Source organism: Carya illinoinensis, chromosome 1, assembly GCF_018687715.1.
Source record: "Carya illinoinensis cultivar Pawnee chromosome 1, C.illinoinensisPawnee_v1, whole genome shotgun sequence".
NCBI lineage: Eukaryota > Viridiplantae > Streptophyta > Magnoliopsida > Fagales > Juglandaceae > Carya > Carya illinoinensis.
Genome location: NC_056752.1, coordinates 50,897,106 through 51,011,525, shown reverse-complemented (window position 1 = coordinate 51,011,525; position 114,420 = coordinate 50,897,106). Strand labels below are relative to the sequence as shown.

General features: G+C 36.0%; 14 protein-coding genes, 1 long non-coding RNA gene and 1 other non-coding gene across 20 annotated transcripts; 7 read left to right on the top strand and 9 right to left on the bottom strand.

Annotated features, from left to right (window-relative positions):
* Window positions 1-327: 327 nt before the first annotated feature.
* LOC122282200 (protein JINGUBANG-like) lies at window positions 328-2,218 on the bottom strand. The gene has a single exon (XM_043094152.1). It carries the CDS (start codon window positions 1,952-1,954, stop codon window positions 602-604), a length of 1,353 nt encoding a protein of 450 aa, XP_042950086.1. The 5' UTR covers window positions 1,955-2,218; the 3' UTR covers window positions 328-601.
* A 1,730-nt stretch (window positions 2,219-3,948) lies between these two features.
* LOC122282177 (aquaporin TIP2-1-like) lies at window positions 3,949-6,050 on the top strand. The gene is made up of 3 exons (XM_043094135.1): window positions 3,949-4,232; window positions 4,836-5,086; window positions 5,364-6,050. The coding sequence occupies exons 1-3, from the start codon at window positions 4,004-4,006 to the stop codon at window positions 5,730-5,732; spliced, it is 849 nt and encodes a 282-aa protein (XP_042950069.1). The 5' UTR covers window positions 3,949-4,003; the 3' UTR covers window positions 5,733-6,050.
* Window positions 6,051-7,899: 1,849 nt separating this feature from the next.
* Window positions 7,900-14,293, top strand: LOC122282144 (tRNase Z TRZ3, mitochondrial). Its single transcript, XM_043094103.1, has 12 exons — window positions 7,900-8,384; window positions 9,244-9,333; window positions 9,788-9,832; window positions 9,969-10,023; window positions 10,191-10,234; window positions 10,336-10,830; window positions 10,958-11,226; window positions 11,311-11,458; window positions 11,597-11,647; window positions 12,392-12,792; window positions 12,887-13,562; window positions 13,929-14,293. Exons 1-12 carry the CDS (start codon window positions 8,031-8,033, stop codon window positions 14,244-14,246), a joined length of 2,946 nt encoding a protein of 981 aa, XP_042950037.1. The 5' UTR covers window positions 7,900-8,030; the 3' UTR covers window positions 14,247-14,293.
* A 580-nt stretch (window positions 14,294-14,873) lies between these two features.
* Window positions 14,874-22,104, top strand: LOC122282154 (protein MODIFIED TRANSPORT TO THE VACUOLE 1-like). 2 transcript variants are annotated; one of them, XM_043094111.1, is made up of 5 exons: window positions 14,874-15,610; window positions 16,659-17,402; window positions 17,605-17,760; window positions 19,792-20,718; window positions 21,596-22,104. In XM_043094111.1, the coding sequence occupies exons 1-5, from the start codon at window positions 15,404-15,406 to the stop codon at window positions 21,635-21,637; spliced, it is 2,076 nt and encodes a 691-aa protein (XP_042950045.1). In that variant the 5' UTR covers window positions 14,874-15,403; the 3' UTR covers window positions 21,638-22,104. The 2 variants fall into 2 exon arrangements, with proteins under 2 accessions (XP_042950045.1, XP_042950047.1); XM_043094113.1 differs by lacking the exon at window positions 14,874-15,610 and adding an exon at window positions 15,651-15,831.
* Window positions 22,105-22,901: 797 nt separating this feature from the next.
* On the bottom strand, window positions 22,902-25,666 carry LOC122282172 (cytochrome c oxidase assembly protein COX19-like). Its single transcript, XM_043094127.1, has 4 exons — window positions 25,492-25,666; window positions 24,311-24,399; window positions 24,024-24,121; window positions 22,902-23,339 (listed from the first exon to the last, which is right to left on the bottom strand). Exons 1-4 carry the CDS (start codon window positions 25,499-25,501, stop codon window positions 23,234-23,236), a joined length of 303 nt encoding a protein of 100 aa, XP_042950061.1. The 5' UTR covers window positions 25,502-25,666; the 3' UTR covers window positions 22,902-23,233.
* Window positions 25,667-31,198: 5,532 nt separating this feature from the next.
* On the top strand, window positions 31,199-32,432 carry LOC122282164 (ethylene-responsive transcription factor TINY-like). Its single transcript, XM_043094121.1, has one exon. It carries the CDS (start codon window positions 31,503-31,505, stop codon window positions 32,220-32,222), a length of 720 nt encoding a protein of 239 aa, XP_042950055.1. The 5' UTR covers window positions 31,199-31,502; the 3' UTR covers window positions 32,223-32,432.
* Window positions 32,433-38,870: 6,438 nt separating this feature from the next.
* Window positions 38,871-38,943, top strand: TRNAR-UCU. The gene has a single exon. It is a non-coding gene; the product is annotated as a tRNA-Arg (tRNA).
* Window positions 38,944-43,954: 5,011 nt separating this feature from the next.
* LOC122282140 lies at window positions 43,955-48,803 on the bottom strand. Its single transcript, XR_006230400.1, has 3 exons — window positions 48,121-48,803; window positions 45,640-46,615; window positions 43,955-44,882 (listed from the first exon to the last, which is right to left on the bottom strand). It is a non-coding gene; the product is annotated as an uncharacterized LOC122282140 (long non-coding RNA).
* A 9,031-nt stretch (window positions 48,804-57,834) lies between these two features.
* LOC122282111 (ankyrin repeat-containing protein At2g01680-like) lies at window positions 57,835-61,456 on the top strand. 2 transcript variants are annotated; one of them, XM_043094077.1, is made up of 4 exons: window positions 57,835-58,379; window positions 58,495-59,010; window positions 59,154-59,569; window positions 60,314-61,456. In XM_043094077.1, exons 2-4 carry the CDS (start codon window positions 58,557-58,559, stop codon window positions 61,337-61,339), a joined length of 1,896 nt encoding a protein of 631 aa, XP_042950011.1. In that variant the 5' UTR covers window positions 57,835-58,379; window positions 58,495-58,556; the 3' UTR covers window positions 61,340-61,456. The 2 variants fall into 2 exon arrangements, with proteins under 2 accessions (XP_042950011.1, XP_042950003.1); XM_043094069.1 differs by having other exon boundaries at window positions 57,836-59,010.
* An 831-nt stretch (window positions 61,457-62,287) lies between these two features.
* On the top strand, window positions 62,288-64,899 carry LOC122282125 (ankyrin repeat-containing protein At5g02620-like). Its single transcript, XM_043094087.1, has 3 exons — window positions 62,288-62,858; window positions 63,047-63,462; window positions 63,775-64,899. Exons 1-3 carry the CDS (start codon window positions 62,405-62,407, stop codon window positions 64,660-64,662), a joined length of 1,758 nt encoding a protein of 585 aa, XP_042950021.1. The 5' UTR covers window positions 62,288-62,404; the 3' UTR covers window positions 64,663-64,899.
* A 123-nt stretch (window positions 64,900-65,022) lies between these two features.
* LOC122282134 (early nodulin-like protein 1) lies at window positions 65,023-66,457 on the bottom strand. The gene is made up of 2 exons (XM_043094094.1): window positions 65,890-66,457; window positions 65,023-65,522 (listed from the first exon to the last, which is right to left on the bottom strand). The coding sequence occupies exons 1-2, from the start codon at window positions 66,092-66,094 to the stop codon at window positions 65,155-65,157; spliced, it is 573 nt and encodes a 190-aa protein (XP_042950028.1). The 5' UTR covers window positions 66,095-66,457; the 3' UTR covers window positions 65,023-65,154.
* A 115-nt stretch (window positions 66,458-66,572) lies between these two features.
* Window positions 66,573-74,438, bottom strand: LOC122282099 (probable inactive ATP-dependent zinc metalloprotease FTSHI 2, chloroplastic). 3 transcript variants are annotated; one of them, XR_006230388.1, is made up of 12 exons: window positions 72,901-74,438; window positions 71,753-71,925; window positions 71,351-71,452; window positions 71,113-71,277; window positions 70,823-70,963; window positions 69,503-69,661; window positions 68,403-68,488; window positions 68,025-68,103; window positions 67,764-67,886; window positions 67,397-67,453; window positions 67,018-67,301; window positions 66,573-66,982 (listed from the first exon to the last, which is right to left on the bottom strand). XR_006230388.1 is itself a non-coding variant. In XM_043094052.1 (11 exons), exons 1-11 carry the CDS (start codon window positions 74,258-74,260, stop codon window positions 67,086-67,088), a joined length of 2,661 nt encoding a protein of 886 aa, XP_042949986.1. In that variant the 5' UTR covers window positions 74,261-74,438; the 3' UTR covers window positions 66,573-67,085. The 3 variants fall into 3 exon arrangements, 1 of the variants encoding a protein (XP_042949986.1); XR_006230389.1 differs by having other exon boundaries at window positions 66,573-66,922; window positions 67,027-67,301; XM_043094052.1 differs by having other exon boundaries at window positions 66,573-67,301.
* A 6,587-nt stretch (window positions 74,439-81,025) lies between these two features.
* On the bottom strand, window positions 81,026-81,692 carry LOC122282093. The gene is made up of 2 exons (XM_043094041.1): window positions 81,355-81,692; window positions 81,026-81,198 (listed from the first exon to the last, which is right to left on the bottom strand). The coding sequence occupies exons 1-2, from the start codon at window positions 81,668-81,670 to the stop codon at window positions 81,137-81,139; spliced, it is 378 nt and encodes a 125-aa protein (XP_042949975.1). The 5' UTR covers window positions 81,671-81,692; the 3' UTR covers window positions 81,026-81,136.
* Window positions 81,693-90,099: 8,407 nt separating this feature from the next.
* LOC122282089 lies at window positions 90,100-90,981 on the bottom strand. The gene is made up of 2 exons (XM_043094029.1): window positions 90,508-90,981; window positions 90,100-90,380 (listed from the first exon to the last, which is right to left on the bottom strand). Exons 1-2 carry the CDS (start codon window positions 90,917-90,919, stop codon window positions 90,304-90,306), a joined length of 489 nt encoding a protein of 162 aa, XP_042949963.1. The 5' UTR covers window positions 90,920-90,981; the 3' UTR covers window positions 90,100-90,303.
* Window positions 90,982-107,718: 16,737 nt separating this feature from the next.
* Window positions 107,719-108,622, bottom strand: LOC122303311 (small cysteine and glycine repeat-containing protein 8-like). The gene is made up of 2 exons (XM_043115045.1): window positions 108,188-108,622; window positions 107,719-108,013 (listed from the first exon to the last, which is right to left on the bottom strand). The coding sequence occupies exons 1-2, from the start codon at window positions 108,558-108,560 to the stop codon at window positions 107,958-107,960; spliced, it is 429 nt and encodes a 142-aa protein (XP_042970979.1). The 5' UTR covers window positions 108,561-108,622; the 3' UTR covers window positions 107,719-107,957.
* A 1,760-nt stretch (window positions 108,623-110,382) lies between these two features.
* LOC122282083 (CASP-like protein 3A1) lies at window positions 110,383-113,776 on the bottom strand. Its single transcript, XM_043094018.1, has 3 exons — window positions 113,321-113,776; window positions 111,991-112,126; window positions 110,383-110,872 (listed from the first exon to the last, which is right to left on the bottom strand). The coding sequence occupies exons 1-3, from the start codon at window positions 113,614-113,616 to the stop codon at window positions 110,657-110,659; spliced, it is 648 nt and encodes a 215-aa protein (XP_042949952.1). The 5' UTR covers window positions 113,617-113,776; the 3' UTR covers window positions 110,383-110,656.
* Window positions 113,777-114,420: the final 644 nt, after the last annotated feature.

Sequence of the window (114,420 nt, the reverse complement as noted above, 5' to 3'; positions counted from 1 at the left end):
CAGAAAACCGGTGACAAACTGACAAACAAACAGGCTAAGATTACAGAGAGAGAGAGGGAGATTTGGTTGCCATTGGCAGGGTCAGCTAATTAGTAAGTAGCAAGGTTTGAGTTAAACGTGAAAAAGTGTGAAGGCAAAGTCTTTAATAGCGATGGGTGGCGGTCTTGAAAGAACCTGCAGTGAAATGAAATACTCCGAAATTGTTGGTAAGCCATCACTCAGACAGATCAACATCACGTGAGAATTTGTTAAGAGTTGTTGATTATGTGAATATAGGATCTAATTTCTCTGTATCGTGCACAAGGCTTGGTTCCAAAATTTAAGGGGTAGGCCAGTGCAGAGGGACCAGTTCCAGTTGAACTTTGTCGAAAGCCCCATAATCAAGCCCAGTCAAGTTTTAGAACTAGACGTTGGAGTGAATCAGCTATAATCCTCATATGGCTTAAAAAAATACATCGAGATTCAAACAGAAAAGGGTTATAGAATTAGAGAAACCCCTTGATTGATCAATTTATTAAACACAAAAATCAAACTAAATTATAGCTTACATGGTCCGAATCCTTTGCTGCTATGATCTACTTCCCCTTCTACTAGAAATATATTAATGATCTCCTTGACGCTTCTTCTCTACCCATGATGGCGATAACACAGGATTCATCTCAAACTCCACAACTTCTCTTTGCCGATCTTTCACTGGCTCCTCCAAGTATGCCTTCTCGACGGGATAAATCTTAACCCGCCATACCTTAAAAGTTTGATCCAAGCTCGCACTATAAATCAGCAAACACTTAACTAAATTATCCGACTCTAAAGACGCAGCTAAGCATCTCACTGGCCCGTGATGCCCTTCGATGACTGAAAGACATGAATGTAAGCAATTTCCTTCCTCTCTCCTCCATACCCTAATGGTTGCATCCTCAGAACCACTAAACACTATGTCCCCTATGGCTACCAAGCAAAGGACAGCAAAATGATGGCCCTGTAAAAACCCTCCATGGTTGTATCTCCCAGACAGCTTCTCCTTCTCCCAAACGTTTATAAGCCCATCCGACGAACCAGAGTAGAGCAAGAAAGTGCTGGGTGACAAGCTCAACGCCAAGGCATTCACCGGTGAAAGTTGAAATTTCAGGGTCATGGTGAGGATATGAGAGTTTTCTCCAAACACTCTTCTCCATATTTTCACTGAGCCATCGGAAGAGCAAGTGAAAACACACCCATCATGTTCATTGACGACAATTGCATTAACATGGCCATCGTGAGCCACGAACGAATCCACACAACGATTTTCAGAGATATTCCAGGCCTTAACCGTTCTATCCCACGAGCCCGTGTATAAAAGCTTTTCTTCATGGTTGTACGCTAGGCAAGAAATAATGTTTCTGTGTTGGTGGGTGCTCTTTCTCGTAAACAAGAAGAATGGCTTTCTTTGAGGCAACGTGGCGATCTTCTTTGGTCGGAAATTCTCTGCTGTGATGGACACATTCCACAGTCGGATTTTACAGTCGCTATGCGTGGTGAATAGAAGTCTTCCATGGGCCAAGATGGCACGAACTTGACCAGAATTGGCCCTTATGTAACCCATTTGAGTGCAGTCTGGTTGCTTCCAGACGTGGATTCGTTTACTCTCAGATCCAGTGAATATGAAATCTTTGGTGAGTGCGATACAGAAAATGTTACCTTCATGGCGGTGTAGAGACGCAATGCAATGATAAAGAAGGGGTTGAGAGGGAGACATGCGCACGGGGGAGAGTGTCCATGGTGTCTCGGGGCTCATAGGCACGGGCAATGGGATTGATGTTGCCGAAGCAGAAGATGGCCTTGGAGAAGCAAACTGGACGTTAGATTCAGATGAGTTCTGATCACGACCACCAAAAGAGAGTGTCCTTGATAAATTAATTTTCTTCCTTTCTTCATCCAAGAAGCCTCCTAGGTCCATTTCGCCATGGGCTTCCATGGTGGATAGTGCTGCAGTACTTTGCTGTAGGGTGTTCTAAACTGCATAGATCTGTCTAAATTTCAGTTCAGCTGGGGTTGCCTACGTACAGTAATCACCAATTAAGGCTCTTTATGGCATTCAAATTTGCTGGCCTTAACAATTTGAGGATAAATCATTTATATATACAGCTGAAGAAAGAAAAGTAAATATACACCCTATGATGCCGATGAATGATGATTGATGATAGTGATCACTAGGTCTGGGTATACGTAGTGTGCATTTTTGCAGCTAGCTCGATCGCTCCGTACTGCCAGCCAATTCTTACGCGAAATAATATTATAATAGAGAAAACCAGACCTATATATATATATATATAACCATCATTAAGGACCAGAAATCTAACATTTTTCAAACACCAAATAATTAATTAAGGAAAGCCTTTTATATCCTAATTCATGTGAGAATAAAATATCTTCCAGAGGAAACGACGATGAGTAGTACTGTACCGATAGAATTGAAGAGTTATTAAGAATTACAACTACACCCCACTAAATGCTGATGATGATAAGGTCCCAGCATTCCATCTAGAACACTCTTGACTTGACGCCAACAACATATATAGTAACTCTATCTTGACATCACAATAGCGTTTAAGACATTTTTTATTTTTATTTTTATAGGAATAGCGTTAAGACATAAATACAAATAATAAGATTTATTTATTTTCATTAATTAATTTTTTAGACAAGTGAGGATTTTACATATGTATTTAAAATTTTTAAAGTTTAAGTTCGAATAACATTAATAGAATACATAACCAAAGGAAAAAATAAATAGGAAAGCATTAGACTCAACATTTGAAGTCTTGAACATAGGTTTAATTTCGAGGTTTAAACTAAAAAATAGTTATCATGTGGTATTTCTATTTGATTAATTGGATCATTATAAGAAGCAAATGAGGCGAATTAATCACGTGATGATCATGCTTCAAGGGGGGCATGTGATATGTGACTCGGACTTGCTGAAATATTTGATCTGCTTAAAGACAATTAGGCTCAAAAAGCCTTTTTTCATCAGTGGGTTCTTCAATAGTATTAATCTACATATATGTGTACCTTGATTAAAGGGAAGTTTGCTTGCTTCTTCTATATTAAAATGACAACAAATTTTATAGACCTGTTACGGATATAAAGAAATTATATAAAGTAAATTTACAAACTGATATAATTTTATGAAATCTGTTAGATCTACTTTATAATAAAAATAACTTTACAATATAATGTACCATATCAAGTCACATCAGTTTATGAATTTGCTTTTGTATAGTTCCTTTGTGACTAAAGTATTTTTCAAAATTTTATATACATACAAATTAAATGCAATTCGATTTTTAATTAATCCTCCAATTATTACTTTTACATTAAAAAAGAGAAGAAAACATCTAAAGTGATCATATAATCAAATTAAAAGACTAAATTAAAAATAATTAATAATTAAAAAGATTAATAAAATCACAATCAAATTCCGTCGGAAAGTTTTCCCCGCGAATTAAATCAACCAACAGGCCAAAAGGTTCTTTAGATTCCTCTTTAATATTATTATCCATGGGACCATGACCTCCAATCAGCCGGCCATTTCTCTATAACTTGAACCTAAACAACCAAAACATGACCGCGCACGGCTTCTCTAATACAATAATTATAAAACACATTAATCTTATCAACTCAATTTTCAAATGCCACAACTTCTTGCCAGTTGCCAGTCTTAATTTGGAACATGGACGGTTGTCTTTGGCCTAGAGAAGTCATGCCCTCCATATCTATGAGCTCCCATGCAGCTTTCTTTGTCATTATTTCCTTTCACGAACAAGAACCCCACTAAGTGCCACGGCTTTCTCTCACTCAACTCGTCACAGGGTGGGATCATTGATGAGAAGACAGTCTATTAAGGCCAGCTAAGGTTACAGAAAATAACCTGATTGGATATGAATGGAAATATTGTACATTCTCCATATTCCTTCCCAGCTTCCAAACAAACATAAAATTATCGTAATAATACAATATATATATGCGACCTCGAAAAGCCATTTGTGCTATATCCGAACCTTTCTACATCCTTATCCGCCCACTCCCCATCTCCAAGAGTTCCCCAAGCAGTACTTCTTCCAAGATGGCAAGGATTGCCTTCGGACGTTTCAATGATTCCTTCAGTTTAGGCTCTTTCAAGGCCTATCTGGCCGAGTTCATCTCAACCTTACTGTTTGTTTTTGCTGGTGTTGGTTCGGCTATCGCTTACAGTTAGTTCTCTGGCCTCCCATCCACTCGATCTCTGATCTCTTTTCCTTCACATGGCTTTTTGATCCTCTAATTACTTTAGTTCAAGTTTACAGTTTCAAATTTCTTTATATATGGGTTCTTTTAATGGCGTCGAAGTGTAACAACTGTAAAGAATATCCCTATTCCACTTCAAAAAGAGTTTGAAGATATATTTAATCCCTTTAGATCACGTGAAAGCTGATCATTTGATTGCAGCTAGTCTTGAACAGGACAAGTATTACTCACAGGGTAGAGAAGCAGGAGAGAAGAAAAACACAGTAGTTTCAAAATGAAACATATATATATATATATATATATATATATGAATTTTGCTACGTACAAATAAAATCGTGTATTAATATGCGTACTAATACTAATATCTTTATATTCAAAATTTAAATTAATATTATTTTTAATAAAATTTACTTTTTAACCAATCACATTAGATTAATGTATATATTAATGTGTGTGTATGCTTGTAACTAGATTTTTTCTATATATGCATAGTAGGACGATGTACGAGTAGTTTTGTTTTCCCCCCACCCCACCTTTACAGTTATTCTTACTCGTGTTTTTGGAGGCAGATAAGTTGACATCAAATGCTGCACTTGATCCAGCCGGGCTAGTAGCCATCGCTATCTGCCATGGGTTTGCTCTCTTTGTTGCAGTCTCCGTTGGTGCAAACATCTCCAGTGGCCATGTGAACCCTGCTGTCACCTTTGGATTGGCACTAGGTGGCCAAATCACCGTCCTTACTGGCATCTTTTACTGGATTGCCCAGCTTCTTGGCTCCATTGTGGCATGCTTCCTCCTCAAGGCAGCAACTGGAGGCTTGGTAACTTCAAAATAGACCATTCTCTAATAATCTCCTTTTTCATTAAATTTCGAAGTCATTTCTTTGCATCCTAGCTAGCTACTACTTTCTATGAAGTGCGATACCACGTTCTTGAACATGAAATGAGAGAATTGTCCTCCTTAATTGGGAACCACATACTCAAAGCAGAGGCAGTTATGACTTTTTATTGTCCTTAATGTAACAAGGCCAAGAAAGTAGGGAATTATGATCAAATTCATTTTTCTTTGATGGAAAATTAACATCAATTCCTTTTTAGACAATTCCCATTCACAGCCTTGCCAGTGGAGTAGGTGCCATTGAAGGAGTGGTCATGGAGATCATCATCACCTTTGCTCTGGTCTACACAGTCTTTGCAACAGCAGCTGACCCCAAGAAGGGTCCCCTGGGCACAATTGCCCCTATTGCCATTGGTTTCATCGTCGGTGCCAACATCTTGGCTGCCGGCCCTTTCTCCGGTGGTTCAATGAACCCAGCCCGCTCCTTTGGGCCTGCCGTGGTTAGTGGTGACTTCTATGACAACTGGGTCTACTGGGTTGGGCCCCTTATTGGCGGTGGCTTAGCTGGGCTTGTATATGGGAATGTGTTCATACACCATGAACATGCACCTCTGCCCAATGACTTGTGAGTAGTTTCAAAGTTCTTGCACTGTCTTTTTTTGTTCTTCTCATGTCTATGTAATACGGAGGAAGAGCAAATTTGCTCTTCTTTCCTTTTTCCCTTTTGTTTTCTTTGCATAATTATAGTTACATCTTGTTTTGTGATTGTAAAACCTTGTTGGGTTCGCTTGTTGCTTTATGAAAATGGATGAAGTTGATGAAATGCAGCCATTCTCGTCTTGTATCTATTATGGAGGGGATCATGATGACCGATCTTGCAATAATACAATTTCTTTAGACATATGCAAATGATGGTTATCACTTCTTTACTTTTCTTTTTCCTTTCAGAAGATATTTCTTTTACTGGTGACGATTCATTTTTCTGTCTGCGTCACAGATAAGAAAAGCAAGTTGTCAGAGCTTACATAGGCTCCATACAATTCAATATTAGAATCTAGCATTAGAAACAAATTTCTAGACGCCACATACTCTTCGGAAATGTACATCAGGTGTTCCATCCATTAGAAATACAAACAAAAATATCAAGCAGAAATGTACCATAAAATTTCCAGTACCAGTTATACCATTACCACACGCATTTATATCATTGCAGCAGGTCCTTCTAATCAAGCTTTGATGTAGATTTGTAGTTATATTCTTTCAGCTTACACTAACAAAAGCAAAAGCCACATAAGGTGGTTCCTCTGGATTTATGGATTGGGATTCACCTTCAGAAATGGTGCCAACGGCTCTGATGATTTTTGTTCTGGCGAAACTTTATAGATTTGAAGAGTTTTGTGAGAGTTGGTGAGGTGATTGAAGTTAATAGAGGTTGAGATAGAAGATATATAGAGCATTAGCACTGATATGGAGAACTCTCATCCTTGATATTTCAAAGAAAGAAAAAGAAAAGAAAGATCTAGTTGCAAGCACAACTGCGTACTAATATGTGCATCAATATAATATGATTGGTCAAAAAGTAGATTTTATTGAAAACAATACTAATTTAAATTTTGAATATAAAAGAATCAATATTGGTACGCAAATTAGTACGCGACTTTACTTGTACGTAACAAAACTTAAAAAGAAAATGACAATGTTAGGACAGGTGTTCGACGCAGTTCACCAATAAGTGTATTTTGTTGATTTTTTAAAAATATTTTTTAAATTATTTTAATTATTTAAAAATTACAAATTTATTAAAAAATAATTTCTTAATATTAAATAAATAAATAAATAATTCAAAATCGAAATAATTCATCGGTACCCCGTTATTATCTTATCTGTTCATCATGGGCCAGATCAGTGTAAACTTGACTAAGATTCAGTGGGCCAATTTAGCAGAAATGGCCCAAATTCTAATTAAAAATTTAGAAACACAGGAATCCAAGGTAGCCATTAAAAAGTAAACACAGTGAAAAAGGAATAGCTCTGTAGTCTATACGTGGGCTTGAACCTTTTCACCGTTAATAATCACGTGCTCTAGCAAAAACAATAAATAAAAAATTATACTTATTAGTTTAAAGAATAATTTTTTCACATCGTTAGTATAATAATATTTCATATGATAAGATTAAACATTATTCTTATTACTAAATATTATTTTTAGTACGAAAATTGTAGCCTATATGTCAATTTCTAATTGGAAAAAATCCAACAACTCCTTGCCAAGCCAATTGGCAGAACTTGTTTACCCTAACTTGCATATTTTATTAAGAAAAATATGTTATTATCTCACATTTATTTTATTTTAATAATGTATTATTGTAAAAAAAAAATTCTAAATTAATTTTTTTTAAAAATAAGAGAGAATATAAAGATAACATAAAATGTTTAGAAGAGAAGTGGGATAATGGTTTATAGCATTACTATTTTATTTTATCTAAAGGGTGATGCTAGCTAGGTGTACCGCTAGGTTAAATTTTTTTTTTATTTATCTTTTATTTTCTTTTACGAATTTTTTTAAATATTATTAACTATTAAAAATATAAATAATTTTATTAATAACTATTTTCTTAATTATAAAAAAAAAAATTAAAATACTTGAATCACAACTTTAAACGATATTATTATTGAAGGAGCTGAATAGTATTTTCATACCTCAACTAATTCATTGTTCCAACCTCCAACCGGTCTATTGGCAACCAAAGTACACTCCTTGCATAACTCCTAAACTCAATGCCCCTGGCCCCCAAGTCAAGGTTCAAGGGACAGCGGGGCAGGGCAAAGCAGGGAGCTTTGAGTGGGTTGTCCGATTGAAGTACCTCTCTAGTCTCAATTCTAAAACCCTCGCGAGGATAAGAAATATTCTAATGAATTGAAACACAATGCCCCAAGTCACAAACCTCCGCCTCCTCTTCCACTCTTCCTTTCCTCTCCTTTCCCCCCTTAAACCCTCTCTGTCCCTCTCCAAGTCTAAACGCCATCATTCTCTCTTCACCGTCCTCTCCTTCAAACGGCACCGCAAAGTTCCTCCTCAATCTCCCAATCTTGTTCGCAGAAACAATAGCACTCTTAGAGAGAGCAAAGGTATGGACAAAGGGGTTCCGATGGAGGAAACTACGACTGTTGGATTCAATAAGAGAAGGGCTGAGGGCAGAGACAATAGTGATAGGCCCCTGAAGACCCTGCAGTTGAAAGTGCGCACGCTCAACCCTGCCAATACCATATCTTATGTCCAGGTATAATGGGTTTTTGGCTTTCTGGGTTTTCTTTGTTTGTAACTTTGTGAATTGGGCTTCTTTGAATGTCCGTGATGGAGTGTAATGTGATTGAATATCTATTGTTGTCTTTCTCGGTTTGTCTGATGCTGGTTTCACTGTTAATTTTGTTTCCTACTTTTAATTAGTGATTTTTGTTTAAGGTAACGTGAACTCGGGCTGTTACCTTACCTTCAAGTAAGAAATGGTTTTGTTTGATTTTGGGGTTAGAACTGGGTTGCATTTTTACCTAAAAAAAATAAAATTTTGGATTGTATTTGAAACAAAATAATAATAAGTCACATGGTTGTTGGAGGGATAATGGTAACCTTGGCGAGTGTTTTTTGTTGTTTGGTTTGAGTTCGTAATTGTGTACTCTGTGATTTGAAGAAGTATATATAGTTTGAAAATTGCAATCTTATATTTGTGTGCATGTGGCTTGAGTAGCTACGTTGAGCTACCTAAATATGGATCCTTAATTGAGTTTCCAAGTCCAAGACCATAATTCATGGCCTTGTAGCCAACCATGAACAAATATATTGATTTGGATTGTGGGATTTTATGAACTGTGCTAATATGAACCAAGTTTGTGCATTTTGAGTGCGGGAAAATGGGTTTCAGTAATTTCCTTGTTATGCTTTTCGTTAATGGTCTATCTGCAAACTTGATTTGTTGGCTTTTTTGCATTTGGGCAAAAAGCACTTAAAAAGTCGTCATATTCGTATTGGTGTTGTTAATTCAGTGGCATTTTTATTAAGTGACTGTTGGATTGATGGGATATATTTGTGAGAGAGTGCTATCTCACTGGCTTGGGGTTTGGTTGTCGTTATATTTCTTACAGATATTGGGGACAGGAATGGATACGCAGGATACATCGCCTTCAGTCTTGCTTTTTTTTGACAAGCAAAGATTTATTTTTAATGCTGGAGAGGTGAGTCCGGGTGATCTTTTCCTCATGAACTAAATATATATATTTTTTTTATTGCACTGGGTGTCTGGAATAGAGCCCTGACTAATCCCGGGGGTGCACAGGCCCTTTAGCAAGTTTCTTGCAAGTGCACCTCGGATAATTCAAGGGGAAATCCCCCAGTCCGATGGGCCCTTGGACCTTGGAGGGAGCATACTACCAAGACCAAGGTTTTTTCCATTTGAGCTAACCCGTAGGAACCAGTTTGCCACTCTAATGTGAACTTATATACAGATATTGACTAATTGAAAGTGAGTACGTAGGATTCTAAAACAGTGATTTCTATTGAATGCACCACAAAATTGAAATTACGGTATTGCTTGTACCTTTCTTTTTAAGGTATAATTGTTCATATAGACTATTGAAGGGATTTTAATGAATAAATTTGAGTTCTCTTAATGTATAATTATCATTGCAGGGATTGCAACGATTCTGTACAGAGCATAAGATTAAGTTATCAAAGGTATGAGATGTTTGGAAACTTTACACTTCTTCTTCTTAATCTATATATGAGTCTTCATCAACTTCAGGAGATGAAAATGATATATCACAGCTTTCATTATGTTGAAAGAAATTAATGTCTTCAAAAATTTCTTCAGATTGATCACATTTTTCTCTCTCGTGTCTGCTCAGAGACTGCTGGTGGACTTCCAGGTTTGTATCATGATAGATTAGCAATGATAGTTTCTTTAGCCAATTAAGAATGATAAATTGATAACAGAAAAAAAAAAAAAAGTGTTTTACTTTGTAGTGTGCTTTGATATCTGCACAGTAATGCAAATGGCCCCTGAATTGCTCAATTTTTACTTTTGACTATATAGGTTTGCTGTTGACTTTGGCTGGCATTGGAGAAGAAGGAATGTCTGTGCGTATCAGAGATATATTTTCCCATCTTTCAGGTTAATTTATTAAAGCTATCCAATGCCATGTTATATTTTTTACATATTAGTTGCTGTTCTTCCATAGGTCAATGTTTGGGGTCCATCGGATATGAAGTATCTAGTTGATGCCATGAGGTCTTTCATCCCAAATGCTGCCATGGTTCACACTCGGAGCTTTGGGCCCACACTTTCTAATGTAGCTGCTATACCCGGGTCGAGTAAGTTTCCAGATCCCATTGTTCTCATTGATGATGAGGTTGTCAAAATATCAGCCATTATCCTACAGCCAAGTTGCTTCGAAGGGTCCCAACACGTGAATGAAGAACCCGTCATGCAGAATGCTTCAGAAAAGGGTCTGGAAGGGAGGATAGATCATGTCTCCAAACCCCTTAGTCCAAACAGAAAAACAGGATCTGCAATAAAGCCTGGTGATATGTCTGTAATTTATGTCTGTGAATTGCCTGAGATTAAAGGAAAATTTGATCCAGCCAAGGCCATGGCACTTGGTCTTAAACCTGGCCCAAAGTATCGCGAACTGCAACTTGGCAATTCAGTGAAGTCAGATCGTCAAAACATCATGGTGGGCTCCAGAAGCAATTTAATATAGATAGATTATAAGGCTCTTGCCTGTGCTTTAGTGTCTCCTAAAATGTGTTATTTTGCTCTAAATTTAGTATATAATTTTCCGTTTTTGCCTTTTTGTTTAGGTCCATCCAAGTGATGTAATGGGTCCTTCTGTTCCTGGTCCCATTGTATTCCTTGTCGATTGCCCAACGGAATCTCATTTGGAGGAGTTGTTGTCCATACAATCTCTCAGTAGTTATTATGCAGACCACTCAGGCAACCCAACAGATGGTGCTAAGACAGTTACTTGTATTATTCATTTAAGTCCTGCATCTGTTATAGGTAGTTCCAATTATCAGAGATGGATGGAAAGATTTGGTTCAGCCCAACATATCCTGGCTGGGCATGAAATGTGCGTCTCTTTCTTATCAAAACATTTTTGCAGATTGTTTGTTAGTTTGATTGTCAATTCTCTTTGACACACACTCGTTTGCAGGAGGAATGTGGAGATTCCAATTCTAAAATCAAGTGCAAGAATTGCAGCACGACTTAATTACTTGTGTCCTCAGTTTTTTCCAGCTCCAGGTTTTTGGTCTCTTCAGCAGCTTAATTACTCAGCATCAGACTCCATTGCTCCAAGTGAGGTTTGTTGCAATACACGAGAGGACAGTGATTATTGTAATCTTTGATTTTTAGGTACCAATTAGTAAATAAATAAATAAATCTTTGATTTTTAGGTTCTTGGGGCCTGCTGAGTTCTTGATTTTGTTTCCCTTTATCAGGGTCCAGTTTCAAAGCTTTGTGAAAGAGTCTCTGCTGAAAATCTTCTCAAGGTATCAAATGTTGATTTTACTTGGCCTCAGTCAGAAATAAATAAAATAAGATAAAATTTTACCAGGTTAATTTTAAGTAACTAATTCATTTATATTGCAAATCCCTCATCTTTCTTCTCTGCTTGATGATCTACACTTTTTTTTTCCTTCTTTTGAAATGGTAATTATCTTCTTTTCTTCTCAAGCAGTTTTTTATATCATGTTGCAAAGTTAAATATTGTCTCTGTTTCTTTTTTAAGTTCTCTTTGAAGCTTTATGATAACCACTGAGTGGTTTTGCGACACATTTTGAGTACTTACACTTATTCCTTTTACAAACTAGACCATGGTGCGTTCATAAGCATATCTTCTTAAGTTCTGTCACATTGAGGTTTGAGAGAAGCATGAATGGAGACAGTCAAGAGAGAGCATTTTTGAGAGTTGGATTGTGATTATGTTGAAATTTAGGAGAGAGATCATTTACAAAAATTCTCCTACATATTCATATATCAAATTTTCCTCAATTGTAGATACTATTTTCTTTATATAGGCTATGGATATAGAATTTCCTGCTCTTTCTTTGGATTATTTGCTCTTTTTCCTTTTTATTGTCCGACTTAGGCCATGCTCGACTTGTTCTGCAGTATGGCCCGATCTGCGAATGCTTTTAGGGGTAACTCCATGTTACTGATCCTGTATTGAGTACTTCATATAGTGATGGCATCTCTTTTTCTTTTTCTTTTTTTATGCTCTGTATGTTGAACAGTTCACTCTGCGTCCTTATGCTCATCTTGGGTTGGATAGAGCTTGTATTCCATGTACAATGGCTCCCTCCAAAATCATTGAGGAGTTACTGTCAGAGATTCCAGAGATTGAAGATGCTGCCCAACATGTCAGTCAGTTCTGGCACAGGTCCAGTGAGACAGTGGAGACAACTCTCATGCAAGATAATGATGTTGTCGTTGAAGAGCCATGGTTGAATGAGAATAATCTTCCTAGTTGTTTGGATAATATAAGGAGAGATGACTTAGAGATTGTTCTTCTTGGGACTGGTTCATCCCAGCCATCTAAATACCGGAATGTTAGTTCTGTCTACATTAATCTTTTCTCAAAAGGAAGTTTGCTATTAGATTGTGGTGAAGGAACACTGGGACAGCTGAAAAGAAGGTAATGCCATACAAATCTTGATAGCATGTTATTATTACTAAAGAGCTTATTAAATTCCCTTCTAAACATCTTGGTTGATGTACCTTGGGAGCAGATATGGTGTAGAGGGTGCCGACAATGCTGTGAGAGGTCTAAGGTGCATTTGGATTTCTCATATACATGCCGACCACCACACTGGTTTGGCAAGAATACTTGCTTTGCGACGTAATTTGTTAGAGGGAGTGCCTCATGAACCAATACTTGTTGTGGGGCCAAGGCAGCTTAAGAAATACCTTGATGCATACCAACGACTTGAAGATTTAAATATGCAGTTCCTCGATTGCAAGCATACCACCGAATCTTCATGGGATTCTTTTGAGGGTATTGCTGAATCGAAGGATTGCTCCTCTCCAGGAAGTCCAATCAATGCTGAGTATATGAACAAAACGAACTCAGATGGGCCAGTGGGACAGAGTACTGATTGTACTCTCTTTGCTAGAGGATCTCGTATGCAGAGCTATTGGAAGAGACCGGGTGGTCAAGTTGACAATACCGTGGCTTTGCTCCTAAAGAGCTTGAAGAAAGTTCTCGGTGAAGCTGGTTTGGAGGTCTTGCTTAGTTTTAATGTTGTGCACTGTCCACAGGCATTTGGTGTTATGCTAAAAGCAGCAGAGAGAATCAATGGTGTTGGGAAAGTGATACCGGGGTGGAAGATTGTGTACTCAGGTGACACTAGGCCCTGCCCAGAACTGATAGAAGCATCGTGTGGTGCTACTGTTCTCATACATGAGGCAAGTCATAAAACAAATGTGTTCTCTCTCTCTCTCTCTCTCTCTCTCTCTTCCCTTGGTTTATTATTGCAGTTTACGGAATTTATTTTCTCCCCAGATTCCATGATGTGATGTGGAAGATTGCGATATAGATATGTGCACGTTCTCTTTAAATGAAGGTTATAAAAGACATGTTGAGACTTAAAATCAAAATAGAAAAAGGATTGAAGAAACGTTACAATAACTGGGATTATGTTGGGTTAAAAAAATATCTGGGAAGATGTTGTCTCGTTTCAAATTGTATAGGTACTGATTTAGCTTGTTCAAGGGTTTTAAAATTAGGCTAAGATGACTGTGATTGACCAGTTGTTCTTGTGAACAATGCAGGCAACTTTTGAAGATAGCATGCATCAAGAGGCTGTTGCAAGAAACCATAGCACAACGAAGGAAGCTGTAGAAGTTGGGAACTCTGCCGGCGTATATCGCATTATCCTTACCCACTTCAGCCAGAGATATCCCAAAATTCCGATCTTTGATGAGACACACATGCATAAGACATGCATTGCATTTGACATGATGAGTGTTAATATAGCAGATTTACCTGTACTTCCAAAGGTTCTTCCATACTTGAAACTGCTTTTTCAAAACGAGATGATAGTTGACGAGTCGGATGATGTTTTAGATGCTGCAACTGCAGCTTCATAACTATATATTTTTCATTATTAGGAAGTTGGCTGACGCTTGTTCTTTCATTATTTTTCCTTTTTCTCTTATTATTATTATTGTTATTGTTATTTTTTAATTTATCTTCGTTTCCAAATTCGTACTCAAAACCATCGAGGGAGGGTGACTGGTTAAAGCCAGGAAACTGCTTAATTTTTATTCAATTGGAAATGTTTGTCACAAGAAAGTTTTATAAAAATAAATTCACAAATTGACATAACTCGATGTGATATATTAGATTATAAAATAGATTTAACGTATTATATGAAGTAATATCAATTTGTGAATTTAAATTTGTAAAATTTCTTTATTGTAGCACTCTCTCTTGTACATCAAAACATGCATTAGGCATTTGAGTGGACATTTCTCCACTGAAATGAGTCAAATGACCTATTCTCTCGTTTTCTGGGTCAATATGAACCCATTTCAGTTACAAAGTCATTCTAATCTCTCGTGAAAAAAAACAAAAAAACAAAAAAAAAAAAAAAAAAAAAGAGAGAGAGAGAACATGGTCCGAGCCCAGGCTTGCAATCGAGTGATTCATATAAGTACCCAGCCCACTATAGTGTGCGACTTGACCCCACAGCAAACTTTCAACGTTAAAGTCGTAAATAACAAGGGTCCGTGGGGCGTGGATCACGCCACTCACCTCTCACCTGGCTTCCCCTCTTTCCTTTCTTCTTTCCGTGGTCCGTACTCTCTTGTTCCTCTTCCACGTTTCAAAGCCTCCTTCCAAACTCTCCCTCTCTCTCTCTCTCTCTGGAAGCCCCACTTTTTAGCAACTCGGAATTCTTCGATTGCATGCACCAATTCACATCAAGCTGAAAATTGGAGGCCTTTAGCTATCAAATATGTGTGTATTCTGTGGATGAAGTACCCGATTTTGAGCGGTTCCGATTCTATCAGTCTTGCATGGTGTGGTCCGCCAATCGATAAACTTAGGGTTTTCTATTCTTCCGTTCAGATCGGTTTCGGACCCTCCGGTTCCCGAATTGGGCCATTCGGATTCTGTGGTTCTGAACTTTATTGAATTGGATCGTCTTGGACCTCTGTAATTTTTTTTTTTTTTCAAAAGTAAGGTCTTAAAACTATTCTACGGCTTTTTAGTCGAATTAGGATTTGAGCTCAAATTGGGGGGAATGGATTCGAGCCGGAGAGCGGTGGAGTCGTACTGGAGGTCCCGGATGATCGACGCTGCCACGTCGGACGAGGACAAGGTCACACCGGTTTACAAGTTAGAGGAGGTCTGCAATCTCCTGCGATCTTCGCATGTCAGTATTGTGAAGGAGGTCTCGGAGTTTATACTGAAGCGGCTTGAGCACAAAAGCCCGATTGTTAAACAGAAGGTATAAATTGTATGTTTTTTCTCCTGGTGCTGTTGTATTTAGGGTAGATCTGCGTCTTGGAGGTTTTGGAGATTATTGGTTGGTTGCTGAGGAAGTGCGGGTAAAGGAAAAGAAGTTGAGGACGTGCGGGGAGAGAAGATGAATTGGGTTTTGTTAATTTTTTGGCTACTGGAAAATTTATTGGTCATATCAACTAGGTAAATAAGATTTAGTGGGCGCAGGTGGGTGGAAGATTTTTTTTTTTTTTTCTTTTTCTGCTACTAAATATTGCAATATTTATGGTTGCATTAGATACGAAGAATTATGAAAAGTATGATACACACACACACACTTATAATCATGTGAACTGTGTTGTTTTATTTTGTTCTGCTTTTAACTATTGCATGCAAGCACATTGTGTTGCAAGTGAGGCAAAATCCTTGGATGGTCGACGTGGTAATGGTTAATAAATTCTTAGTTTATTAGGCTTTCTTGATGACGATAAGATTCTGGAACATATGTTAAAGCCTTTACTTAATTACTTGCGGTTACAAGGGTTCCATTTTAATCAGCAAAAATTCTAAGTGCAGTCATTTTTGTGCACTCTTTTGTGCACTCCAGTGATATGATTGGTTGGATATTAAAAAAAAAAATTAATCCAGCCAATTATATCAGTGGAGTGCGCAGAGAGTACGCAAAAGTGACTGTATGTAGCATTACTCTTTTATCAGTGACCCCAAATCCCAATCTGGAGAGGGTCTGTTTAGTAGTTTCAAATAGCGTAAATTGCAATACGCCGCACTCAACTTTACATGGGACTCTTCGGTTTTTTTTTTTTTTTTTCCCAATTAATAAGAGTTTTATTACCATAAATAGGCATAGCCCAAGTACACATGGGACTCTTCGTTTCTCTCTCTGTGCGCTTAAATTCTGAAGTATAGTAGGGGTTGAAAATTTATTAAAAAAAAATATTAGGTGTTTGTTAGATGGATGAGTCTGATTAGATGTTGCATTTTTTCATTTAAAATTTCTGAAAAATGTTGATACCCATTACTCGAATTATGTGCAGGCTCTAAGGTTGATAAAATACGCTGTGGGGAAATCTGGTGTGGAGTTCAGGAGAGAAATGCAGAGACATTCAGCTGCTGTTCGCCAGTTATTTCACTATAAGGGACAGTTGGATCCTTTGAAAGGGGATGCACTCAATAAGGCTGTACGGGACACTGCTCATGAGGCTATCTCTGCTATTTTCTCTTCAGAGAATGATAAGCCAGCTTCTGCTGAGGATCTTAACAAAAGAATACAGGGGTTTGGAAATACAAACTTTGAAATGCCATTGGAAGAAAGAAAATCATTTCTTAGTGAGGTAGTCGGTCTTGGAAGTGCATCTATCAAGCAGGGAATTAGTTCTTTGACCCAAGGCCATCTAGTGAAAAAGAATGACAATGGAAGTTACAAGAGTCCAAATCTTCGAAGGTCATTGACTCTAGAATCTGAGCATGTAGATAGATATGAACCTGCTGGTTATCACAGTGAAGCTGAGTTTGGGATTTCAAAGAATGCGGCTAGTGGACGTTGGACCCATGATGCAAGAGCAACTAAGATGGAAACAACCAATGGGGATTCCAGTTCAAGTTATAAAGAAAGTAATACTCGCGAAGAGAGGTTATTGGAGACCATTGTAACATCAGGTGGTGTACGTTTACAGCCCACTCGAGATGCTATTCAGATATTCCTTGTAGAAGCTGCAAAGTTGGATGCTTTGGCTTTAACTCATGCCCTCGAGTCAAAGCTTCAATCTCCCCAGTGGCAGGCATGCCCATTTTCTTTGTATAGAAATTATGATTGTTTTTCATGCTTCTATTGTCGTTCTCTTTTAATATAGCTGATTTCTTTGGACATGACACGGGTGCTATAAATTATCACATTTTTATGTTTCTAATAGAAAAATTAGGATGCTCATCCTAAAATTATTGATGTAGTATCTTATAGTTTTTATGGATTATTGTCCTCAGGTTCGCATGAAAGCTGTCTGTGTCCTTGAGTCAGTACTGAGGAAAAGAGACGATGACCATTTTTCCACCATGGAATCTTATTTTAGCGAAAATAGGGATATAGTGGTGAGATGTTCTGAGTCTCCTCAATCTTCTCTGAGGGAAAAAGCTAACAAGGTAAACTTTTATTTTTTAACTTTTTTTTAATATATTAACTCTGGACTAAATGTATCCTATCTTCAAAGTATTGAGATAACTTTGCTTGCAAGTCACTTTTATCATACTTATTATAATTTGAGTATAAGCAGCTCACGTAAAGGAGCCAGAACATGCTATTGCATTTTGGTCTCTGCTACGAAATGCTGCTCCCTAAGAATTATTAGAATTTGTTTCCTTTGGGCAACTACTATAGGTGTTCTTTTTGTATATTTCCTGTGTACTTGGGCTATATACCTTTTTGCATTTTCTAGTAATGTCATTTTCTATTGCTTATTAAAAAAGGGAATTGTTGGAATTTATTTTGTGTTACTCATCAAAAAATATTTTTATTTTTACTTATAAAAAAAATATACATTTTTATTTTTTGTGTTAAAGGAAAACAGAATAACCTATTCTTTCTTGAGCATTGCTACTCTGCCACCCAGTGGTTACTGCTGGGCATGCCCCATAGGTTAAATGTCACTTTTTAATTTTTTACTAATATTCACCTTCTTAACCATTAAGTAAAAAAATAGTAGTAATAAAAAATTAAAATACATGAGCTGTCAAAATGAGGGGGCAAAATCATGGGGCACACTAGCATTCTTTCTTTCTAATATTTAGGACTAGGGTTTGGAAAAATTGATTATGGGTGATAAATTTTGATTCATTTTTATTAAAAGTCGAATTTGCATCTGCTCAGATGTAAGGTAGATTGCTTACTAACTGCACTTGATATGTGCCAATTTATGTGTTTTGTCTCCACCATATATGTATTAGTTTCTGCTCAGATGTAAGTGAGACTGCTTTCTTTAATTTCTTTTTGGTAAGTAACAAACTTTATTAATAAGCGCAAAAAGTGCATCTCACATACACGGATGCTTTCTTTACATGGCATCACATTCTTTTCCAACTTTTCAACTAGGTTGCCAAAGAAAAAAAAAAAAAAATCTTCCAAGTCTTCCATAATAGAAAATTTTACAAACATTTCCTTCCACCTAAGATAGGTTAAGTACATCAATTCTGCTTATGATATCTCTCCTTTTTGATCACTTGTCCATGGTTGAAATTAAGGGTGTAAATTTTAACCGGAAAACCGGACCGGCCCGGACCGGTTGTGCCGGTTTTGAACCGGTCCGGTCCGGTCCGGAACCGGTTTCATAAAATGAAAAACTGGCCGGAACCGGTCCGGTTTCGGTTCCGGCCATTTTTAGACCGGGCCGGCCCGGACCGGACCGGTACTATTTAATATTTGTATATTTTTTTATTTATTTAATGTTATATGTTATATATTTTATATTATATATAATTTTTTATATATAATATATAATAATATAAATTATAATTATATATAAGATAGTGTTATTTTAATTTATAAAATAAAAGTTTAATCTCAAACATGAAAATTTAATTGATCATATGCTTTAAATATATAATATTATAAATATATATTATTTATTAATAACATTTTATCATAGATTCATAAGAAGTAAGAACCTAAAAAGAAAGAAAATCACTCAAATATTATTACTAAATTTTAATGGCCTAATACACTTAAAACTCTTTATATTTTTTTTGATAAGTACATAAGACATTAGTAGATAAATATAAATTATATATATTAGCATATAATTTATATAAAGCCATATCAAATCTATACTAATAGCATAAATTTTTTACATAGCACTTTTTTTTTTACATAGCAGTCTTTTTATATAGTAGTTTTTTTTTTTAAGTAGAATTTTTTGACATAGCTGTTTTTTTTTTTTTTTTTTTTTTTTTTTTATAAACAGATTTTTTTTATAATAAATATATATTTTATTAAAACCGGAAACCCGACCGAACCGGACCGGAAACCGGTAAAACCGGAATACCGGTTTAGGAGGGTAATCGGTTTTGAAAAATGTAAAACCGGTGCCTACCGGTTTGGTTCTAGATTTTGTCTAAAACCGGACCGAACCGGACCGGTTACACCCCTAGTTGAAATAACAGTTGGGATTTTATGGGCAGGTTTTAAGCCTTTTAGGTGGAGTACGGGCAGACAGCACAGCGACTTATTCAGAAAAGTCTGTGCAGGATGATGCTACTAATATTGTTCAAATGCCTGACTTAATAGACACCGGTGATCCAGATTATTATGATGACAATTCAAAGAATCAAAGTGATCAAAATCTTGCAAATCTGTCAATGCCAGCCCCTCTAATTGATGATTTATTGGGAGATGGTCTGGGCAATGATGATGACCCTTTTGCAGATGTTTCATTTCTTGCCAGTGATAGTGGGGAACATGCAGATGACCTATTTTCTGGGATGACCATTGATGATAAACAGGTTGCTAATGGAAATCATATGGCAGGGAAGAAAAATGGAACTGAACTATTAGATTTATTTGTGTCTGACCATGAACATCAGGGGCAAGAAAGTCATAAAAAAGATATTAATGACTTGATGGCTGGTGTTTCCATTAGCGAAAATGCCTCAAACTTGAAGCAGAAAGGAACCACTTCTGGAGATTTTTCTGAAACTATGTTTTCAGATTCAGATAGCAATCCCAGCCATCAGGTTCCTATTGAATCTTTGGGTGGCATGTTTAGCTCTCAAATGGCTATGAAGAATGCAAATTCTAAGTTTCTACCTGGTGCTATGTCATATAATATACCTCCTGGCTTCATGTTCAACCCAGCTTATTCTTCTCAGCCAATAAATTATGCTGCCCTGGGAAGTCTTTTTGCTCAGCAGCAATTGTTAGCAAGCCTCCAACACTTTGGGAACCTGAATGCCCAAAATGCTGGCATCAGTCATGTTGACGGTATAAATGGAGCGAACTATTCTTCACCCCTTCCTGATGTATTCCAATCGAACTTTGCAACTCAAACTCCCAGTTCAATGATGAATGGTTCAAAGAAAGAGGAAACCCGAGCTTTTGACTTTATCTCGGTAAGCTTGAATTCAGACACTTGAGACTTGACTTTGTTTTGGTGCATCATGATGTTTTGTTGTGATACATTTTGGGAGTTGTGTTCAGGTTCCTAGTTCTTTGTTTGGGTTCTTGCAGACATCCCGCTTGAGTGTGGCTTTTGCCAGCTGTTTAAAATCCTGAAAATTGGTTTTTGACAGATTGATTATAGTTTTACCAGCTTTGGCTGTAGGAGACTCTCAATAAATTGAGAACTCTGAGCAATGTTCTTACGCCCCTCAATAATACTGTTTTTTAACTTTGGTCAAACCATATGACCTAATCCAGATTCACTCCGGTTGCCATAATCATTGGATAAATAGGGTCATCTTCCTCCGTCTCTTAAAAATTGGTGGCTCACATTGATTGGGAAGGATGAGAATAGTGTGGCACTGGTATGGATGATAGAGGAACTTGTGTTCCATGGGCTGTTGCAGTTGGCTCCTGTTGGATGTAGGATTGTGTGATTGAACATCATTGGGCCTGAATGGTTTCTCTATAAAAGATGCTTAATTGGACCATGTTAAAACTCATCTTATGCTTACTAATTCATATACGAGGTCCTACGCTTTTATAATTAGTGATTCTGCAAATTAGATTACCTCTCTTCATTTGCATAATAAATCATTTTATTCTACATATTTTAATGGCAAATGAAGTCTTATTAGACAGGGTTTTGAAATGGCTATCTTGTCATCCTTGTAACGGGTTTTCACATTCTTTATTGCATTTGATTTATGAATTGCTGCCAAAAGGTACGAGTTGAAATGGGTTGACAGCCTTTTGTTCCATCCTGGTGTGAGCTATCATTTCCAGATTGCCTGCTTGATTATGTTCTTTACTGCATCTGTCTTGCAGGACCATCTTGCTGCCACTCGTGATCAGAAGAGAATGGTTTGATTCTATGAGCTTATGCTACATTATCAAGGATTGGTTCGGGACTTTTGAGTATGGCTTTACACCAAGTAGATTGAAGCAGCATGTGTACACTTACAAGAAGGTATTCTTTTGCAATAAGGGAACATTTGGAAACATTAATGAGTCATGTTTCCATGATAATTATATTGCAAGTGATACCAAGGAAATTCCCGGGACGAAGAAAGAGCAGTAATGCTTATGGGGATTTTTTGTATTCGAGATGGAAAAATGAGACGTTGTGCAGTTAGCTCGATGAGTATTTTGAATCTGTATTGTCGGCATTTATTGGATATGTTTCTCCTTTGTATTGAGCTGGTAGAGTGTGAAGAGTGTTCTGTTATTTTCAGCCCTTAAGAAAAAGATAAAATAAAACGTTTTCTCCTCCAGCCGATTACTTGTGCGTGTTTTTTAACACACAAAATCAATAAACACAGTAAACTGTTCCTTTAGCATTGTGTAATGAATGCATTTACAGTGGGTGTGTGCTTTTCCCAATTAATTGAGTCTTGCAAATAAGATTTCCCATGACTTAGTCACTAGATTTTTTATTTCTGCATTCACCAATGCGATTGTAACTTCATTCAGCACTTTGAAGCTCAAGCCTAAACAACCCTAGAGCACTCCCGGTTTTGGTTTCTCTTATTTTTCCCCGCTTTCCTCAGTCCTCTAGTGGACTGATAACAAGCTGGAACAGTCCACAACAAAACAGGAGAACAAGCACAGCATACTGCAAACACATCCAAACTCAATCAACATATATTACCCAAGAATAGCACAGCCATTTGGGGGCAGTAACATGCTATGGAGTAAGCTGTGACCTTATCCTAAAGAAAGCAAAGAATAAAACACACGCAATATGTGTGTAAATATAACTGATTCAATGAAGTTCGAGACAGCCCTTTCAAAGCTCGTCCTAATAGGGCTTCTTCCAAGTGTCTAAGAATAAAATCCTGACTAATTTTAGGAGTGCACTACGAATGATTCAAGGAAAAACTTCCATAATCCAATGTCCATAGAAATTGTTTACACCCTTGAATTCGAACCTTAGATCTAGATGGAGCATATTACCAAAACCCTAGCCCTTATTAAGCCAACCCCTAGGGATTTTAGTTATTATTCTTACAAATATTGTTTTCACATCTATATATTAGTTCCTTCCAAGCATCAGAGCAGACAGCGGCTCAGATGGAGATGGTTCAAATCAAGCAAAACCAAGGGCATTCATTGGCACCTGAGATGCTAAATATGCAAAGAAAGAAATATGTGGCCTAATCAGCAATATAGAAATAGTCTGGTAGTCTCAAGCTCAGGTAATAAAGACTCGTGCCGGTAAGGCATGACCATAATTTAATTGGGTTACCATTACCTGGTATCAATACTCTCTCGACTTTAGTAACACGTGCAAAATTCCAGTGTTTCATGTTTCATTGGGATGGCTTCTACATGTAACTTCCCAAATTTTCTATGCAAATTTATATTCCACTAACACCAAAAAAGCATTACCGAAGAACCAATCCCAATTCCCAGTAGAACAGCTTTTCCAACTTTTCATAACAATGTCTTATTCCCAAGTGATTGTCAGCCTTGGTTTTCAATTCTCTCGCTAGCATTTTCTCCAGAAGTTTTTGTGTCACTTTCCTTTCCAAATCCTAGTTCTGACATGTCTTGCTTTGCCATCAAGTTCCTGCCATACACAAATGAAAGAGCATGTAGCACCTCTTTTGCATTAAAACAAACCCGAGAATGTCCATGAAATAGATGAGAAAAAAGATATATAAGATTTGTCTAATATTTGGCACTTCTCCATTACACGTTAAAATTTTGGTAAACCTTTGTTTTACTGTAGCCTCTTATCGTAGAGTCAGTAGTCACCGAAAAGATAACCAGTGATCTAAAACAAATGATTGGAAGAGCTCAATTCAAGGGTTTATCAAATAGCACTGATTTCTTTGGCCGACTTGACTTCTGAGTTTTACAATTGATCTGAATAGCTTAGCATCAGAGCATGAATGTGAGATCCTTCCATTAATTAAGAAATCTCGAAAAATTTTATTCTTACTTCTAAAAAAAATCTGGAAATATAAAAAACCTCATAACAATAAAAACTCTGAATCCTTCACTTGCAGACCCCATCTTGTTTCTGTATTGCCCTTTGTAAAGAAATTAAAGCATGCATCTAACAGAATGTGGCATCTAATAACATAGTCTCACATCAGGGAGTATGGGAAAAATGCCTTTCTGAGCATCAGAAGCAACACAAACTCTAAACAAAACTAGGCTCACTCTGCTGTTTGCACCAAAAAAAAAAAAAAAACAAACAAACAAACAAACAAAGTAAATGTATAATAAGAGAAACCAAAACACTCACTTTTCCATACGGCATTCCAGATACTTCTTTGAAAAGTTTCTACATTTTTCAGATAGGTGGCTGGAAGATTTTAGACAGTTCAGGTAGTCTTTCTTTTCCTGGAAAAATGAAGTTCATGTAAAAACTGAGCAATTATAAACTTATCAAAGGGGGAAAAAAAAAAATAACCTGAGCAATTATAAGAAATTGATTGAGTGAAACTTATAAGAAATTTAAGTACTTAACATTGAAACAAAATAGTTTTCGTAAAATTCATTTTGGTAATGGAAACTCTAAAGCAATACTACCAGGTCGCATAAATGCATGTGATCCAAAGGGAAGACTCCTTTTTCCGGAGGTACCGGTCTCAGTCCTCTATTCCCACCAAATGCACCACCTGCAAAAATTACTAACTTTTGAAGGGAAATTAAAGAACAAAAGTACAAAAGCTATTAGGTAAGACTTATAATTCCTGATGAGGCCTAAACAAGGTTCAATACTGGCGAGAAGGAAAAGGGGTGTGCATGTGAGTGGCTGCTAGATGCAGAATATAAAAGCAATTACCACTTTCACAATCGCAACTAATCCAGGTCCTGATGGAAATCAATAACAGCTTTCATCTTCTAATCTATGAAAAGAAATTCGCCATTACAATAAGTGAAAGATAAGAGTCCCTTTGCCAGATCTAAGGATGCACTTGAATAAATATTCCAACCCTAAAACCAAAAGTTTTTTAGGAAGGAGAGGCAGCGGCCAAAATTGTATATAGCAACTCTTGAAACCACCCGATCATGCAGTTTGTGTATAACCAACATTCAACAATTAAATGGAAAACCTTGAGAATGTATTCACTAAACCCCATAAAACAAGCTACAACCTTACCTTCTGAGGATTTGGCCAAACTATTGAGTTCCCGAAGTTTAAAAAGATGCCCTCCATGATTTCTACATATCCCACTCCCGTGGTTCTATATTTTTGGAAGAGCCGGCAAGCTCCAAAAACCTATTTTGGCCAAAAATCCATAGATGGACATGAAAGTAACACAATTTCCGACCCCAATGAGAGTAAACACTCCTGAGTACCGGGCCAACGTATGGTCCGAAGGCACATATCTTATCACAATTGAAAATGGAACTCATGCAATTAAAACTTCAATCTTTTTTTCTCATCAAAAGCCCAAAACTTTGCCAATGTTACCAATATTTTCAGAGCAACATTTTTTTTCTCTGACCTTCAATCCAACAGAATCAAAGTGAAATATAGCATCCAAATGATAAATTTTTAAAGGGCCGAAAGAAACAAAATGGGTCAGTCACACAATAGCTTACTTGCGTGAGCTCTTCACGTATTTTATATGAGGAAAAAAAAAAAGAAACATAGTCCTCATATTCATTTCATTGCCTGTTAGGCTGTTATCCTTGAATTACTAAGCAACCAAACTGAGAGAGAGAGAGAGAGAGAGAGAGAGAGAGAGAGAGAGAGAGAGAACCTGCACTCATTCGTAAAAGATGCTGCGCGTTTGATTGAACAGATTCAGGGCATAGAGCAATTCAATTTTTCTCCTTCCATTCAGTGATTCACCGCGGAGCAGGAAAAAGAAATCGGGGCACGAGGCAGCATTGAAAACGCTAAAACGTGCGGGTCGGGTAACGCCTTATATTGGGCGTCCCATCGGGCTGGGTTGACTGCAGATTTGCAATGGGGCACTACGGACAAGTGAAGTCGTAGCTTAGCCTTAAACAAACCAAACTACATAAATGGATCGGATCCATCTCATTTCATTGAGAATTTTTTTTCTATTTTCTACAAAGTTATAAAATATTTTTTTTAATTTTTAAAAAGTTATGATTATCCGCTCGGATATCTATTTCATATTTGGAATTCGTCCGAAATTTTTTTTATAACTTTTTAAAGGGAAAAAAAAAAAATAGATCAACAATCCAATAAAACTGTTTTAAAAGTCGTGGTTATTAACACATGGTTTGCGACGGTAGGAGATCAACCTCCAAATTGTAGCCCAAATCACACAATTGCGGCCCGGCCCGTATTTCAATCTTCTGTACACGAAGCTGCTTGCTCCCGTAGGGATGTGTATAAACGGTAAACTAACTGACAATACCAAATATACAGAAGAGAAGTGTCACGGTCACAAAAAAAAAATTATAAAAATAAACTTATAAATTAATATAATTTTATACAATATATTACATCTATTTTATAATAAAAATAATTTTACAATTTAATATACTAGATCAAACTAAATCAGTTTGTGAATTTATTTTTATAGAATCTCTATAAGGATAAAACATTTCTCTATAAAGAATACCAGTTTAAAACTTGAATACTACCATTTTAAGACCTTTATATATATATAAAAAATTATATTCATCATCCTCACACTACAAACAACTCTTTTTTGTTTCTCTTACCAAATATATAGATGAAAAGTAAAAGAAATCAATTAGTTTGGAAATAATAAAATTAAAAAAATTAAAAATAAAATAAAAATAAGTGTGATGTGTGAGAATGATGAATAGCAAAACTCTTATATTAATATTGGTTACTATTTATGTGACATAATTTAATTTCGAATCTAAGTTTTAGAATTTAAATTTTACAAATTAAATCTAATTATTTGAGTGATGTAAATGATATGCTCTATATACCTATTTAAAAATAAAATAATTATTAAAACTTAGATATTTTTGACATTCATGTTGGTATATTTATATTACTACTTCAAATTATAAACTGCTTGGTAGGACTTCGAGCCCATTTTTTTAAATGACTTGTAAAGAAAGAAATGCATGTGCCATAAGCGTGCAAAGAGATGCAACTTTCGGGAAAGATTCAACTCAACTCAAAAGTCTTCACAAATTTATGAGTATTTTTTGTCATTTTTTATAGGCGATTAATGTTATATGGTTTTTTAATTGAAATTGATCACGTATTCTCAAATGTGATTGCTTGTGGGCGAGCTCACAGCTACCACCGGCCATCTCATGTGAAATTGCAAGTTGCAACAACCAATTCATTGGTAAATTACCCATAAAAATAAAGATGATTAGTATTTATAAATTAAAGGCAGACTTCCAACGATCATGACACAGATTGCCCAGCTGACACCACCCCCAATGTTTCAGAAAAAGACATAAAAGCCTATAACACTGTAATATAGTAGTATACACACTTTAATAAATACAAGTCAGAAAGAGCCAACCGTATCTTTTGTACCCAAAGAAAAGACAAAAGCAAAAAGCATCGCTGCTCTTGATTTAGAGGGATATTTTAGTCATAAAATAATTATATATAAAAATAATATATTAAATTATAAAATTATTTTTATTATAAAATATAAAATTATGTTAATTTATAAAATTCATTTTATATAATCCATTTATAGTTATATCACTCCTCATGTATAAAAGTCACGGTTCAAGTTCTAAGCATGCAGAATTAATATACGAACAGACATACAAACAATCCACGTGAAGGAGAATTGTACGTAAAGCATATTTCATTGTTTTTTCTTTTTCTTGGATATAGATAAATTGCTGAACCCTCGAATTTATACACAAGTATCGTAGACAAAAACATATGAAAATGATTGAACAATATGTGTAATATGAGCTGAGTCAGAATGGCAGTATGGTTAAGAAATGAACCCATCTTAATTATTTGCTAAAAATAACAGGAAAAAAAATGAAGAAGAAGAATATATAAAAATCGAAAACAAAAACACATATCATATAATGAGAAATTATATTCAGTAGCTGTCTAATTTTTCTATTCTGCACACCAAGTCGTGTCAAGGTTAGCAGCCCCAGCCTTCCTTTGCTCATGCAGCTCGATCCTCTCTTCATGAAAAATAAACCCCTCTTCCGACCTGAAACTTGATGAGAGAGAGAGTTTACGGAGAGAGAGAGAGAGAGAGAGAGAGAGAGAGGTGGATGGCAAAATGGGGATTATAGGGAAATGGGGAAATCGCGAAAGAAAAAAAATGGCAAGGGTGCGGTATGGAGATTGTTGTACAGTAGTACTTAGCATGAGATAGAATTTTAAAGCAATTTTTTCTTCTTCCACATTTTTTTAGTACAGTTCAAAGGGACCATTCACGTTTTGGATCTATACGCGGACTTTGCAGTCAAAATCTTTAAAATACTGAGCTTCTAGCTATTAGAAATAAGTAATTATTAGATGCTTTTATTTATATTCTTTGACACAAATAATAATTTAACATATGAACACAAACAGCAGTGATTTAACATCCCATTCCAATATTTGCAATATCTACCGTTGAACGGTTTGGCATTTTGCAGAACAGTTTTGCATGTGTGCATGCGGCTTTAGTACTGCTTTTACCCATTAATCATGGCAAGACTCTAAATAAGTCGTGTGATTCGTGTGAAAAATCTCCATCTGCACCTCCATCTGCACACATGGGCTCATCATTTGATGAACAAATCAAGGAAGTCCTCATGATCACGTGCTAGACCAGTGAAGCATGTGCATAACGAACATATATAAGCTTATTTATTTATTTATTTTCTTTAACTGATGGGGAATGTGGGTGATCTAGGGCTGTGTACGTAACCAACAAAGACCAACATTAACACATGGAACATGAAAAACCTTTTAATGCTTTCGAGACGTTCTATATATGTTTGTTTTACTACTGGGAGTGGGAAAGCTAGCTAGCTAGCTAGCTTGTTGAAATTACCATATAACCTTAGAATTGAAGGGTTGTCTTGGCTATAAACAAGGGATGGGATAGAGTTTCAAAGTTGCCAACAACCAAATTCATTAAGTGGCGGCTCTAAATTAGGGGACAAGATATCTTTGTCTTTTCTTTATCAGAGTATTAATTAAAGTGGTTGATGAATCGGAATGAAAAAGAAACGAAATCGAGATTGGGAATTGGGATGTTTTGCAACCAAAACCCTACTTAATGAGAAGTGTGAATGGTGTGAAAAATAAATTATAATCATCCTCAGATCAGAGGGCAGGGCCCCAGCAAAATGAAAAATAGATGGTTGTTTTGTTGATAACTGTGGACTGAAAGATGAAATCAATGGAATCCTCCACGTGGTATGAGCCAACAAAGCATGTGCTAGCTAGTGGAATCATATAATAATATAATATTATACGATTCCACCTCATTTTTCTTCGCTCTTCGGGACCTCTGCGTCTTCTTACGAAAATCATGTCAAACAGGAAAAACAAATCCCCACATGATGAGGATGTCCTCAAAGGTTCCATATTTGGCTAGCTGTATATTCTTTTTTCCAAAACCGAAAATCAGTAATAAAATCAAGGCTAAACCATATTTTATAATAAATCAGTGAAAAACATAACTCGAAAAGTGAAACAAATAATACAAAAAGATTTGGTCAAGAATTCAGTAAACGTGGCTGAATAGGATCAACCGGATATATATATATATATATATATATATAAATCAGTGAGAGTTTCTTGCCTTTTTTCCTTTTGTTGGGACATGATCATGAGCATCATGACTCAAAGAGGAAACCTTGTTTGTACCGAAAAAATGTGCCTCACAATGATGAAATGCTGTTGGTTTTATAATTATAATGAACTCCTCAACCAATGATTTGTTGATACAATAAAAAAAATTTCTGTTACTTATACATTCCATGCATTTGGTCTTTTTTTTTTTATAATTAATGTCTACATATATATGTTGGATTATTTCAAATAAATATTATCTTTTAAAATTTTCCTCCCGTATATTTTTTGTTAGTCCCCATGTTAGAACGACAAACAAATTTTTAAGAATTTATAAATAAATGAGTTTCATGTTACATAAAATTGAATATAATGGTAGACACACAATAATAATGTTAGTGAGTACATGCATGCGTGGCGTGCAACGCATAAATACATAAACTTTTAATCAAATGAAGTGATGCATTTCTTTATTTTTTTACAGTTATTAATTTTGAAATTTAAACAAAACATTCAGAAAAGCAACTGTTTATTAACAACTTTTCTGACAATTACTATTTTGAATGTTTTGTTTAAGTTTCAAATAAAACATTACATCTGCTGCTAATTATATCTGTTTATTATAAGATTAATGTTCAGAATTTACAATCTGTACACTATATAAAACATTTTTGCATTCTGATAACATAATTGCTAGATTTTCTTTTGCATAACTCAATTCGTGAATAAGATGCAATATTTATCTAAGAAACAGATTAGCAATCGCCCAACTATTTTACAATTTTTATCTATGTTTGCTATTCTTTTTTCTAACAACATATGTAAGTTGTAACTAGCATTTTTAATCCTTTTACAAAGACTTTCTTAGTTTTCATAATTTCATGTTAAAATTACAAATAAGAAAAAATTTAAAAATAAATAAACATTGAATTGAATCAACATTTTCATTTCACAGAGCATTTTTATCCATATTTATATGAAAGTAGAATAGAAGTTAAAGAATAATTAAGTACAAAAATTGATCGAACGTTTAATCTATATATATATGCTTATAAATCCAATTATTATGGTTATAATAACAAAGAATAAGGAAGTGTGAAAAATGAGTATATTTTCCTTTCATGAAACCGAGTATTATTTAATATACTAGGGAATCTTTTCCTAATATTATTTTAATTTCTTTTAAATTTTAAATATTGCTCCACCTATAATTAAAGCTGAAGGGGGGAGAATAAAAATATAAACTTGATCTTTAGTCATGATCACGCGAATGAAAACGGGGATGTGTTTGAAGGTTGAACCAAGTGCAAAGTTAACGGGCAAAAAGGATACGAGAACGGAAACACGGCCTAACGGGGGCGGCCCATGTTAAACAAATAAATAAAATAACATCCCTGGTATTTAATTATCTTTTCACTTAAATGTAACCTTGAATTTTTTTTAGATTTTTTTTTTTACAAGTTGATATTATATTATATATATATAAATATAAAATTAATCACTGATTCATCGGTCATTATTATTATAAATAAAAAAAAAATATATTTTGTTATGTCTAAAAGTAGTTTGCAAATTGATTTTTCTCGCTTCAACATGTATTTATTGAACGTTTGCCAATACAATACATTAATACAACAGTGAATAGAACGCACCGTAACCCAGATTACTCCGTTCTTACATAGACCCCACGTGGCAGCCTCTCTCTCTCTCTCTCTCTCTCTCTCTCTCTCTCTCTCCTGGTAAGAAATTCCCTCGCACAGTCAAACTCTGTTAATTGTTAGCATGTTTTTGTCACACAGAAAAAATAATGGTAGGCTGAAAGGTCGCTTCGTATGAGCGTTCTCACTGTGTATCCCTCTATTTCTCTACAAAACCCCCTCTCTCATTGCTCTCGCTGTCTTCATTCCTCTCTCTCTGACTCTCTCTCAGCAATCACACATCATTATATATATTCATAGCCCATCTGTACATTATATATACATACACAGAGCACATCTGTGTACATCTGTGTAGTGTTATCATACTTGCCGAACAATGACAGAACCAAACAATTCAGAAGCTGCAAGCACCAGCGGCTCATCCACATCTTTACCGTCCGAGCCCTCTTCCTCCAACTCCGTCTCCGCCTTATCCAAAAGACCAAAACCCCAATCCCCAGAGCAGAGCACGCCAAAAAGACCCAGAGACTGTAGCAAACATCCGGTCTTCCGTGGCGTTCGGATGCGCAGTTGGGGAAAATGGGTGTCCGAAATCCGCGAGCCCCGCAAGAAATCCCGTATTTGGCTCGGTACATTTTCCACCCCTGAAATGGCTGCACGGGCGCACGATGTAGCCGCGCTGAGCATTAAAGGTGACTCCGCGGTGCTGAATTTTCCTCGGCTCGTTCATGTGCTACCTCGACCCCTATCATCAACACCAGGTGACATTCAGGCCGCCGCAGTGAAAGCCGCAGCCATGGTCCAATTTGATTCAGAGTCATCTTCTTCCTCCTCCACGTCTTCATCATTGTCGTCTTCGCCAGGAGGTTCGGAATCCGAGGAGCTGGGCGAAATTGTTGAGTTGCCGAATATAGAAGGAAGTTTTGAATTGACCGAATCGCGTACGGACTTCATACTGCTTGACCCGGTTGATGGGTGGGTCTATGATCCGCCATTCGGGCTGCAGGGAGCTGAACTCTCTGGGGATTTTTGTGATCAGATATTGACGATGGAGAATTCGATTCCGACCAACTTCGAAGGTCTAGTGTGGGATTAGTGGCCAAATAATTTGGTGTGCTTTTAGTTAGTTTTTTTTTTTTTTTTGGCTCTACCAAGTTATTTCGCTACGTTCGTTTGCTCTTTGAACAAATCTTGTAATGTAATACAATAAATTCACACGATTTAAGAGTTCCTTTTTTATTTACAGCAGGAATATTGTTCGTGTGAAATTTGATCACATCTGATTTATGATTAAATACTCTTACAATATTGATGTCTACTTCAAATTCCAAATGGTCCCATCTTGCCATCGATGCTTTTCTTGATTTTAGTGCAAAACACTTTGGTCGTCTGTGGTGACTCGCGATAAAGAACTAACGTGGTTTTCGTCAGTATCAAATATGTCGACCCAGATTTTGAACGACAACTAATATATAGGAAACAATTAATTACTAAGCACTCTCAGAGTATGAATAATGCACTACTCTCATCCTATCACGCCGTTCTAATTCCAATTATTCACTTAAGCTCTAGTTTTTAATAACATTAGATCTTGTGATATAATAAGATAAATGATACTTACAGTCATGAGAGAAGTGCCGAATATTTGTTTTTCAAAAGTAATACTTAATTAATAATTAGTTATAGACAAGATATAAGATGCATGATGCCCTACTTGATGAAATTAGTGTGATCATCCAAGTTCTAATTGTTTTGCTTGTTACGGACCTATATATGGCCCCATGTTCCCATCCCCCCACTATGTTATCTCTCTGTCTTAATTCTTTGATAAGGAGAGTATAGGCATAGACCATATACTATTGCCAATTATTGTTATCATCCTTTCACTATATCGCTTTCAATTGCTAGTTGTACCCACTAGTGCAATAATCATGCACCATGCCCATTATCAGAACCGTCATCGTCGCATCATCATCATCATCGTTGTAAAATCTTTCTCTGTTCTTGGTTTTATATATCCTACTTTACATTTCATCTCCACTTTCTTTAATCGTTTTAACATACGTAACATCACATTTGAGCTGAAGTCTAGAGCTTGATTTTCACAACTTGGCTAGTTTCTAATTTTAACATGTCTTAATTAATTGCTTGCTTGAGGCTCCATGCTTCTCCAGTCTTTCATTATGATTAATTAGGTCCAATATCTATACTTAACTCGTGCGACCAAATCAAGGTTGTAGTCTATAATAAGTTATGTACAAGAAAATTATGTCCAGCACTAGCTCCTCCTTGCCGCCCTTGGATTCAAAAGTCACCATTGGTCCAGTACTGCTACTTCACGTGTTTGGACAACATGCATGAAACTAATTATCCGGGCGATGAAATTATTATAAATTAGTTCCCTGTTTTTCCTAACCAATAAAGAAATTATAGGATATTGGTCCAATTAATTAGTTCGAAGTACTTAAGAAAGAGAAAGTCAAGGAAGAACGAAACTTTGGTTCTTGTAATTTTTTAATGAAGCAAACAGTAACACTGCCTCATGGTGTCTAGAAGTTTGGTAGCTAGGGCAGTCCATGGTTTGGTACAATTAACACATAGTAACGCTAATTAAACTTTTTTCTTTTTTTTCCTAGTACTTATTTTCCACCGGCATTCTAAACCAATAAGGAAAAACAACCCGACCAACCTAGTACCTACTCCTACCTGCTTGTTGCTATTTTTCCATTAAGAAAGTAGAAGTAAAATCCTGCAAACTATAATCGCAGGCATGCATGCATATTTGGCACCGTATCGAACTAGATAATATTCTTTAGTTACGTACATATATTAATAAGCCCAATTTGGCTACTTGCGAGTAGATATTTTTTAATCATATTAAGGTCTTTATATATATAAATACATATATAATGCGATTTTTTGTGTATATATATAGTATTTTTACATATGTTATTTATGTGAAATTTTACGACCATAATGTATATAGATTCTACTTAAGTATTTAATGCTGTAATTATAAGATTTGTAGACAGTATAAAATATAAATATCATATGATCAAGAGTATTAATTATCTAATTCGTCTGACAATAAAAATTCAATTAGACTATAATCATCATCACTGATCCCCCAGTCTTAGTCGTCATAGACTTTGTGCAGTTTACAGCTAATTTACACAGTGGCCGGGGGCATTATTGTAATTTGTGGAAACGAGTCATGAATGACACTTCCAATTTGAGTACTGGATGAAATAATATAGAATTAAAACATGAGTACTAGCTAGCATTAGTTCTTAGAAAAATCTCCTTAGATGAAATGAATTTATTATAATATTTTGTAGGCTTATGAGAATATTCCAGATCCTCGAGTCAATTAATTCGGATTTTAAAATATACTCAACTTGATGATAATTTATTTCTACCTAACAATAAGATCAAATATTGGATTATATATATATATATATATATATATATATGTTGATCACGCTGTTCATGACGTCATTCAGATGAGTTGCATGCATCATCCATGAAAGAAATAAACTCTGGTCTCTTTACTGAAAAATTATAATCATTAATCATGATTTTAATAATGTTGCGGAAAGAGCAACTCAAAGTGATCAGACCCAAAAATAAAAAAAATAAAAAAGAAAATAATAAGAAAAAGGCAAATTAGTGCCACTAATTAATTGATACAATCCCTTACTACAATATTCGCTATTTTCTTTATTATAAATTTATATATATATATATATATATATATATATCCCCGTCTTCATGCTATAATTATAAATTTATATGATCTACAGCTAGCATTATATTGTTTTAGGAAGGGACTCCAAATTAGAATAGATGTAAAATTATTGTAAATTAAATAGAATTGTGGCACGTGATATATCATGATTCCTTTTGTAATTTGATTAGATTATAGGGCCTTAATTGAGAGCTAGAGAGATAAAAAGTGTGGCCGATTTAGGACTTCTGTGATAAGTCTGTCTGACAATAACTAATAAATCCAAGCTATTCTTAAATAGATAATTCTTTGTAAAAATAGTAAACCACACCTTAAAAATGTGTAAAAAAATTATTTTTTATTAATATAGCCTACTTTTTTTTTATAAAAGAATTGTACCAAACTTATTGATTTAATTTGAAACTTGTATAATATGAATTGCGCGCTCTTTATATTTATCTCTCTCAAAATATAAAATTCGGACCGAAGTTTTAATTAAAATCTCTCAATCTGACATGATCATTCTCAAGCCATATATAAAATCACTAAATTTAGTTTCTCTTTTTGATTTTTAATTATCAAGATGCAATATTTTCTTAATTTTCAATACGCCATGTGTCTGAACTTCCAATCTGCATGCTAAATTGAAAGGAATTAAAAAATAAATAAAAACTGAGACAGATCATATGCATATATAGTGTGTAATATTATTTCAATTTAATTACGTACAGAGTATAATTTTCACCGAGAAAAGTCTTGGCTATGATGTTGAATATGATCGTGTAGATGTAGATTCATTAACAGTACGTACTTAAGATCTGACATTAAAAAAATAATTAAGATCTGAAAAAAATAATAAGAGTACTCCTCATGATCATCAGATCAGATTGATATATATATATATATATACACACATGTTATTTAGTCATAATTGGTCACGCCGGATCGATCCATTAATGATCAACAGATCATCATCAGGAAATCAGTAATTAACTTGTAGGTAAATTATATATATGGATAATGATCCGGCCTCTACTTATCTAAATTTTCGGAATTTCTAAAATCAGAATAATTATATTTTAATTTAGTTTATTTAAACTTCCAATCTCAATATTAATTTATCGCATATAATATATTTATAACAAGATCACTTAATTTAACTTTATATGATTTTATTTTTGAAAATAGGAATTCCAAGATATATCCATATAATTAACATTACTCATGTCAGGACCTCACTGGTAATTAAACCCAAATATAATTCACTCCTAAAAATAATAATAAAAAAATTACATTACGCAAAGTCAAGCAAACAAGTAATAAACCAATTACTAGTTGTGCTGAAAAACTGGAAGCTAGCTGCACGTTCTTCCTCATTCGCACGCATGCATATATAATATATAAAGAATTAAATCTTAATTAGTTGAAATTTCAGTACTACTCTTGACTTCGGATCGTTATTTGGACAACGCAATTCCCAGCTAGCTTGAATATATCAACTATCAAGTAGTCCTCACTAGTACTACTGCTACCACATATAATTGTCTAATGTCATATGATGTTTTTTATTTTTTTCCAACCCTATAAAAAAGTACGTTAATTTCTATATTTGTCGTTTACACGTAAAACGAGAAGTACGCGTACCGATCGAGAAGGAGATTATAATACATATGATGTTTTGGCTGTTTTGTACAAATATAAGAAGGTGATTGGAATGATACGATCGACGCGACCAGCCATGTACTACTTTTGTTGGATAAATGACAGGGACTGAGACAAAAATACAGAGAAAAAAAAAAAAACAAACAAACAAACAAACAAATAGAAGGGAACGCGGTTTTGCATGCATATATGCCCTCCAATTTTTGTCTAATTTGGTATAAAATCCTATGATCATATTGATCGGCCATGCATTACGATGCATGCAATTGCAATTATGCTGAAGTAATACGCCCACACCCCCAATAATTTTAGAAATTTTAATTAGGTACGTAATTAAGATTCAGAATCTGATAATGTGATCAAATATTGATATATATTATAAAAACACACACACACACACACACACACACACATATATATATAGATACATATAATAATAATCGATCAATAACCGATTTGCTGTTTTAATATCATTGGAGACAATCCCATTGATTTGTTGGTTGAACATAGGCTCTGGTCAGTTTCCATAATTATATAAATAAATTTAAAAGAATTGGACGATATATTTGGTAGCTAAGAAGGTTTAATCAACATGATTTTAAAGTTGAACCTTCTTAATTAATTATGTGGTTGGAACCGGCTCCTTAGTGCATGTAGGCCTGCAAAATGCATTCGTTATTTGGCTTGCAGCATCAATAAATCAGTCCCTCATGTAATGATTGACATTATGCAATAATGGCTTCATTACAGAATTAATAGATGATCAAGTTTGTGTCTTAATTCAAATGACAAAAAAACAAATTAAAGAATGGACGGACCCTATATATATATATATATATATATATGGATGTTAATTTCTGATGAGGTTGTCCTACATCGTTTGTAGAATGGACTGGTGGTCAGTTTCTAAGTGTGAGGAAAAGTCTCACATCTTAAACTAACTTTTAAGGTTAAGAGAGGTTCAAGACCACCCAACACTGATATCAGAGCTTAAGTCTACCAATAAACTCAAACTCAACAGTTGATAGGATAAAATAGTTGTCGCTGTCTCGAACTTAGAATCCGATGCATGAGGGGAAGATTGTTAAGATTGTCTCATATCGGTTTTGAAAAGAGCTAGCGGCCAGTTTATAAGTGTGAGGAAAAGTCTCACATCTTAAACTACATTTTGAGATTGAGAGAGGCCTAAAATTATTCAATAATTTCTTCCATATGCCATCTTTTATATATATAATATCGATAGTACTTAATTCATAAGTAAAGGCCGGGCTGCTAGCTAGCTAGCTAATATATTAATAAAATTGCAGTTCAATTGTGTAATTACGGCCGATCGGCATTAACCATGCAGTAGTAGTGATCATACCGATAACGGATTGATGAAGGATATAGTGGGAATTAATTAACTTGCATGCCACCTTTTGGAAACTAGCTACCATGTCGTCATGTGTTCTTCATACTAGCTAAGTTATCAATTCTCTATATATAATCAATTACGCATATTATTTGTACACTCTATTGATATGGCATAACTCAACAGTTATTTTATATTAAAAAAAATAACGCATGCAACCAATTACATTGATTTGTGTGTAAAGGAGTATGCAAAAATAACTGTACATAAAATTTTAATATTATTTAAACGTCTATAGTTCAAATTGGGATTAATATGAATCTCTTACTCCAACATATAATATAATGTTCTCATAAGAGAGATTAATGAAACAGTCATTTTCCTTGATTACATGGGTTTTCTTTCTTCTTTTTTCTCACCAAACTATTATTCATGTTATTCTCGGTTTCCAAACATCAAACTTGAAAAGTTCTCGATCGTAACAATTGTAGACAAAATTCATCAAACACTCACAAGAAAGGAAAATCTAGATATTGATGGTTTTGAAGACTTTAGTATTTTGAACGCAATCGCATCCATATATGAATGGTGGATAGAGGTCCCTATCTATAATAAACCAAAGCGTGAGGAGCATGCATTGTGGGATTGACTCTAAACAAGAAATAATGGAAAAAGCAAGAGGTGCGACATCCCACTCATCATCATGTGGTTAACTAACCCATGCATCTACTTTCAATCACTTTAATGCAGCATGCATGATCTTCCACTTAACTACAAGTCTACAACACTAACACGTTAGGAAATCTGGATTAATTAATGTTATCCATGCAGTTAGCTACGCATTTATAATGGCTTGACAATCACGGAGAAGGAAATTAAAGATAACTTACACATCATCACATATATATTAATTAATCCACTTGTACATAAAATTATTAATGCCAATGGGGGAGTCTTAAGATAAACAGAAAACATCAATTAGTAACTAAAGGTTATTGATGTCAGCGCCTATGGCCTAATGGATAAGGCGCCTGACTTCTAATCAGGCGATTGTGGGTTCGAGTCCCACTGGGCGTGAGTCTCTTTTTCTCTGTTTTTCATACTCTCTTTTTTTTTAAGTGTTTTTTTCAAGTTGCCTGATCCCATCTACCTTTTCGCTTATTGAGACAAGAAGCAATTTATAAAAGCTAATCAACCACCTTTTGGAAATTGGAATATATATTAAAGTGCTGGGCGGCCCGTTAGTATAAATGTGGGGATTGATTTTTTTTTTTTTCATTTCTTTGTAAATATTTTTGTTAACATCTTTAATCATTAAAAAAAATAAAAATATATATGATTTTACTAATAATCATTTTCTTAACTATTAATAAAATAAAAATTTAAAAAAATTTAAAAACATAAACTGTAACATTGAATGGTAATATTGAGGAGTCCACTAACATTTTTCTTAATTATATCATGTCATATAATATACACTACAAGAAAAACAGGTTTTTGCGACTAATTAATAGCAACGAAAAGAGTATTTGCAACGAAAAGAGTATTTGCAAATACTCTTTTCGTTGCTATTAATTGGTCGCAAAAGCCTGTTTTTCTTATAGTGATATATACTTGCCTATTAACCTAGCTAGCTGCATGGGTTGAGCTTGACACATTACACAAAGGAACTCAACATCACATTAATTAAGCTATTTTTGTTCACCATCCATTAGAAAATAGACCATTTCCATGCATGATCTACATATATAGATGATATATGTTCAATGCATGCATGCTATATATGAACGTACGTGCTATGGTTGTAGGTTGTTGTTTCGTTCTCGACATGACTGGAGATTTGATCGAATGGCTTTGAAGTTCACGCGCATATATATAACATAATAGAAAATGCCCTTCAAATTCGATATGATCTGATCATTTCCTAACCAGCTAGAGGCTCAACTTTTCAATATATATTACAGTCTGCATTGAGAAAAAAATAAACGCATTTTGTTTGAAAGCGAAAAAATCAAATATTTGGTTCATCAATCTTTTCCGAAATGCCCTTCTGAACACTTCAATACATTGACATATATAATATCATATAATATCTTATGTTGTGTTTTTTGCTTTTCGGGTCCTTTTTATTTTTATTTTTAAACTTCATAAATAATTCAACTTTTCTCTCTCTACAGCACTTGTGATGAGAACACTTTTTTTTTAAAATATATTTTTACGTGCGATGATATATAACATTTGTGCACAAAAATGATCACTCAACTCTTTCTTCAATGACCTATATATAAATATTATATAATATATATGTATGTATTGCCTCAATCAAGTCAATGCATGCAAAACGAAAAGCTATCTCGTAATATATAATCCTATTTGTCTAGTTAATCAGAATCCTCCTAGCTATCATTCGATACTATAAGTTAACCAAATCAACAAGTTGTGAACAGTCATACCTGATTTGTAATATATATATAGTTATATGTGTGTGTGTGTGTGTGTGTGTGTGTGTGTGACATATTGTACGTGCGACAAGTTATCATGATAACACTCTTAATTAGATACACGTTTGAAATGAAACCACGGCCGGTGATTAAAAGAATGATATTGATTGATATCACGGAAACCTATAATTAATGGTCTCATCATGATTATTGTGATCAAATTCTAAAAATTAAAACAAGTAAAGGCCAGAGGAAGGAAAGGCAGCCAACGAGCTTCAATTATTGTACACGATACTAGCAGCTAGCTTTCTAATGGCGACAACAAGGAAAAAGAAAAAGTATATATGGTGGAATAAAGGATAAGCTTTTGGTGAAATAAATAATGGGAAACAAGTTTTGCAAACGTACTTAAAAAGTCGACCTTGAATGACCCTTTGATAATCTTTTATATATATATATATATATATGATTCCCTTAACATTATTATAATGTCACTAAACTCACGAGCTACCATGACACCACAGTCACTTCATCCTCTCTACGGGAATATATAGGTTGTACCAAAACCGATAAGAAAATTACCACCGATTTTTTATTTTTTATTTTAATGATTAAATAAGTGTTTTTAAATGATATTGTCATTTTTAAAAAAATATTTAAATATGTAAAAAAATATATGAAAAAAAAGGAATAGAATAGCCTATTCAGTAGCCACTATTATGATTTTTATTGGTAGTTAAGCAGGATCCTAAATTAAATTTTATATATTACTTATAGCATTTTATATTATAAATTATAATATATATTTTTTATTTTTATTTATAAATATATTAGACTTGTGAATTATATAACTATTAACTAGAGGCAATAAGATCAGTCTTTGGCTCATCAAACCTTGAGACTTGAGAGAGAGAGAGAGAGAGAGGAAAAAAAAAATCATGTTTATCAAAGCCCGGACTCGCTACTCTTAAGCCTTTAATATGGGCTAGAACAGCTCCCTCAGGCCCACTATCTGAACGCCACTCCCGCGTATTGCAGTGTGATTAGCCTTGGTTGGGGTCAACTCCCAAGGTGATCATCGAAATTGAGTGAAGATTTGCACTGAAACTACGAGGATCTGACACCAAAGTTGAGGTGCAAAGATCGGGACAACTCAGTGGAGTAGCAAGTTTTCATTGTGCCATTCCAGCCCCTACAAGATTGGCTAATTGATATCAAGAATATTGAAATTACGCTTGGCAATATGTGCATTTCCTGATCATGCAATTGGAAAATGAATGTAATGGCTGAACACTAATTTACATGGAAAGAGAGTACAAGAGAAAGAAATCGAGGCGTGGCCACCACATTTAATTAGAGCACGTACACAACTTAATTTCCTTAATGTCTCACATCTTCCACGGCCAAGTAGTGCATGCGTTCTCACTGTCTCACATCTTTCTTGAATGCAATACAAATTTCCAGTCACCAAGGCTTTCCATATATACTAATGGACGTGGTGTTTTTGACGCGGCAGTATATCGGACAAAAGCAACTTATAGTACGTTCTAGTGATCATGTGATTAAAAATAATATTTTTCAAGGCATATACACTACTGTGATGGTATATAACGTTTTTTAACATTAAAGATGTGATGGTGCAATTTAAACTATATTATATCTTAGAATCCAACTTTTTTTTTTTTTTTTTAACGACGTATTTTAACGTCATTGGTGGTAAATCCTGGATACACAGCTTGTAGCATGCAAATCAAAAGGATTTTTAATACAAAATCGAACTCTAATGTCAAAATATACAGCTGATCATGATCTTCTAGAGCCTGTCCTTTTAAGCATGGATTAATCAAAGCGAGTTTATTGGGATTATTTGAAAGGATAGATTAAGGTCTGATTTAGATAGAAAAATCTCTTATCTCATTTTATCTTATTTCTATATCCAAACATGATAAATATAAACACTTATCAATTTCAGATCTTAATCTTTTTCATATAATGAATTACTTAATTATTACAATTTTTTCAAACTTCTAAACAGAACAAAAAAATTAATTAATTTTTTTTCAAATCTTAAAATAGAAATTATATTAAATAAATTATATTCTAACAAAATTTTAATTTTATAATATTTTTATTTAATTTTTTATCTTTTCTTTTATCAAAATTCTATAAAGTATCTCGATTCAAATTTTTCCACACCAGCAAATGAGCATGTCCAAGTACGGTCTGCCACTTTACACAAGTTATAAAGGACGCGTTTTGAGGGCGAGCAACTATCGGGAGCTAATTTATGAACTTCTTTAAAGAAAAATCTATTTAATAATGCGAATTTCGCTTAGACGTTAAATGAGATGAAAATATGTGAATATTAAAACTTAAAAGTTAAATAAGAAAAAATTAAATAAAAATATTATAAAATTAAAATATTACTAGAATATAATTTTTTAATATTATTTTTATTTTAAAATTTAAAAAAAATGATTTTTTTTATATTGATAGAAAAATTATAATGATTAAATCAGAAATTTAAAACTTTAAAAATTAAAAAAAAAAATTAATTTGAGCGATATTTCAAAAATCAAATAAAATGGGATGTATTGAAAACGGTATATAATAAGCCAGAATCACGTAAATAGGCCCCGTTTAGTTACACAGATGAAATTAGATGAGATGTGATGTTTTGAATAGTAATGAATAAAATATTATTATAATATAATTTTTTAATATTAATTTTATATTTAAATTTAAAAAAATTAAATTATTTATTATATTTTGTACGTGTATTTAAAAAGGTTATAACGATAAATTGAGATAAAATGAGATAAAATTTTTAATTTTGGTTAATCAAGTGGGCCTAAGTGTCCCAACAAAGAAGTTGAAAGAATAATTGAGAAATAGATATATAAAATAGATTTTATAATATTTATTATTATTCAAATAACTAATTTTAAAAGTCCTAAATTAATAATAAATATTATAAAACTTATTTGATACTTCTATTTCTCAATTATTTGAAACTCTTATCTGACCAGAGTAATATTTTTCAGCCCAAACCATCTATGAAGTTGCACGTGTACCAAACTTAAAAATATATAAAAATTGCTTGTCATCGCCTTGACTCAAAAGGCTTGAGGGCCCAACCATGGACTTCGGCCTTAATCGGGCCGGCTCCCAGCAGCTAGCAGCTGGCTTCCATTTTTCCCAACATTTTCGCGGCAAGAAGACACAGTGCGACAACGACAATTCTTTCTTCGCAAAAATTCATGGTTTCCCACATGGAAGTCTTAGCAACGGGGTTCGACGAAGAATCCAAAAAGGTGAGATAATGAATATGCAATCCCACCCAATATGCAATTTCAGAATTTCTACCCAAAACAAAATCCATGAAGATAATTCTTCACACGACCGACTATTTATTAAAAAGATTCTTTCTTGAAGGTCGTTGGAAATTTAATTGGCAATTCCTTTAAGTTGACATTAGGGAGCGAGTAAATTCTAGAAGTGAAATGGTATATACTGATCCGCGTCATTGCCAATGACTTCTATATATAGTATGGAACATAACATCTCTCAATTCATATTTTTTCTGATCTCCATTAGAAAGTCGATTAATCCTAGTGGAGAAAAGTTATTATAGCTTAATCGGAAGCTTGAGGAAATGGATATTAAGCTTATAGAGGCAATTAAAACAAATGACACGCCCACATTAGTCAGTTTATTTCAAGCAAATGAAGGAGTTCTTGAGCAGAGAACAGCCGACTCGTTGGACACAGCATTACACCTTGCTGCAAAGTACGGACACGTTGACTTGGCGTCGGAAATTGTTACATTGTGCCCGGACTTGGTTGCTGCTCAGAACAAGATGCTGGAGACTCCGATACATGAAGCTTGCCGCCATGGGTCTGCCGAGGTTTTGAAGCTGCTATTAACGACCAATCCGAGGGCTGCATGTATGCTGAACTCTGAAAACAAGCTTGCCTCTTTCATGGCTTGCAGTAATGGCCATCACGACGTTGTGAATCTCTTCTTAAACCACCCTGGCATGCTGGGTTTAGAGGAAAATGTATTCGATCTGACTTGTGTTCATGTGGCAGCAAAGAACGGACATATGGGTAGGTAATTAAGGGTTCATATCTTCTTCTTCTTCTTTTTTCTTTTTTTTCACCTTTTCTTTTTAAAATTTTTTTTTAATGAATTCACAAAGTTGTAATCACTTAATTAACATGAAGTCAGAGTTCCTGGTGCAGATGCTGTTATCGAGTTACTAAATGCGTATCCTGACTTGGCTCGAACGACCGACGAGAAAGGCAACTCGCTGCTGCACTATGCCTGTATCCAAGGACACAGGGAGGCAACCCAGATGCTCATAAACTGCGATGCAAGTCTCACTCTGCACCGCAACATTAATGGTTACATACCAGTGCACATGGCATCAATGAATGGCAAAGTTGCAGTCCTTGAAGAGCTTGTGCTCATGGCTTCTCTATCTTTTCGCTATAATACGAACGAGGGAGAGTCGGTGTTTCATCTGGCCGTGAGACATGGACAATACGATGCGCTTGTGTACTTGGTGCAAACCTGCAATGGTACAAATCTCATTCATTGTCAAGATCAGTATGGAAACACCATTTTGCATGTTGCTGTTTCTCGTGGGCGCCATCAGGTAAGAAAAGAATGTTGAATGTTGATTGTAATTCACTAGGGTACGTACATTAAAATGAGCCAGTATGTGGAAGATGGCATGACTCGTGAGGTTAATTGTTTGGTATAATCATCATTTTGCATGTACATCTAGTGTTTCATATAGCTTGGTAAATTCTTCACCAATAGGCTGACCAAATATTAATTAATTTTTGAAAATTAGAAACAGTGTTATTATTAAAAATAAAAGCTGACGATTTCTATGCTACATCAACATTAATCTCATTAGAAATCATTTTAAATTTTAATTTTAAAAAAATTAAAAATGAGAAGGGCTACAGCCACAAAAGAATTTCACAAAAATAAATTCACAAATTGACCTAGTTTAATGCAGTATATCAAATCTACTTTACTTATAAATTTTCAAAAATTCTATGTGTAGTCACTTTTGCGTACTTTTTTACGCACTCTACTGATGTGATTGGTTGTGTATTAAAAAATAATTGATCCGGCCAATCATATCAGTAGAGTGCACAATGAGCACAATGAATACGCAAAAGTCACTGTATTTAACATTACTCATAAATTTTCTAAACATAAAAATAACTTTTTATAAAATTTTGTTCCAGATGGCAGAGTATTTGATCAAAAAGACAAAAGTGCATATTAATGCTCGGAACCTCAGAGGACTCACAGCACTTGACATCCTTGACCAGGCTAAGGACAGTGCAGAAAACCGCCGTCTTGAAGCCAAGTTTGTTAAAGCCGGTGGCAGAAGAAGTATCGAATTGTTATCTCGTTCACCAGCGGAAGAAAGAACGTCCAACAGTCAACGTCTGCCTATCATGCAGCGTTGCATTGCTACTGAATTGGAAATGCCCGTGATGAATGAAATGGTTTCTCCTGAAAGCAAGAGCTCGCCTAGATTCAGCCCGGGAACCAGCTCTAGAATATCATCACCACAGTTTCAAGCTGGAGAGACATTCGACTGTGAAACATACCGAAGGAATTCCTTATTCCCACCTAATATGCGTCAACACAAGCATATTAACAAAGGGCTCCAGGAAAATATAGGTGAGAGTTACACAAATTACCGACATAAGCAGCATGCAATATACATGGAAGCATTGCAAAATGCTAGGAACACTATCATACTAGTTGCCATTTTGATATCAACAGTTACTTTTGCTGCTGGAATCAGCCCTCCTGGTGGTTTCTATCAGCAAGGAAAATCAAAAGGGAAGTTAATTTTAGGCGGAACGTTAGCTTTCAAGGTCTTTGAGATAAGCAACAACATTGCATTGTTCACCTCTCTGTCCATAGTGATTGTTCTTGTCAGCATCATCCCCTTCCAGAGAAAGCCACTGATGATATTGTTGACGGTGGCTCACAAGGCCATGTGGGTAGCTGTGGCATTCATGGCAACAAGTTATGTTGCAGCCACTTGGGCGGTGATGCCTCAAATTACGGGGACAAAATGGATGTTCGTGATGCTATTAGCAGTAAGCGGTGCCACACTGGTAGTGGTTTTTATTGTTCTGAGTGTGATGCTGGTTAAGCACTGGTTGCGGAAAACAAAGTGGAGGAAACTAAGAAAGGATAGCAGGGAGGGAGTTGCAGATCGGGATCCTGACATGGAAAGTCAAAATTCAGATGTTGAGAGCTCATACCTGCAAGGATATCACTCATACTGAATGTTTACACCTCCCAAATGATCGAGAAGAAATTCCAGAGTGTGCACTTACGGTGGAAGAATATCTTAGTGAGAAATGATATTGGTAGTCTTAAGTTACTGTGCAAGCTCCTCGCACTCATTTTGAAGAAGTTGGTATATTTGGAGCCACGTGAAAAAATCATTTTTCAATAATAAATTCCACTTTTTTTCAAAATGAGCATGTGGAATTTGCACAGTATCTAGGATTACTCTACCGTGATTACAATCAAACACCTTTACAGATGTAAAAAAAAGTCCTCCAACCATGGTGCGGAAACGAATTAAATACTTTAACCTCTTAAGGTCGAAAGTTTAACAATCATAAACCATAGGATTTGTATGTAAAGCTGTGTTGTATGGTAATCATTTACAGTGTAAGACTCGTAAATTTGGCGTATCTATTCTAAGTATATATATAATTTTCTCAATCTGTCTATAAACCTAAAGCTTTCAGAGTGGCCTGGCATATTGTTTCTCCAACGGAGCGTATATAGTTGTTCTTACTACCCTATTTTTTCTCCAACTGTTTTTTATTACAACCCAGAGAATTAAAGTTGCCTACGAAATCATTTTCTAACCTTTTGAAGAACCCATCCACTGAAGTCATATTTTTTAAGACCGTCGATCAAACCCGGTACTACGGCTTCAAAATCCCATCAGAGTAACGAGTTCATGAAGCTCATCCTCAAGATAATTTGTAACCTCAATAATAATATCCTAGTCTCCAAAACAAATAATCATGATACAAAGATCAATATCTCTAAACTACGTAATGGTCTGTAGCTAAAAGCATCGACCAAAGCTTTGGTAGTGTTAAGCCTCAAGAAATTAAGATCATCGATCACGGAAAACGTGATAGAGAACCCTCAAGAAAATAGCAAAAGTAATGTGGTAATTTAGGGGAATATAAATTTCTGGATTAGTATACCTTTAATTAGAAAACAGACTATGGTATAGGAGTTTCTAATATTCCAAACTCATTTATTCTGTGTAAACACATAACATAATCAGGCGCAAAAAATGCAACGTATCACAAACAATTTTATATATTAGTTTGAGCCGAAAACCAAACCATGTATAGAGTAGAAAGTTAGACCAAAGGGCAAAGGACACGTGATAAGACCTCAAACGAGTTAGTAGGCCGTATCGCCCATTGATGCGGGGATCTTGGCCATTCAAGATACGGCTAATTCGGAAATTTCTAAAGAAGGGCATTGACTTGGGTCCAGGAAATAATAGATTCGGATCCTACGAACTGAGATTGAAGAATGGACAACTCTACTCCGAAGGGGGTTTTTGTAACCAAGATTTTGTCGAAAGGAATGGTAATGTGCAGGAGAAAGGCTGGAACTTTGATGGAGGACCTAAAGGCAGAGGGCGTGGGTCTGTTCAATGGCGCCTCCTATATATAGGCACAAGCACATATTATTAAAACAGGTTATTTGGGTTAGAGCTACTTACCTCGTGGTAGAAGTGTAGAACCACATTTCTCAAGGTGCTTGATTTGCCGTAATGGGCGTGTGCATCGCATCAACCCCTCTTTCCATTCCCAACTTAAGGAAATACCATGGTAGAATAAAGATGGGCGTAATTGTGAATGGATGCAAGAACTGGGAAAAGCCTATGGTAACTGCTATTTAATTTGTTGGCCAACGCCTTCCCTGCCGACTGGTTAATTCTCTCGCTTGTAGACTGTGGGATGGTTAGGATTAATGGATTGTGTGCCATGGCATATTGCGGAACAAGCCCCCTCTTTCTCAACTGGTAGCGCCCAAAATAGACTGACACTATCTCCTCAAAGAGGTAAAGTACAGAACTCCCGTAGTGGAGGGATATTTTTAGTAGAAGATTGATTTTTGATGTGCTGTGTGATAATGGTGAATGGACCACCATTCATTGGGTGTACGATTGGTGGACTGCTTACTGCTTACTGTCAAGTGTTGGGACATTACTGCGGACCAACTCGCATTGACACAGTGAATGAGGAAGATTAATGGGCGGAAGTTCCAAAATGCAGCAAAGGGGATTGATCCAGTTGGCTCTTCCACTAAGGCCATTGGGATAGCTCCAAACCCTTTTTGTGGTACCCAATTCAGAGTCTACTATTTCTGACAGGAGCAACGCTAAGGGAACAAGCATCCCTTGTCTCTCTTCTTGGAGCATTACATTGCTTCGTAAAGTTATCTTTCAAATTTGACGAGAAGTATATATTTTTTATAAATTTAAAATATTTCTATTAGTTAGATTAATTAATAGATTCATCAAAATAATAATATATTATTATTTTTTTAATAATAATATTTTTAATTTTCTTTCATATGTTGTAATTACACTAACCATATATACATTAATAATTTAATTTGATATTTAAATTATTGATTTCCAACTAAATTTTTTCTTCAACCTCAATAAACATATTTTGTCAACCCTTCTTCTACCAAACAATCATATATATATATATATATAATAATTTAAGGAACCAACAAACACATCTACAATTTATTCATCCAATAATTATATTATGTCAATATTTCTTCTAACTAATATTGACATCTACAATTTGTGGCCATACAGGCAATGCTTATTTCGTTAAATGCACACATTCCTCCTTGATGACATGAAATACCTTCTTTATCACATTTACGGATAATCCCACATTTTTCAGTAGTGAATTCTATAATTAAAAACAAAAATTCATTAAACTTTTAAAAAAATTTAGTCTTTCTTGTTCCCTAAAATTTTACACCAACCAAACAGAGCCCATGTTCACTAAATAGAGACTTCCCATAGTTCAATGAATCAAACGAAAAAAACCCAACTTGACCAATAAAAAACTATCTGTTGCGCTTTCGGCCTGTCTAAAAATCATACAAAATGATATTTAAGTGGTTCAGTAAATTACCTATGTCCACTGGAGCCTTTTTTATAAAATTTGTACAAGATTTACAAAAATCTACAAATTCTCATCTCTCCCTCATGTCCCTCTTTCTCTCTGTTTTTTTTCTTTTTCCCCCACCGCTGCTGCCGCGCCCCACTTTCTGCACCTGAGCTCTCTCCTATTTATAGGAGAGAGCAGCCTACAACTTACAATTTTGGTGAAGGGATTTACGAAAGAAATGGAGGTGCAGACACTGTGGGTGTCTGTGGGAGGCGCCTAATATGCCAAGGGAGAGAACGGTGCTTCTCTCTGTTTTCACACTGCAGGTGGCTTTTCAATAATCACCCCCTCCATCCAAGTATGCCATATTAGGCTGCTTGCAAACTGATTCATTTTTCAAATGAATGCACTTATTTCTTTGACATGAGAGATTTCCGATATCAAATGCATCTGCAGGTACGTCTTCAAATGGATATTCGGATGCCTCTCCAAATGCATCTTCAAATGCATTCGCATCGTCTACATCCACGGAGCTTGCAAGGGATTTTCTTCAGAGGAGATTTACAAGTGCTCAACTGCACAATCTCAACTCTCTAGGATTCTTCTTTTGCTCGAGTCCATGAGTCCGCACTCATGTACACCTTGAGCAAACTGAGTTTTGCTCGAGCCATAGTCGAGCAAACAATCTACTTGGTGTCTTTGCAGCTTTCAAACCAGGCTCCATAATCCTACAATCACACCAATCTCCAACTTGGAGACTGGTTATCAACATGCTAGCGTCTATCTCTAACATGATCCCTTGCCATCTTTGCAATTTTACAGCTCATGTCTTCAAATTAGAAGACTAACTAAAGTGATGCATAACTTTAGTTTATCACGTACAGTGCCCTTAATCAACACATTTACATAGGGCAACACATCTCCCACTGCACTGGGAATCAATGGTCTCGCAATGACCTTGACACATATCAGAGAACCTATTACTGAGGTCTCCATCTCTGACTTGGGCGACTAACTCCTCATCCTGTTGCTAACATATTCTGTCTTCAGTAGATGTGCCCATCTTGTGTGCAGTCTCTGCTAACTTCGACTTGCATAATCTCCATTCTTGCAAGATTTTCTTCATACCATAGTTCACTACCTTCATTCAGCAGGATATAGTTTAAGGTAGTAACCATAATGGAGGTCTAATTGTCTTGGCAGTCATGCAATCATCAACTTTAGGTGTAGATATCCTTGGAACATCTGACGTTTTGTTCCCATCTCTCACACATTTGTTTCATGTCGTGGTCTAAGGAGATTTCTTCAGGTTTAGATGAGGAAAAGTAAAACTGAGTTCCTTTTACTTCCTCATCTAATTCACACGACCATTATCACGAGCCAAAATCAATGAATCATTCGTGACCTTCCATGTCTTTTTGAGAAAACACTACTGAATGATTACTGTGTTCAAGCTGTCTTTAACAGCATTGTGCATTGCAAGAAATGCAACACTATGTATTTCTTCAATCACCATATTCACAGCATCATTCACAATTTTCTCCTGATTTTAGCAGTCTCTTGTGGCCTGTCTTGCCACAATTTTTAGCGAGTCATATGTTGTCCAGATCTTGACTTGCCTCTATCCTTACTATCAACATTCATGACCAACAACTCGAGATCTTGTCAAAATTTCTTCTGCGCACCTCTTTATATAGGATAAGATCTCTTACATTAAGAAACTTCAACTTTGACTTCTTTGCAGAATTACTCATAGCCATTCTCATGAACTCCCAACCTTTTGACCACAACGTCAAATGCTATTGGGCAACAATAGTATCTTCTGCCTTTTCTGAAGTTAAACTGTTTCTTCATCTGCACTTTGTTATTTGTAATTTTCTTTTCAAAGAAAGCCACAATGAGATCCGTTGCGGTTCTTCTCTTAATAACATTATGCTCCATGAGTTGTATGACTGCAAAAAACCTGCTGATATAATAAGTTAATCAGCATCGTCCAATGATCTGAAGTTTGCTCCTCAAACTTCACAATTCCAACTGGCTTAAATCAAGCCCAAACGAACTGAGTCTGGCAACATTGGACTCCAACTGGCTGACATCAAGCCCCAAAACCAATGAGTCTGGCACGACCCCAACTGGCTGAGATCAAGCCCAAAAAAAATGAGTCTGGTACGATTCCAACTGGCTGCGATCAAGCCCAAAACAAATGAGTCCATCACGACTCCAACTGGCTGCAATCATGCCAAAAAATGAGTCTATCATGACTTCAACTGGTTGCGATCAAGTCAACAACTGATCTGAAGTATGAACGGTCTAGATCATTAGTACCGATGACAAATCTCAACATTCTCACCGTACGGATGAGTCCAGAATGATCCAAATAGTTTGTCAGCACTATTTGATCATTGCGATTGAACTTCAACTGGCATTGATCTAGCCCAAAATGATCTGCAACTCGTGGATGGTTCAGATTGAATGTACCGATGGCGAATCACAACATTCCCACCGTACAGATGAGTCCAAAATGATCTAAATAGTTTGTCAGCATTATTTGATCATCGCAATGGAACTCCAACTGGCGTAGATCTAGCCCAAAATGATCTGCAACACGTGGACAGTTCAGATCGAAAGTACCAGTGGTGAATCTCAACATTCCCACCATACAGATGAGTCCGGAATGATCCAAATAGTTGGAAAGCACTATTTGATCGTTGAAATCGGACTCCGAATGTCTTAGATCTAGCCCAACAAAGATTTGAAAAACGGACAGTTCTAATCTGTCTGGCGCGTGGGATGCACACGCCGGGTAGGGCGTCTGGGGGCGCGTTGTTGGGGTCCTCGGTCTAGACCCAAAACACCAAGTCCTCCACGCCAATGGTGGCCTTGTGATGACCGAACCTTGGTTCCTCTCTTGCTTGGCTCACGTGCAAAGGTGGTCAATATGACCACTTGGGGATGGTGGGGTTAAGTGTTTAGGCTAAGGTGAGTGTATGGAGTGATGGAAGATGAAGAGTGATGGTGTGGTTCAAGGGTGATGGGCGCACGACACTAGTGAGTGCTATGGTGTAGGCGCCACTTGGAAGATAGGCTTAGGGTTTGGATGATGTGTTTAGGGTTTGGAAAATGTAAGATGGGTGGCTAGGATTGAAGATGAGTGATGTGGAGGGAATGGCTAGGGCTGACCAAAATTTGATGGAGGAGAGATTTTAGGAAGTTTCCTAAAATCTTGGAAGTCAAACTTCCTTGAATCTTGGAGATGACCTTCCTAAAATCTTGGGATATGATGGAGATATGAATGGCTGATTATGGGAGTGATTTTAGGGATTAATTAGGATTCCTAAATGATAGGAATCTTAATTGGAAAGTGGGGTGGTCGGCTAGGGTAAAATGGATGAAGCAATCAACTATGGAAAGTTGACAAACACTATGGTGGGCGATTTTGAGGGGTTGGACGGATTGAATGAGCCTACTTCAATAAGAACACCTCAAGAACAATGATGAACATGCATGAACAAAATGAAGAACATGCATGAACAATGAAGAACACTCGAGTGCAAAATGAAGAACACTCAAGAACAACGAAGAACGATCAAGAACAATAGCAAAATACTAATGAACTTGAATGAACAAACACATAAAAAGGATAATCAATACTTGATTCACGAATTGCACAAGTAATGAATAAACCTCATATATTGATAAACACAACTTGGATTCATGAATTGCACCAAGTTGCAAGAATAAGATAGATTGAATCACACTTATTCACGAATTGCAAAGTGTGATTCTCTCTTTGGGATTCACGAATTGCACCCAAAAAGCCTAAGTGCAAAGGCATCAGTTTGTGATATCTCAAACAAGAGTCTTCCCTCTAAGAGTTTTGTCAAAAGATCCTAAAGCAAATGAAGGAGGTCCTATTTATAAGAAAAACAAATTGGAAACCCCCAATAGGTCCCTAGAAAATAAATAAATAAAGTAAATTAAATAAATAAAATAAATAACAAGATAATGGCCATGGACCAAGGTTAGCCGTGGCATGCATGGCCCATGGTGGCTAGGTGGTGCACGGTGGTCAGGTCAGTCCATGGTCAGGTGGTGCTGTCATGGCTTGCTGGGTGGTGAGCCATGGTGGTGCGCGGCATGGCTGGCTGATGGTGAGCCAGGGTGGTGCGGCATGGCTAGCTGATGGTGAGCCATGGTGGTGCACGACATGGTGGGCATGGCTTGCTGAAGGTGAGCCATGGTGGTGCACGGCATGATGGGCATGACTTGCTGAAGGTAAGCCATGATGGTGCACGGCATGGCCTAGGCTGGTGGCCTGGGCGCTGAGTCTGCAAGGCATGGGCTAGAGCCATGCGCTGGTTGGCATGCCTGGTGGGCATGCCACTGACCTGCTCCGCAAGGCATGGGCTGGAGCCATGCGCTGGATGGCACGCCGCGAGGCATGCCACTAACCTGCTCTGCAAGGCACGGGCTGGAGCCGTGCGCTGGATGGCGTGCCTGTGGGGGCACACCACTGGCCTTGCTAGGTGGTGTGGGGGCACGCATGCATGCGCGCAGATGCACGCTCAAGGGCACGCGCAAGCCTGCACGCATGGTCTGCACGTGGTCAGTAGCCTCCATGCTCGCCCGCTGCGTGTCATGGTTTGAGCCAAAGCATGCAAGCAGACTAGCCATATGACTGTCCTGACCTTCCATGAGTCGTGCCGAGGTGTGGTCCCGGGCAAATCTCCTGGAGATTGTGACACGCGTGTACAACACGCGCTGCAGTAGCTGTGAGCGCTTGGGGAGTGCGTGAGGCACGTGTCAATCATGCGCTTAAGCAGCGTAGGGCGCGTGGCGGCGCATGGGAGAGTTTCCGTCACGCATCTTCTTCCTCTGGAGCGCGTGGGGGCACGTGGCGCATGTGAATCAATCGTCTTCAACCTCAGGTTCGCGTGGGGGCGCGTGAGTTGCAGTAGATGGACGCGCCGATCTTCTAGGGGCGCATGTGGGCTCCTTCGACCTCCGTTTTCAATTCCGTTTGCGGCAACGAATTCGTCTCATCGCGAGGAACACCCTGGAGTTGTCAAAAATTGATTTTGACCAACTTGAATTTTCAGACAGCTTGAACCAGAGCTCTGATACCAATTGTTGCACCTCCGGCCTATCTGAAAATCACACAAGACGATATTTAAGTGGTTCAGCAAATTGCCTACGTCCAGTGGAGCCTCTTTTATAGAATTTGTACAAGATTTACAAAAATCTACAAATTCTCATCTCTCCCTCACGTCCCTCTTTCTCTCTGTTTTTCTTTCTCCCTAAAGCTCTGTTGCCACGCCCCTTGATTTCTCACCGCAGTGAGAATGATTTTATCTTCACAACTCATCTCCTTTTATAGGAGAACCATGGGGAACAAGACATAGCAATTTTCAAGTCATCTTTCGGTGCAGATGAATGTTGGTCAATCTTTGCTGCCAGAGAATTTCGGTGGAGTGGGTGGGTGGCTGGGTAGGTGGCTGTAAATCCACAACCATTTCACACTTGGGCAATTCACACTTGGGGAGTTTTCCAACACTATCTACAATTCATTCAGACAAGAACGAACCTCCTCTACTTTTTTTGGGTCCTGAACAACCATATCATCAGAGGACCAAAAAAGAAAGAAAGAAAGATAATTCAAGTCCTTTCCTTTCCCTTCCGTACCGAACAAACGAAACTTTCACAGACAAAGTGTTCCGCAGACATAGGTTTCTCCTTTTCTAGAAAATACAAACAAAGATATGAGGCTTTGGCGAGAATAATATATTGTGTAAATAAGGAAATAAGTGCTTGTTGGCAAATCTGTAGGCCTTTGGCCCACCATGGCTATCGTAGATGCCGACGTAAGTGGTGGAGGGCGAGCTAAAGACCTGGTTCTAGTCTTCGAGGCTGGAATTGGCCTGGATCACTATGATGGAGTAATCCCTAGTGTTCTGCCTTGATTCTGATTTCAGCGTGAATAATCGAAGAGAGGAAGGTTTTGGTGCACTATGAAGAAAGAAAACGAGAGAAAGGGAGAGAGTAAACACATGAGGAGGAAAAGGAGAGAGGGAAACAATTTTTTTATTTTTTATTTTTAAAGTCCGTTGGGTATTAAACTGGAATAAAATATACGATTGATGAGTGAACAACAACCATTTAAATTTGAAAAAAGACCAATATTTACTATAGTTTAAAACTTTTCATATTTGTCTTTGGCTAATTCAATACAGCTATATTTTAGATAAATTCATTATATTTTATATTTGGTTAGGTTTTTGATGAAATTAATGTCAATGCTCTTACCCTAGTCAAGAATGGTGTCTCTCACTCAAATGGGCTATGTTTGGAGATTTTGAGGATCTTTGATGAGTTTGGTAAATTAGAATGAAGATTTGAATAATTTTTTCTTTAAAAGTAGCTAGATAAGTGGAGTCCAAAAACTGAATATAACATTTTCTTTTATTTTTTCAAGAATTATTTTGAGTTATATGCCCCTATTCCATTCTTTGTAAAGAGGGGGCTGCCAGGAGGCAGGCTGTTAGGGCTTCGAAGAACTGATCTGAGATGGAACTGAAGTGGGGAGATCGAACTGCAGAAGTGTTGAAGTTAAAGAGGCAACAACGACGTCGTGCAAGCAAGAAATGTTCCGTATTAAATAACTGGGTGCTGCGCACCGTTCCTTATATTTTAAATAGGTGCTGCGCACCGTTTTACAATAGAATCCTTTTATTAGTCTGAAAACGCAGGTTTGGTATTTAATCCCAAATGGTACGTACATCTGTCATTTGGGTTTTACACTGTCAGGGTCAATTTAGTTAGTCTCAATTCTGTTAGGAAATGAGAATGTCTTAAGGCACGGAAAGGGGAGGGGATGGCATCTGAACAATTTCCTGGAAGGATTCTCTGTAGTTGCTATTTTGTTTTGGAGGATAGGGAGCCCTCGAAGTTACTCCCGTAGCATTTCCATTGTCATTGTCCTTTCTTAGCATTTCTTCATACAATTGCCGTGCATCCTGCATTCTCATTACAGCAACCATATTTCACCATTTCAATCATCTTTTCAGCATTCACAGCACACAAGCATTCCTAATATCCACCACTATCAATCCTAATATCCACAACTACCAAGCTCTTAACACAGGCCGTATTGGAGGGCTCGAAGAGGCTCTTCTTAATCGGACTTGTCGTTGTTAGGACGGTTCAATTTGTACTCAATGAGGAATAAGTCCTTGTTGAGGAAGCCTTCGGACCTGTATCCGGGTAATATCTTTTTACGAAATTGCCTCCTGGTTGGCTTCAAATGAGGCATTTCGCGTGGTAGCATTGCGACCTGATCATAGCTATCTAATAGCTACTTTTACAAATAAGACGGGATCGGCAACCTAGGGCAGGCTACGCAGTTAACTGATTTCTTTGTCTTCTTTCTTTCTGTTATGCTACATTCTAAACAAATGAACGTGATTTTTTTTAGTATGAAGAAAATGACCATTTAGCTAACTTGCAAAACCAACGAACTTAAAATTTCACTTAGAATTTATAATTCCTTTTTTCTCAGTTATTTATAAATTACAATATAGAAATATTTGGTGGTGGATAAGAGTCATGAGACTTTGGTGGGTTAAACTTGATTGAACGCTAATAGTATTGGAGCTTGGGATTAGAAATAGGTGATTAACGCAGAAGGTAGAATTCTGGATGCAGCTGGCTGGTCAAACTAATGCTATTCCGTGGAATCTGTAATAACGAGTTTCAGTTTAGTGATCAGTCCTAGGTTAATGGTTTCCATGTTTTGAACACTCTTGAAGTTGAAGATATGATACATATTCAACGATTTCAACTAGTGTTGGTAGACTTTATTATACATACACAAATATATATATATATATATATATATTTATATTTGTTAGGGCCGGTATTAAACTCCTCAAGGATATATTTTTTTGAAAAAAAAAAATCTCGATAAACTATACATTGTGTGGGCCATAAAGAGCTGTGATTCAATGTAAGACGTTGGCAGGGGTTAAAATCATGACTTGGGTGGTGGACGGATCCAAAAGCAAATCGAAGAATTAGGTTCCGTTTATACGGTAAGGTGGTTTGTAAATAGTAATAAAAATATTAAATAAATAAATAAATATTAAATAATAATAAAATTATGTCGGTAAGAAAAGGACAAACCGACTGATGCATTATTCAGACGCTTCAATCCAATTCATTCCATTCAACACAAACCAATATCCAATAAATCTTTGAATGGGGAAATCAATCTAAGTCCGGTCAATCCTTGATAATCATTCCATGTTTTGAAAAAATAGAACGTAATTTGTGTGGTCGGTCGTCGTCGTCTTTATGTGTATTGTACAATACTCATGATTTCCAGCTGAGAGTAGCTTGTGAAAAGCAGCTCCTCCTCCGGCCTGTCTTGTCTAATTACTAGAACAATGTCTACTAGCATTTAGCCATTAAGTTCAAGTTGGACTTGCATTTTTTGGATTTGGCTTGCTTCCTAATTCATTGATTTTTTTTTTAATTTATCGGGTATGATTGATTGTGATCAAATAATTGAGTTGATATGAAAAACCACTAGATGTTAATCAAATTTATATTATTCATATCCAAACCAAAAACCACGTAAACTCCAGGTCAAACTCCCATTTTACGCATGAAAAAGAATGCCTTCCGCGAAGATTCTAGGAAGTTTGTCGACGGATTCCTTGAAGATGCTAACTAGTTTAATGAGAGCCATGTTGATAATCACACACACACAAAAGCTTATGCAAGATTCCAACGACAAAACAATTGTCTCTCTCTCCCTCTCTACAAACGGAAGCAGATTTGTAAAGTAAGTCAAAACCAAATAGTACCAGGACAGTTTATACATGATTTCCAATTTAATTTATACATAGGTGTCTGGAGAATATATAACATCTCTAGTCTCATTTATTCCCCCTTGATAGAAATTTGTAGAAGCCTTGTGGGAAAAGAACTATATAGCTTTGGAGCTTGTAAAGGAAAGGGAATGGATGCTATGCTTCTAGAGGCAATTAGGACAAATCAAACGCCCAAATTAATCAGTTTGTTTCAAGCAAATGAAGGAATTCTTGAGCAGAGAACAACTGACTCCAAGGACACAGCCTTACACCTCGCTTCTAAGTTTGGACATGCTGACATGGTGTCCGAAATCATTAAATTGTGCCCTGACTTGGTTGCTGCTGAGAACAAGATGCTGGAGACTCCTATACATGAAGCTTGTCGCCAAGGGTCTGCCAAGGTCTTGAAGCTGCTATTAGAAGTCAACCCGAGAGCTGCCTGTAAGCTTAACTGTGAAAACAAGACTGCATTTTTCATTGCTTGCAGCCATGGCCATTTTGACGTGGTGAATATCCTCTTAAACCAACCTCGAATTATGGGTTCAGAGGAAAATCTGCTTGACCGAACTTGCATCCATGTGGCTGCATCGAGAGGACATATGGGTAGGTAGCTGATCAAAATTTTTCTTTACTAAAAAGCACTCATTTTCCTGAAGTTGTGAAATTTTGATATGAAATTTTACATGGTCATGATTTTTTGTAAGTCTGCTTTGTGATATCTATTAAAATCAAAATTTCTGGTGCAGATATCGTCAGAGAGATACTAAATGCGTATCCGAACTTTGCTCAACAGATTGACGAGAATGGAAACTTGCCATTGCACTATTCTTGTATCCACGGACACAGGGAGATAACCTGGATGCTCTTGATGCGTGACAAAAATCTTGCTCTGCAATATAACATCAATGGTTACACGCCACCGCATATGGCATCAATGAACGGTAAAGTTTCAGTCCTTGAAGAACTTGTGCTGATGGCTCCAGAATCTTTGCACTGTGCTACGATTGAGGGAGAGACAGTCTTTCACCTGGCTGTGAGATATGGCCAGTACCATGCTCTTGCGTTCATGGCTCATGCTTGCAATGCTACAAATCTCATACATCATCAGGATCAATATGGGAGCACCATTTTACATCATGCAGTTTCTGGTGGGAGACATCAGGTAAGAAAGGAGTGTTGATTTCAGTCTTTTATATATTGTTGCGAAACCAAGAACACTAATGTAAAATAATACAATACACGATGATTAGTAGAATATAAATTAGATAATTAAATATTTTTGTTTTCGTTAATTTAAGTTAATGGAACAAGTGATGATTTAACATGATATCACAATTGTAAAGGTCTTGACTTCGAACTCTAAATCCACACTTTACTCATATTTAAAGTCTACTTAGTAAGAATGAGTCTAACTTACACATGAAGTAAAATATTATGATATAATCTAACTAATAAAATTTATTTATTCCTGTGAACTTGGATGATTTGAGACAATTGATGATTTAACACGCCAAAAGTGGCACCTATAGTATGGATTTGTTACCTCATTTTGCACGTATGATTGCAAATAGAAATTATGTTGGTGTCCCGGCTTGTTATTGTATGAATCTTTTCTTTTTTCACAAATAGCTTAATAAAGTCCAGTTTCTGCACTTAAATTAAATCCCTGTATTGTCACTCTGCTCCCGTGTCATGTTTTCGGATTGATTTTGTCTTTGGTATTATGCTAACGGTATGAAATTAGCGTAAAAATGCAAACTTTTGAGTCTCTCATCTACTGCGGTACTTGTGCTCACAAACAGTTTAATTTATTCATTAAAGCCACTCATCGTAATTTGTATCCATTACTTCTTAATTGACATGAAAACATCTCTCAATTGTACTATTGATTTCAACTTTGTTACAGATAGCAGAGTACTTGATCAACGAAACAGAAGTGCAGATTAATGCTAGGAATGGTAAAGGATTCACCGCACTAGATATCCTCGACCAGGCCAAGGACAGTACCGAGAATCGGCATCTTGAAGCCATGTTTGTTAAAGCCGGTGGTAGAAGAAGTATCGAACTGTTGTGTCCTTCACCGGAAGCAGAAAAAACCAACGTTCGCATTGGTAATGAATTGGAAATGTCCATTATGAATGAAATGGTTTCTTATGAAAGCAAGAGCTCGCCCCCATTTAGCCAGGGAACCAGCTCTAGAACTTCATCACCACAGGATCAAGCAGGGGCGACATTTGACCATGAAACATACAAACGAGGGTCCTTATTCCCAACTAACATGCGACAACACAAGCAAAATAGGCACCAGGAAAATGTAGGGGAGCGTCACACAAGTTACAGACATAAGCAGCATGCAATATACATGGAAGCATTGCAAAATGCAAGGAACACTATCATACTAGTTGCTATTTTGATCGCAACAGTTACTTTTGCTGCTGGAATTAACCCTCCTGGCGGTTCATATCAGCAAGGAGAAATGAAAGGGAAGTCGATGTTAGGGGGAACATTAGCGTTCAAGGTGTTTGAGATAAGCAATAACATTGCATTGTTCGCCTCCCTCTCCATAGTGATTGTTCTCGTCAGCATCATCCCCTTCCGGAGAAAGCCACTGATGATACTACTGATGGTGGCTCATAAGGTCATGTGGGTAGCTGTAGCATTCATGGCGACAAGTTACGTTGCAGCCACATGGGTGGTAATGCCAAAAAACCAGGGGACAAAATGGGTGTTCGTCACGCTTCTAGCAGTTAGCGGTGGCACCCTGGGAGTGGTGTTTATTGTTCTGGGTGTGACTCTGGTTGAGCACTGGCTGCGGAAAATGAAGTGGAAGAAACAAAAAAAGGATAGAGGGCAGGGAGTTGCAGATCGTGACTTGGAAAGTCAGAACTCAGATGTTGAGAGTTCATACCTACAAGGACATCACTCCTACTGAATCGTTTAGTTTGGATTGATGAGGTAGATATCTGGTTTGGAAATGTATTTTACTTGCAATGTAGGATTTCCTTTGTACTGATAATTTTTTATTTCCAAGAAAACCATTTCCTCTGTACATGCATACTCTAGTAGTTTAATTGCACGCCATTTGCTGTCATTATCTTGAACGGTAGCACCAACTTCTGATTAAAAACTTACCAAAAATAAATAAAAAACTTCTGAAGAAACTTATTTGCGGTTCATAAGTAATTTCTACACAGTTCCCAAATGCCTAAAATTTATTTTAGTTCAGTTTGATGTCCTTTATAATAAAATAACTGTATAACCTAAGATATTATATTAGGCCATATTAGCTATAGGTAATAATTCTATAATCCCTTTTTAGCAAATCCGGCATTTCTTATTTGACGTGAATTCCAAAACATGTTTTTTTTTTAAAAAAAAAAAAAAAAACCCGAATAACTACCAAAGTTCATACAGAACCATATGCCATCACAGGCCTGAGTATAATTTATGGAATGGCAAATGCATCCAGAAAAGTGCATGATCAGTTGGATAAGTCTAATTAATTCATATCATTGACCCTCAACAGTCAACGCAAATGGTTCTACCTCTTTCGTCTCTGCTTCGAGATTCCTTTCACACGCTCACGTCTAATGGACTTGGAAAATGGCTGGAATTTTCTTCTTCCATGTCCATCGTGCGGATAAAAAGATACGTTTATCATCATCTCAATCATCACACTCACGTCTCCCCTTATATGCTATTTGATTTTTCACGTTCACGTTGCTATAATTTGCATGGCTCAAATTCTCCCAAATGTTGCAACACTACTGGTCTTCCTTGAAGATGCTTAGAAATCGGTGGCTGCATCAAGTGGGAAAGGGTACGATTATAGGAAGTTGTAACTCAATGGATTACACAATTCGAAGAAGTTTCCTTAACCGCGTTTTTCAACTTTATATATATCGTAGCGTAGTTGCAGAAAATGGAACGGTGGCAACACAATCTGTCCAGCAGATTACATCTTCCTTAATTTGTAGTCTTGAGCTTAGTTTACTAAATGGATCAAAAGCTTTTAGATGCGATTGCAAAAGCTGATAAGCGCGCTTTTATGAGTTTAGTTAGAGAGAATGAAGAAATTATTGAACAAAGAACAGCGAATACCTTGCACACGGTATTGCACCTGGCTTCAAGATTCGGCCATCTTGATTTGGTCACGGAAATTGTTAAGTTGCGCCCTGACATGGTCACAGCTGAGAATAGCAAGCTGGAGACTCCATTTCATGAAGCTTGTCGTCAAGGGAATGTCAAGGTGTTGGTGTTGCTATTGGACACTAATCCGTGGGCAGTTAGTAAGCTAAACTCTGACCAAAAGAGCCCTTTTTTCATGGCTTGTATTTATGGGCATCTCAATGTGGTCAATCTTCTTTTGAGGAGGCCTTGGGTGCAGGGATTGGAAGAAGATGCTTCTGATCAGAACTGCCTTCATGTTGCTGTATCAAAAGGCCACACAGGTAACTTTTCCCTGTTGAACAAGTTACCAATTAATTTGAAATTGAGAATTCCGCTACTCGTCAATTTATACGTCCACTTGCTGGTAATATGTGCATGACTCAAATGCGTAGATGAGTTTTGTTGTAAATTTCAATTTGCTCAGCTAGATTCTGCATAATGTAGTGAAAAATTAGAGCTGCTGGTGCAGATATTGTTAGGAAGATTGTGGAAGCGTGCCCAAACTTAGCTCAAAAGGTTGACACCAACGGGTATTCGCCATTGCACTGCTCTTGTCATAGAGGGTACTGGGAGATAACAAGAATGCTCTTAAAGCTTGATGCAGATCTTGCTCTGCAATTCAATAATGATGGTTACACGCCTTTGCACTTGGCTGCGATGAATGGCAACACGGCAATTCTGAAAGAATTCATGTTAATGGCTCCAACATCTTTTCAGTATCACACAAAAAAGGGCGAAACAGTTTTTCATCTAATTGTGAGATACAACCACCACAATGCCTTCTTATTCTTGATGCAAGTCTTCAATGATACCGATATCTTTCACTGTCCAGATCAATATGGTAACACCATCTTGCATATTGCGGTCTCTGGAGGGCACGATCAGGTGAGAAATTTAAAAAAATAATGATTCCTGCTACAACTGATGGTTGTTAAATTAGAATGGCCTTTCTCAGAATAATGTCTGTGTTGCGCATGTTTTTGACTCGTGAAGTACCAAACTTCTGCTGATGAACATTCAATAGTTTTACCTGACAAGTCATGTCCACAGCTACGCTTGTTTAATACAGATATGATGATTTATACTTGTGTCATAAAGGTTGACCACAACTGTAGATAGACACTGATGATAATGTTCTTTTGCGCCTGCACCTGTTTTCTAATTAATTAGACTTATGGAAATTCGAATTTGTTACAGATAGTGGCCTACTTGATCAACAAAACAACAGTTGATATCAGTTTCCAGAATCGTAAAGGACTCACAGCCCTTGACATCCTCGACCAGGCAGGAGGAGGTTCCCGAATTAAACTGATACAGCATCAAGTAGAGAAGATGTGTGAAACCCCGGATAATATCACATCTGTGGCTGAATCCTCCTCAAGGCAGACTAGCGGTACCATATCCAGTTCCCTTGCCAGTACGCTGACAAGTGTAGGACAACAGAAACATCTCAGCAAAAGAAGGCAGGAAGAACTAACACAACTTTATAGATTCAACCAAAACAAGCAAGATGTGGTATACAATGAGGCGGTTCAGAATGCAAGGAACACAATAATACTTGTGGCTGTTTTGATTGCCACAGTTACATTTGCAGCTGGGATAAGCCCTCCCGGTTGGATCTATCAGGATGGAGTACTCAGAGGAAAGTCTATCTTATACAGAACAACGGCCTTCAAGGTATTTGTAGTAAGCAATCAAATCGCATTGTTCACATCGCTGTGCATCGTCATTGTTCTAGTCAGCATCATTCCTTTCCAAAGAAAACCTCAGATGATGATGCTGAAGGTTGCTCATAAAGTCATGTGGGTAGCTGTGTCATTCATGGCAACAGCTTATGTTGCAGCGACATGGGTCTACACCCCGCATGGCAAGGGAACAGAATGGATTTTTGTGGTGTTGGTGTCGATTAGTGGAGGAACTCTGGGCACAATCTTTTTTGGTTTATCTGTGAAGCTTGTTGAGCATTGGTATCTAAAAAAGAAATGGAAAAAAGATAGAAAGAAAGCGGGGGACCGGCTTGCAAAGTCACATTCTTATAATTCTGATCTTGAGAGTTCCAGTCGTCAAGGATATCACTCATTCTGAAAATTCTCACCATGCCACTGACTGTAATAGGATATAAGCTGTAGATCATAGCCCTGACATGGTGGATTTTTTGCAATATATATATTTTTTTTAAAGTGCAACTGTAATTCTCTGAGCCGTTGGAGCGGCCTCGCCCAAGCTCCTAAATCTTGAAAGCTTGTTTCCGGGGTAATTAAGAGTTTACGGGGCAACTTTCAGTTTACATTAGCTAATTTAGCAAGTGAAAATAGTATGCAAGGCTCACAAGAAAATCAAATACCATGTTATGCTAAATGGGCTAAGCTACTGACTGAATTGTGAAGTTCAAAGTAAACTAAAGGCTGTTTCAAATACAATTTTCCAACCTTAAAAGTCCCAAAATAATTAAACTAACAATGTTCAATATATAATGCACAGGTCAGAGGCAAATCTAAGGCACGATTGATTCCAACAGCCGGAATCCGACGCACTAAGAAAACCATCTAAAACATACGAAAATAACATAACAATAAGCTATGCTGCAGAGCATAGGAAAGTCACAAATGTGGAAGTAACAGCCATAAAGACTGAACCAAGTGTGACTGAAACTGGAACTCCCGAACTTGGTGACGGTGAAGGAGAGGACCCCTCGTCTAGAGCAGGCGGAAAGGCAATGGATGGAGGAGATGGAGAGATTGGGTGCAGAGACATCACATCAATAAACAACCTCTGGCCATTCTTGCAGTGATCAGGAACCCCACTAATGAAGTAGAATGGCCCCGGCCTATCAAGCCTGACGACACTCTTCCCGTTGTTGAAGGCAGCGATTGGCTTGCTTGTGTTGCAGTGGTAGTATTCATACTTGTTCACCACAAGAACTGAATCATTCTTGTACTCAAAAGCTGTGCCAAAGAATGAACAAAGAAGGGGAAGAAAACACCATATTTTAATACAAGATATGGGATGAAATTAAAATAAATATCAGACTGTTTGACTCGGGGAAATCAAGCACAACTTTTTCTTGTTTTTTGGATTATTATAACCGCTGTCTGAGTTCAAGCAAAATGATTGCATACTCTTATATTATTTCAGGGGCCCTGACCCCGAATAATTATTTGTTTCATCTATGATGATAAAAATTTATTTATAAACTACGCTGAACTCTGATAACCCAGAAAACCACAAAAACAACCGGAGCTTTCCACCATTTTCTGGAAAGAGATACGCCACCGTTAAAAGAAAAGGAACTCGTAAAACAAACTCACTCACAGAGAGAATCTCCAACATGAAATCTGTTCCTTGCAGCCCACTGACTGTAAAGCGAAGTGTGGTTGGCATCGGGTTGAATCCAACCCAAATCGTCACCCACTTTGAATTCCTCCACAGCTTGAACCGGCACGTCTGTGGCGACCAAGATTGCCATCACAGAAGTGCAGAAGAGAGCAAAAAGAGATGCCGCGTTTGTGTTCTTCATTCTTCTTGTAGACGATAAGTTTGGTATTGCAATGCAATGCAATGCAATGAGGCTTATGAAAAAAGAGTGTTATAAGATGTATGGTAATAACAGTACTGGGTGGTTTTCTAGAAAGAAACGTGGTTGGCGGTTATTGTCTAGTTATTGGGTACATGCCAAAGTAGTTACCGTTAAATTCAAAAAGTGCCGCGAAACTACTTGGATTCACCTTGAAGAGAAGTGGAGATAGCTTGGAGTGGTGGGGGCGTCTACGGTTTTCAACATTTCAAGAACCGTCAGGATCGTATTAGTCATTTTAAATACACTGCTCTGCAATATTTTGCTACAAACTCTTTACATATAAATATTTTAAAGCAATGATTCAATGAACACATCGAGTATAATAAATATTTTACACCGATTCCAATTCACCATTTATTTATTTGCTCTCGGATGAGACAGTAATACTCAACTGGCCAGCCGCCAGATCACAATTCAATTAAATATGAACTTCAATTTAATTCATCAGAACATATACATGCTAGTCACCAAAAAAAAGACGAACCAATTGCAGAAATCTCTTCCAAGAGCAAATGAAAGGACAAAATGATGTTTGCCTCAAAGCTCTAGCCATTCTGTTCAAAGTAAGCCGAGTGCATCATATACATTCAGATGCACAATAATTCATTATATAGCTCCTAGGGGAACATTGGATATTAATTAAGAACAGGAGGATTGAAGGATAAATTGGTATGGTGTCAAAATTCTCTCAGATTTATACTTGGCATGCCTGCTGTACTGGTACATTATCAATGGATAGGCTCCCGCTATCTGATCCCATCAGTAGGGCTGAAATAAAAATAAATACGTAACCATTGAAGAAAATGACCATAGGAAACGCCACCAACAGATAAATTGTGCATTAATGACTGCTCAATCCAACAACCACCAACCTAGCTCATGCGCCACTCCAATATCAAAGATCTAACAGATAATTTTCTGGGCACCTTGCTCACGCATCGCTTTGTATAGCTGCTTCCTTCTGGTTCATCATCATTTCCTGGAACTTCAATCCTTTTGCTGTCCGGATGTCAAGTATACTTGCTGGCATTGGTTGGAGGGAACCATGCAACTCAACTAGGCTTAAAAATTCTTGTTTGGTCAGACTTTTCTTTTCAACAAGTTCATTAACCACAGCATCCATAAGCTTTCGGTTTTGCTGCAGAATCTGTTGTGGAATGCAACGAATTGTGATTTTCTTCACCCAAGGATCTAAAAAGAAAAGATTAAAGAAACAAAGCTTGGTAATAAAGCTTCCTTCACCTCTTTTGCACGTTCATAACACAGATTGACAATCCGCAATGCCTCCAAATCAATATCCTGAAATTTGATTTGCATTAAAATGCTTTAAAGATATAATCGTTATCATACATTACTAGAAGCTCCAACAAATTTTTTCCGAGTATTAGAAGTCCAAGATTGTGTTACAATTTAAGACACTTAAAACTAGTTCTGATCCTTAGCCATGAGCTTATATATCTCTAAAACGGAAACCTTCACCAATTTAAAAAGGCACACTTCACCCTCAGAAAATTTAATATTTAAAGGGCCCTAATTACCTCCTTGAGTGAATTTCACAAAGCAACTAGTGGGGCCATCAAACTTTGAGAGAGAGAGAGAGAGTCATTACGTTAATTCGATCAGCCACCCAGAAATCTGATAATCCATGATGTTTCTCAGAGAGGCCACCAAGAACAAGAGTCCGTGCTTCTGACCTAGCATTATCAGCTGTTTCGGCCCATATTGTACTCAACTGGATACAAAAAAAAAATGTTAGTAACTGGATCATCTCAGACAATTGAATCCAGAATGAAAATCTGATAATATACAAAAATATAGATCTTGATAAGCACTACATAACAACTTCCATGACATTTAAAGGATTGCTTACCTGACCCCCACCATACCAAATCTCATCAGCTGCACGTGGTGCTAGTTGAACAGTGATATGGTCCAGGAGGGATTGCCGGCTGCATGGTATTGGGAAACACGAGTGACAAGAAAAACATGGAAAAAAGAGAATAAATATGGCATTTAATACAATTCCAACAAGAAATTGAGTGAAGAAAAGGTAATCATTTACTGAAGGAAACATATCCTGTAGTGCACACCTCTCTTAAAGGGCATTGCATTATTGGATTGAACAAAGTTTTATATTATAGTACACTAAATTTGGAACTATTTTAAGGTCCTTAACAACATCATTCTTGTATAATTCCTTATAGCATTATTTCAAAGGAAAAAAGTACCAAGAGATATGAACACATACGTAAGCATTCCTTCATTAAATTTAATAGGATCCATTTTCATTCGAACATAACCCAATTCCCTACCAGCTCTAGGAGCAATAGTGACCTGCACCAGGAAAATAAACTGTCAATTTTCCAGTCCTTGTTACACAAGTAACAGGAACATTAATCTGGACGAGCAAGAACCAAATCAGGGATAACTAAAATGGAATCAATTTTATTGAATCCACCTCAATTAGTCAAGTTCTGCCACGTATCTTTTCCATCACCTTATCTTATCAAAAATCATAATTTCTGCCACATTTCTATTTAACATTTCCTTCTTCACTACTACCCATCCTGCAACCAATACTCCTTCCACCAATACATAAAATAAATAATAATAAAATAATGCATCCACTAATAATGGCGTAACAATGTGTCTTACATATACATATAACAGTAATGGTATGAAAAAATCGATCACTTCTATTGTGCATTTCTATTCTTTTAACTTAGGCAGTTAAATGTTTCTGGTTCTGTTTGAATTTAAGACTAGCTGTGGTACCACTTGCTTAAGTTTCCATATGAACTAGACATAAAATCATAAATTCTACACTGACTGATGCAAAATTAATTAATAAGTGCCTAGAAGAACATAAAACTGACGTTTATTGGTAAACTGCTGTTGCATAGTTGGAAATGACACTTTGGTAGAAACCAGGGGGAGAAACTCGGAAGTCAGTTCCTTCGTGTTTAATGTGGTGTATAATTGCATTTGGACAGAGAGGAATCAGACTTCTGAGAGACATGAATTACCTTTAATGAAGATAAAGTTTATGTTCTTGACGTCTCTTTACACCATGGCTACTGCCTCACAATCTTTTTCCAATTTGTTGGAGATATTTCATATTACAAATTAGATGTCAGATTTTTTTAGGGTGTCTCTCTAAGTGTTGTGCCCCTTGATGTTCTTTTTAGGTAAATTTATTACTTACAAAGAAAACGTAACTTTACAGGTCAATGATTAGTAAAACGCTAATGGGTTCAACTCAGTCCCACTTCTGACCAGAGAATAAAGATATAAATGAATTATATGCCAGAAAAAAAAAAGTGAAAATGAAGAACTTAAGGACCATACAAACTCAATATTCTTAAGATCAGGAAAGTTCACTGCTACAACAGCCATTGCTGCTTCATTAATTGCTACTTGCTTCCATGTCTCTGGGCTTCTCTCCTTTCTATCTAACATTCCCCTTTCTTCTATTTGTGCAGCTTGTAACAAGTCATCAGTAGTGATCTGCACGAGAAAATTAGTTCTTTACTGACACAATAGTTTAAAGCATATGACTTCATAAGTACTAAAAAATGCTTATAATTAACAAACCAACTACCCCAAAATGTTGTCATGAATGGTGATGTGCAGTCGAAAATTATGTAAGCTCGTTTTTTTTATAAGTGGAAATGATTTAAATTCATATATTTAAATTTTATGCAAAAAAGAGTGGGGAAATTTTAAATTAGAAATCTTTCAAGATCATTTATTGTCTATTACTACATATAATTATGGTCCTGTATACTTGGGCTCTTGCATATTCTTATGATCAATAAAATCTAGTTTACCAATTAAAAAAAAAAAATACAGACTTGTGAAGCCACATTCTCATCTCCCAACCCAAAAATTTTGGAACTTCAAAGGTTTCCTCACATGTGAATTGCATCAGCCCTTTCTCATTGCCTTTAATCATTTTCTTCATGGTAATTATAATGATGTTCAGCATGTATTAAAAAAAAAATTATAATGATATTCAACATATTAAGATAGTTCAATTACAAGTGATTATATTGTATTCAAGAGAAGTAACAGTTCAGAAATTACCATATTTTTCTTATTCGATCTAAGCACAACAAACTGAGCAAAAAAGTGCAATAAATAACTCTCAGTGAAGAAATACTTGATGCTAAACTGACTATTGATGGGACTCTTTGCTTAACGTGAAAAAATTATACTCAAGTTCAACATATAAGTCTCACATAACTATCAATTAAAAAAAAAAACAGGGAAAGACTATAGAAACACGACTAAACTCATTAGCTTCTTAAGTCACAAATATTGGCTTCCTGATTTTTTATATATTCGAGATGGTATAAGATAAGCTAAAACATTTTCTATATGTTTAAAAATTTTTAAAACAAAAAACATTTTAAACAATTTTTTTAAATTATATATCTTAAATTTATGCTGTGCAACTAGTTTCTCTAACGTGGAATACTCTAGAACTTTATATTGAAGGTGTGTCCTCGATACATAACCATCAGATTATTTACCCATCTATGGATAGAGGATAGTTAAACGTTACACACATAAAGTTTGCATTAAAATCATTTTCTTCACGTTTTTTTTCCTTTCATTTCTGTATAACTACACTCAATGCCAAATGTTTAGAAAAGGAGGCAGTACCTCAGTTCTCCCATCACGTATCATATTGATAGCAGCAACCTCAACTATGTTGGCGAGCTCTGCACCAACCATGCCATCGGTCATACTAGCAACAGCCATATAATCCACATCTTGAGCCATAGGTTTCTTACGAGCATGAACCTGTAACCAAGGAAATGCAACAATTTGGAAAAACATAACACTACTAATCGATAGCACAAAAGTATTGAAGGGAGACAAGAATGGCAACCTTGCAACACCACAAATGCAGTATTCAACATGTCAAGAAGATGCAGGTTAGTAACCAATACCTTCAAAATTTCAATACGACCGATAAGGCCAGGCTTGGGGATATATATTTTTCGATCAAACCGCCCAGGTCTTACAAGTGCTGGATCTAGAATATCTGGTCTATTCGTGGAAGCAATGGTGATCACTTCCCCTCTTCCTTCAAATCCATCCAAGCAGACAAGGAGCTGGAACACGCACATCAATTCACAAATAGGAAAAAAGTACATCATCTCCGAAATGAAATATGCTCTGACCAACCTGATTAAGAGTAGCATCACGTTCTTGTCCACCAGAACCCTTAATCAGACCACGCTCCCTTCCTACCGCATCCAGTTCATCGATGAAGACAACAGATGGAGCCTATGCAAAACAAAACAAACATAAGAAAAATGTGCAGTTATGGTAAGAACATTAAAAGCTGAGAAAGCAGACAAGTGTCATGAGAGATGACAGAAAAGAAAAGGAATTGATATTGGAGAAAGGAGTGGCATCAGGAAAATATAACTGCTATCTGTACACAGTAAATGCAGATGAGGATTAAATGTCAACACTCGATACCCAGTGATGCAAGAATGTTAGTGCAATTGGATAACCAGACCTATTACAAAGAACGTGATTCACAAGTAGAGAGAGAATGAAAGAGCTGAAAACAGCACATACATTTTCCTTTGCTTCTTGGTACAGTGCTCTGACACGAGAAGCACCAACCCCAACATATATTTCCACAAACTGGGAGGCAGAAATTGAGAAGAAGTTTACGCCTGCCTCACCAGCCACAGCTTTTGCCAGTAAAGTCTTCCCCACACCAGGGGGGCCACAAAGAAGTATACCACCTGGTTAAGAAACGAACTCTGCCTAAAATAAGTCTTGTGGAAAGCACAAAAGGGAAAATCCCTTGTACCAAAAACATATTAATTGATAATTAAAGGGTCCTTCAAAGCAGGGAATGGCCAGAGAACATATAATGAGGAAAAATAAATTCTCTGTATATATATCTTCTGAAAAGGGTCTTGGTAGAATGCTCCCCCAGGTTTAAGATTCAAACCCTTGGGTGTAAACAAGTTCTAGGGACCTTGTCCCATCAATAAAAAGCCAATAATTTACCTAAACCATTTAATGTGGGCACGCTACACAGGTCCAAGATTTAACTGAGTAAAAGGCATGTTGCAATTACAAAGCCTCTAGGTTCCTCATCATCAAAAAGATAATTTGTTGATCTGTAAGCCAGTTTGGGCACAAAGCAAAAACATAGGTGCTTTACCGTGCCTTTTACTGGACATTCCCATTTAGGAACCAAGACACAACAATATTCTTATTGTTCAAGGTTAAAGGGCTCAATTTTTTTTATTTTTTTTTATTTTTTATAAGTAAGAATAAGACTTGATTAATAAAAACAAAAGGCATAGCCCAAGAACACATTCCACTTTTACCTATCAATTTTTTATAGGTAAAAGATGCTCTATTAGTGTGAAGGGCTCCAATTGGACCTATAAAGCATCAATACCTATTTTTCTACTCTCAAATTCTTGGATGAAAGTCACTCTACATCGGCGATAGTCACAACTTGGAGCAAAAAAGGAGTGGATATTCATCTGATCAAAATATGTCAAATACACAATTTAATATCGTTATGCTCGCTCCTATTCCAGTCTATAGGTATTTACACCAAATAAAGAGCAATAAAAAAATCTGTATATGCAGCTATAATGCCTTCCAAATATGTGTCAGATTAATATTTTTTACCAAAAGTTCAAACCACTCTAACAATATCATATAGGCTTAGCAGCAGTGTTTTGGCAAAATCTAACCTGGTATTTTCACTCCTCTCCTCCTATACATTTCTCCATGCGTGAAAAACTTCACAATTTCCTCAAGCTCAAGACGTATTTTGCCGAGCCCCGCAACATCTGAAAACTTGACGTCCACATCTCTCTCTAAATACTGTGGCAACCTCTTATTATGTGCTCGTCTAACACGAGCCCCCGACTTCATAAACTGCATAGCCATCTTCAAATAAGGATTTTGCTCACCTCTCCCTTGTTCACTCTCCTCATCATCCTCACCCTCAATTCCCTCCATCTCCCTCTCCAACTCCCTCATTTTCTTCCTCTCCTCTGCCTCCGCCTTCTCAATCTTTAACCTATCCTCGTAATCCTTCTTCTGCTTCCTATAACTAAGTACCACCGTCCTGTAAAATATCACAAAGAACACCAACCCAAGCGCACCGGCCACATTAGGATCCTGTGCTAAATCCGCCCACATATTGCCCATCCTCAAGTAATCACTCCTTGCAGCTCGCAAGGACTCCTCGTGCTCCTTCTTCCTCAGCTCCATCTTCCTCCTCCTCTCCTCCTCTTTCCTCTGCACCCTCATCGCCTTATCGATCGCCTCCCTCTCCTTTCTCATCCTCTCTAACCCTTCCATCTTTTCCCTTTTCAACTCCTCCCTCATTCTTCTCAACTCTAATGCTCTCTTCGACTCTTTCTTTGGCCTCACGAACTTCAGCATAAACACCGGCACATTCGCAAGAAAGCCCAAATACGGTGCCGGCACCTCCGGCCCCTTGAGCGGAGGCGTATAGGCGTTGACACAGAGGGATTCAATGTTCAATTCATCCCAGGACTGCCAGAACCTCCTGTTGGCATCCAAGGACGGCAAAACCGTCCTTAAAACCCTAGAGTCATCAAGAACTACCAGCACCGGTTCCGTACGCTGCCGCAAACCCCGACCACTACCCTGCTTAACTACATGCTTGAGCTTTCCCTCTTTCTGCAATTCCAACAGTTGCGTGTACGGAATGCGGTCTGATACAGTTGGGAGTCCCTGTACCCAAGATTTGAGCTCTTCCGGGGTTAGGGCTTCGGGAAGTTTCGGCGTCGTTTTCTTGGACGACCGCTTTTTTACCGCGGCGGCTGCGGCGAGAGCGGGCTGGGGGAGAGAGCCGGAGATGATGGTGAGGGTTATGGAGAGGTTGGATAAGTTGAGTCGGGAATGTTTCTTGGTTTTGCTGAAATTATCATTGTCGCCGTCGTTGTCATCACGAGAGGGCGGGGAGTGAAGTTGGGATGAAATTGAGAAGTAATTACGGAAAGGTTTTGGGAGTTTTGGGGTTCGGTATACGAAAGAGGAAGAAGAAGAAGAATAAGGAAGGAGACATTGGCCCGCCATGGAGGTTTCAAGCAAATGGAAGCGTCTACATGCTACATTCTCAGGTGAAGCTGGAAAAATTTTAGAGACTCCGTGAGGTGAGCTTTACGGGTTATTTGCAGCGAGGATAGAAAGACGAGGTACAGACTACAGAGTCGAGACCCTCGGATGACAGTTCGAAACGGCAACTCTCCCTTTCAAAACTCTCGTCGTTTCCGTCGTCTTAATAAATTACAAAAGAATAAACTTGATATTTAAAAAAGAATTCTAACAAATTATTCATGCATTATAATTTTTTTTTAATTCTTAAATCATTCTAAACTTCAAAATTACAAAAAAATAATAATAATTATAAATAATTTTTTACATAATTTGACCTAATAAATTAAATTATAAAATTATATTTATTGTTTAATAGATATAATACAATATATACTAATAATTTTTTGAGATTTTATTTAGGACTGTTCATCCAGACCAGGTAAAACCGGAATCCAAATCCCTGGTTATGGATTTCAGCCCGAGTTGATCATGGTCGAAACTAGCATTTCTATACCCAAGTAAACCCGAGCCGAATACCGGATTTAAAACCTGATTCTAAGTTTTAAACCTAGTACTCAGGTTTTTTGAAAAAATCCCTTATAGGATCAAAACTGTACTCATTCTCATTTCTCACGCCGGTCTTCTCTCTCTCTCTCTCTCTCTCTCTCTCTCTCTCTCTAAAACCCTAGCTTCCTCAACTATCCAAATCTTCGTCACTCATGTCGTCGTCTTCATCATCACTCATCGTTGCTCCATCGTATTCTCGATTTTATAGGGTCAATGAGATTTTATGCTTATGGGTTTGGGTGAGCATGGTATTGTTGGTTTCTCGGTTTCTTTCTTTTGTAAATGAGGTTCGTGTAGATTATGCTGTTAGTGATTTTGTTTGTTGTTTAATCTAAAGTTACCTATTACCTTTGTTGTTTGTTGTTGTTGATTTTTTTATATGTATGCAAATGTGTATGCCATATGGGTTTATTTGTCTCCGGAGATAGTCGATTGAATCACCGTTCAATTTAGCTTTCTCTATCTCTCTCTCTATTGAATCAAAACCCTAGCCTCTTGCAACTTAGCTTTCCTCTTCTTTAGGTAAGACATGGCTTTTAGGTAAGATTTTGTTCATCACAAATATGCGTTCTTTTTTTAATTTTTAGTTTGATCTATGTTTATGTTCTTCTCATATTATAATTGGGTTATTTGAAACATGGCTTGTGTGCGTGTATTTTTTTTTTTAAATATTTGAGGGTTTTCGGTGGTAGCATTTTTCTTTCCTAAAGCTTTAGATATAATCATATTTGGTTTATTATTTAAATTTTATTAAAAATTATTCCTTGTGAGTTATGATATAAACATATGCTTGATTTTATAAACAAATCCTTGCAAGTTATGTTTCTCTATTCCTTGTGAGATATGTTATTTGGTTCTTTATCTTTTATTTTCTTTGTTCTCTCTATTTACTTGTCTGTTTTGATGACAATACTTTGCTTTATGCTTGACACTCATCCAACGAGATTTTACTTGCACATACAACTTGTAATTGAATCTAGCCACAAAGACATGTACTTGCATATACATATGCAACATGTGAAGCCTTCTTTTTCAAAAACCAAATTGTGAAAGATTATGGTTTTGTGTAATATATTAAATTATATAATTATTTTCAAAAGCCAAATAGAATTATTCTATGTAATATTCTATATTCAAATAATTTTTTAAAATTCTATCTGACAGTCATTTAACAACTTGTCATTTATATAAACTTAAAGTTTTGTCAAACGTCTTTGCAAAAAAAAAAAAAAAGTTTTGTTAAACGTGGGTGCGGCAAATCTCTTTATAGCTATTAATTTGGGCCTCCAAACCATTTGTAGACGCCTTTTGGGGTTTGGGCCTTTACTAATTCCCACCTTCAAAATTACAATATTGCACATGGAACTTGCTCTATAAATTACAATTATGCTAATAATCGTAGCGACAGTAAATGTCAGGTAATCCTTAAACATAGAAAAAAAAGTGAGATATATTATTAAAAATTTAATTTTTTTTTTTTTATATGTCATATATTTACTCATTTTTTTAAAAATATGCGGTATTTATATATTTCATAATTGCAAATATCATTTCTCTTATATTAATAATTATTATTAGGTGTGAAGTTATTTATGAAATTAATAGATCATGGAGGTTGACAACTTGAGTAGGATAAAAAAAGAAAAAAAAAATCCCCAATAAAAGTAAAGCAGGGGAGATCAAGACTCTTTGATACTTGTTTGTCCTACAAGCATCTGGACCTCTGGTCATTATGTTCTAATAGAGAAAGAGCACTATCAATCTCTAATTCGTTTGTCATCTCATAAAGGGTGAAAAGCAGATTTTTTAGGTAATAACGGATCCAAGTTTTTATTGGTAACAATATGGCTTAGCAAAAGCAAAGAAACAAAATACGGCTCGAGCACAACTTTTAGATTCAAGGATGTCATATCATCATCAAATGTTTCTCATTATTATTATTATTATTATTATTATTATTATTATTTTCTCTCTAAATTGAAAGTACAAATTAAATAGAGCATGCTAGTTCTCCTTCTTCTTGCAAGTATTGTAGCAGGTATGGATGTAGTCTTGCACTTTTTCTGCATCTGTCACATTTAAACAAAAAAAGAAAAATATGGAATAATCAAAGCAACTTTAAAATTCATGCATGTTCTAATTAAATATGGATATGAATTTAGCAAGTACCTGAACGGGAACAATAGGATTACTAGCTTTAACTTGTGCTAATTAAGGCTAGCACCAGCATGGTAATTAATACCATCATCATCCTCTTCATCATCCCTACTCTCATGATATCCTAATTTCTTTCCACAACTCCAATATGCAGTAGTCTTGTGCTAGCTGCTATATATCGGAGTTTTTCTTAATCCAGAAGTTGAATACAAGCCCATTATTTATAGACTCGGATTAATACTTTGTCATGAATGAGTTAATATATAATAAATGAGTATATGAGGTCTTGGCCATCTTTGGAAATCTCATTAATCTCTACTATTGATGATTATTATTATTATTCCATTGATATGTTAGAGAATTATTTGTCATTAAAGGCACAGATACATATTCAGATTCACAAGTAAGGTTGTATTACCTTTAATGAGCGCCTAAGCATTTAATTTTGTGAATTTTCATCAAACATTTTTTCACACAAAAAGCTGGTCGATCGTTTACAAATAATTAGTTCTTTCCAAACGCACAGTTTGTTTTATTTTTCTCAATCCACAATGAGCGAGCCATTTCCACCGGTCATATTGATACATGCTATCGTTTTAACCAGCCTATTCATGCTTATGAAGCAGCACGCATGCATCTTCAAGATTTGATTAACTGTTAAAGAAACAATGTAAACTTTACATGCTACAAATAAACCATGAATATTTCGTTTTCATTTTCAGCATTTATGTTAATTCTTGTGTAGATAGCAACCACCTACTATCGGCGTTTGGTTGTGTCAGTAAGTTATAAACGCCATTAATCGATTATCAGCGTTTATTTTAATTATTGCTAGCGCTTATCAAATGCGGGCAAGTCACGGTTTTTTTGTAGCTAGTGAGTACGTACGTAGAATAAATATGATTATTTTTTTAGTTTGCAATTTATAGAAGTCATCAATCTAAATGGCCGGATCTTAATGGATTTGGATGCTATTAACTTCTAAGAAATAATAGTATTAAGATATAAATTAATAACTTCGATAGTTTATCATGCAAGCTGGTGAAAAATGACGATATAATTCAAAAGTTCAAAGCGTGCGTATAAGCTTCCTGTTAATTATTTGGTAGCCATGGAAATTTTACAAATTATCAACTCAATTTGATATTATCCAATTTATGTTTCTTCTCCAAATTTTGGATGTCTAAAACAGAAAGTACTGCATGTTGGGAACTGGCTTATATATAATTACCGTCGAGGGTAACAAGTTTCAGGACATGAACACCATGTATGCAGTCAATGATATTGAAAATTATAGTACTTTTATATTCAAAGCATACCCCAATCATATAGTACTAGCTAGTACTCTTCTTTATATATTAGATGCACCCCACTATTGTTCTTTATTTACTGCAAATACGAGCCGGTACGTACGTAGCAGTTTCCCATGAGCCTTTTACGTACGTACTTAATCTGCATCTGCTGGATATATGCTACATCAAATTAAAAAACTGATTATTTTCTGTGAATATTATTTTTGTTCGTTCGGGGAAGAGGGAATGGTCAATACCTGAGCAAAAACTGGTGGAATTGGCTATGGAATATGCCTCTTGCATCGTTGTATACATATATCATAGCAACCGGCAAAATTAACATGGTATCCCCTACTCATGGCAGGCGAACAACTCATACCACACCGTGAACCACATGGATAACGTTTAGGTGTGGGCGGTAGGGGACGGGGATGGAGAGGTGGAGATGGAGGGGGAAGGAGAGGGAGAGGTGGTGTGGGTGCTAGGGGAGGGGAAGGATCCTCCTCTACTAATTGTGCTACAACTAGCACAGATAAAATCAACAAAATCATCAACATCGTAACTCTCTTCATCTTAATTATTGTTTCCTTCAACCACTCTCTCTTCCTTTAGTACTCAAAATGTGACAATTAAGGCTTGAATAACAAAACCATGATTTTATAGATTTGGAAGTTGGAACACTTCATCAAGATTAATGAGTACTACTGCTGAAGTTTTGGCCATGAGTGGAACTTCCACTGATTTTCTACATAACTCATTGGGTGTTCTAACCTTTTTTGTCATCACGAATACATATCCAAATTCCAATTAACCATCCGATCCTCGTGTAATTCCCTTGTATTGACATTCAGTGCTCTACCTCTATTGAAACACTGTCAATTTAATTGCAAGTTGAGCACAAAACCATGATCTCATGATAGTTAGTATTGGAAAATCTTGTCATGGATGAGTGGACTCTAGCTGGCCGTTTGAAGTTTTGGCCATCGGTGGAACTTCCACTAATCTATGTTCTATTTAATTATTTGGGTGCTCTAACCTTCTACTCAATCAGTGATTATATATCCAATGAAGATGTGACACAGAGACTATGAGATATAGTAACTATCAATATGAAATTTTGACTAGCTACTATTTGTTGTAAGCAATGAGAATACAAATACCTTTTTTAGGGGCAACCGAAGATCAGCGTCAATACCTGAGCCAAAACTGGTGGAATTGACTATTCATATGGGACGGTAACCCTCCTGCATGGTCTTATACAGATTTCATAACATTTCTGATAAATCATCCGAATCCTATGCCTACAGCCCAATAACATTAATGTATATATACCGGGAATTACCACATTTAGGCCGGATCAGGTTGTTCTTTTGGTGGGGGAGGGGGAAGGGGAAGGGGAAGGGGATCAGGGGGAGGAGGAGGAGGAGAGGGGAGTGGAGGGCGGGGAAGTTGGAGAGGATTTTGGTGCTGGGCGATGGCTAGTGTGGGGAAGATCATAATCATCAATATCCACTACGTGTGCCACAACTAGCTACCACAGACACCATCAGCAACGTAAGTACTCCTCTCGATCATCTTGTTTTTAATCACTCCAAATTCTCTTCCCTTGGAACTGAAGTTAAGACAAATTTAATTAAGCTGAGTAAAAAATTTCATGATTTTATAGACTTGAAGGTTGGAACACTTCGTCAAGAATGAGTGGACTTAAAAAATGAGCGTTTGAAGTTTTAGCCACGAGTGGAACTTCCACTAATCTTCCACGCAACTTGTTGGGTGTTTTGACCTTCTTCTGGTCTTTATAGCACATATCCAAGATCCTATTAATTAACTACCTCGAACGGGTGATCACGGCCTTGTATTGATCCACACTCTCTTCCTCTGTTGAAACAGTACCGCGTACTGTCAATTTACAAGTCGAGCTACCGCAAAATCATGATCTCATGGTACGTACTCTGAAAAACTTTGCCATGGATGAGTGGTCAAAACCATGATCTCATAGTTTCTTTGAAAATCTTTGCCATGGATGAGTGGACCATGATGGGCGTTTGAAGTTTTGGCAATCAGTGGAACTTCCAGTATATATTAATCTCTATTCTAATTAATTATTTGGGCGCTCTAACCTTATCCCTATTGGTCATTACGCAATTAAGATAATTATCTATGGGAATTCGATCAGAAAACAAATTAATTAAAAGAACCTTGAACCCTTATGATCTAATTATTAATCCTTGTTCATAAAGAAAAATTTAGATGAGCACGCTTTGCTATATATATACTGATCAGTAAACTGAGTTGGCCTGTTGGTAACAAGCTGCATGGGGGAAGTAAGTTTGTCACTAACTTAACGACAACGGCCACATATCCAGAAAAGATTAGTCAATAAGTACCTAAGTAATTTATAAGGGATTTAACGGAATGCAACAGATCATGATCAGGGTCCAAATCTATCAATTGCTTGTAGTTCTCTAAAGACAATTAAAAAAATAGTGATTGATTGGTCTTCTTGTTAAGGGGGTGAGCTGCCATATTTATTATGGGGATTCAATTAATTACATGTCAGCCATACAAAATATATTATCTGCTAGGTAATTAATTGGAACATAAAACATATTATAACTGGATATAACACACACACACACTCCGAAATGCATGCCCTCTAGCTTGGTGTGTGTGTGTGTATATATTAAGAAGTACTTTTAACGCCCAAAGTGCTGATCCACAGTATAAATTGATCAAGCATTAGTTCGGATTTATATAATAATTGGATGCATATATTGCATCTCATTAATTGTTTCTTTTTGTTTTATTACAAGGCGATATGTATGGGACATTCTAAATATTAAACATTCTTCTTGCAGCTATTGTAGCAAGCTTCCACCTGATCTTCATCATTCACTTTATCTGCATTTGCCACATTAAAATTAACCACAGATTAGTATACTATAATAATAAACATAAATATATTTGTTTCTCTTAGATCTAGCAGATTTATGCTAAGATTTTGATTTTTTTCCCTTAATGTTTATATATATATATATTATATACACATATACATACCGGCGGCCACTGCAAGCTTGGTGGATGTGGAGTCAACACAAGTGACGGTGCACTTGAAGATAGAATAGGAGAGATCTGCAGGATAGACTTTGCAGTACTGTAGCTTTATCTTGCAATGGTCTAAACAAGCCGCGTAATGCTTTGGAAATTTTTTAGCAAGAAAACACTCAGCAGAACACTTTGTATCAGAGTCAGGACCATAGGAGGGAGTCATAGGAGGGAGTAGTATGGGTGCTGGCTCGTCCGGATAAGCTGAGGGATCAGGTTCAATTTGTGCTAAAACTAGCGCAAGCATCGATAGCAGAACAACCACCATTGTTACAACTCTCCTCGTTCCTTCTCTTCGGCTAGGGAGACCCAATTTATAGAGTTAAGTACTCTTCTGTGATAATTAAGTGAGCAGTAAATGAAGACTGACGTTTTGGGCATTCATGGAGATTTCATTAATTCATACAATTAATTAATTTGACTTCTCTAACTTCTTGAATGCATCATAATTAAGATGCTGAGAGATCAGTTTATAAGGCTTTGACCGTAATTAAAAATCATGAAATTTGAATTTTAAAAGAAAAGTTACAAAATTCATTTTGTAAGTAAAATTATAAGTGAAAGTAAAATACATATTATACTGAATATCTTAGTTATATATATATTACCCATAACTTTCGTACAAACGAAAAATATTTAGATAATGTACGTATATGCTTGACGTTGATCTTTCTGAATGCACCAGACGTATCTTTTAGTTTTCCTCGTGCCACATTAATGTGCGGACCATTTTCTAGCGACCATATCTATGCATGCATGATATGCTACATACCACTTTAACCATCAGCTTATTGATGTTTATTAAGTATATTTTACACTCTCAAGCCGTTATTGTTTTTTCTGCTTACATCCTAAATTACCAAAATTATTGATTAATTACGATCTTTTATATATATATATATATATATATATATATATATATATATCTTCCAATTAAATTTTGACCATTTTTATCATTGGCTAGATTAAACCATTGATTAGATTGTGCCAAACATTATTTTATATTTCATTAATCAAAACAATCATATTTTAATTGCTGGTACAGATTTTCAGAAATAGATCATATTTAATTAGGGTGCAGATTTATAATTTTGATAGTTTATCGTGAAAGTGAAATTACTGGTGATAATTCAAATTAGTTGTAGGCGCGCCGTATATAGCTGATCATGATCACAAGTACTTACGTAGTACTAAATATTACTACAGCTTACAACTTTAAATACGCGATGTGAATATGCATGCTAGCTCCAATCATAGGCGAAGCTTAACTAGTCTTATATATATATAAATATATATATATATATATACATAACCATATTTCTGTGTTTTATTGCAAATGCAAGCCAGCCAATAGTTATTGTACTTGCTGTTGTTGTAGCACTACTTTCCCGGCTTCTACTTCATCTGTCAAATGGATTCAATGATCCTTTCAGGGGATTTCCTCCCATTTTATAAAACAAATTTACATGGCTATGTACTGTCTATTTTAAGCGAGAATACTACCTAACATGTGATTCCTTTAATTACGTCTAATGTTTGACAACACTGTGTGTAGCACCACCTAACATGTGAGGCCCTAAATTACGCCTGATATTTAGCAGTCATGTGTAGCCTACATTCTAAAATACTACAACTATACAATATTACAAATAATGAGAGGATTGCTGTACGTTGACAGCCCCCCTCAAATTGATGCAGGTTGATCAACAAGCATCAATTTGCTACTTAGGAAGCAATGTCGATGACAAGTGAGAGCCTTGGTGAAGATATCAGTAATCTGTAGTTCAGTGGAAATATGTGGAAGAGTGATAACACGAGCTTCAAATGCTTCACGAATAGAGTGACAATCTACTTCAATATGTTTCGTGCGCTCATGATGGACAGAATTGGCTGTGATCTGAATAGCACTCGTATTGTCGGCATGTAGAGCCGTCGGATCGTTCTCAGAAAAATCTAACTCAGCAAGCATACCTCGAAGCCAAATAATTTCAGAACAAGCTAAAGACATTGCTCGGTATTCAGATTCTGTAGATGACTTAGAAACTCTGTCTTGCTTCTTACTTTTCTAAGAGATTAATGCATCACCTAAGAACACACACCAACCAGTGATGGAGCGACGTGTATCCGCACAACCAGTCCAATCAGCATCACTATAAGCAGTAAGACGAGTCGAATTGCCGGCCGGGAAGAATAAACCACGGGTAGAAGTGCCCTGAACATAGCGTATAATCCTACGGACAGCAGCGAAATGAAGGTGACGAGGAGTCTGAAGAAATTGACTGACTTGTTGTACAGCAAAAGAAATGTCCGGTCTAGTAATGGTGAGATAAACAAGGCTACCCACCAACTTCCGATATAAACTGGGATCAGCAAATAAGTCACCCTCCTCTTTGCGAAGCTTGACATTTAATTCCATGAAAGTATCAACAGAAGTAGCCTCCTGTGGTCCAGCTGTAGCCACCAAGTCACTAGCATACTTATGTTGATTGAGTGAAATACCAGAGGGACTACGATGCACCTCAAGACCAAGAAAATATGTAAGAGATCCAAGATCTTTCATATGAAAGGACTTTGAGAGATGACTCTTGAGCTGGCCAAGTAAAATAGAATCGGAACCAGTAATCACAATATCATCAACATAAACCAATAGTACAACAATACCCATATCTGATTTCCGAAGAAACAAGGAAGTGTCATACTTGCTCTGCTTGAATGAGAATTCTAATAAATTAGTTCGAAATTTATCAAACCAGGCCCTTGGAGCTTGTTTGAGACCATAAAGAGAGTGACAAAGCTTACACACATGTGAGTTTGGAGAGGGTTCCAATCCCGGGGGTGGCTTCATATAAATACATTCTTTAAACTCCCCGTGAAGAAAAGCATTCTTGACATCCATCTGATATAGTGGCCAATCATTGGAAGCAGCAAGAGCTAAAATTGTACGAACAGTGGCCATCTTAGCCACAAGAGCAAAGGTTTCTTCATAATTGACACCATATTCTTGATTATTTCCAAGTGCAATAAGTCGAGCTTTATAACGATCCAAACTCCCATCAGATTTAACCTTAATGGAGTAAACTCATTTACAACCCAAAGAAACTATGGTGGAAGGACAAGGTGCAATGTCCCAGGTGTGATTGGCCTCTAGAGTAGTAATTTCTTCCTGTATAGCTTGTAACCAACAATCATGCTTGACAGCATGTGAGTAGCATGTGGGAATATTAAAATTGGACAATATAGCAGTAAGCGCAGAAGCAAACCACCCATACCTATCCAGAGGTACAAATACTCGAGAGGAGCGACGTGCCGGGTGCTCTGAAGCTACTGTAATGGACTGATTTTGGTGCATGGTGGGATCAGATACTGGTTGAGCCACTGGAAGAGACTGTGGGCGAGAGCCGTCTTGTATACACAAGACCTGGTTTAAAGCGAGAGTTGATTTGATGAAGATCTGAAAACTGTTGCTCAAAAGATGGGAGGACCACAGTAGAAGAAGAGAGCACAGATGACACATGAAAGAAATGTTGATTTTCAAAGAAAATAACATTCCTAGAAATGTGTGTACGATATAAAGTAGGATCATAGCAAACAAATCCCTTTTGACACACATTATATCCCAAAAATGCACATCTAACAAATTGAGCAGATAATTTATGTCGCTCATGAGAAGGTAAATGAACAAAACATACACATCCAAAAATACGAAGATTCTCATAACTAGGTTGTGTAGCAAACAAGCGAAAATAGGGAGACTCCATGTGTAAAACTTGGGACGGTAACTGATTAATCAAGTGAGTAGCAGTTTTCAAAGCCTCAACCCAAAACATGGATGGAACAGAGGATTTTAATAAAAGAGTACGTACCACATCAAGAAGATTACGATTTTTACGTTCGGCTACTCCATTCTATTGGGGAGTAGCAGGACATGTTCGTTGATGAATAATATCTTTAGAAGCCAAGAATGCCTGAAACTCAGTAGACAAATATTCACCATCAGAATCTGTGCGTAATGTCTTAATAGTTCCAGAAAATTGATTTTCAACATACGCTAAAAAATTAGTGAAAGTTTGAAAAATTTCAGATTTAGAGCGAAGAAAATAAACCCAAGTAAATCTGCTATAATCATCAATGAAAGTCACATAATATTTAAATTTTTCATGTGAACTAACCGGGGAAGGTCCCCAAACATCACTATGGATGAGATCAAAGCAGTGAGAGGCTCTACTAGCATTCAAAGGAAATGGAAGAATTTTACTTTTACCAAGTTTACAAGAATCACACTCAAGAGATAAAGAGGAACGTATTTTATTATCAAGAAAACCCGAGTGCAAGACATGAGAGAAGATTTGAGTGCTAGGATGACCTAAACGATGATGCCACACCATACTCAGATCAGGAACATTATTACAAGCAAAAGACTTAATTGACGAGACTGAAGAAAGTGCTGGAACAGGTAAAAACAATGGAAACAAGCGCCCCACTTTAGGTCCCTTCGCGATCGGCTCCCCCGTTACCTGGTCTTGCACAACACAACCATTACCAGAAAAATTAACAGCACAATTATTATCAATTAATTGACCAATAGAAATAAGATTTGTGGAAAGTTGAGGGGCAAGAAACACATCAGTAAATTTGAAAGAGACATCTCCGACAGCAGCGATGGGCAAAGAATTGCCATTGGCAGTCTGAATGGCAGATTGACCAGCATAGGGCCGCACATGACATAAAGCACTGGCAGTATTCGTCATGTGATTAGAAGCACCCGAGTCTACATACCAGAGTTTAGTATAATTTTTACCTTGAAACCCCATGGCAGATAATGTCGAAATTATCATCTGTTGCACCATTTCTGGTGTGCAGTAATTTGTTGCGGGAGGTGCAGGATAAGAGGAAGCACCTGAGGAAGAGCCATGTGCTACAGAAGTCCCGACGGGAGGAACAATAACAGAAGTCTGAAATGCTTGGGCCTGACGATTTTTGGGGCGAATATGACAGTTTTTGATAATGTGACCCTTCTTCTTGCAATAAGAACAATATTTCTTAAGACAATTAGCAGCAATATACCCATGTTCCTTGCAGCAGAAACATTGTAAGGTGCTAGAATATGCAAGTGGTCCTCGTCGTTGAGCAGCATAAGCTACAGGAGCAGACCCTATCAGAGAAGCTTGAGTACTAAGCCTTTGTTCTTCACGAAGTAACTCACCAAAACAAACATCAAGAGAAGGAACAGGAGAGCGATTCAGAAAAGAAGAGCGAACAGATTCATACTCGGGATGAAGTTTCATAAGGAACTGATCACGACGACGAGTCTAGTGAATATTTTGAATAGTGGAAAGAGAGGCAACAGGAACATATGTGGTAACCAAATCAGAATATTCATTCCAAAGAGTCAGGAATGCGGAATAATAGTTTTGGATGGAACAATTGTCATGTTGAAACATGGCAATCGTATGCTCTAACTAAAAACGACGAGCACCGTTATCTTGATGATATACTTTTTTTAAGTAAATCCACATTAATTGAGCGGTGCGATGAGGTCGTAAGTGGGTGACAATATGTGGCTCAACCGAGCCAAGAAGCCAAGACATAATCCTAGCATCAAGCATAGCCCAATCCTTGGATTAGCAGGGTTGGATGCACAATCAGTGCCGTCAATATGACCCCAAAGATCTTTTTCCTTAAGAAAAAATTCAAATTGAAATGCCCACATAGAATAATTATTACCAGTAAACTTGGTACACAAATGTGTGAAGTCCATACTAATTAAATGGTACACACAAAGGCCAAAAATATCACAAAGGGCGAGACAAAAGAATGGACTAAATGAACTATAATTATAAATATCACAAAGGCCACGTGGAAGACTAATGGAATCTAAGACAAGACAAAAGAAAAAGATTATAATTATCAAGACTATAATTATCACAAAGGCCACGTGGAAGAGGAATCCAAGACAAGACAAAAGAAAAGGATACAATTATCAAGACTCAATGGCCCACAGCAGAAAACAAAAAAGAATTATAGTCAAACACAATGTGTTTGACTATGCTTAACAGCCTGTACTCAAGCTGTATTCCACGGCAAAAGAAATGAGCAAATGGCCAAACAACAGTATTGCCAACAGCAGGAAACAGATTTGCAGGAAAAAGATAATCGGCTAGCAGAGTTGCTGAAAAAATAGAGAAATAGAGTTGCTGAAAAAACAGAGAAAGAGTTGCTGAAAAACAGGAAACCAAGCTCAAGAGATGCCAAAATCAAGCACAGAACCAAGAAAATAAAGAAACAGCACAAATCCAGCCGAGACACAAGACCAAAGGTATCGAGGATACTAAATCACAAGAGAAATATATGAGACACAAGAGAGAAATCTAAAAATTCGAGAGAGACAATCTTAGGCTCTGATACCATGTCAAATGGATTCAATGATCCTTTCAGAGGATTTCCTCCCATTTTATAGAACAAATTTACATGGCTATGTACTGTCTACTTTGAGCGGGAATACCACCTAACATGTGATTCCTTCAATTACGTCTAATGCTTGACAGCACTGTGTGTAGCACCACCTAACATGTGAGGCCCTAAATTACGCCTGATATTTAGCAGTCATGTGTAGCCTACAATCTAAAATACTACAACTATACAATATTACAAATAATGAGAGGATTGTTGTACGTTGACATCATCAACTTGATCTGCTGCCACATTAAAAAAACTAATTAATTTGACAATTGAAGAAATAAGTTGTAAACTACAATTTTTTATACAATAAAAACTGAGATTAATATAAAGGAATACTTTTGTTGGGAAGGCGGGCGTGTGGAGCATGCATATATGGCAGGGTTAATGAGCAGAAACTAGTGGATTAATCGATCATGGGGGAGGCCGAAGCCCTCTGCATCGTCCTATGCATGAGTTCTCATGGTACTCCGGATGAAAATGTCTTCTCCAAGGCCTACATCTCATATTACACACACAAGCACATGAATAATCTGGTCATTCTTTTGGTGGCCGGGGGTGGCGGAAAGGGGGGAGGAGGAGGAGAAGGAAGGGGAGGGGGAGGAGGAATGGGAGTGGGAGGCCGGAAATTAGGGAGAGGTGGTGGCCGTGGTGCTCGGCAACAGGCCGGAGTACTGTAGAAGTAATCTATATCATCCTCCACGGCTTGTGCCACAACTAACATAGACATGATCCTTAGCATCATCATGTTAATTATTTCCTTTAATAACTCCAAACTCTCCTCCTTTGATACTGAAACTATGATAAAATCTATACTATGAGTAACAAAACCATGATTTTATAGACTTGGAAGTTGGAACGACACTTTATCAAAGATGAGTGGACTTATAAATAAACGATTGTTGAAGTTTTGGCCAAAATGAGTGGAAATTCCACTAATATAGATCTTCTACACACTGATACGAAACTTATTGGGTGTAATTCTAACCTTCTGTACGTTCTTTATTTATAGTTAATATCCAAATTCTAATTAACTCTCGATCCCTGTGCAATTTCCTTATATCTATCCACACTCTATACGTACCTGATCTATTGAAACATATTTAATGTCACTTTAATTACAACTTAAGCGCAAAACCATGATCGCATATATAGTCTTGAAAAACTTTTCCATGGATGAGAGTATAGTAGTGGACACTAAATGGGCTAGTGAGCTTTTGTGCATGATATATATAAGTGGAATTTCCATGATTAACGTCATGATCCGGTCCCATTAATGGGGATATGCAATTAAGTCTAAGATATGATCACAAAGATATAATGAGATGGTACTTATAATTATTGTAATCTAATATGGGAATTCGTTGAACACTTTGATTAAAATTAAGAACCTTTAACACATATATATCAAGAAAGAATGTTCATGAATTAATTAAGCTAATTTATACCTCAAGTAGTACTACTACTAGCCAGCTAGCGTTGAGAGTGCTAATTTTTTATGTATGATTATTCTTGTAAAAAGGTACATTCAAGTTAGTAAGTAAAAAAATCATGAATATTTGAAAAAAAAAAAAAAAGTAACACTGCTAATTAATTTAATCCAAAATATAAGAACACTATCAATGGCTCAGGTATAATATAAAAACTGTAAAATATTTGAAAAATTATTCATAAAATGACTTCCATCCGATTACGTAAAAGAATTTGTAAAATATAAATTACTACAGTAACCCACTACATGTAGAGGGTATTATTCATCTTTTAAATAATTATTATTATTATTTATATTTCAAGATAAGATGATGTATAGTATATTATAAAAATCAGTATGTAGAATAAAAAAATTAGATTTTTATAATATATTTTAAATGATAGGATGAAAAATCTATTGAGAGTGCTCTAATATAGACCTTTTAACAGGTCGGCTATATATCATGTACGTTATATATCATGTAACGACGTACGTACCTACGGGATCAGATTGTGATCATAATTGTTCCACATTAATATTGGGTCGCACTAATTAATGATCTATTAATTGCTTGTATATAGCTATATATATAGTTCATTGAAACTAATTAGAAGTCATTGAGATTGGTCTTCCAATTAATTATAACTTGTTAGCCGTACAAAATTCTCCTATTAGCAACTCAAATATATATATATATATATGATCTGTTTATATATAATTTCTAATTAATATTATTGTCATCCGGCCAGGACGTTCGAAAACAAAATATATATACTGGATAAAAACTTTTGCCCTCTGCATGGTATATATATTCAGATCATAAACTTTTAACAACCAAAGCCTGCTCCACGGTAATTGAAGCATTAGTACTTCAGATTTATATATATAATTGGATGCATATATATATGCATTCTCATTCATGTTTTATTACATTAAGACATGCATGCATGTGTAGCACATGCTAAACTTTTAAATCAAACATTATTCTTCTTCTTGCAGCCATTGTAGCAGGCTTTCATAATATGATCTTCGTTAAGCACTTTATGATGATCTGCATCGGCCACGCACATGCATTAAAAGCACGGATTAGTATTTTATAATAATAATAAACATAAATGCATTTAGTTTTGTTATTTCAGATACTAATTATTTGATTAGGGTGTTTTTTTTTAACATACCGGAGGCAAGCTTGGGGGATATGGAGTCAACACAAATAATGGTGCACTTTAAGATGGCATAGGAGGGAGTATACTTGCAATGTAGCCTCTTGCAATGGTCTATACAAGCCGCGTAATGCTTTGGAAATCTTTTAGCAAGAGAACACTCTGCAGAACACGTTGTATCACAGTCACCAGTACTGCTTGGTGTATAATCTTGTGATAGGGTAGCAGCAGGCCGAGGGATTATTGGTACTAGTGTTTTCCGAGAAGAATTCTCGTGATCATGATCATCAGCTTGTGCGGGTGCAGCAGAAGGGATTAATATTGGTAGTAGTGTTTTCCGAGAAGAAGCCTCGTGATCATCAGCTTGTGCTAAAACTAGCACAAGCATCATTAGCACTAACACCATCATTGCTACAACTCTCCTCATTCTGATCTTTTCCTTGATCCCGGCCTGGCCTGGTGAAGATTTCTGATTTGATTGAAAAGCTTGAATATGGAGGCCCTATTTATAGACTTGGCTCTTTGGTGATAATAAGTACTACTACTACTGAGCAATAAATGAAGATTGATGTTTTGAACATCGTTGAAAGTTTCATTACTCCACACAATTAATTGACTTCTCTAACTTCTTGAATGCGCGCCATTAATATGCTGATAGAGTTTTTTTAAAAACGAATATATATATATATATATATATATATTTATATAAAAGTATCTTTTTCCTATTCCTTATCTTCATCTTTATAATTTAACTCAAAATTACTTTTTCTTAAATTTTTTCCTAAATTTTATTCATCTTTCAAAAACCTTATACATCCAATTCCCTATCTCTATCTCTATTATATTAAATAATATTTTTCTATTCTTTTTTTTTTATTACTTTTTTCTTTCACTTCTATTTACAAATTTAACTACTCAATATTTTTTCTTATTTTTTGAACTATTACTCTAGTGAATTTTAAACAAAAATTTAAATTATTTTTTTGTGAATATGATAATATTTTTAAAATTAAATTTTTTATATTTTCGTAATTAATTAAATTATTTTTAAAATTATTATTTAAAACTATAATAAATATGAGTATGAGAGAAAGTGTAGAGATTAGAAAATTATTTATTTTATATATTAGAATAAAATATTGATAAAAATGATTTAGGGAATGAATAGTGAGTCCCCAAATATGGAGACTTAAACTATTCATTACTCTATTATTACTTTTCACCTACTTTTTATTACTATTCACAACTCTCCTCAACACTTCTCAACATACCTTTTTCCTAAAATAGGAATCTGGATGTGGGGGATATTTTGATCAAAATTCTAAAATAAACCCTAAATTATAAGGAATATGGTACTTTAGAGAACCGGATGGGGATGCTCTAACAAGGACACATGCGTCGGTTTTTTTTTTTTTTAATATATAAAAAGAATCTATTGAGATCATTAATAGAAAACCCACAAATAGTTTGAAGAAAATTAATGAACCAAAATCAGCATGACCAAGCATTAATTGAAGTACAGTACTTTTTTTTTATTTTAAAAAAAGAGCCGATAGCCACCCACATAGCAGCCCCGTCCCAAATTTATTAATAGCCCTCACTTGTGGCGGAAGAAAACCGTAGTTACAAAAAGGACACCTAAGGGATACAGAATAAAACAAGAAGACCAAACCCAGGCATTAAAAACTAACGAAACAAAAACAAACTACAAACACCAAACCAAATACAAAGAGCCCCACAAAACATAAATAAACCAGCTCTAAAACAGGATCCCACCAGAAACCAAAAAAACCTGCAAAACAAAGAAAGCCAAAAAAACCAAGACAAATACGCATCAAAACAAGAAAACAAAACAAGACAAACTTGGGACATCTTAGGAGATACGCAGGTAAGGAAAACCAAGTCTGTCCATACGAAGAAGACCTCGTAAATGACTAGGCAAGTCACCGTCAACAGGTCAATCCTTATTGAGGCCCCTGACACCCTGCTTAGCAAGAAAATCAGCCACACAATTTCCTTCACGATAAACATGACTCACACGATCATCCATGCAGGTAAGATAGCTACTTAATTCGTCCCAATAATCTTCCAGATATCAAATATTACATTCACCTTTAATAATCCAGTTGACCAAAATATGAGAGTCTGATTCTATATCCACCTTATAAAAATCCATTTGATGACACCTCGAACCCCCTCTAAAAGACTCTTCATCTCAGCAAAATTATTGGATCCTATGCCTAAATAAACATAATAAGCCATGCAGAGTCTACCATAATTATCACGAATGACACCCCCAGCACCAGCCTGCCCAGGATTGCCCAAACTACTACCATCTGAGTTAAGCTTCACCCAATCCTGAATAGGTTTCAACCATCTTACCACTTGAATCTTCTTAGGCCTGGGCAATAAGACCGGAATATCCAATCTATTTAAAAGGACCACATCATGATTCAAAATATGAGTAACTTTCATAATCAAATGCATAATAAATGAAAAGTACTTAAAAAGTGCTTATGCATATAAATGATTGCATGAAGCTGTTATACCTGCCTAGATGCATGACCGAGCAATATTAATTAAGGAAGTATAATTAATTCTTGCTCATAACTTTCGTACAAAAGAAAAGTAATTCTGATAGAGCTAAATTACAGGCTCTTCGTATAAATAAGGAAAATTCTTCTTACAAATATATTTTATACATTAATTTATATACCGATATTAATATATAAATTGTATATTTAATAAAATGATATAAATTAAAGATAAAAATAATTTTTATGAGATAAGAAATTTTTTTTTCTTTCAAATTTTTTTTTTATATTTTTTAAATAAAAAAATTATCAATATGCCAATTAGTATATAAAATATACTTATACGTAACAAATTCTATAAATAAAGATATCATATATTGGACCATCTACGACATGTAATTAAATTTACAGTACTGTAGCCCCACCAGCTCTCTGCTAACTTATAACGTAATTCTTTTTTATCAACGCACCGTACGTTTCTTTTAGTTTTCCAACTTTTCCTCATACCACATGGATGTCGTGCGGATCGTTTTCGAGCGATGATCTTATATGATCTACTTACGTAAGAAAAAATTGAAAAATTAATTGAACTGAACGGATTAATGATTCGATCTTGTTCACAATCGGTTGGATAGATTTGGATTCCTATAAATCAATTGAACCGATCTAAAATTGGTTCAATCTAACTCGATTTTCATGATTTGAAAATTGAATCAGACCGAACTAATTAAACCGAACCATTTTCGAGTGAATATATATCTATGCTATCATTTTAACTAGTTATTCATCTTTATTAAGTTACATAATTGTTAATTACTCAATTAATCATTAAAGAAACTATAATATGATCAAGATGATCCATATAGAAAAGAGTCAAAGGTTCTAGAATAACTGCAGTAGGAGGCGAATGGGTCTTTTGTTGAGCTTGCAAGTTGGGTCTTTTGGAGGTACAAATGTTTTGTACGAAGAACAATTTAAAAAAAAATAAAAAATTGTATGGTACATTAATTTGGATAATTGGCTGGCCACAAAGTGGTTGTTAATTTATAAAAGGTTTTTCAAATGATTTTTCACGTACTTTGTTATCAAAATCTCTATATCTATTGATTGTTTTCTTTCTTTATTGAAATTTGGTTTTGGTATGTGAGATCTAGATTAATAATTGATCTAAATAATTAAAATTCGTTAGATCTGTGATTATTTATATACATGGATCGGTCTGGTTTATATGTTAATTTTCTGCTCCACGTCATTTTTCATATTAAATTTGGACATTAAATATAATGACTAGAAACTTAGAACACCCAACAAGTTGAAAATACAGTAGAATATTAGTGGAAGTTCCCCAACCCATTTATTAAGTCCAGTACTCATCCTTGATAGAATATTCCATCTTCCAAGTCTATAAAATCATGGTTTTGTTACTCAAAACTTAAATTTGTCTTAGTTTTAGAACTAAAGAAAGAGAGTTTGGATTGACTAATTGAAGGAAACGAGATGAGGATCAAAGTTATGCTGTTCCTGATGGTGCTGATGATGCTGTCTATGCTAGTTGTGGCAAAAGTAGTAGTACTGGATGACGATGATGGAGATGATTATTGTATCAGGCCCCGTTGTCATCAAGTACCAACACGACCACTCCGTCACCCTCCCCCTCCTCCCCATCAGCCCCCGCCTCCACCTCCTCTTCCTCCACCTCCGCCTCCCCATACCTTCCCCCGTCCTCCCCCACCAAAAGAACAACCTGATTGTGCTTCTCGGTGTTCTATGGAGTGTGGTCGTTGGTCCAGGTATCCGGGGTACATATGCTATAAAAACTGTATAAAACGATGCAGGAGGCTTTCCCCGCCATATATAGTCAATTAATTCCACCAGTTTTTGCTGATCAGGTATTGACCCCCGATCCCATGCTACCAGCTCCCCCACCTAAAAAAAAAAGGAAAAAAAAAAGGACTTTAGCATTTATTTCTTCCAGTGTCAAATTAATTAGTAGTGTTTTTAATGCATGTGGCTGCAGAGAAAGCAGATAAAATAGATCGAAGGGGATCGGAGTACTGCTAGCTACAAAAACTGCAAGATCAAGAACTATTGGCTTGTATTTGCAATAAAATAAAGAACAATAGTGCGTACTTGTAATATATGAAAACAAATAAAAGACTTGTAATTAATTAATTATAAGTCACATGTGTATTATATATATAATTGGTGAATGGCTGTTGTCGTTTTTATTTTTTTAAACCATTAATGGCCTCTACGGCCGGGGCATAAAATCGATCCCCCACTCAATTTCCTAAGCACTGCAAATCAAATCTAAATTTTCCTTTATGATTTTGATAAATGATCAGTAAGATCATAAGTTATTTATCAGAAAATTTTGAGCCATCATGAATACGGCCGGTTCAAGGTTCTTTAAATGATCAAGGTGTTTTCTGAATTCTCATAGATAACTAATAGTACCATCTCATAATATCTTTGCGATCATATCTTAATTGCATATCACCGATGGGGATGACGTTAAAAGACCCAAATAATTGTATAAATTAATTGAGATTAATGGAAGTTCCACTGATGATGGCCAAAACCTCACTAGCTAGCCCGCCCATTTAATGTCCACTCATACATGGCAAAGTCTTTCAAGACTATATATGCATGCGATCATGGTTCTTACGCTCAACTTGTAATTAAATTGAAATTCATGTTTCAATAGAGGTAGAGAGTATGGATCGATACAAGGAAACACCCAATGAGTTTCGGAGTATGTACAAGATATTAGTGGATCGAAGTTCCACTCATATATATATATTGGCCAAAACTTCAACGTACACTCATTTATTAAGTCCACTCATCGTTGATGAAGTGTCGTTCCAACTTCAAAGTCTATAAAATCATCGAATTCTTACTCATAGTTTAGATTTTATCGTAGTTTAATTTCAATATCAAAGGAGGAGAGTGACAAAACTGCACTGCCATGGCCGACGGGAAGAAGAGAAGAAGATGCTAGGGCTTGTCTCGGGTTAGCAGCAGAGAAAGAAAAATTAGGATTCTAATAATATGTAAATGTGATTCAATGAATGAATTTTCTAGTGTTTTACATGTAGTGTATATATATATGTATATATATATATATATGCGTGGAAAATAACATGTAAAATAACATCTTCTGACACGTGTACCAGGGCTTATATAGAAACTAATAGAGAGTTTGGAATGATTAAAGGAAACAAGATGAGGAGAGTTATGGTATTGATCATGATGATGCTAATGATGTCTATATAGATTACTACATTCCTGGTCGCCAAGCACCACCACGGCCACCTCTTCCTCTACATCCCACTCCCATTCCTCCTCCCCCTCCCCTTCATTCTCCTCCTCCGACCTCGTCCTCCCCTTCCCCCACGGCCCCACCAATAGAACGACCTGATTGTTCCTTGGGGAAGGCATGTGTCTCCGGAGTGCTATGACTTATGAGGACTGGACGATCGATGCAGGGGGCTTCCCCTACCATAATCGATTCCAGTACTAGTACTTTCTGCTCAGATATTATTGACCCTTCCATGCTCCCCAGCCTTTCCAACAAAAGTATTCCTAGTCTCAGTTCTTATATATATGAGTTTTGTTACATACAAGTAAAGTCGCGTATTAATCTGCGTACCAATACTTATTCTTTCATACTTCAAATTTAAATAAGTATTGTTTTCAATAAAATCTACTTTTTGACTAATCACAATAAATTAGTGCACATATTAGTACACAAGTATGCTTGCAACTAGACTTTTCTATATACATTATACAAAAAATAGTAACTACTAAGAATTTCATATTGAACGGATTAAAAATGTAGTTTACAATTTATAATTTCTTCAATTATCAAATAATCAAATTAATCAGTATTTTTATTGTGGAAGCAGAAGTTGATAAAGTAGAAGGGCGCGCGGGAAAGTACTGCTACCACAACAGCAACCTCAATATTAATTAGTACTATTATTGGCAGCATGCATTTGCAATAAAATAAGGAACAATATTGTTATATATATAAGACTTGTGAATGCATCACATATGATTGGAGCTAGCATGCATGCATGCATCGAGTATTTAAAGTTGTAATTAAGCCGTATTTTCGTATCATATATATTATCGCCTACCGCGTCATGTTGTCATGAAACTTGTTACTCATGATCACGTCACGTACGGCAATCATTTATAATTGTCTAACGAGTTATTTCCCATGATCCTTTTGTTCGGGCATTCAAAATTTGGAGAAGAAATATTGAACTGCATGTTAAGAATATATATATATATATATATATATATATATATATATATATATTTATATATAATTTTACCTTTAATTCTCATGATCAGTTTAAAGTTTATGGATAAGTAGTGATTTCACATGATATCAAAGCAGAGATCATGAGTTCAAATACTAGCTCTACACTCTATTTCGTTTAATTAAATATTCTACATGTTGAGCCGACTCATTAAGTAGAATTTGGGCCCACACATGAGAGAGTGTTAAGAATATAATATAAATAAATTAAAATAATTATTTATATTTAAATAAATAAATTATTTAAATAAATTTAAAATAATTAAATTTATCTCTTCTTATCAACTTAATTTTTTAAGATAAGTAGTGATTTCACATAAATAATATCAAATTGAACATGTCATTAATAGAAGTATTTTTGTGGCTAACAAATTAATAGTTATGAGCAACCTACAACTTTGGATTATCATCGCCTGCTTTCACTTTCACTATAAACTATCCAAATTGATAATATAAATCGATTTGCACCTTTTTTTCTTGTTCTTTTCTTTTTCTTTTTCTTTTTCTTTTTTTAAATTTTTTTTTAAAAAGAACAGCACTCCAAACTTATTAATAACCCTCATTTATAGCGGAGGAATACTGTGGTTACAACTTAACATCTAGGAATTACACATTCAAAAGAAAAGCAGCCAAATGCAAGTATCCGAGCTAACTCGGGATGACTAAAAAATTCTATATAGTACATTAAAAAACAGCAAGAAATACCAAATTTGTTTGACCGACATTCCAGAAAATAGACGTTCGGGACAAATATGATCTACACCCTAATTAACAACTATTTCTAAAAATTCGTACCATCAATTAAAATATGATTGTTTTGATTAATGAAATATATATAGAATATTTGGCACAATCTTAATTAATAGTTGAATCTAACCAATGATGCAAATTGTCAAAATTTGGAAGTTAAGATCGTAATTAATCAATATTTTTGTAATTTAGATGCATGTAAACTGAAAAAACACCAACGAATATTTGAGAGTCATGTAAAATAATTTAGTTTCCTTTATGATTAAGGTGGTGTTTGGATAGTGATTTGAGATAAGATGAAAGTTAAAAATTAAATAAAATATTGTTAGAATATTATTTTTTAATATTATTATTGTTTTGGGATTTGAAAATGTTGAATTATTTATTATATTTCGTGTGAAAATTTGAAAAAATTGTAATAATGAGATAAGATAAAATAAAACATTTCTTATATCTGAACGATAATGATTGCTCTCAAGGAAAACAAGTTTCAGGACACGAACAGTATCACATAGGTAATAATATTATATTATTGATAATACGAAAATACACTAGCTCACATTATCTCTTTGTATTCGAAGCATTCACCAATCATTCATATATATATATATATATATATATATAATTTTATAATATATATATGTGACTTATAATGAATTAATTACAAGTCTTTTATTTGTTTTCATATATTAATTAGATCATGCATCTCGGTATTGTTCTTTATTTTATTACAAATACAAGCACTACAAGAATTTGGACTTTTAGCAGCGATTTAAAAATCGCCGGAAAAGAAATCGCCGCATCATATCACTTATAACGGCGATTTATTACTCGCTGGGGTAAACTTTAGTCAAGCTGGCGAGATTTGTCACTCGGAGTATCCCAGCAATTTTGTAACCTTTTAGCGGCGAAAAATGTCGCTGCTAAATGTCATAACTCATCTCAGGCGCCAAACTTGAGTTTTATTCCCTCCCCGCGAGTAATTCACACAGTACCCTCTCTACTCTCCGTGTGTGTTTGTCATCGATTGCCCATCAGCTTCCTCGAAAATCCGTTCCGGCGAAGCCATACGTGGTAGTGAGAGTAGTAATCCCCATTCCAGAAACGCTCCCGAAGCCCAATCGATACGCCTCCACTACAATAGCTCAGCTTGTGCCGGCGAAGGTTTCTCATCCGTTCCTTCCAAAACCCAAGCTTTGCCTCCATCTTACGTTTTACCCATTAGGCATTCTATGAACCCCCCTTCCATTCTTCTACTTCGGCCACCCAATACTTCAGCTACCAAAAAGTTTTTCCCCCTTCTGTTGAAATTTCAGTGGACAGACGGCGAGAACTGCCAAATACGCCCTCTGTTGTGCATTAGATCTACCAGAAATCCCCCGAAAATCCCATTATCCCATGCATCCTGTGTGCGAGGATGAGTAGTCCATTCTAAGCCCTCGGGGAGCCAAATTCCACTGCTCGGGTGCTGCTCAGCGTGTCCAAGGTATAGATTCTACTCAGAAACTCTATTTGGAAGTCATTATTTTCTCCATACATGCATGAACATAGCGCCATTTGAGGGGTTACTTGGATTGTTGGATGACTATAACAAATCATTTTATATAAACTCTTCGTCGTTTTTTTTATATTTATTTTAATTTTTTTGTGATCTGTCGATGCTGTGGCTATTGTGGATTCATTGGTTGATTATCAGTTGTGGTAGTTGGCAATTTCCCCATATAATTCCTCTAATATATTAGGTCTTTCACTTTGATTATTTTTACTGCTGTGATTTCTCCATGATTCTAACAATGTGCATTTGAGGTTAGTTTTAGGGCTAGATTCTGGGAAATAATTGATTAGGGAAAAATGGATCCGTATATCTCCAACATGAACATGCAGTCTTTAAACAAAAAGCCTTGAGATATTGCAAGAGTTATTTTTGTTCTACTACAAGTATAAAGAATCAGGGAAACTTTGATGAGTGCTTCCATATTTACTACTAGTCTGCCCAATTTCTCCTGGTTCTAGCCACTATCCCTTCTATTATTGGTCCATGTATATTTAGGCCCCTTAGTATAAATGCCACTAAGATCACAAGCTGAATAAACTTCGAAAAACATTTCTATATATTTATAGCTTCTCAAAGTTGCTCTGAGTGTTTTTTCAGAGTAATTTCAGAGTAATTATGTAGCTGGCCTAATTGGTTTCAGTAGATCCCAACTTGACACCCTTTTTGAGGTTTATGGATGGCCATAGAATCTATCGGACACTTAATGCTAAACTAACTTCAGGTTCCTTCACACTCACACTAATATGCCAAGTAGAATAATTAAATGAGGCTCACTTCCAACTCCTTATTCCATAATAGACACAACCCACCACTACTACCCATACTGCCATCACTAAGAAGATTATGATTGTTGCAAATCATAAATTTATATTGGAATCCCATAGCATTCCTAAACCCAAAAGTTTAGGTCAATAGAGTGAGTTGCCCATAATCCAAACCAATCAACTCGGGCAGTTTTAACACTATATATGAAACATAGACACAACTCTTAATATCAGTGGCTAATACCTTTTTCAAGTCTTAAAATACCAACCTGAACAAACAATAATAAATTTTAAATTCTCACCTGAAATTTAAAATGAAATAGTGGCAATAGGAAAGTCACGAAGGCTTGAGCAACTTCTAAGATTAACCACCTCGTAAGGACCTCTAATCAAGGCTTCTTTGTATTGTATTTGCAAATGCCTATGAAAAGCATGCACCTCAACTAAACTTGTACACCATTCGAGGAACGCTGACTTCAATTTTGATTGTGGTTAATAGATCTGGGATATTTGCTTAAGAAATGACAATCATGTGAAATTATAGTTGTCACATCCGATTAAAAAAGAAAAAATCACGATAATATTTACTACATAAACTCAACATCCAGAATTGCATATACAAACTGACCATATATAGCAAAAATAGTGAAAAAGAGGTAATGGAGGGTAAAGCCACTAGCTTGATATCTAAGATTTAGACTTCCCTTGCCAGATTACACAAATGTAATCTAAACTCTTACCAAAACCATACATTTACTAGCATTTAAGGTCACATTCAAACTTAGCACAAGTACTAAATCTACTGAAACTGACTGAAAGATTTAGACTTCCCTTGCCAGATTTGGTATTGACATTGTGATTCAATATCCTCATGCATCTGCTTCTCTTCATGCACAATTTGATTGCTGAGAAAACAGAGGAATAATGGGTTTGCGTATCCCACCTGTCTAAACAGCCATCTTCATGTGGCACACGTGGATGAATTTTCACTCGCTGGTATTCTTTACTTTGAAGAATGCCAAGTTTGAAGTGCAAAAAATAATACCAAATGAAGCTAAGTTTTTTATTGGGGCCCAAAACATGGCTGGAAATATAAACAGCATAGAGATGCAAATTATTTTGGTAGCTTCACAATGGCTATACGTAAAATCATCCAAGTGACAAAATTAAATGTACAAGTGAAAAGATTGTAAACTGTATATAATGTGTGTGTATGCTAGACACAATAATTCTGCCTTAAGTGCACCTGATCTTGTGTCATGTCATACTCATGCCCTTTGCCTTTTTCTGCTTGGTTATCTCTTTATTTGTTTCAACCAATGGAACCATCTAAAAAACCCTATTAGGTTAACAAAATATAAAAATAGATCAATATTTTTGCACAATCAATAAAAATTGATTGTGCAAAAGGAAGAGTATATGTTTACTTCAGTTCAATCTGGAAAAACTCCCCTCCATTTCAGCTATAAAGCTGTTTTCTCTCTTCCTTTCTCTTTGTGGGGTCTCTAACGACCCGCCATGCATCCCAAAGGCTTGGCTCCACTTAAAATGTCTTAATTTACCTGCTTTTCTGTTATATTGCATGTACATGATGATACTTTCATGAGTGAATAAATATATAAAGGTTACTCCTCCATATTGTCTCCTTTGTGTTAGTTATGCAGTAGTATTTTTTCTGCCATTCTCTTCTATTAGGTTTTGTCATAAATTGTCCAAATTCATGCATTAAATATAATGAATACTACCTCAATAATTGAAACTTGAATACATTAGTCTCTTTTTCCAAATAGCAAATGTACAGAAATTAGAAAAATGCTAGCCTTTATCCTGCAACTTCTGCTGTTTTTCTGTGAATCTCCACAACTTCAGCAGCTAGATAGCTATCTGCTCTCCATATATATAACATGGAGATGTATGAGATGCAAAACTAGAGTGCTGCCTGCAAATTATGGATGGTGATTATCTCATTCTTACTGTACTACTTATATTTACATTGATGTACTGACTCTTTTCATTTAGATTAGGATAATTATTTAGGATAGTTAATATTCAGCCTGGACTGCTGAGTATCTAATTCTTGTGTTAATGTTATTTTTGGCTGAGGAATTCATGTTCTAAGGTAATTACCTTCAAACCTTCCGAAGGTTTGATTATCTGGAAAGGAGAATCCAGCCATTGTCTGGAGTTGCTGCTATGGAGAGACACCCTTTACCAGCGATATATGAAACGCTGCGATATCATTCCATATATACCAGCGATTTTAGAATCGCTGCTATATACTATGACAGCGATTTTATAATCGCTGGCAAACAAATTTCGTAATTGTAACCTATTTACCAGCGATTACAGAATCGCTGGAATATTATATACCAGCGATTTTCTAAACGCTGGCAACTCATTCTCGGTTATGAAATTTATTTTCCAGCGATTAGTGAATCGCTGTCATATACTATCGCAGCGATTTAATAATCGCTGCTATATACTATGACAGCGATTTTTTAATCGCTGGCAAACAAATTTCGTAAGTGTAAATTATTTGCCAGCGTTTGTAAAATCGCTGGGTTATTTCTATTTACCAGCGATTTTAAAATCGCCGCGAAATAGAAAACGGTTTAGGGTTCATATACCGGCGAGTTGAAAATCGCTGGGATATACGTGTTATATTCCGGCGATTTTTTTTTTCCGCCGTAGTATATTGGAAATGGCTATATAGTACCGGCGAAGATGCGGCGATTATATTATCGCCGGCATTGATGTATGGCGGGGATTTTCCTTATTTTACCGGCGATTATTAATCGCTGGGAAAGGTCGAATCTGTTGTAGTGAAGCCAGTAGCCCTTGATCATCTTGCAGTTGTTGTAGCCTAGCACTCTGATCCCCTTCCATATATTTTATCTGCTCTTGCTGCAGCCACAATATTATAAACAGTACTAATTAATTGGACACTAGAAGATCTTCATTTTTAAGCCATTCATTACGAAATTTTTCGTAGCTGTTTTACATACTACGTACAGTAAGTTTTGTTTTTGGGGCCAACTTGTTTTAATGTGTGAAACATTTATATAAAATAAAAGGAGACAAATATTAATCTTAATTTCACAAGAAACAACAAAACAATAATTATATATAAAAGTCAGATCTCAATAAGCTGTGTAGAAATAAAATTCTTAAAATATAACTTAACATATGTTTCAAATAACTGAAGATAGTGTTTCATGGAATAAAATCCATCCATTATTATATTTATAATGAAATCTTTTGAATTTGTTTCTTCATAGAAACCATGAAATGGTCATTTAGAATCTCATATTTCATTCTAGTATGTAAGTTAACTTATCAAGTTTAAAATAAAATCTAATTTTTTGTGTCATATTGAGCACATTATAATGCTATAATTGAAACCTTAAATAAATCTTTTTGACTTAATGACGTCTAGGGATAAAACTTCTGATCAACTACTTTTCATATAAATCATTAACGTTGAAATGATTTTTCTTTTATTTATCTCACTATGTACTCCATATTAAAAAGCCTAAATATCGTATAATAAAAAAAATTTGTGATCCAAATTAATAAAGTTATTACTTCTCGTAAACTTTAATTTTAATATAATCTTGGAGGGGCTATATCATAGACAATTCATAATATATAAGAATTATACAAAATTTTGGGGCTATAGAAAAAAACTGGTGATAGGCATGATTTCTATTTATATATATATATAGGAAGTTTAGAAAAATTTCGAAATAATATATATGGGGGGTTTATAAATTTTTTGGGGTGCCATTTTCTATTTATATTGAATTATGAAAAAAACTTGAGGGGTATTTTGAAGTTTAAAAAAATTTTGGGAGGGTGAATACCTGATCAGCGAAAATTGGTGGAATTAATTGAGTACTATGGTGGGGAAAGCCCATGCCTGCATCGTTCTATACAGTTCTCATAGCAGTAGTAGCCGTGGTACCGGCTATGCCTCGAACGTTCACACTCCATAGAACATCGATAAGCACAATAAGGTTTTCCTTTTGGTGGGGGAGGGGGGAAGGTAGGGGGAGGAGGAGGTGGAGGAAGAGGAGGTGGAGGGGGAGGGTAACGTGGTCGTCTTGGTACTCGACGACAAGGGAGCAAGTCGCAATAATCGTCAAACCGGCGATCATGATGAGGATCATCCTCATCCAGTACTACTACTTCTGCCACAACTAGCACAAACATCATCATCAGCACGGTCATGAACATGAGCATAACTCTGATCCTCATCTCGTTTTCTTTAATTGATCAATCCAAACTCTCTTTCTTTAGTTCTAAAACTAAGACAAATTTAAGCTATTTGAGTAACAAATTCATGATTTTATAGACTTGGAAGATGGAATATTTTATCAAGGATGAGTGGACTTAATAAATGGGTTGGCCTGCCACGAGTGGAACTTCCACTGATCTTCTACAGTTTCTGCAACTTATTGGGTGTTCTAACCTTCTAATACTACTCATTATTTTTAATATCCAAATTTTAATGTGAAAAATCACGTTGAGCAGAAAATTAACAAACAAAAACCAGACCAATATATATATATATATATAATTACATGAGATCCAAACAATTTTAATTATTTAGATCGGTTATAAATCTAGATATCACATATCAAAACCAAATTTTAATAAAGAAATAAAATAATCAATATAGAGATGATCATCTTGGTAATTACAAAGTGCATGGAAAATCATTTGAAAAACCTCTTCAAAATGAACAACCATGCTTCGTGGCCAGCCTATCCATCTTGTTACAAATTGTTCTTATGTACATTAATGTACCTCTAAAAGACCCAACTTGCAACCTCAACAATGACCCATTCCAAGAAATATATAAATATATATATATATGCAATTAACAGTAATACATGTATATAAATATATATATATATATTATATATATATATGCTACCTCAACAATGACGTACAACTTGATTAGAGTAAATTTGGTCATAAAAATATGCCAACATATATATTATTTTTACATCAAAACAAAATAAAATCTCCTCGTGCAATCTCCTTAATTATATCGACCCGCACTTTCTTCTTTCGATCCATTGAAACAGTGTCAAATTACAAGCTGAGCAAAAGACCATGAGCTCATAGTTTTGGAAAACTTTACCATAAGAGCAATGCTACATACAATCGTGAAATTGCAAACGCTGCGCAATCGTTTTGAAAAAGTGTGGGGTCTACGATTAAAACGTTAGTTTTTTTTTCATGTGGGTCCCATATTAATTTATTTTTTTCAAAGCGACTGCACGCCGCTTGCACAACCACGACTGCAAATATCATTTCTCTTACCATAAACGAGTAGACAATAAATTGGGGTTTGAAATTTTGGCCATTATTGGAACTTCCATTAATCTAATTTATTTGGGTGCTCTAACCTCACTACAACAGATATGCCCATTTCCCACGTGTTTTTTTTTTTCCAAGATGAAATAAAAACTACTCATAAAAAATAAATAAAATTTTAGCAGCGAGATCATGCCCAGCGAGCAAAAATAATTAGTAAAAACTACTTTTTGTCGACATAGATAATTCTGCTAGATACACTGAAAGCGTTTATTAATTTTTGCAACAATCAACTTAGTAGATTTTGCGGCGATAATGAACCGCCACAAATATTTTTAAAATTAAAACTCACTTTTCCTCCCTTATTTCTCTTTTCCCATCCCGATACTTTCCCTCCATTCTCTCTTTCCTCCCCTCCCCCCCTCCCAACCACATGCGCCGTCTCCCCTCCCGTGAACCCCAGCATGGTCTCCATTTTAGTAATCTCTCACTCTCTCTCTCTCATGCTCTCAAAACTCCATTTCACCACCAAACCCAATCATCCATCCATGGTACAACTGATCTCTCTCTCTCTCTCTCTCTCTCTCTCTTGTTTTGTTATCAAGCCATGGTAATCTCTGAATATCATAGTTTCTTTTTTTTCCTGTTTGGTTTTATTATTTTGTGGGATAAACGAAAATAGCCACTTTTTAGTTGATTTGCAGTGAAAAATTACCAATTTTTGGCGTCATGCTTGAATCTAAAAGAAAAACATTTATGTGGATTATACAGGAAATAGTTCGCAGAACCCTAAAACAAACATTTCTATAGAAGCACCTGGTTTTAGTGGCAACTAGTAGTCAATAACGTACGGTCAAATACTTGCCATACATGAGCATTATGAATTTCCAACTTTATTTATAAACACCAAATGGGGTCTTTGCACATCATCCTACAGCACGTCACATTCCAACCTAATCTCAACAAAGATGGTTTTTGAACTCCATACCTCTTCTAAAGTTGACTGAAATTAATGATGCAGTTATTGACTACTATTATCATCGGTAAAAATATTCACTACAAGAAAAACGGTCTTTTACTATCAATTTATAATTTATTCAACGAAAAGATTATTAGCAACCAAATTCGTTACAATAAATTGGTCGCAAAAGACTATTTTTCTTGTAGTGATTAATCAAACTCTTTAATAATTTAATTAAATACTTGTGTGAATATTGTTCTAATTATGACTTTCTAGAGTTCTTCTTAAATTCTAAGACTAAAGAAGAATAGAAAACAACACACGAAGTATGTTATGTAACAATTGGCTCTATTTAGATATTAAGAGTTGTATCTTAGATGATTTGAATTTATCTGTAAATAGTAGTAAGTTAATATATTTGAATGAGTTTTGTGAATCCTATTGAGATGTAAGCGTTTAATTATATTAAATAGGTTGAGATATATTTAATTAACTTTTATGAAAAGTTAAAACAGTTGTAGATCCCATCAATGACTAATTAATTACTGTTGTAGTGATAGAATAATAATAAAAGCCTCATCAATGAACAGTGCTAAGTTAAGATGAAAAAGTGAGGTTATTTTAGATGAAATAAGTTGTGTGTGTTTGGATGAAGAGTATATCTATCTCTACAAAACTATCTCAAATTATTTGAAATCACATTAACACATAAACGAGCCATTGTTGTCTGTTTGACAACTTTAATTGCTGTATAGTATTTCATTTTTCTCATTATTTATTTTTACTGATCACTTAAATAAGTAATGGAAGTGTATGGAGTTCGCAAACTTAAACCTCTTGCCAACGTTAATATAAAGGTAGATCATTAATATAGAGTATCTCCGTCATTATTATAACCAATCTCACCATATTTGCATATCACACAAACGGGATGTGATAATAATGAGATAATCTTAGGAGTTTCTAATATTCTATTTTTTTCCCTTCATAAGGTAGGATTCATATAATTATCTGTTCAAGTGCCTGTTTACTATTAGATTGTCCGGTTAATGTTCACAAGAAAATAAAATACACTGGACAATTCCTTGGCCTCGAGATGACAATTTTTTTTTTTCATATATATTGCATATAAATTGCCGAAGACAACAAGAAAAGAGCTAGAACTCTATGACATTTGAAGCATTTATTTGCATTAATCATATAAGACTCATCTCATTGTCTTATATTTTATCACAAGCACATGATGCTAATTACCCTTCTTCCTGCACTTGTTGAAGCAGACATCCACATAATCTTCTTTATCTGCATCAGCGGAATCAACAGCAAAGAATTAGCTAGCATACGATAATAGACAACACATTAACAAACCTGCATGCATATCCTAAAAATTGAAACATTATATAAGTTGTTGGTTTTTTAAATAGAAAATTAGCAAATACTAAGATTAGGATTCTTTTGTTCTTGAACATGATATACCTGAGCCAAACTTGGTGGCCATTGAGTCAGCACAAGCAAAGGTGCAATTATGGATGGCATCAGAGACGGTGAACTGCTTGCAGTGTCCCTTACAAAGGTCTAAGCAAATAGCGTAATGCGTGGGGACATGTTTCCAGATCCAACACGTCACTTCACAATCTTTACCACAATCATCACCGCCACCGCCGCCGCCGCCACCTCCACTTCCGCCGCCGCCACCACCTCCACCACCGCCGGCTGGTGGTGCTTCCTCTGGTGGGGAAGGGGGAGATGGGGTTGGTTCTGGTTCTTTCCAGAAAGACTCCTCACGACTTTGTGCCACGACTAGCGCAACCATAGATAGCGCCACCATCATTGCCAGGACTCTCCCCATACTGTTCTCCTCAGTAGTTTCGCTCTCTTCTTGTGTGTGGAGATTTTCTCTGATTAAGAAGTTGAGTACAAGGTCCCAATTTATAGACTTTGTGATGTAAGTGAGGAGTAAATGAGGATTGAAGTTTTGTGCATTCATTGAAGCAGCTTTATTAATTGAAATCATTAATGAGTACAGCTCTAGCTAGCTTTCTCAATCCATCATTAAGATGCTGATAGGGTCTTGTAAAGTTATTATCTAACATTAAGAGTATTAAATGAGCTAGATATCACATTAAGTGAGTTTTATAATATTTATCACTCTACGTGAATTTTTCGAACAGTATTAAAAGACTCAATAAATACTGTTAGGTCCATGCATGCACGTTATATGTCTTATCTCTTTTCCATACGAAGTCTCTAAGTTCAGAGAATAATTTTAAAAAAAAAAAAAATTCAATTCATCCATAATTATACGTCCCAATCAAATTACGAGAGTAATTTAAAAAATTACACTATCATACAATTATCTTACTCTAATAACACGACAGTTTTTAATAATTATTAGGTTTTTACTTTTTATCATTTTTCCCAAAACATCTTGTCGCCCAATAGTAATTACCTATTAAATAATGAACCCGGCCGTTTCATGCATGACCAACTGGACATAAATGCAATGCAGTATATTTCATAGTTTCTCATAAATGCAAGTGACGTCTGCATAGAAATGAACTCACATCAGGCATGACCAAGCCTTAATTGAAATATACACATTTCTTTCTCATTAAGGTAAATTAAGGCGCTCTGCATTTAAATTAAGGTCAATAAAATTATTGGGAACTTATTTCAGGGAAATCCAAGTAATCCTTATTGCACTTCCGGCCCCGTTTGGAATTTAAACTCAGCTGAAATCAATTCAGTTCAATCTAATTTTAAGTTGAGTCTAACATCTAAACATTCAATTTTTAAATTACTAAACTCATATCAATTCAAAATCTCTTTACATGTAGGACCCACAACCTTTGTCAACCTCTCATAAATACATATAAACTCATCTTAAGTGAACTCTACAAAACTTACTTTACCATTTCAACTCACTAATATTCATAAAAAACTCGATTTAACTCAATATCCATGAGATTAAAAAAAGGTTCTAACACGAGATTTGTCTTGTTAAGAATTTTTGATATTTTGTTCAGCCCAGTACCGTATTGACACCAGATTTGTCGTGTCAACTTGTGAAAATTGGCTTCATGTCAAGCAAACCATGCAGGTTGCATTCAGAAAAAAAGAAACAAAACTACAAAAAATTATTTGAGAAGGATATGATCGTGGATGCAACCAAAGAATCGATTGGGAAAATGCACGAGATATTATGATCAATACCATCAAGAAAGCCGATTAGTATTTGATTGTATTTTCTTGGTTGTAAATATCCGAAAACTGCTTAACAAAGAACGATGGGTATCTCAGTAAATATCCGAAAATTGCTTAAAAAAGAACGATGGGTTATCTCAGATAATGTATTGAAATAACTAGCTAGAAATCATTTTGCAAGAATGTGAATGAATGTAGCTGCGTTCATATGCCACTATGCTAAAAAAGAAAATCCCCCTTTCTGTCCCCTTTAAGCCAAAAGAAAGGAAAGTATTAATTTGATGATTTCTCTTTCTTTTTCTTTTTCTTTTTCTTTTTCTTTAAAAAAAAAAAAAAGGAATGCAGTCAAAACTTCATTGGGTTGGAGTCAGATCTAGATATGCTTTTGAAATCTCACATTTGCAAACCTATAATAGACAAATTAATGCTGTCATAAACCAGAGTCATCCCCTGCCATACCAATTTCCTTAGCACAAAGCCTTTCGATGGGTTGCATATCAAATGATCAATACTAATAATACACATTGATTCCCATGGCTCAAGCACTCATCGAGAAGCCATGCATCTCCTTCCTTACAAAGGGCACCAAGTGCTAGATCTCGACTACAGTTGTTTTCAAAATACAAAAACATTGTTCATTTTGAAGTAAAACAAAGGATGCAGATACTATTTCCTAGAAGTCATATACTTTATAGAGGACGCATAATAACAATATCATGTGGAAAAGCGAGGTGATTAAGTTCAGTTTTTGGACAGCCAAATCACACCCTGGACAGCTGAAGTGGCGAGCAAGATGCAGCTGAAGAAAGTGAAGGCTATTGAGATGGCAACATGGTCACAGAAGCTATGCAAAGGCTTACAGAAGTTTGGTAGAGCTGTATGTCGGATTCCTGTGCGATTCAAGTTGGTAACCCCTGTTGAAGCTGACCCAGCACTCATCATTGCATATGCAAATGCCTGCAAGCCGAAAGTAATCAGGCACTTCAAAACCTTCAAAACAGTAGCCAGCCTAAAGTTTATACCCATTTTTGTTCTTTTCGATAAATAATTGCAGGTTTTATTAAAAACGTAAAACAGGTATCAAGGAAGTATGGCCCAAATGGAAGCCAAAATTCTGGGAGAGTGGGAAGCATGAATGAGATTTTCTTTGTCAAGAAGCTTTAAATAAAAGGCAGAGCCAGAAAATTGATACTGACATATATTATAATGCAAAAAAACCTTGACACTAGAAATCAGGTCAATGATGATATGTTTTTTTTTTTTTTTTTTTTTGGATTTCTACTTTATACAAGGTAAAAACATTAAAAAGTTTAAAAAAACAGCAAAATGCTAGATAATATTAAACATGGATGCAATCATATTCTCGGAAGCTGACAGAGGACACTGCTATGGGAGAACATCATGAAGTATCTTCCAACGTCTATCTAATGGCTAAGATACTGATAAAGCATCATTTTGCTGAGAGTCGATTAAAAGGAATCTGTCTATTGTGTATCCTTCAAAATTACTCAGTTGATTAAAAGGAATCAACTGCCCTCCTAAGAAACTATCCAACTCTATTCAAATATTTTCTTTTCCACCATACGGCTCTGTGAGGGATAGGCTTATGATGCATTTGGATAGCAAAATGCATATATATACTTCATTCATCTGGCAACATCACAATCTTAATGACCTAACCTATTGCAATCCAAGTGGTCAAGTCGAGTACATGATTTTTATCTGTTGGAACAAAAGGAGATTTATTAAACATCATTTCTAAAAGTAGTTAAATAGACTCTTGCAAGTATGTTAGAACAAATAAAATAACTAAGTGTACTTTTTGCTCATATAAGGAAAGAATATATGGCCCGTTGAGCTTTTCTAAACCTCTTCAATCTTCACTTAAGATTTATGCAATATAACTATGTCAGCATATAACCCGTGTCGAGAATCGGTACATTTACGTTTCAGACTATAGTCCTTACACTCTTCAATGCGTACATTTAGCGTTTTACTCTAAGATAATTTCTCGCAACTGCTAGCTAGTTCATGAGAGACCACTAGCTAATCCATAAAAGGTGAATCACTTTTACCTGATCCCCGGCAAAGATAAGCCATGCATGATTTCGTGAGGGGATCACTGGAGTCTTCCTCAGCAGCCTTGATGCGCTAATGAGTAGCTGCAGCAAGGAGTGAGCCGCAACAGCAGCCGAAATCCCAACTAGATACCTGCCCACCACAAATTCAGAGTTCAACAACTTTTTATCATACAAATCATACCTTTAAGCTCAATGTGCCTTCAGACGCAATATCAACTTTAAACTGCACAACTAATGTTCAAACACTTCCCACGTCAAGATTCACACTTATTAGATGAATTATACCTAATTCGGCACAGGAGAAACATATTAAACTCATACGCAACCTCAAATTAAGCAAGTACCATCCAACGGCTTGGGGTGTCTAAAACTCGGCCTTAGGCACAGAAAAAGGGCCTATTGCAGACAACAAAATTAAATTTCAAATTACTTTCCTCCAGTGTTATTGTTTTGTTTGATGGAGAGTCACAAAAGCTTCCGTACTACACTCGAGTAGACCCAGCCTAAAGTGATCTATGAAGAAACAAACAAACTAGACGGGAAAGAGTAGGAAACGAAAAAGGAGAAAAAATCATTCACGGGTCTGGTTCTGTTCATTCAGATGCCAGAGAGAATTCCCAAAATTTGTTGTTACATGATTACAAGCGCCAAAGAACACAAGGGCAACCACGTCAACGTGTTTTTCAACCGAATCCTCACAACCTGACAAACCAGCCAAAACGACGACCCGCTTTCTCTGGTCAAGTTTTTGGTGAAAAGTGAAAAACCTAGTGGAGTGGGTGGAGAAAAATGCGGACATTGTAACAAAAGAATACGCAAGTAGGGGAAAAATTTCTTGTTGGATGAGCCTTGCCATGCTCTGTTTGGAACTTCAGAAAATGAAGTCATATTCTGAAAATATATACTCGAATCATTTGGGATACAATAAAAAGAAAGACAAGCCTCCACCCAGCACAATCTGCGTCTACCGAAAATCCCAAAGTGAGGATTCATTTTTATAACGATGATGATAACAATATAATAATAATAATTTTTCTTTTCTTTTCCTTTTTTTAATAAAAAAAAAGGAAAAAAAAAGAAAAGAAATACTATAATTCGAATAATTCATGTTGGGACCCAACCAGAAAGAGGATGGAAAAGAAAAGCTGAAGTCCACGGTCACTACTCCCAACTTTTTTTTTTTTTTTTAGAGAACAGTGACTACTTCAACTAGTAGTCCATCAAGAATCCATTTCCGACGTTTCTCAGCAACCAAACAAAGGCGTCGGCAACAACATCGAGAAGACCAGAAGCGCATGTAGGTAATTTGAATCGGGAGGCTTACTCGAACGAGTGGGAGAAAGACCACTTGGAGTAAACGGGGAGTTGGAAGCCATAGATGAGGACGGTACTGGCCTCCATGGCCGTGACCATGAACGATAGAGCTGCCACCGAGGTCAACACGCACAGAAGTCTGAGAACAAGGTAACCCACGTCAGACCTCCAGCGAACCACCGAGACCTTCATTTCCGGGGGCCTCCTCCCTACGAGGGGCCCACTAATGGAGCCATTCTCCGCCGCAGCAACCTTCTCCTCCGCAAGCTGCACCGCCGCCTCCGGCGTCTTCCGGTCACTCACCATTGTCCCAGTGTGTGTGCGCGCGCGCGATCTCTCTCTCTCTCTCTCTCTCTCTCTCTCTCTCTCTCTCTCTCTCTCTCTCTCTCTCGAGTTCAAAGGTTTCGCTGAGGATACTCCAAGCTAGCTCGGGCAGTTTTTAAAGAGAGATGGCTCGCTCCCTCCGGTTCGTACTAATTTAACATATATATTGTACGTACAAACTTACGATGTTATCTTACTGATATATACAAGTTGGAAAATTGCTGTTACCTCGTACCGTCATTTATATGTGAAACTGTAATTTGGTGGCCATCGTGACATATTACTGCTTCTTGTCTTTTTTCGGAACATTATTAAACTCAAATTCAACCTTAAGAGGAAGATAAAAGAGACAATAGGAAACCATGGTATGTCGCGTCAAAGCTCATGCGATGAGAAATGAAATTAAGAAAAATTACGTGCAGTAATTGTCACATTAGACGACTTTTCTTCTTCCGAGCTGTATGCGCTCTATGTGCATGAGTTTTCACTATAGAACTAAATATATATATAATGAGTAATATTACATATAGTTAAAAGAATATGTAAATATTATATAATTATTTTGAAAAAAAATAGAATTTACGATTAAAAAATTAATTTTTTTTCATATAGGTTCTGTATTAATTCATTTTTATCAAAAAGACTACAAGACACTTGCACAAACACAATTATAAATATTATTTCTCATATAGATTTATCATTTTTCATATATAATATAAATCTAGAAGCAATTGAAAGTACTTGTCCCCACAATTCATTAGAAATTACAGCATGATTTAGATTGTG

What these genes read in the sequence shown, in the direction of transcription:
- LOC122282093 (XM_043094041.1), bottom strand. Translation starts at nt 81,670, where the DNA reads ATGGTGGTTGTTCTGCTATCGATGCTTGCGCTAGTTTTAGCACAAATT. An exon ending in CAAGCTTGCAGTGGCCGCCG is followed by an intron (nt 81,199 to 81,354) that starts GTATGTATATGT and finishes TGGCAAATGCAG; the next exon opens with ATAAAGTGAATGATGAAGAT.
- LOC122282099 (XM_043094052.1), bottom strand. Translation starts at nt 74,260, where the DNA reads ATGGCGGGCCAATGTCTCCTTCCTTATTCTTCTTCTTCTTCCTCTTTC. An exon ending in GTGATGCTACTCTTAATCAG is followed by an intron (nt 71,278 to 71,350) that starts GTTGGTCAGAGC and finishes TGCGTGTTCCAG; the next exon opens with CTCCTTGTCTGCTTGGATGG. An exon ending in TACGTGATGGGAGAACTGAG is followed by an intron (nt 69,662 to 70,822) that starts GTACTGCCTCCT and finishes TTTCTCGTGCAG; the next exon opens with ATCACTACTGATGACTTGTT.
- LOC122282200 (XM_043094152.1), bottom strand. Translation starts at nt 1,954, where the DNA reads ATGGAAGCCCATGGCGAAATGGACCTAGGAGGCTTCTTGGATGAAGAA.
- LOC122282134 (XM_043094094.1), bottom strand. Translation starts at nt 66,094, where the DNA reads ATGAAGAACACAAACGCGGCATCTCTTTTTGCTCTCTTCTGCACTTCT. An exon ending in TCATGTTGGAGATTCTCTCT is followed by an intron (nt 65,523 to 65,889) that starts GTGAGTGAGTTT and finishes TCTTTGGCACAG; the next exon opens with CTTTTGAGTACAAGAATGAT.
- LOC122282089 (XM_043094029.1), bottom strand. Translation starts at nt 90,919, where the DNA reads ATGAGGAGAGTTGTAGCAATGATGGTGTTAGTGCTAATGATGCTTGTG. An exon ending in ATCCCCCAAGCTTGCCTCCG is followed by an intron (nt 90,381 to 90,507) that starts GTATGTTAAAAA and finishes TGGCCGATGCAG; the next exon opens with ATCATCATAAAGTGCTTAAC.
- LOC122282111 (XM_043094077.1), top strand. Translation starts at nt 58,557, where the DNA reads ATGGATGCTATGCTTCTAGAGGCAATTAGGACAAATCAAACGCCCAAA. An exon ending in TGCATCGAGAGGACATATGG is followed by an intron (nt 59,011 to 59,153) that starts GTAGGTAGCTGA and finishes TTTCTGGTGCAG; the next exon opens with ATATCGTCAGAGAGATACTA. An exon ending in TTTCTGGTGGGAGACATCAG is followed by an intron (nt 59,570 to 60,313) that starts GTAAGAAAGGAG and finishes ACTTTGTTACAG; the next exon opens with ATAGCAGAGTACTTGATCAA.
- LOC122282154 (XM_043094111.1), top strand. Translation starts at nt 15,404, where the DNA reads ATGGATTCGAGCCGGAGAGCGGTGGAGTCGTACTGGAGGTCCCGGATG. An exon ending in TGAGGGAAAAAGCTAACAAG is followed by an intron (nt 17,761 to 19,791) that starts GTAAACTTTTAT and finishes TTTTATGGGCAG; the next exon opens with GTTTTAAGCCTTTTAGGTGG. An exon ending in GAGCTTTTGACTTTATCTCG is followed by an intron (nt 20,719 to 21,595) that starts GTAAGCTTGAAT and finishes TCTGTCTTGCAG; the next exon opens with GACCATCTTGCTGCCACTCG.
- LOC122282144 (XM_043094103.1), top strand. Translation starts at nt 8,031, where the DNA reads ATGCCCCAAGTCACAAACCTCCGCCTCCTCTTCCACTCTTCCTTTCCT. An exon ending in ATAAGATTAAGTTATCAAAG is followed by an intron (nt 9,833 to 9,968) that starts GTATGAGATGTT and finishes AAATTTCTTCAG; the next exon opens with ATTGATCACATTTTTCTCTC. An exon ending in TTGGAGAAGAAGGAATGTCT is followed by an intron (nt 10,235 to 10,335) that starts GTGCGTATCAGA and finishes GTTCTTCCATAG; the next exon opens with GTCAATGTTTGGGGTCCATC.
- LOC122282164 (XM_043094121.1), top strand. Translation starts at nt 31,503, where the DNA reads ATGACAGAACCAAACAATTCAGAAGCTGCAAGCACCAGCGGCTCATCC.
- LOC122303311 (XM_043115045.1), bottom strand. Translation starts at nt 108,560, where the DNA reads ATGGGGAGAGTCCTGGCAATGATGGTGGCGCTATCTATGGTTGCGCTA. An exon ending in GGCCACCAAGTTTGGCTCAG is followed by an intron (nt 108,014 to 108,187) that starts GTATATCATGTT and finishes CCGCTGATGCAG; the next exon opens with ATAAAGAAGATTATGTGGAT.
- LOC122282177 (XM_043094135.1), top strand. Translation starts at nt 4,004, where the DNA reads ATGCGACCTCGAAAAGCCATTTGTGCTATATCCGAACCTTTCTACATC. An exon ending in TGGTTCGGCTATCGCTTACA is followed by an intron (nt 4,233 to 4,835) that starts GTTAGTTCTCTG and finishes TTTTGGAGGCAG; the next exon opens with ATAAGTTGACATCAAATGCT. An exon ending in AGGCAGCAACTGGAGGCTTG is followed by an intron (nt 5,087 to 5,363) that starts GTAACTTCAAAA and finishes ATTCCTTTTTAG; the next exon opens with ACAATTCCCATTCACAGCCT.
- LOC122282083 (XM_043094018.1), bottom strand. Translation starts at nt 113,616, where the DNA reads ATGGTGAGTGACCGGAAGACGCCGGAGGCGGCGGTGCAGCTTGCGGAG. An exon ending in TCTTTCTCCCACTCGTTCGA is followed by an intron (nt 112,127 to 113,320) that starts GTAAGCCTCCCG and finishes TGTGGTGGGCAG; the next exon opens with GTATCTAGTTGGGATTTCGG. An exon ending in TTATCTTTGCCGGGGATCAG is followed by an intron (nt 110,873 to 111,990) that starts GTAAAAGTGATT and finishes TTCGGCTTGCAG; the next exon opens with GCATTTGCATATGCAATGAT.
- LOC122282125 (XM_043094087.1), top strand. Translation starts at nt 62,405, where the DNA reads ATGGATCAAAAGCTTTTAGATGCGATTGCAAAAGCTGATAAGCGCGCT. An exon ending in TGTATCAAAAGGCCACACAG is followed by an intron (nt 62,859 to 63,046) that starts GTAACTTTTCCC and finishes CTGCTGGTGCAG; the next exon opens with ATATTGTTAGGAAGATTGTG. An exon ending in TCTCTGGAGGGCACGATCAG is followed by an intron (nt 63,463 to 63,774) that starts GTGAGAAATTTA and finishes AATTTGTTACAG; the next exon opens with ATAGTGGCCTACTTGATCAA.
- LOC122282172 (XM_043094127.1), bottom strand. An exon ending in ACATGCATTTATGCGACCTG is followed by an intron (nt 24,122 to 24,310) that starts GTAGTATTGCTT and finishes TCATTTTTCCAG; the next exon opens with GAAAAGAAAGACTACCTGAA. An exon ending in CTGGAATGCCGTATGGAAAA is followed by an intron (nt 23,340 to 24,023) that starts GTGAGTGTTTTG and finishes TGTGTATGGCAG; the next exon opens with GAACTTGATGGCAAAGCAAG.